This window comes from Netta rufina (genome assembly GCF_964035555.1).
Source record: "Netta rufina genome assembly, chromosome: 9".
NCBI classification, from domain to species: Eukaryota; Metazoa; Chordata; class Aves; order Anseriformes; family Anatidae; genus Netta; species Netta rufina.
In genome coordinates, this window is record NC_140132.1 from 25665046 (window position 1) to 25808410 (window position 143365).

The 143365-nt window shown below is 43.6% G+C and overlaps 3 protein-coding genes across 5 annotated transcripts; 2 read left to right on the forward strand and 1 right to left on the reverse strand.

Annotated features, from left to right (window-relative positions):
• Nucleotides 1-229: 229 nt before the first annotated feature.
• On the forward strand, nucleotides 230-4500 carry LOC311212406 (protein C3orf33; the record flags this gene model as incomplete). Its single annotated transcript, XM_084291756.1, has 5 exons — nucleotides 230-310; nucleotides 395-454; nucleotides 1572-1725; nucleotides 2633-2793; nucleotides 3187-4500. 5 exons carry the CDS (start codon nucleotides 230-232, stop codon nucleotides 3451-3453), a joined length of 723 nt encoding a protein of 240 aa, XP_084147882.1. The 3' UTR covers nucleotides 3454-4500.
• Nucleotides 4501-13236: 8736 nt separating this feature from the next.
• Nucleotides 13237-69408, forward strand: PLCH1 (phospholipase C eta 1; the record flags this gene model as incomplete). Of its 2 annotated transcripts, none has more annotated exons than XM_084291722.1 (23): nucleotides 13237-13315; nucleotides 32807-32953; nucleotides 33864-34107; nucleotides 36381-36510; nucleotides 38233-38403; nucleotides 43365-43458; nucleotides 45334-45537; nucleotides 46679-46799; nucleotides 47969-48140; nucleotides 50401-50508; nucleotides 52558-52719; nucleotides 54773-54844; nucleotides 57522-57613; nucleotides 58345-58445; nucleotides 59193-59372; nucleotides 59469-59576; nucleotides 60594-60718; nucleotides 61184-61268; nucleotides 61866-62012; nucleotides 62394-62473; nucleotides 63321-63380; nucleotides 63857-64217; nucleotides 67304-69408. In XM_084291722.1, 23 exons carry the CDS (start codon nucleotides 13237-13239, stop codon nucleotides 69406-69408), a joined length of 5148 nt encoding a protein of 1715 aa, XP_084147848.1. The 2 variants fall into 2 exon arrangements, with proteins under 2 accessions (XP_084147848.1, XP_084147849.1); XM_084291723.1 differs by having other exon boundaries at nucleotides 58348-58445.
• Nucleotides 69409-97893: 28485 nt separating this feature from the next.
• On the reverse strand, nucleotides 97894-135434 carry MME (membrane metalloendopeptidase). 2 transcript variants are annotated; one of them, XM_084291762.1, is made up of 23 exons: nucleotides 135182-135434; nucleotides 132295-132457; nucleotides 130831-130866; nucleotides 127396-127557; nucleotides 126067-126147; nucleotides 125218-125313; nucleotides 124994-125112; nucleotides 123894-123959; nucleotides 121164-121298; nucleotides 118958-119059; nucleotides 116780-116916; nucleotides 116587-116680; nucleotides 115516-115644; nucleotides 114483-114581; nucleotides 113691-113771; nucleotides 112632-112735; nucleotides 109355-109413; nucleotides 106914-107033; nucleotides 106435-106568; nucleotides 104171-104236; nucleotides 101541-101636; nucleotides 101283-101359; nucleotides 97894-99239 (listed from the first exon to the last, which is right to left on the reverse strand). In XM_084291762.1, exons 1-23 carry the CDS (start codon nucleotides 135224-135226, stop codon nucleotides 99140-99142), a joined length of 2301 nt encoding a protein of 766 aa, XP_084147888.1. In that variant the 5' UTR covers nucleotides 135227-135434; the 3' UTR covers nucleotides 97894-99139. The 2 variants fall into 2 exon arrangements, with proteins under 2 accessions (XP_084147888.1, XP_084147889.1); XM_084291763.1 differs by having other exon boundaries at nucleotides 132295-132464.
• Between the last annotated feature and the right edge of the window lie 7931 nt (nucleotides 135435-143365).

The window sequence follows — 143365 nt, forward strand, 5'->3', positions numbered from 1 at the left end:
CGGCCGACGAGCCTGAATTCACCTCAGAATTCACCTCAATTCCCCATCCTGCCCAGCCGGCGCCAGGGGCTGCTCGCAGGCTCACCCCAAGGGCCCTACATTGGGGTTCCCGTTCGGGAAGCTGCCCGGCTCCTCAGCTGCCCCCCGGTCCCCTCAGTCCCCCCCGGTCCCCTCAGCCCCGCGGTGCCGGCGGGCCCCGTGCGGGGGCGCTGCGGGCGCTGTGGCGGCCATGGCGGAGCGGCGGAGCGCGGCGGGAGAGGCCCTGGGCCGGGTGTCCGAGTGGGCGGACGGGCACCTGGGGCTGCTGCGGGTAACGGCGCCGGGACAAGGGCAGGGGCCGGGGCAGGGGCAGGGGTCGGCCCCCCGCTGATCCTCGCTGTCCTCTTCCCCGCAGAGCCTCAGCGCCGGGCTGGCGGCGGCCGGGCTGCTGCTGCTGGCCAGGAGCGTGCGGCTGGTGAGTGCGGCCAAAGGGCTCCCCTCAAAGGGCTCCCCAAAGGGCTCCCCTAAAAGGGCTCCTCAAAGGGCTCCTCAAAGGGCTCCCCCCTGGTTTTTAGCTCCTAAAGTCGCTTTCCTCAGTGCTGCATCCCCAGAGCCACCCCCTGTGGCGCAGCAGTACCCGTAGTTCAACTGCAGCTGAAGCAGAGGTGGTTTCCCCACGTCCTTGCTCCCTAGTCCCACGAACAGAGGTGCTTTTCATGTATTTTTAAGCATAAACCCTTCACTTCTCGAAGCTATCGGCTCCTGGCACCCAGTAACGCCCCGCTGCGGGCTCCAGGCACGGCCACGGCTCTGTAAGGGGTCACTGCCGCCTGCCCCCCTCACAGCCTGCTGTGAGAGGACATCTGCCTGAAGTTTTTATTTTAAAATATCCCCAAAAAGCCCAAATCGCACACATTGCTGGATTGCCTACACGGCAGTTGTGTCCCTGCTGCAGCTGCGTTGTTCCTGTGCGGCTGCTGCTGGCCAAGCCTGTGGTGCCTCTGCCCTTTGTTTTCCCGTGTGCTCGTATAACTCCCTGCTTTGAGTCCTCCCGTTATCAAGGGATGCCGTATCGAATTTAGTCATCGTGTGATCTTTTCAAAGGTGCACACCTGCTTTTGTCCCTCTCCTCTTTGCCTTCCTTATCAAAGTCTGTGTTGTTGCGTCTGTCTGCTCTGCTCTGCCTTTGTTTTCGGTGTGTCTGTTCTTTGCCAGTGTCTTCAAACACGCCCTTCTTGGCTGGCTTTCACTCCTCCTCTAGCACTGTTCAGGCCACTTTTAAAACACCCTTTTCATGGTGAATCAAGTTAACTTCAATGCGTGTCAATACAAAACATCAGTTTCCATTCTTTCTTTCAGCCTGCTTTCATGCTCATCCCTAATGTTGCACATGCTGTAAAACAGGGAGCATTCCTGAGGGGCTGGACAAGCAGGCTGGAAGGGGCTCTACAGCTGATTGCTGTCTAAGAAAAGAAATTAGTTGTCCATGCTGTGTAATAGTATAGCTGTATATGGTTTGATGTAATGTGATTGAAACTGCTCTCTCTCTGTATATATTTTAAACCGTGTCTCATTCTTCTTTCCATCAATAGACAACAAAGTTCACAAACGCTGTGGATATACCCGTGGAGTTTATTGAAAAGAATGTCAAATTGCGGGGAAAAATCCATCACGTAACGGAGAAAGGTCTGGAAGTTGAACACATTCCCATTAGCATTCCTATTGTTACATCAATACAGAGAAAATGTAAGTAAAAGTAGACGAAAAACAAGGACAGGAATGAAATGACATTAACAGTGTTGTCCACTAGACAAGCACAAATACTGTGACACCAGAAGTATTTGCTTTTTTTAATTTTATTTTAAACAATACTCTTGGAAGTAGATGGGCAGAAATCAGCGGGACATCAGGTGTGCTGTCTTTGTACAGAGCAGGCAGGCAGGGGCAAGCTGTGAGGAAGGCTAAGGTTACACTCCTGGCGCTGCCTTCTGATCCTTCCATGCTTCACAGATGGGAAAAATGAATAAGAAAGGCTGAGGAGAGAGCTGCAGGAGGAGCCTGCCAATACAGTGTTTTATTACGGTGATCTGTTTCTGGCAGCAAAAACCCAAGCACACAGGCAGTTAATTTGTTTGCGTAGCTGCTCTCATTACTGGCAAAAAAAAATAAAATAAAAAATCAACAATTCTATTGCAATTATGCTTTTGTTCAGAGATGAAAATCAGACAGCTCCGTGTAGCAGGGGGGTTTTGCCCTGGCTTCTCAGAAGCTGTGGGTCAGGTCTGTGAGCGCAGTCACGTGCCCGCTTTGCAAATACGTGGAGGCGCTAATTCTCCTCCTAGTGTTTCTGCCCTTTCAGATAAAATACTGGTGACTGATAACAAAAGTACTTCTTTCTACTTGTATGCAGAATAAAACAAAATATCTTATATCATTTCTGAAATCTTGAATTTATTTATTTTTTTTACTGAAGGGGGAATTAGATCAAATTCTTAGTTGCAAGTCAGTAGTGCTTCAGGGAACTAAAATGGATTTATTTATTTTTTTAAGTCCATAAACTTGTTAATGATAGCTGGGGGTCTGTGCAAAATATGAAATTTCACTTGACTGTGGCATTCAATAAAAAAAAAAAGTTCTCTCTATCTATATCCAGGGCAATCCAAAGGTTTTTTGCTGGTAAGACTTGCTGGAGTGGAGCTGGCTCCAAGTGGCATGGTCTGGTTACGGAAAGAGTTGAAACCCTCACAAATGGTGTGGTTCCAGCTTCTCGGAAGGGAGGACTTGGCACTCGAGTGCCGTGTTTTAGTAAATAAGGTAAATATAGTAACAAAAAATGACTTTAATCTGCAGTTTTAAGTTTGGCTGTGATTAAACAGTCAGTACATGAGAATGTTATTAGTTATTGTAAATTATCTTTACAGGAATTTTAAATAAAGTTTTATTAAGTCAGACTCCAAACCAAGTACCTTTGTAGACTGCTCAGTCTGGTAGTGCTAGGCTATATGGTGTCGTTCTGATTAGCTTAATGTTTAATCCATCAAATGTTTTCTTATAGATTACTTGTGCTAGTAGTACGCTTCCAAAGTCAGCTGTGTTTCTTTTAACTCTTTCTGCATGAGGGTAGATTCAGCCAGAAGTGAAGCTTGTACCTCAGCGGGAACACGTTAAAGGGTAAGTGAATATTGTATTTACTGTGCCTTTTTGTAGGGTCGCTTTCTCAGCGTGTGCTTAAACGAGGAGATCTTGAGGCAAGGGCTCGGCAGAACAGCACGTATCGAAGGACTACATCACGACTCTCGCCTCTACTGGAAACTTCACAAAAGACTGCTTCGAGCAGAGTTAAAGGCCTTGAAGAAAAATAAAGGAATATGGCAAGAAGAAAGCTTCTCTGAAAGAGTTAGAGACCGTATAAGCAACAATAAATGTGTACAGACATTGAAACAGTTTGTGAACTGGTTAAGAAGCTATATTTAAAGGCTGAATGGGAGACTTGTCTAGAGGGATGCCATGTATCTGTGTTACATACTTTATGTAAAATATAAATTTGTGATAAAAAGTGCTGTAACTTGTGAGTTCCTTGTCTTGAACAGAAAAGCTGTAAAGTTACCCAATGCCATATTATATAAGCCATGTGGGGCTGAAGTTTAGTTGTGTTATGCAGGACAAAAATTGAAGCCTTCTTAAGCTAAAATTTTCTGCAGCAGTGTCCCAAATCAGGTGTGCCGTTTTCCACCTGCTAATTACCTACAGATGCGTTAACTGAAGTGAGAACAGCTGGCAGCTGTTTTTAAGAGGTGCAAAGTATCCATCCAAAGTGCACCACCTTAAGTGCTTAGCTGTTACAGGTCATTGCTATGTAACTGGTGGTGGCTGGAAAACTCCATTTCAGAGCTTGAGAAAGCTTGTGGCACGTGTTTACCTGCTTGTTTGAATTCCTATACTACGTTTGTGCATAATTTGAGTGTTAAAAAATTGCTCATCTTGAATAACGGGTTGCATTATTACCAGAATAAAAGGTAATTTGTTGTGGTTTGATCTTAAAAAGCTGATAGGATCATAACCACTAACATATTAAAAAAAAAAAAAAAAGGTATATTAGAGAATGGAAGCTACTGTGCCAGTGATGCCAATTTATAAAACACGAAATTAACATGAAAGAGTTTTGCAAGTTATGTCAGAAGAAAAAAATGAATGTTTTCTTCTGATGGTTCTAAAAGTATCTAAAACCAGATGAAGATAAAACTTAAATAGGAAATATAAAAAATGGACCACAGAGTGCTTTATTTTTTCAAAGAGGTGTTATGTATGTGTAAAGTATATTTTTTGTAAACGTTCTCAGAATAAAGATTGATTTTCTCATGTTCATTATCATGTTTTATTTACCAAACACTGGACTTTTAATCTGCCATGCTCCTGATTATCTCAAGTAAAGTACTTTGCTTATATTTTTTCTTTCCATGTATTTATTTGGCAGTGAAATGCCAGGGAGAGGAGTGCGGTATGAAAATCTCAATACTTGAGCATTGCCTGAAATTAGTTATGCCTTTTTATTTATTTATTTATTGCTGGCTTCATTGCAAAATTGTGAATCCTGAGATCCTAAAAATAAATAAATAAATAAATAAATTCCTTGGGTAAGAAGGTATGTCAGTTTTGTTTTGTTTTATTACTTTTGTTTCTGTGTTCTCTTAAGGACCAAAAGGCTGCTTTCTCACACAGTCTGCTGTGCAGCTAGCCACGAGGTACCTGCAGGACGGGTATCAGTGCTGGGAACCAGTGTGGGATAGAGGAGCAGAGGGAGACCTTGACTGGAGCTGGAAACTATTCCAGAAGATTTATAAAAAGAAGTATCTGTTTTTTTGCATTACAGGTCTGGGTCAATTACTGCTGTGATACCTGGACAGAGAAGTCACACAGTCATAGTCATAAACTGCTCCTCGTGGTTAATTGCAGGTGTTTCAGTTTATTAAGTGAATTATTATTAAGTGGAGTTATTTCCAAACTAAGCATAACTCTACAGTTATATTTGGCCTTTTGCTGTGATTATTGAATATTTCCCCTCTCCAAAACAAAACCAAACCCGCCACAATGCTGATCAGGAAAAACCAGCAGTGCTTTCTGTCTGTGCAAGCCCTGAGTGGCTGCAGATCTGGTCTGTGGGAGGCCCGTCTTGAAAAGCCCATAGCAGGAGCAGAAACAAACAGCTAAGCAGAAACAAATAGCTTGTGGAACTGCCTGGGAGGTCAGGGGAGGAAAAAGCACTTCTCTCCATTACATGGGGACACCCTGCACTGCCTCGAGGTGTGTTATCCATTTCCTTTAACCACAGCAGCACACGGAAGAGCATTTCCAGGCAGAGGTTGCAGTTCTTGTGTGACTGGGAGTAAGGACGAGAATTAAGGTACTTAGCTCATTGCCCTCCCTGCACCTCCGACTGCTCCAGAAAGAAGCCAACTTCTTACCCAGGCCGCAGGGAGTGAAAAAGGAGATGCCTCCAGATGGCCCGCTGAGGGAAATATCTTCAGGGTTTTTATTGCCGGGCTGGTGTTTGAGGCAAACGGCGGTGACAAACACCCAAACACTCAAACGCTCCCGGCCCTGCCCCGAGCCTGCCCGCCCCGGCTCCGGGCAGAACAAAGGCGCGGGCAGGGCCCTGCTGCGGCCTGGCCCTGAGCCTTCCCCTGCAGCGCTCCTGGGCAGGAGAAAGCGCAAAAAGTGCCCCAAAAGTCCCCGTCTTTGGGGAAACCTCGTGCTCGCTGCGACCTCTCCTCTTTCCCAGTCTAAACCATGAAACCTCCCGAGCTAGAAGGGGCCCACGGGGGTCGCTGAGCCCTGCTCCTGGCCCCAAACCCTAACAAACCCGTGTGTCCCAGAGCACCCCAACCCCAACCCCTGTATCCCAAGCGGAGCCCCCCGAGCCCCAGCTCGGTGCCTGCCCACCAGCACGCCTCGGGCGCAGCCCCCAGCCCGTCGGGGGGACCCGGGGCTTCACGGGCTCGCTCAGGTGAGCGGCGGGGGAGGTTTGTGGGGGGCTTTTAGGGGCTTTTAAGGGCTTTTAAGGGTTTGAAGGGCTGCAAAGCACCGAGCCCACCGAGCCCGCGGCAGGTGCGGCGAGCCCGGGGGCCCCTCGGGGGGCAGCTCCGCTCGACCGGGCGCGGGGCCGCCGCAACACCGGGGCTGGATCGGGGCCGGGGGCGGGGGGGGGGCGGCTGCACAACGAAATTCGGCTCCGCTCCGAGCTCTTCGACGGCTCCGGGTTTCCCCTCAGCTCCCCGGCGGCGGGCGGGCGGGGCCGGGCGTTTGAACGGGAGCGGAGCGCGGCGGGGTGAGCGCGGGGCGAGGGGGGCCGGGGGCTGGGTGCGGGGAGACCCCCGGGGGTCGCCGCCGTCGTCGTGTGGTAGCCGGGAGGCAGCGAGGCGGTGGCCGCAGCCCGGGGCCGGCCCCGGCTCTTTGTCTGCCCCCCCCCACACCCCTTCCCTGCTGGCGGGGGCCCGGCCGCTCGCCCCCCTCCCGGTTTGCCCCGTCTGGGGGCTCCCTTCACGAGGACCCGCTTTTGTTCCCTGAACGCCGCGTTTTGATTTTTTTTTATTTATTTTTTTTTTTTTAAGGCTTCCTCAGGACGTGAAGCAGGTCCGGGAGTGACGGGGACACAAAGCGCCCCGGCGTGCCCGCGGCTCTGCTGCCCCCGGGGCTTTCTCCCTTCAGCAGGTAAGGCTGCCGTGCGCTATCATCTTGTGGGGTTTTACGGAAACTTCTTACTAGGCACAAAGCCGGGTTAAAGCACAGCGATTTTACAACCTCTTGAACGGTGGGGGGGCTTTAGGAGCAGTCGTTGCGGTGTTTTCCCCCGCTGTGGTAGGGCGCAGAGCGAGCTGTGAGCAGGGAGATGCCCGGGTGGAGGAGTAGGGCCAAGCACGCAGAGGTGGCTTTGCCTCCTGCCCCTGGGGCTGTGCTGAGGATAAATCCGTCTGGGCTCCCACCTCCCCGAGCAGGAGGTGTTTCTGCCGGAGCAGGGCTGATTTTGGCCAGCGGTGCTGCAGGCTGCCCAAACTGCCAGGGGCTGTTTGTTTGCGCTTGTTCTCTCGTGTTTGTTTGCTTTAGCAAGCTGGGGCTGCTTTCTTAACGACGGCGGTTTTCTTGTTCCAGTCTCCACGGACACTGGGGGCATCACCACTACTCCCGAGGTCTGAGCTTGCCTCTGCTTTCCTCTGCAGGAGCTGTGCCCAGGTGTGCCTGGGTGGCTGAGAGCGATGTGCGTGCGCCTGGAGGTGGAAAGGCACCCTGGGGGTGCAGAAGGCAGGGGGAAGTGTTTATGCTGTGGATAGGCGCTTACTAAGGCTCCGATGAGAGCAGGGGAAGTGTGGAGGAGTGGAAGAGAGGTGGGCAGAGCTGCTGGAGCGTTTTGGAAGCAGGCACCTGTTGCAGTGCTAGAAAAAGCCGAGTACTCAATGCTGGGGGTGCAACGTGTGCTCTTCTGGGGGCTCAAGGCCATGGGTGAACATTACAGAACCCATTTAATTGCATCTGGCCACGTGCATTAAAGAGGTGTAACATTCCTGGCAAGAGCTGTCCATGTGAGCCTCTTCAGCCTGAAATAACTCAGGATCGCTCGCAAGAAGTTTCAAGTGGAGGCAAGCTGTGGTGTGAAGCAGCCCGTGCAGCGCTACAGACCCGATTTATTGGAGCTGACACAAAGTTCACGTCCCCACGCACACCGAGGGTGGCCAAGCGTGGCCCTGGGTGGGAGCGGAGGAAGCGCTGGCTCCAGCTGCTCAGGCTTGAAACGGGCACTGAGGCTCGGCTGGACACATTTCCTGGGCTTAGTTCGAGTTGTGGGGGCAGTGGTCCCCACCCCTGCTCCATGGGGGGGCTGCGCCTCAGCCAGCAAGTACCCCGATAGCATATGCAATGCTCATCATCTGTGTGCATGGCTGGCTGTGCTGGCATAAGCCATTTCCAGGCATCTTATTTTATCTTCATATTTTATCAAAGAGTTTGAGTTATTCCGTGCCGTAGCACAGCAGTAGCTGGGATTTCGTTGGCTGTAGTAGTAGCTGTATGCTCAGTGATAGCAGAAGCAGCTACTGAAGTGGCAGCGTTGCACTCTCAGATAATGGGATCTCATACTATATTAGCAAGGTGTCTGAAAATGACTTGTGTAAATGGTCACATTTACTCCTGGTGAGAGATGCCTGCCCTCAGGCATGACCTGGTGTGCCGTGTACCTCCTGCGTTTTACGAAGAATGTTTCTGGTCTGTTGAGGAAGGAAGAGTTCTCCAAGGTGGAAAGGACCTGCAGGAAAGAAATGTTCATCTCAATTTCTAGAAACAGAAATCTTATTTTCTAAAATAACGGTGGGTAAGAACAAAGCAAGCTCGCACTTCACGTTTGTTATTGTGACTTCAGGTCTTTAAAGCACCGCTTTGCTGCTGGGAAGGGAGCTGAAGCTCTGTGTCAGGTATTTCCAGAAGCTCTTAGAGCTGCGTTATTAACAGCTGCTCAGTAAAGGAAGTCCTTGCTGTGTTGAATCTCTGCACGAACGTTTGCTCCTTTCTCTTTGCTCTTCTGTTTCACACCCCGGGCAGAGATGTGCGTGGCGAGGTGATGCTGAGCAGAGCTCCAGCTGAAAGCAGAGCGAGACGTGTTCTTGAGACCGGCTGTCTCCTCTGCTGGCACTGTCAGCAGCTCGCCCCAGGCAGTGCCGTGAGTGGGAGTTCCTATTCTTGGCCTCACACAATGTGTAATTCCCTGAAACCCTTGGAAACTTATCTCCAGCGTGGGAAGTAGAGTTGGATTTTTGCCTTGTGCCCACTTCTACCTGGAGGGTCGAGGCATGAGCGAGGTGTCCCTGGGAGCTTGTGAGCTGCTTCTGGGATGAATCAGTTCTCCACGCTTTGGGGCTGCTCGTGTTGGTGCGGATGGCTCCTACAGCTGAGGGTCCTGGGCTTGCTGTGCGCTCCTCTGCCTGCTCTGAAGGCAGTGGTGGTGTTCATCCCACAGAAGAAAAGGGAGAGCATACAGAAAGGTCTCAAGGAGTACGGCTGAGCCTGAGGATGTGCTGTAGGTGATGTGTTAAAAGTAGCATCGCCAATGGGGCGAAGGGATTGTGTCTGTCGGTGAAAACCTCCCATGCAGAAAGGCACTTGCATGCAACATGCAGTGTTGGGAAAACTTTGGCAGCGAAAACATCAAATGGTTTGTGTTAGTGTCTGAGGGTGCAGGCAAAGACAGCTGAAAGGTGTGTGGAGTGCTGGAAGCATGGAAGGAAACCATTCAGACACACTCACTCGTATTTATCGGTTCTGTGCCCGGCAGAGGCAGCAGCACGCCGCCCTCCTGGAAAGCATTCCTCAACCGGGAGAAAAACAAAGTGCACTCGGGCTTCTGGAGGAGCCGGGAGCAAATGCTAATTCCTTTTCAGGGTCTGTTGCCATGGGGAGTCAGTTCAAATCCTTTCTAATGCCTTCCTCAGCGGCGCGTTGTGCTGACACATGCTTTTCATGACTTCCCAGAAAGAGCGGAGAACTGAAACAAAAGCCCCGGCAGCATTAGGCAGGAAGATGGAGGTTAGCGGGGCAGGACAGGTAAGGCACTTGTCCGGGACATGGCCCAGCACTGCCCGGCCTCCTGCCACCTCTGGGTGGGTGATGTGGGGTGGGAACTCATCTGAGGCACGTGGTGAGGTCTGTGAGCTCCCATGGAGTGGGCATCAGCTCTGCTCCTGCTCCGAGCTGGGTGCCCCGAGGGGCTGGGCAGGACCTCCCAGAGCAGTGGCAGCAGCAGGAGGGAGGCAGGAGGCTGCTGCTGCTGCTGCCTCCTTGTCTTCTGAACACCTCTGGCACTGGCCGAGTGAGGCTGGGGACAGTTTCCTGAGTGCCCCGAGGGGCTTGCTTAAATAAGCAAACTGACACCAGTCTGTCTTCGTCTCGTGAAGGATGTGTGGCTAAGATTAATGTGTAGTGCCCTGATAGGGAACTTACCAAGCTATCAGTTTAATACCAACAAAAAGCAACAAACAAGACCCCCATGCCATCACCACCACACACAACCCCTAAACAAAAAAACAGAGCCACACCTCAACTTCATATCTCTAAAAAGCACGAATGTGTCATATCTGTGTCCTAAATCCAAACTCCTGTGACCTTTTCCCTTTGTATAGGCAACTCTGGCTCCTAAGAGTTTCCGATTGCTTCCAGCTAAACCCACAGGAAATTTTTCTTCCGTGTGGCTCGCACACTGCCACCACCTCCAGAGCCATCGCTGCTGTGCCACCACAGCCGTCCTCAGGGCAAATTAGATCAGGGACTGCTCCGGAAGGAAAATAAATCGGATAAAAACTTATTATTCCTCTAGGAAGTGTTCTGGAGGAATAAAAATAAGAGCAGGACCAGGTACTAGATGGTTTGCCCTTCCATTACCAGCGGCTATCAATAATCCGCTTTTGTGCTGGTGATATTTATGAATAAATACCTGCTGTTGAAAAGGGGGTGCAATTTGGGGGATTTTTTTTAATCTTTTTATTTATGCTACAAGATGCTTTAAATTCTAGAAAGAATCTGTATATACTATGGATACTTACAAAAAAAAAATAAAAAAAAAAAGCTTAGTAAGGTAGCAGAGGCTTCTCTGGAGGAGGGCACGGTCCTGGCCGGGCTCTTCCCCGGCTCCATACCAGAGAAAGCCAGATGCTGAGGGGCAGGGTTGTGTTATGGGGTGTTTCATGGGATGTTTCTGTCGGCTGGTGTCGCCACTTTGGGATTCTGCCCTCCTCCCTGAGTGCCAGGAGAGCCTTTGTTCGGTGTGCCATCGCCTGGTGCTGAGGACAAGGGGACATTGTGTCAGCGGGAGAGGGAGGGGAGGGAGGGAGGGGGCTGGAGGCTTTCATTTCAAGGCGCTGCATTTATATCACTAGCAGCTTCTGCCCATCCATCCCCCCTGACCTGAGCTCTCTGTGGGAGTGGAACAAGAGATGAACCCTCTTAATTCTGTGCAAATTCTTACTGATAAGTTCTTGACACAACTTTACTAATTAAAACATGGTAATAACTTGTGTGTTTGTTTTTTAACACCTAAAGCAAACAGACTGGCAGCAGGCTGGGCAGTGTTAAAGTTATTCCTACCCTTCTACACTGACAGCTTGTGCCTTACTCATTCATGCCAGAAGGGTGGCCTTCGGTACAGTGAGCTCTAACGAAAGTTCACACCTAACAAGGACAAAAGTCCAAGAAATGCAGAAGCCTGGCGGAGGTGTCACTTTGCTGTTGCTGGGTGTTACGATTCGGTGGTCCAAATTTTAGTAAACTGTGCCTTTAGTGTAAACACTACGTGATCCATACCAAACCATCCTGTAACGGAGGCAGCTGGTTTTGAGACAGAGCAAAACAGGAGCCGGGCTCGCTGCTGGCCTCAGCCCCGTGCTAGCTGCTCCGGCAGCAGCGGTCACCTGCAGGCCGCTGTGCCTGCTCGGGGTGCTCGCTCTGGGAGGGGAGAAGTTCTCCAAGTTCTTCTTTTCCCTCATAGTGGAGTCTGGGCATCGGGTCCCAGGAGACAGCTGTGGCTGAACTGGTCGTTATGGATAGTGTGAGCCCCGTTGGCGTGGTTGGAGAGGACTTGATTTCCCTTTTGTTTTGAAATCACTCAAGCAGAATATCTGTGTCCCTCAGCAGAGCTGCAGCCCTGGCACTTGCAGCGTGCCGTGGTGCTTCAGCTGGGGGGAGCTGCCCCAGCAGGGCCTTGATGGAGGAGGGGGGCAGTGCCCTCACACCCTGCCTGGGGTCTCTCGGATGCAGGCAGTGGGGCAGAGAGGGAGTTTGTGCAAAGCGTGGGTGAGAGAGCAGCTGGGCTGGGACAGGGGAAGGTGGGAGGGAGGTGAAATGGGAGCCCAAAGCAGGCCCGTAGCAGGAAGGGGTGGCTGGCACGGGTCCTGAGCTGGCTGAAACAGCAAAGGGAGGAGGCAAATCCAGGGATTCGGTGTCAAAACCAAGGAGTCCATGCATCTTTCTTGCTTATTTTCCTTCAGCAGCAGAGATGAGAGCAGCGTGGAGCGCTGCGCTGTTGGGCAGAGCCCTGCTGCTTGGGGGACTGCCGCGAGGTCCGACCTGCACAAGAGGCTGAGCTTCCCTCAAGGGACGTTCAGTGAAACCTCCCAGACAAACCCAGCCTTGTCTGGGTTACAGCCACCAGCTTACCAACGAGTTAGCTTGTGCCGTTAAAAAAACCTTCTTCCCATTGTTGCTGTTGTCCCCGGCTGTGGCAGTGGAGCCACAGTGATGGAAACGCTCTGAGGCCTGAAGGGGGATTGTTCCTCACCCCATTGTAAAGGGGGATTGTTCCTCACCCCAGTGTAAAGGGGGATTGTTCCTCACCTCATTGTTAGCGACTGGCCTCAGCCCCTCGCTCTTTGTTCCCCTGGGCCTTCCCATTTGGGCTCTGTAAGCGCTGGTGGCAGCATCCAAGCAATATTGGCACCCAGGGGGCTTGGCCCAGCGGAGCCCCAGGGCGCGTGGCCAGAAGGACACCGTCTGCTCCAGGCTCTGCTGGGTGGTAGCATCTGCAGCAAATTACCCGTGAATATTTCAGAGCCCGTGTGCCTGCTGCTGGCCGCCTTGGAGGCAAAGCTCACCCCGTGACAGTGCCGGGAGCCTCAGCCCCAGGGTAGGGGTAGGGCTGAGGGGGCTCTGTGTCCACATAGTGCTGCAACGTGGTCCTAAAATCAGGATGCCATTAATTACCTTTGGATCCATTGATTCATCTTTTTTTTTTTTTTTTGTATGTTTAACTGGGGAGGGTACATTTTGTTTTGTGGCCTTGTCCGATGCGTTTGCAGTTGTTAAATGTGGGCCAGCATCATTCAATAGATTAAATCGATCCTCTCGGGGCCACATGCTCTGCTGCGGGGTTGACTGACAGCAGGCACTCGGCTCAGGCTCAGCAGCTCTCGGCTCGCTGGGTTCGAGGGCTGCTGGTGGTCGGGGTCCAGCTGGTCCGGGTGCTCTGCGCCTGGCATCGCTGCGAGTCCTCAGAGGTGTGTGTGTCTGGGGGGAGAAGGGCTGCGTTTGCTGTGACACTCGGTATGAAGCTAATGGGCTGTTTTGCATAAAGAGCTCCAATAAATATACTTCTTTTTTTTTTTTTTTTTTTTTTTTGTAGTGCTTCCAGTAGTTATGCATTTCTTGTAAATTAACTCGTTTAATTTCCCGTTCTGTTTCCCTTTGTAGGGTAGCTGTCTTTGATGGTGAGCAGAAAGGCCTCTCACGATGAGTTACTGGAGTCTGGATAAGAAAAGCTGTCTGCAGTACTGCCGGCACTTCTTGGTGGACAACGGGGTGTTTCACGGTGAGTGGCAAGTCGTCGTGCTGCCTTCCCATGTCCTGCTGTACCACATGCAACTCAGCCAGGTGCACGGGGCGAAGGGCAGCTGTGGCACTGCTAGGAGGCACTCAGGGACCCCGACCTCCCCCCAACCTCTCCCAGCCCTGGGAGGCTCCACAAAGCTCTGGGCATGAGGACAGGGCTGCTGCAAGGGCACCTCTGCTGCTGCTGCTGTCAGGTGTGTCCCTGGTGGAGAAGGGAAACTGTGCTGTGTGTTTAGTGAGGCTGTGGGTGCCCGGGGAGGGGATGAGCAGTGGTCGGAGCACTGACGGCAGGCAGGGTTGCTCCAGGTGCAGGTGGCAGTTGTGTTTTGGACCGAAAGGGATGGTGAGTCTGGGGTAGCTTCCTCGTGAGGCATCTCTAAGAGTGCTCCAGCGAAACCTGCAGGTAGGCATCTCTTGAGGAGGAAATGGAAGTGTCTTCTGGCACTTCCAACATTGATCAGAAGTTTGTGCAAAACAACAAAAAATTTCCCCATAGTGTCCCCCTAACTAGTCCACTGCCAGCCACTTGCATTTTAGTCTCGTGCCACTGCAAATTGTGTGCTAAGATCACTCAGGTGTTGAGGTCTGCCTGAACACAAAGCCAGGGAGCTGCCCTGACAATAGTTTGGTATAAAATACTTTCTTTTCATGGCCTCTTTTTCTTTGCTTATACTTGATCTATCAGCTTCACTGGTGAGCACGTGTTTCTTAGAGGCCCAAATTTTGTATTCCTTGTTCTCTTTGAAGTCAGGGATTAACAAACTGTTAGTCAGGGCGGATTTATGGCACTATGAATAGTGGCAGAATGGAATGCCTGTAAATTAACTATTGAAAGCCAGCCCCATTCCCCCAGATCTTTAAAGGATTAAACATCTATTTTTTGCTTACCTTAAATTTTCCTCTGGAGCCCATTCAGCTGTGTGTTCAGCTGCATCGCATCATCACGGAATTTGCATTGCATTAAACTGTCCGTCAGTGGGCTTCAGTGGGGGTGTATGTGTGTGGTTATTTTTGAAGAGAACACTCCGGGAAGTAGTAGCAGATACACTGTTTTGGGTCGTGAGGGCGTTTACATTACTGTGAAACTCTGGTGGAGAAGGATACAGTCCTTGCTGCAGGGAAGCCTGCTGTATCCAGTCGTGACTGCACAACACAGGAATTACAGGGTTTCACTGAAAAAAGTGACAAACTGGGGGTGCTGCACACACCTGATGTGTAGGCACCACAGCTCTACTTCTCAGATGAAGCTGAGGTGCAGTCCTGGGATTTATCAGGGTGCTCCTGGTCCCGCTGATTTTGGTGGGACCACTTTCCTTCTGAGATGTCTCTGGCACTATGGAAGGAGGGAGTTGTCTCCCAGACGGCCTCACCCAGGTCCCCCGTGCCCGTGTGAGCACTCTTGGGATGCTTTGATAAATGCTCATTGCTCACGCTTCTCTCCAGGCAATAGTCTGCTCTCTAGCATGGGTGTATAAGTGGAGTAGGTACGTTTTGTGATATGTACTTGCAATTTTCCCATTGCAGATGAAATGAGAGAAAAGTCTGGCCCAGGCTTTGTGACTTGAGGTGGTGTTTTTTGTAGCGGAGCAGCGTAATGTCTTCATCTCCCTAATAGTGCAGAGACGGGATAATGATCCATTAGCACCGAGCCCAGTAATCCACACAGAGTTATTGAAGTGATGAGTCTGCAAAGTGATAATCATCTAAAGTAGGAGATACAATCAGCAGGAACCCTAGACCAGAAAGATTCTGCGGCTTAATTTATTTGTCTTTCATTCAGGACCAGACAGGATTCATTATTTTCCCCTGACAGAGCCCTTCAGGGCTTCCAGTCTCTTCATCCTGAGCACGATGCTGCAGAGGGAGCTGGAGTCCTGCTGAACAGGGCTGGAAGTGCCACTTCCCAACCGCACCGGGCAGCAGGCAGGAGCATGTCCCCAGGAGTCAGCACATTGCTCCTGACACTGTGAGCGGTTGGTTTGCTGCAGATCCCTGCTGACGGAGCTCAAAGGGATGGCAGAGCTTTGGGAGGGCCAGCTTTGTGTCGCCGTGCCTTCTGCAGCCTCCCGGTCCTGTAGCTCCTGACAGAGGGCAGTGGGGAAGAGCAGGCGGGGTGGGGGCAGCGAGCAGGCTGGGCGCTTGCCCCCAGTCTCTACTGGCTTCTTGCCATGGCTTGCATGGGGTGATCCTGGCTATTCCACCGGGAAATTAGGAGAGAAAATCTCAGGTGAACTCTGTAGGAAAGGTGCTACCTGTTGGCAGGACAGGTACTGTGACTCGGCTCCTTGCTGACAGTTGAGTTGTTTGGTTTGTATGTTTCCAGCTCTAATATCTATTACTTCGAACTTAAACAGGTCTGATTTTTTTTAATTACTATTTTCATATTCTGACATTGAGATCATGGCTCTCCAGAGAGCAAGCATGTGGAGCTGCTGATTAGCTTATTTTTCTACCTTTATGCATGCTAATATTCTGTAATCATTGAACAGAAGACATGACGTGTTTGGCAAATAGATGATTTAGTCTCAGCAGTTCTGGAAGTAGCTTTACACAGTTATCGTATTAGAGTCAGTTACTTATGCCAATTATCTCTTCCTCTTCTCTCAGAAATACAAACCCTTTGTTTCAATTGCATTTCTGTAATTGTAATTATCTGCTCTCTCTTTCTGGTTTTATCATCCAGCTTCTCCACCTCTTTCTTTTCAGACTTTGGTGTCAGTGGGGACTTAACCACCGCTGGGAGGCTGTAGTGTTAATCCAGCCTTGCTCATATTCTCTCAGTTGTGCTCTTCCATTCAGGGCAGTGGACTAGCTCAGTTGTATGTGGCTTGTCTGGAAGGTTCACATTTCGGTGGTGTGATTATTGTCTGTAGCTGAACCTGTAATCTGGGAGAACTGTTGCACCTCAGGTGCAAAGCAGACAACTTTATCCCAATGCGAAAGCTGGTGTTCTAAAAAGGTCAGGGTCATCTTTCTCCATAGGGACTTTTACTGGGAGTCGTTCAAACATCTTGTTTTGGGGAGAAAAGCAAACAAATACTTAGTAGAAACACCACAGCACTGCACGTATGGGCTGTTGGAGAGCATTGTGTCTCTAAAGCGACGTCCGAGGACCTCGCGTGGAAGTTGAGCAGGGAATGAATACATCTGCTCCAGCGTGGGAGAGCACGGGCTGCAAGCGAGGAGGTGGTGGAGGATGAAGCGTGTGAGATACAGCGAACAGCAGGACAGCGCCTTGCTCGTGTGATGCGTTACCTGGAGCCAGAGGCAGCTTTGAGTGCTCGTAGCAAGCTGAAGGTGTTGGTGCTCCTAGATGAAGGCACTGGTGCTGCACGGCCCAGCCTACCGCAGCGCTGCTCAGCAGAGTTTGGGCAAGGGGAGCTCGGGAACATGCAGAGAGAGGTGACTGGGAGAGTACAGGAGGGCGTGAGGAGAGATGAGATGAATCTGGTTTATTTGGCTTAGAAAATCAAAGATTTTGGGAGGCTGAGACTGGCTATAAATGTACTTGCACAGAGTAAGCTTGGGGAAGAAAAAGCTTATTGAACTGCTGGGGAACGTTGGCACGAGTCCAGATTGAAATCCGTGAGTAAATAACTAGTTGTAGGGAAGAACTGAATTCCTTTGAGGCAGAGGCCAGTGAAGAAGTGTTAAAAGCATCCTATCTGTGCCCCTGCTCTGAAGTTGCAAATGTAATTAGTAGCAGCCAGAAATATGCTGGCAAATGTAAATCGAAGGCTGGAGGGCTGTCTGAGTGCTCCCCGTCCATCTCCCAGGTACTGAACAGCAAAAGCACCAGGACTGTCTCCCTTCCCTGCTGGAAATGCTGCTGTGTGCAGATCAGCCTGCTCACTCCTGTATTTTGATGATGCTTTGAGACATTTGCATGTTGGTAGGCGAGAAAAAGCGTTGATACACAACGCCGTGCTTTCCTGCAGGGCTTTAGCAGGTGGTGTGTGAGCAAGGACTGAACATTCACGTGTGCAGTGCTCAAGCCCTGTGTGCGTCTGGGTTGCCTGGGGAGTTCTCATCGTTTTCTGATTTTATTAGGAAAAGCTGCCAATAACTGCACTTGCAGGCTATTAAAATCCCTATCTGTTTGTCTGAAATTTTTGGTTGCGGAAGTGGAAGTTGCTGCTGTGCCTTGCACTCTAGGGAGGTTTCTCTGCCTGGAAGCAAAAATGTCAGGTTTCTTCAGGAGCAGCGAGGCACGTACGGTCTGTGCACACCGAGAATCCCAAGCTGCACGCAGATCCGTGCTGAAGCTGCTTTAGCAGTTTGCAGGACGGAGCAGATAGGCAGGCTGATGTTGAGAACAGCCTCGTGGACATGAGGAGCCTACTTTCTTTTCTTTCCTATTGCAAGGAGCGCCAAAATACAAAGTACGTCATGCCTCTAGGCTTGGAAGATGTTTTTTTTTTTTTTTTTTTCAAGCTTTTCATGCTGTAAAAGTGGATCGTGTTTTGTTTGCTGGCGATAACAATGCAGGAATGGCTGTGTTGTCAGGCCAAGCATCCATCTACTCTGCTAGCAGATTTTGGGGGCTAAAAGCACGAAGGAAAAAATGGTCTATATCTAAATCCTTTCTGTGGAACATGCTCCCAGCATCTGCCCGTGAGCAACGTAAGTGCTTCCCCAAGCTGCATCTAGACCTTTGCTTTTATTAACTTCCCATCTCATACCTTCTCCTCGCTTTTTAAAATTCATTTTTCCTTTTGACCACCTTTGGGAATTAACCGTGGACGTTAGGTGGGTTGGTGCAAACCTCCTGCTCGAAGGGAACTCTCCTTTCGCCCAGCCTTGCCACGTTCAGGCTGGTCGGTGAGGAAGGTTTGGTCGCTCACGTCCTGCACCTGGGAAGGAGCTGGCTGCATGTCCTGAGCCGGGGGCCACGCCTGGCAGGGGGGCAGGTGCCCAGGGCCAGCAGGAATGGGAACTTTGCTCCAGACCTTGATGCTGAGGTCCTGATCCACTGAGGTTCAGCTCTTGTGTGGTGCTGCCACGAATTGCCACGCTGCCGCTTCCTTCAGATGGCCCTTCGAGGTAGGCTGCTCAAACACCTGCGTGGTGCTGACACTGAACAAAGAATATCTGTCAGCAATTAGTTCTCCATCCGAGGGTGTGCAGCGAGCTGTCCGTCCCACCAGCCTCGCAGAGGAACTTGTTGAATGCTGACCTGGAGTTTGGTGGGGCTCTCAGCCCCTTGTGCCAGGGATACCTGGTTCATCCTTCGGGAGGCTCTTCCCAATCACCTTTCATAAACATCTAGAGCTAGGGGGGAGATGGACTTAGCCCAAAGAAATTGCTCATTTTGAGGGAGCATCTCTGATTTCCCAGGTGTGATGGATGCGGTTGTGCACCACCTTTATTAGATGAGCACCTCCTGCTGTTACACAACCGCTTTCGGACAGCTTGATGAGAGATTGCTCGTGGCAGGTGTTATTGCAGCGCTTTCCGTTCGGTTCAGCCCCAGAAGCTGAGCTCTTATGCAAGTTCTTGTAGGCTTTTTTTTGCTTCAGTGATCTTGAACTTTTGTGTTCAATGAATGGGAACATAAAATGCATTACGTTTTACTTTTTATACGGTAAAACGGTCAATTTTGTTTATTAGAGCACAAGAGTTTTGGGGGAACAATACGAGATGTTTGCTGAAATGCACGTCTGTTTGGCTTGATGCTTGCTGATGGGCAAAGCTTTATAATTAGCTCTGCTGAAGCCTCGTGCAAGCCCTGTGCTTGGGGCTATGGTGCTAAAAATGCCAGATGTTGACTGCAGGATTTGCTCGTACATCTTTATGGTCAACTTCAGCTGAAGTTTTATAACGATGTGTGGGAGAGCAGGATAAGTTGATAGCGCAGTAATTCACACTTTGGTTTGTGTTCTGAATCCGTTCTGTAAAACAGATGTAACTGGAAATGTACGTAGAAGAAGGGCATTAAGGAATTTATTTTAAGTTCTCATAGGCTAAAAAGTAGTTCCTGAAATACATTAGGAAACCTCCTCTCCGTGCTTCCTTTAGTGCCTAAGGGCCTCTATAAGAGCTCCAGCTCTCACCTGGCGCGTGCTCTGGTGCCGGGAGGAGCTCCACGTGTGGATCCCCCACGTCGCTGCTTCGGGCTGCGTGGTTCTGATGCTGAGTGTTTCTCCCCTTCCATCTCTACATATTTGTCAACCTTACACAGAACAGTGTCTTCGTTAATGACAGATGAGTGGAGTTGATAAAAGCTTTAATCTGATAAAAGCGACCAATTTTTTGTGCAGATAACACGAAGTTTCATTCACAGCTAGCTGAGTTCTCAGGAGTTGTTGTATTACAGTTTAGGTCTAATATTAAATTTGGATGATGAATATGAAGATGTTATCTTCTTATTTCATTATCTATTTACTGTGAAGGCAAAGGTTCTCTAATCAGCTTTTCTTTCTCTGTGGCAGAATTCTTTGTACCAGTTTCCATCCATTTTGTCAGTGAAAAAGGAAAAACTGATGAGCCAGAAAATTAATAATCTTCTGGTGCTGTAATTTCAAAGCCTAATTGTTAAAAATGTTCTCATTTATTGGAAAATTAATATTTTGCAGTAGAACTTGCACTGCCGTGTCTGTTTGCCCACTAATGTAGGCACGGCAAGCCATAGTTTTTAATATCTACAAACGGAGCTTCCGTGCTCTGTAGCAGCTTGGCAAAGGTAACGCTTTTGGCAGTAATTGCTGCCCTTCTCCTCCTTCAGCCACTGGGAACGTGGCAGCTGCCCCGTGCCATGAGCAGCCTGAGGTGCTGCGTGGTGTGGGGTTGCTGACTCTTGTAGTGGGGTCAGGCTGTGGGTCCAGCCCCATGGGGCTGCTCTGTGGCTGGCAGCAAGCATGAGGTGATGCTTTTATCCTGGGATTGCTGCCTTGGATCTGTAAAGGCAGACTTTGCTGCCATTCCTCATGGCCTACAGGCGTCTGCTTGGCTTTTCTAGGGGGTTTTCAGCTCTTTCTGTAGTCTGAGACCGGAGCTGCCTGGGGAGGAGAGGCCTGAGCGCAGCGATTCCCATAGCCATCAACTCGATCATCCATCAGCCCTGGTGCCGTGGGATGCCTGCTGAATGCCCCGGGGCTCCTCCAGCTCTGCTCCCTCAACGAGTGGCTGGCTTCATGCATCTTTTGCCAGGGTTATTGCAGAGTGCTGCTTCTGGGGAGCTGAAAATGTTGGCACTGGTTTGGCAACGACCTCGGGACTGGCCGGTGTCATTTGGGCCCCTGGCACGGCATCCTGCCACGGCAGCTCCAGTGTTCCCCGCATCCCAGCCAGAGGTGCTGAGCTGAGCTGCAGCGTGCTCCAAAGCAAAGCGTACCTGGAGCTGGGTGTGCAGAAGAGAAGAAGCCTGAAGGTACCAGAAGAGCTTTAAATCCCCCTTCTTAACGACAGGACAGGGGCAGTGCTTTGGCAGTCGAGGTGCTTGCTGTCTCATCTCTCAGAATAATTCCCGTGGTTTAATGACAGAGCCTTGTTTGAACAGCAAATGAAGAGAACTGGAAAATAATATTAGTCCAGGGGAAATGGATTTTGAGTGAATGAACATCTTTTTAATAAGTTCTATTGCTTTTGTAGCTGCGATTGTCAAAAACTATCAGTGAAATGAGGCTTGGAGTACGGGTAATGTGTTTTATGAAACCGGCTTAAATAGTTGAAAAGACAGACTTCTAAGCATGCAAACTGCTGCGAAAGTCACCCAGGGAAGGGCTTGTGGGGCGGAAAACCTAGCTAGGAAAAAGAGGCAGACCCGTGAGCCTGTGTCACCAATACTGCCTAATCTGGTCTTGCTTGATTGCGGGATGTGTATGAAACTGCTGAAAATGTGGGCTGTTGTCCTATGGGGACCGTTGGTTTTGATCAATTACGTGTAACGGGGTAATAATTCTGTGTTTGGGGAGCTTGCTTGGCACCCTCGCTTGAGACCCCGTGGGAACAGTGCAGGCTGCGTGGAGCAGAGCGGGCTGGAAGGGTGTGCGGGCTGCCCAAACACCGCTTCAGCAGGACGTGGCTGCAGCATCGGGTGAGCTGAGGTGAGCCAGTTGCCTTCGGACTCTTCCCTTTGCAGACAGGCAAACTGCTGCAGCCTCTTGGAGGATGCGCCGGCTTCAGGCCTGGCTCCGGCTGGCAGGGCTCGGCACCGGGTGTAGGACCTGCCTTCGCAATGGAGAGTTGTCACGGTGATTTTGTTCAGAAGGTGAATGTACCTACAGGTGTTTTCATACCTCTTGGCATATGCTCCCCCCAAATTTTGTAGAAGTCTTCATTTGTTTGCCGCGATGTTCTTGCTGACACGTACAGTGTGCTCTAATTTCTAAAGCCATGTAGCCTCAAAGCACTTCAATTTGTAAAATGAATGTTATTTTGAAGACAGAATAATAAGGAGCATATTAATGGTGAGAGAAGCTTTCTTACAGAGCAGATTTGGTGCTAGAGATGCTCGTGTACAGCTCCTATCATGTATAACAACGCTAGGTTGGGAATGCAGCGCAGTTATACTTGTATCACATTACCGAGTGCAATTTGGTGTACCAAGAATTAACCTGAAGGCTGGTGACAGCTCATTTCTCTTTTGTTGTTGAATCGGGACTGTAATACATCGATTCATTTGGATGCAAATGTATTGACAACTGTCTAGAGGCTTGGGAGTGATGACTTGATGAGAAGTCATCTTGTGAACTGGGGTGTGAACCGCTGGTGGGGTACGGGAGCAGCTCTCCCATTTCCCTCCTCACAGCCACACTGGGAGGCTCTGCTCTCTGCAGAACGGGACTGCTCAGTGCAGCCATCCTCAGCCGACGGTGTGGGTAGCAGCGTGAGCTTTTTGGGCAGCCAGCAGGGATCCTGCAGTGGCTGTGGGGCTTGTTCCGTGTTATGGTCTGGGTTGTGTCTGCTGGGTGTAGGCAAGGCGTGTCTTGTGCTGTGCTGCAGTCCGTCACGCCATAGAATCAGAGAATGGCTCGGGCTGGGAGGGACCTTAAAGACCACCCAGTTCCAACCCCCTGCCATGAGCAGGGATGCCACCCACCAGATCAGGTTGGCCAAGGCCCCGTCCAGCCTGGCCATGAGCTCCCCCAGGGATGGGGCATCCACAGCTTCTCCGGGCAGCCTGGCCCAGTGCCTCACCACCCTTACAGCCAAGAATTTCCTCCTAATGGATCCTAAAAGATCTCCATCCTTTTTATAAGCCCCCTTTAACTATTAAAGCCCTGTTGGAAGTCTCAGTGCTCATGTTAGCAGCAGCTGAGCACTGATGATTTCTCTGTAAGTAAAATGTCCATCAGTCAGCTCCACTTGTCTCACCCCCAGCTCGCCCTCGGTGCGACCAGCAGGTAGAACTGCTCTCACCCTCCCCTGCCCCAATCTCTCTATCACCCAACTTTTCCCTGGCCCAACTGGACAAATCCTGCCCTCCTGTACCACTGTCAGTCTCTGAGGATGCTGCTGGGCATTCCTTTGGTGCTGATGTTGAGGGGCAGTGCAAGACCCAGGAGCAGCAAGGCAGCAGCAGGGCAGAGGTGTGCAGGGGGGCGCCCGCCTCCTCCCTGCGCTGCCTGCCCGTGCTGTCCCCTGGGGCTGTGTCCCGTAAGTCAGAGTGGCTCTGCACATCGCTCCGTGCTGGCTACAAACCTGAGTTCAGTAGCACTGACTTGGCTTAAAGAAGCACGGTAGTTAGCCAGCAGCATGGTAATTTCTTATAGCTACCGGGAGAGTTGGTGCTCGGCGTCTCACCGGAGACGACTTGTTCTTACGAAACCGAATGCTCAGTGATGCACAGGCTGAACCATTTGCATGCTCTGCGCTCTAGCTGGCCTCGTTCTGAAGCACACAAAAGCTGGCTGTTCCCCTCCGGGCTGGGAAGAGAGGGGAGGAGAGGGCGCAAAACGTGGCAGAGGGGAGCGAGGCCGCGGGGTTCTCGCCTTCGCCTCGCAGGATCCCGGGCTGCAGCCCCGGGGAGCTCCTCGCAGCCGGGGTGTTTTTCCTCGCCTGCATTCAGCCTGCGTCACTCGCCCGCTCTCCAGCTGAAGCACGGGAATCGGTTCCCTGGGTGCCTGAGGGATTTCCTCGGGCTTGCCTGAGCAGCTCTCCTTCGGGCGTTACAGGCACTTAATGCCTGCAGCGCCCTGATCGCGGCACCATGCGTGCGCCTCTCGCACCAAAAGTGGTCGCTGCTCCTGCCTGCCCGCAGCAGCAGCACGGAGCAGATGCTTCCAGCTTCCCCACCGGGCTGTGCTTTTTGGCTTTGAAGGAAGTTGCCTCGTATTGCCTCTGGATTTGTTTTTCTCTCTCTTATGGCTCGCAAAGATCTCGCTGCTCCTCATAAAGAGCCGCGCTGGCGAGGTTCTCCTGGACTTGTACGGATTGCTTCCCAAATGTTTTCCCTCCGGAGACGTGAAGATTAAATCGAGGCTTTCCTGCAGTGAGAATTTCCGTTCTACTTGCCAATAATGCATAAGAGTTGCAAATTTAATGGCAGACCTTGAAGTATATAAAAATTTAAGTCCAGAAAAAGGTAAGGATGTTTGAGTTTGTAATTACTGGGGGAAGAGCTAAAAGCATGTCTGGAAGTGCTTATAGAAAACTAAGTGCACTGTATGGCTGTGACTGGTAACTCCTCAGTGCTGTAATTATTTGGACATCTTTAAAAACGGCAAACGTAAATATTCCTGAGTATTTAAGAGGAAAACATGTGTTCTACTTTTTTTTTGAGGTGTGTGTTTCAAATTGAAAATTTCTCCATGCAAACATTTGGATTGTATGGGAGATACTGCTCCTGCAGCATGGGCAAACAGAGATTGCTTTTTATCTTAAATTATTACAAATGTATTTGCCTTTAAAAACATTCCTGACCTCTTAATCTATTGGCCATTTTGCCACAGCATAGCTTTCCATGGGGAAGAGTGGCTGTGTTTTCTAGCAACACTTATAAATAGAATGCTAACCCGTACGCAAGCGATGTGTAAAATTCTGATCAAAGAGCCGTGGATGAGAAAGATGCATCTCGTCAGGAATGGTAGGGGACTGGTACAAAGGAGGAAGACATCTTGAATAACTTTCTTCGGGAACTTTTGATTTGTGGTGTCTGATTTTCTTCAATTTAACTCAGTGCTGGGTGCAAAGTAGTGATTAAGCCCCTGAACGGCTGTAGGGTAAATGCTGTATAGAGGGGGAGAACTCTTTGAATCTAGCAGGGGTAACTCTATATGGCAAATAATTTTTAACTAGTGGAAGTGGTGGGAAATTGGCACAGCTACCCTGTAAGAACTGAGAGCACTTAAAGGAGCTGTCAGTTATTTGTATGTCCCATTGGGGGTGGCCTCATCAGCCGGACTGGGCATGCTGTGGCTGCAGACACGGCGCTTTTATCTTGGAGGGTTGTGTTTCACAAAGCCCGACATTAAGTTTTGATGCACACGGGTAGGTAAAGGAGGGCAGGTGTTACTCCATCTGCTTGCTGAGACACGGTGGGTAATGGATACATCCCCATTTAATAATTTACGAGTGTATTGGAAGTACGAGAGCATTAGAAGGACTTTTTGGAACAGCCCTAGAAAAAAAGCATTGGATTTAACCTCTGAAGCTGTTGTAGATGTGTGTGTGTGTACAGATAAATGTGTATTGTGCCAAAGTGTCCAGCTGAGGGTGAAATCTTCTTTGAAGGTATTTTGTTGTCCCTTTTCCATCAGCAAATGTAGCAGCAACTGCTAGATGAGTGCTCCTGTTGCTTCTTAGTTTGTTGCCTGGCCGGGTGGCAGGAGCATGGAGCACAAGGCAGTGTCCCGTTCCATCCCGTCCCATCCCATCCCATCCCGTCCCATCCCATCCCATCCCATCCCATCCCATCCCATCCCATCCCGTCCCATCCCATCCTATCCTGTCCCATCCCGTACCATCTCATCCCATCCCATCCCACCCTGTCCCGTCCCGTGCCATGGGTGAGGTGTGCGGGGCCGCTGCAGCCTGTGGGCACGAACACCTCCAGACGTGTGATGTGCCCGATGTCCCCGTCTGTGGCCGGGTGTCTCCGTGAGCCTGCCCACAGGGATCTGTGCCCTGATGGCAGTGCCCGGATGAAGCGGTGCCGTGCCGCTGCCCGGAGCAGCCCGGCGCTCAGCCATGAGGTACCGCAGGACGCTGCCGCTCCCCGCCTGCCATCGGCGTGGCCATATGTGCGACCTTTGGGACTGCTGCACCCTTAAATCTATCCAAGCAGCTACAAACTGGGTATTGAGAGCCTCTAACAGTGTGTGACAGATAGCGGAACGAGCTCTGGGAGAGGAACAGACAGGTCTGAGCGGCTGCTGGGGCCATCAGCCTGCTCCTGAGAAGAGCCGGGTTGTCCAGAGGTTTGATTTCCCTAACACCTTGAATCCACCACAGCACTGCAATAAAGCAGGGCATGCACGTGGCAGCTCCGAAAGTTTTCCAGCCTTGGGGTGTTCGGTTCGTGAGGAGCGAAGGATCTCGTGGGCAGCAGGTCACAGAGTCGGTAGACCAGCCAGCAGCTAAGTTCTGTGCTTCCTAAATACCTCATGGTCGTGTATTGCTGCTCCTGAATCAAGTGTAGTTGTGTGTCAGTGAGGCTGCAGAGCGCTGTTACCACGTGAAGCACAATTGAGGCATCTTGGGGAAGCCGTGGCACGAAGGTCAAACTGCCCAGGTACCGAGGCGTTGGGGCCACTGGCAAGGGTGTGGGTGTCCTGCTGTGGTGGGCAGCGCCTGGGTAAAACCTGGAGCCTGCCGAGAGCCTCTGAGCTCCTCCCAGCGCAGATCTTCCCTGCGAGAGGAAACACATTTATTTCTGTGCTTGGGCACGCATTTTGAAGGAGCCGTTTCAGAAGGCTGTGGCGCAGCAGGCAGCTTGTTGGTATGCCGGCAGCATGCGGTGCTGGGCGAGTGCTCCTCGCTGACAGACCTGCGGCTTGCGGGGAGCCAGGGGCTCGCGTGGCCTCTGGGGGACAGGAGGGCTCGCTGGGCTCCCTGCCTGCCGCGGGTCGGGTATTGTGATGCCCAGAGGTGTTGCAGGTGTCTGGCTCGGAGACGTGTCCACACATTGCCAGCAGGAACACTGCTTTGCATGGAGCTCGAAGGCACAACGCGTTTTGTCAGTAATAAAATTACCTCGGTGTCGGAGACTGTCAGCTCTTTGTTTGCCCGCAGCTGACTCACTGTGGGTGACTTGCGCCCAGGTAATTTGAGAACAGAATAGATAACCACGTTCGGTAGGAAAATGACTGTTTCCGAGAAGTGGGAATAAATTAATTCATACCATCAGCCGGACTGTGGGCTTCATTCATTGATTTAAAGGTTAATTAACTCCACCTTCAGCTCTGCTGCGCTTTTTCCCCTCCTGCTCTCTAGAGGAGCCCCAGCCGGGGATTGGTGTGGATGTGTGCGGCAGCCCGAGGGGGCAGTGATGCTGTGGGCAGCCCAGTGCCATCCTGGGCAGGCTGTGGTGCTGTGAGGTGCCGGGCTTGCCGTGATGTGCTGCTGGTGCTGCTAAATTCAGGCAGCAGAAGGCTCTGCTCCTGCTGCAGCCGGGGCAGCGCCTCCTCCGCTCGTCTCTGAGGGGATGGGAGCAGGCTTGTAGGGGCACTCTGCTGGGGTTTTTCTGGTTTTGTTTTCTTGGACAGGTTTTGGGGGGGTAAATATAAAGGAGTGGCATATTGGGAGGAGAAAAACTATAAATAAATCAGACCCAGCACAACAGGTTGCTGTGGGACCTGTGTTTCACCAAACTATGGGGCAGTGCATCAAGGACTGAAGGACAGCGGTGATGGTCAATCCCTTACAACACAGGCAGGCTAAAAACGAGGCATGCTTGGCTCTCGGGTGCGTGATCCTCCTGCATTATGTATTTTTAGAGGGCAAACGTGGGATTTAGGAAGAGAAAGAACCTGTGCCTTGCTGTTCTCCGCTGTGTCCAGAGGCGCAGCCCCTGGCAGAGCCAGCTTTATACCCCTGAGCAGCACGCGGTGACCCAGCCAGCTCAGCGACCTGCCCCACCATCATCCTGTTGGGGGCTGTGGTGGGAGCTGTTCGCCGCCTCTCCCCATCTGCTGCTGCTTCTTGCCCTTGGGTTAGGGTGTGCAAACCCGGTAACGGTGTTTGCTAAATAAACCTACATTTCCTGGTCACTCTAATCAAGTGACGGCGTGTTTTGGCGCTTGGCCATGTGTGTGGCTAAATGATTTGCACTGTTGGTAAACGAACAGTTCTGTGCTCTTCTAGGAAATTTAGCAGTCCTCAGCCCTCCTGGTTGTGGAGGCACCAGAGCTCTCCCCCTGAGGATTTTTGTGCACTGCCAGGCTTGTCAGTGTTTGGATTCTGGTGTATTGCTGGGTGCTGCCCCAGCAAGAAAGGCTGCGCAGTGCTGTCAGGTATCAGCCAGAGAGAAGGCACAGAGCTAAAGCTTCCCACTCTGAATATAGAAAAAAAAATCATTGAAATTGATTGTCCTGGAAGCATCACGCCAGCGAGCTCACTATGGCAGGCTAACCCAGCAGGTACTAGGAAATATGGATTACTCAAAATCAGAACTTCTGGGAGATGCCAATCCCAAGTCTCTTTAAACAAACAAACAAATAAAAAAACCCATACCGTGCAGGTCTCAGGTCTAAGAAAAATTAAAACTAGGCTGATAATTTATTTTCTCCCCTTCTGTTCCCCTTTGTTCTCAAGCTTCACCCCTTTTTTGTTTGCGTATTTATTTGGTGAATTTACAGGCATGGGTTGTCCGTCAGATTTAATAATTTCATTGACTGTTGGCCATCCACAGTTGTTCTGAGCAGTCAGCTGGCATTCTGCTGCTTGCTCCCCTTGCTTTAGGATTCTCTGCTCCCCTGAGGGCTGGAAACGCCCGCAGTTTCCAGCAGTGCCTGCCCACTCATCAGGCTGTGCTGAGGTCTGCAGAGGTGTGGGAGATTGTCCACCTCGTGCCAGTGCTCATCTGTGGGCTTATAATTAAATCCATCCTAAGAAGCTTAAAGAGTGAGAGACTGTGAGGGGTTGGAAGAGTTACAGCAGGGCAGATAAAGTTCTGGGTAAATATGAAATGCAGAAATTAAAACAGTCCTGACCCGGGGCAGGGTTCCCCCAGGCTTCCCTCCAAGCATTGTCCTGGGCTCGCTGCTTGTCCCGCACCAAGGCGGCAGCAGCGCTTTGGTGGCATTAGCAGCGAGCTGCGTGATGCTCCAGATGTTGGCTCTGCCCTGTGGGATTTAGCTGGGACGTGTTCCCTGGCAGACGGGCAGTAACAGGCTGTAGTGGCATTAGGGTAAAGGCTCCGAACATCCTCATGACGAGGAGATGGCTGCAGAGCAGGGTGGCACGCTCTCAGTCTCATCCAGAATACCTTCCACCATGGATCGTGCTAGTGTCACTGTGTGCTGTTCTCTGCTTCATGCGTTTGGTTTCATCACACCCTTCCAGTGTCTGCTCCTGGGAACGAGCCCGTAAATCCATCCGGCTGCTCCCCAGGCTGGGTCTGGGCGTCACACCACAGCCTCCACCCCGCACGGCAGCGCAGGTGCCCTGGGTGCCGTGTAGGATCTCAGGGAGCTGCACCAAAAGGGTCACAGGCGATGCCCGCAGCAGTCCTGGCAGTGCATCGGGGGACAGCTCCTGCTCCCGGGGGCTCTTGGCACTGTTCCTCTCCGAAAGCAGACTGACAACCCCCCCGCAGAGCGCCTCGCCGAGCCGGAGCTACCGAGCACACAGGCACAGCTGGGGAATGTCAAAATGCAGGGAGAAGAGCTGATGTTACAACTGGAATTGACTCCTATTTTGTGGGTTTATTTCATCTCCTCAAGCTTAATGTTGGCTTAATGCAGATTGCGTATTATTTAGGAACGCAGTTTATATCCTCCTTGGCAATTAGACTTCTCATTGTTTGGTAATGCTCTTTCGCCTTATTTAATCTTCTCATTTGGTCGGATGGCTGTAACATCAGTCCATAAAAACAAGACAGGAGACCGAACATCATCTCCATGCAGGCAGTGGTTCTTGGAAGGCACTAGAAAACAACGTGAAGTGAAATCCCCGTCAAACTGGCTAAAATCCCATGTGTTCAGAGCCTGTGCTCCACAGGCTTTGCTGTAGGCTCTTGGCAGTGGAGTTTTGCCACTAGGAGTTAGCTGACAGCATTACCTTGGATAACCACAAACCAAAATACAGCAGGAAGAAGTCCCAGGCCTGCTGCTGCCATTGCTAATTTTTTTTTAAACTAAATATGAATTTTTAACCCAGGGAGGCTGCCCAGGGCTGGTCCTGAGGCACAGCCTCGTGTGCGGCTCTGTTCGCGGGCTGATCTGCGCCTCTGTGTCCTGAGGAGCCGTGCTCAGGGCCACGGCTGCTTCCCTCACTGCTCTCATGTGCCTGGATATACTTAAAGTATGGCTAAGGAGAGCACTTTATTTCCCTAAATATTTTCCTTCTAGTGCCCACTAAGGGGTCCGGCATGCCTTAAGGCTTCCCAGTACTTGCAGCAGTGGGCAGGTGTGCACGTTGTGACTGCGCCGTTGGGATTTAGCCCAAATGAGTCAGAAATGAGCTGGAATTGGGGCCGGGGCAGGGGATGGCTGCTGAGTCTGGCACCAGAGCAGTGGCTTCTGCAAGAGCTGCTCCCCAGGGCAGCACTCAGCCATCCCCTGCTTGCTAAAGACCCGCTTGCACACGGGGACAGATTAGAGGAGCTGGGCGGAAGGTGGCGGCGGCTGATTTGGGGCGGATTAGAGTGCTTTCGAACGTCAGGCCGCGTCTGGTCAGTGCTGGGCGCTCCAGCTTAGTGCTTGTGGGCTGCAGTGAGATTTATTCTGCGGCGAGAGGCAGCCTCGGCAGGTGCTGTCTGCCCAGCCTGAGAGCTTTCGGGGGGCATCCGGACCGCCCTGGGCTCCGATGGCTTTCCTCCGGGCTTCGGGGCTCTGCCAGGTGGTGGGCAGCGTGGCCGCCTCTGAGAAGGTCCAGCTGGCACAGATGGGTTTGTATCTGGTTTGGTGTTTGATACAGAAGCAGCTCCTTCTGAAAAGATGCGTGTATTGCTGAGCAAGGCGGTCACCGCTCGATCTGAACGTTAAAAAATGCTCTCTGCACTCAGGTCTGGTTTGCTCTAAATGAGTGTTGTGGGAGGGTAAAAGGAGCCTGGTCTCTTGGTATCGTTAAAGCCCGTTAACCTACAGGGTGTCTGTTGGGGTGATTTTAGGCTGTCAGGAAGGTTTGCTGAACTTGGGAAGCAGAAGTAACTTGGCAGCTTTCAGATTTCTCTTTTCATTTGAAAGTAATGCTTCAAATACACAATGCATAAATGTGATTTTGTTTGAATTTCCGGATTAATGAACTTTATTTATTCTTGTAGTATAAACTATGCTGTATTCTTGTCTATAACTTTAATTCATTTTCAGGCTTTGGAGAAAAATGCACAGGTAGTGCTTGTGTCAAACGCCGTAACGTGGCAAGCACGTCACGCTTCCCTGAGTCCTGGTATATGGCTGCCCTGAGGGGCTGCTTCACTTTTATACATTTATTTATTTCAGTATTCCTGGTTTATCTAGAGTATTAAATGTTTTTCTGGAACCCGTTTTCCTGTTCCTTCAGTGAAAGTGTTCCTGAGCCTCTCTCCTGGAGCTTCCTCCTGCCCTGGCTCTGTTCAGGCACTTGGCTGCGTTCAGGTGCTGACCCGCGGGGCCCTCTTGCAAATGCCCTGCCAGAGGTTAAAATCAGCACACTAAAATAGGTTTTAAAAGACCTCGTTTCTTGTGTCTGCCTGTTTCATAGGTATCTGAAAGGAGAGGAGGGTGTATTTTGTAAATTGGAAAGGCAAAAAAAAAGGAAAAAGCCTTCTAAAATTGAAACCCAGCGGGGCTTTGAATGGCAGGGAGCTTTCTGCTACGGGCACGTGTGCAATAGGAACAATGCTGTGAACCTCCTTACCCCTCTGCTGTTCTGACCGAGATGTTTGCATCTGGGTGGTATTTCCAGAGATCTGCAAGAGTGCAAGCACAAAGCTGGTGCTTTTTCGGGCCGTGGGCTTAGTGCAGGTGGCACCTGAGAAACAGAGAATATTGTGATATTCGCAGGAACTGCATTTCTTCCACTCTTCTGTGTTGGTGTTTTAAAATCTATTCATGTAACTTTGATTCTCAAGTCTGTCTGAAAATGTGTATGGGAAATATGTCTGTGTTAATTACAAATGGGATGCAGAAACATGAGGGCCATTGAAACTGCAGGAGAAATTGTAAAGTCTTTTAGGATTTTCTCCATGTTTTCTGGTAGTTGTAATTATCTGCTTGTGGCCCATTTTCTGCTTTTCTTTTATGAAAGAAATGTAGTCCCCTTTCTGCTGCCTTTTGCTAGTGGTGCTCAACCACACCCCGGGGAGCCCCTCTGATTTCTGTCACGGCTGAGCTGACGGTAACAGAAAGACTTATGTGAAACTTACTTGTGTTTAAGACTTTTATTAATAACTGATTACGGATTAGGTGCAAAGAAGCAGATTATCTGTATTGAGTAGCTCATAGCTCAACCTCTTCCTAAGCCAGGCTTGCTGCAATGGATCGCTGGCAGTGAGATAAAAACCTGCATGCAGTTTGCGGGTAGGTAACGGCTCAGGCTCGCACCTCCACGTGGTCCCGCACGGCCTGTTCTTGGGGACAGCCTCAAAGGGCTTTATTTGGGAGCCAGAGTGTAAGCAAACCATCCAGGAGGTGAATTTGGACTGATATGAAGTGAGGAGAGGCTATGGGGTTAAAACCAAGGGAATTTAGGAAGGTGGGTATTAGTGTACTGAGATCAAGGGGAAAGGTTATCTTGAGCCTAGAGTTTGGAGAACTGTGGGAGGGATGAAGTGGAGGAGATGGGGCTATCTTAGTCGAAACAAAGAGAAACAAACCCTCATTGTCCCAGATGGGATGGACTGATAAAGAGAAGTTATCCCTGTGTCTGCTTGAAATTTGGTAGCAGGCTGGAGAGGCTGTAAATGCGTGTGTAGCAGCGGGGAGGGATTGTGTATTTCTAATTCCATTAGTGGTTCTAACAGTGTCAAAACAGCGAGATCTGAGCTAAGGGATTACTGAGCCCAAGGGAACACGGAGTTTGGACAATGGTCTGACCACTCAAAGCTGGCAGAGTGCTGGGTTTTAGTTACAGCGCTGTGGCTAATAGTATCAAACCAAAATAGTTACAGGAAATATGCACGGAACAACTACAAAATATTTTCCTCCAGTATTTGCTTGAGTTTTCTTCCTCCTTTGTTGTGAAGGTGTTTTGGCAGATGCACTTTATTTTCTGATGCGGAGCCTGGTTGTGAAGAAGAAATGGTATGTCTGTGGCACAGTGCCAGTTCCTGGCCATGAAGGTGAAAGGCAAATGTTTTATGGCTGGGAGATGTTTGAAAGCCATTAACTCGTTTTATTAGCGGAGTTGGATGGCCATTTGGTTGAATTTATTCTGTTCTGCTTAACAGTTGAAAGATGCATGAGTGTTATGCAGTCTGGGACTCAGATGGTTAAGCTGAAGAGTGGAACCAAAGGGCTCGTTCGTCTCTTCTACCTGGATGAGCACAGAACCTGCATCCGATGGAGACCGTCCAGAAAAAGTGAAAAGGCAAAAAGTAAATTTTTAATGTCTTAATTTCTGGGGCAGTTCAGCATTAGAGTGTGAATTACAGACAGAAAAGTGAGCAACATCTTTTGGCTTTATTATATGAATGCTCTTCACTTATTTTAAATTTGGGATGATACTTAAAATGAAGGTTGTCAAAAGTGTGAGTAGAGTTTAAGCACCTACTAAAAGCTTGGGAGAATAAAAGGAAGGGAATGTATTCATCAATTCAGCGGCATGTGGACATTTTCCATGTGCTTATGTGAATTATGAACAAACTCAGTGGGGACCCAATAACTATGCTGATCTATTTGAAATGTATGCACCACAACTTAAATATAGAACCTAGAAAAGCTTAGATGGACGTTTCTTCATTGTAACAACTATGATAACTTTCTTTAGATATTATTACATCTTGGAGTTACTGTGTAGCAGTGTTTCTCCTTGAAAGGGTTCCTGTTTTAAACTAGCAATTCAAATCAGCAGTGTATTAAGTAAAATAAGGACTGGAAATACAGAGAATTGTCCTGTAGGCTTGAGATTTTAAAGCAAGCAATTGGCAAGGCTGCAGCCAGTGATAGTTGTTGCTTTTGGGACTGGGCATGGTAGCAGAGGGCTGCAGGGGAGAGCAGCACAGGGCTTCAGAGGCGTGGAGGTGGGAGCCTGCAGTGGGGAGCGCTCAGAGCCTTGCTGTAACCTGCCTGCACCTGCAGCAGGACTGCCCTCAGGGCCGCTGTTCTGTGCGTGCAGTGTAGGCAAGGACGAGCCTTGGTGTCAAAAAGCCCTTAGTGATGTGAAGATCTAATATTAAAAATCATTTAATGGTTTTTAGCCTGAATAATTCAAAATCACTGAAAAGCAGAAAATAACTGGGTGATTATTACGAGTATGTTAATTTTTGGTTTCCCTTTTCCCCCCAGTTGTCATCGATTCCATTTACAAAGTCACCGAAGGCCGGCAGTCCGAAATCTTCCACCGCCATGCGGAGGGGAACTTTGACCCAAGCTGCTGCTTCACCATTTACCACGGCAACCACCTGGAGTCCCTGGATCTGATTACCTCCAACCCAGAGGAAGCTCGCACCTGGATCACGGGGCTGAAATATTTGATGGCTGGGATAAGTGATGAGGACTCACTTGCTAAGCGACAGAGAACGCACGATCAGTATCCTTTTACAAGCCTGAGCAACGGCTTTCAATTCAGTATTTCTTGTTTAGTTTTTTAGTGCATTTGGTACTGGGTGTTATTTCACCTCAAGATAAGTGCCAAAATTTTTGCCACTGATTGCAATAGAAATATTAGTTAGATTTGACGAGGACACTTACCTGTGCAATAAGACATCAATTGTGACTTAGGAATTGGATTAAACTGTGCTTTTTGTTAGTGAAATCCCTTCTGGAGGGTACAGAAATAATTCCTTTGTGGCTGTTCCTTTTCCATACTTCTCTTAAAATGAACATTTTGTGTGTGAGCATGTGCAGCCTGGCAGGTCTGGGGTTCGTTGTGCTACTGGCCACCTGTGAAAATCCTGAGGTGTCCACCAGGGAAGGGTTTCTGTCCTCTTCTGTTTGCCAACTGTGCCTTTGTTCATCCCCTGAAAATTACAAGGCCCACTAGAAGGCACCATTCCCAAAATATGGGAACTGATGGGAGACTTGAATTTGTTGGCCTCTGCACAGCTGAAACATGAACGCTTTTTTTGGAGTCTTCTGGTAAATTGCCTGGTGACTTCAGGCCCTCTCCATTTCTCTTGTTTGGGGTGTGTCAGATATCTGTGCCTACTGCTCAGCCTCCATTGATCGTCAGAATGACAAATCTTTAAAGCTCCTTAAATGTCTTTTTAGCCTAGTAACCCAAATGAACTTCTGGCAAAGACTGCTCACTGAATATTTTCTGGATGTGCTTTCTTTCACAGAGTGTTTACTAGTGTGTCAAATGTAAAGAACACTCTTCCCCCTAAACAAACAAAAAAGTCTTGATTATAATTGTAACCTCTTTCTTGCCACGTGGAAGAATACAAAACAATCACTTGTAAATACTCCTGCTGGAGAATATACACACACGGTATTTAATTTATATTTTCAGTGTTTAATTCTGATACGAGATAGGCACAGATCCGTTTAGGGGATATATTGCATGCTCTGCTGCACACACACTCAGCTTGCTATATTTATCCATGACTTTTTCCGAGCTGCACATATCTGCTCTATGGTGAACCATCACTTCAAGTCTTGTTTGTGTTATCAAATGCGGCAGCTGGGAGACTGCAGACAAAATGACCCGGTAACAGTTCCAGCTAGAGCAAGGATTTAGGAAAAGCTGCAGAGGAATATATGTGCAAAAAGGGGGTAAAATTCACTGGTTAGAAAGCAGAGAAGTTCACGCAGAGTTAAGGGAGGTGCAGGAAAATATCAGAGCAAGCCCAGCAATATTTGAAAACTACTTTAGCTTCTCCTTTGAGAATATACTCAATATCAGAAATAAGGGAGCAAAGGAGCTAGTGTCGTGAACCAAACTACAAGTAATCATCATAAACCAGTGCCACTTTTAAGCATTTAAATGAAACTTCTGTCCATAGCAAGGGTAAGGGAAAAAACTGTTTGAGTGCCACCTCGAACAGACATCAAGCTGCAGAATGTCCCAGGAAAAGTTTTAGTAGAGCTGAGCTGTACGCAGTGTGCAGAATCACAGCCCGTTTTCTGACTTTGACAGCTGCTGGTTTTGATACCCCTTTGTCCTTGTGCAGGGAGAAACAGCAAATGTATAATTGCTGTCTGTTCTCTCTGTACAATTTATCATTGTATGCACTTGTTGCTGCCCTGTGGGACACCTGACATAAAAGGTGAGGGCAGAGATATTAGAGGGAAGGCGGTGGTTAAAGAAGTTGTCCAAAGATGGATAAATAACAAGGGTACGGATGAAAGAACTGTGTAACAATCTTGGGGGAAAGAACGTGGAAAACAGGAGTGTTTAATTGTTAATGAGATTCTTAAGGAAACCTCAGGCTTGTAATAATGTACTTGGCCTGGATTCACCAAGTCTCCATTAAGCCATCCACTTGCATTAGGTTGCCTTCTCTGATACGGATGGCAGCTGGGCTGGCGTCCTGTGAGTCACAAAGCAGGAAGCCCCTGGATATTAACTCCGGGAAGATCAACACTCTTCGTTATACCTGATAAAAAGTACAATAGCAAGTGGTACCACAAGGGGTACAGTAGTGAAAATTAAAGTCTTCAGGCAACTAAAGGCATCAGCACAGGGAGAAGCATGTGGGTCCCACCAGCTCTTTTCCAGGAGTTTCAGCCTCCTGCCCAGAAGAGCTGGGGACGAGTTTCATTCTCCTGAGCTGAAGTCTTGTCCTCGTCCTGCCCAGCTGCTCTGCCTCCCTCCTCCAGGAGGAGACCACGCTCCTGTACGTTTCCTTGACGCGTTTGCAGCTGGGTGAAACAAACCTTTGAGGAGGCTGACAAGAACGGAGACGGCCTGCTGAACATTGAAGAGATCCACCAGCTGATGCATAAACTCAACGTTAACCTGCCCCGCAGGAAGGTCCGGCAGATGTTTCAGGTGGGTGGCCTCTAGCACGGGGTTTCACTGGGCTAACACAGTGCCAGTTGCGGTCTGCTTCTGTACAGAACTACAACAGGGTCTGAAAGCTGGGACTTAAAGCCCTGTCCTTTCCAGCATCTCAGATTGTTTCCCAAGTCTTGTCTTTTTATAGACAAGGGTGCATCAGAACATTGATTTAACAAGACAAACCTCACAGAAGACAATTCATTAATTTTACTCTTTAGATGCGTTACTGTTTTCATTGCTGTGACCTGAATTATTCTACCCTGGCAGTGATGGTTGCTCTGCTTCTATTGAAATCTTTTTTTTTTTTTCTTTTAATTTCCTTTGTGGAAAATTATTTAATAGAAACTAGCTTTATGAAAGTGATTATGGTTCTTTTTAAAACTTCCTCTCTTAGCCAGAATAATTTTTATTTTATATTTTACTTCTGTTGTCTGAAAACAGTTACAGTTGGGCTGGTAGAAAATGGTTTACAAGGTAGGAAGGAAAGATAAGCCAAGGACATGATGGAGAGCAAAATGCCTGAATGTTAGCGGAGTGGTTTCTGTGTAGGGGAAGTAAAATTTGGTCCTTGGAATGCAAATAGACCAGGTCTGCTCATTGCACCAGCTATTACACGAGCTCCTCTGGTCCAGAAGGTGACTGAGCATGAACTGGAAGAGCTTTCTTGAGAAGGAGGAAATGATAACAAGGTTGGGGATACTTTCTTTCCTTGGAGAGAGGAATTTTTGTTTGGTAAACCTATGAGGAGACAAGCCCTCGGGCTCAAAGGCAAGTCAGCGTTGAAAGGGCTCTGACAGCAGGCGCTGTGACCTGCACTTTAACGCTGCTTGGAAAAGGCCACGGGTTTCATAACGAGAGGCAAAACATTGTATTGCAGCAATATATGAAAGATGTTACTTGTAGGAACAACAACAAGTCTCTACACATTTATTTCACTTTGCCTACATCATCTGCTTGCGTTCTCAAGAGTTGTAGCTCCCCTGAAGTTTGGTCATTGTGGGGACCTGGATAATGTTGGACAGCAGCTCCCCAGAATACACTCTTTGTTTTGGAAATCCAAAGCAATCCTCTTAGGCAGATGTTCACAGCAAAAACCTTGTATTAACATATGTTAAGTACTGTTTTCTTCTCTTGCTACCTCTGAGGATAAACAAAAACCACAACCAAGGCTGGGGCTACCGGGGTTCTGTTTTGGTGCCGAGCTCAGTGCTGCTGGCTCTTGGACGCCCTGCAGGGAGCTGATGGGGGGCTCAGAGTGCTGCAGCTGGAATTACCATTAATTTAAGACCGTGGCTTGCTCTGAATGTTTTTAAATGTCAGACTCTGTTAGAGGAAGCCAAAGAGTGAAATTATTATGTTCCTTGCTATGTTGTAATCCAGGATAACTGCAAGACGTACAGGAGAGTATCAGATCAGAGAAAGCCCAGCGTGTGCTTCTTCACGTGGGGAGCAAATTCAAAATTGAAGGTGGAATTGAGATCTCCATAGGGAACCTGGGGCTTCAGTGCAGGAACTGTTTTCTCCAAAAAATCCAATAGAGAGTATTATCATTTTGCAGTTATTTTAGCCTGTGTGTAGAAGGCTTTGAGTCTGAACAGAATTTTGCAGATTAGAATTTATTAAATTTCTGTTCTGTACATAAATCCTCTTCTGCTTTATTCCTTGAATTCACCTACTTTCTGGCATGCTTACCTAAGTGTCCTTACCTCTTAGGAAGCTGACACAGATGAGAACCAAGGAACCTTAAATTTTGAAGAATTTTCGGTGTTTTACAAGATGATGTCCTTACGTCGAGATCTCTACTTGTTGCTCTTAAGCTACAGTGACAAGAAGGATCACCTCACTGTTGAAGAACTTGCTCAGTTTCTAAAGGTGGAACAAAAGGTATGGAAATGTACGTGCATATAAATCCAAGTATAGGGAAAGGATTATGTGGAAAACATTTAGCTTGGGACAGGGGGGTGGGGAACAGTTGTTTTTTTTTCACAAGAGATCTGTATTTCTAAGGGAAGACTGTCTTTTTGTGATGCAACATAAAGATGGATATCACAGCAACCTGCCAAAGTTCAGAAGGGTCAGGTGTCCAGGATACTACCTGGATGCTCCAGGGAGGACATGCACGAAGATGCTGAAGTGCCCAGGAACAGCTGAAGGGCAGTGGGAGGAGAGGGGCATGGAGGGACCCAGAACGGGAGGAAAAACATGTGAAAGAGGCAGAGAACGCTCTCTGTGGGTGAGGAAGGACATCAGGAAACTACTGATGCAACAGGAAAACGAAGCTGACTGTAAAGCCTGGCATATTGAACCCACCCTCTGTGTACACACTGCTCAAAATCCCAAACACAGGCAGGGCTGTCAGCTGTAAACACTCTGCTGACATTTTTCTGAGAGGGGGGAAAAAAGAAGCATGACTTCCTTAGGTGAACCTGCAGGCAGCGTACTTCAGAAGCATCTTGCACTTTTTGCCTCTTCCCTCTTGTCTTCTCATTCGCCATTATTAGCAGTATTAAAGCACATTTACCTTTGTGTGTTTTCAAAAGACAAATGTGATAGCAATGACCTCAGGCAAGGCAAGATTGCCTTCAAAAGCTGGTAATGGTTCAGATCATAATGCAGCTCTAAAATGCCTTCAACCAAAGAGCATCGAGTTTTTGCTCTTGTCTGGCTGCTTGGAAACCTGTGGGTGGTCTGTCCAACTCCATCTGCTACTATTTTGGGGCAAGACTTTTGAATATTCTGCTGACTGCGGATAGAATAAGTGTTTTTTGTTTTGGTTTGGTTTTGGTCAATTTGCTAAGCTGGCCTTCCTGGGAGAACACCCTGTTGCCCTCACCTAAGAGCCTGTGAAACAGGATTATTTCCATGTAGGTGCAGCTAAACTCGGTTCATTGCAATTGAAATTGCAGTTTTATGGCTTCAAATGTCAGAGGAGCAGAAAACAGGCATAAAATAGGCTGGTTTCCTAGAAGTGGATGTCCAGTCACATCTGCACGCCTGCGGGTTGTCCCTTTGGGAGTGCCCTTTAGGAAAGATCGATCGGGGTCTGAACTGGTCCCATCCAGAAGCTGCTCTCCTGCTAAATGACAGATTGCTTCCACAGCAGGATCTCCAGGGGCTTGTGACTGACAGTTTGGCTCATACTTGTCATTGAGTAACGTGTGAAATGGGCTCTGAAAACGTCTTCCCTGCTGAAGAGCAGCTTTGCAGTAGGTTCTGGACCTGCCCAGAGGGGGGAATGGCCTCATGCTGCCGGCTCTTTGGAGCCCCATCGTGGTGCAACTCTTTGTTGCTCTAGCTCATGGTTTCATGCAGTTACAAGGCTGCTTTGGTGTTGTAAACTTGAGATGTTTGGTTTTGGTTCTCTGAGAGCAGGAGAATCCATATGAAAAGGGTCTCCTGCGTGCCTGCTGGCCACCTGCTGCTGGCTGGGGGTCCGGTATTTTGCAATATCATTTTGTTTGTGCTGAGAAAAGGACAACCTGCTGAGATCTTTCCCCCAACAGCACCCTCTGTGTGCTCCAGGAAAACTCAGTGCTCCATGAATGCTGTGCCCTCGTGCTCCCGCATGCAGACCCACACGGACTGTTCTCAGCACACCACCAGCTTGGCACCAAGCCGGTGTCTTTGGTGATTTAAAGGTTAAAGGGACCTTCATGCAGCCTGGATGAAACTGGCCGCCAAACTATTGCCCCACTCATTTTAGTTGAACAAAACAGGGAGTAATTTCCTAACAATTAAGCCTTGGGAACACACACCTGTAATTATGTAAAGCTTTCCTTAATTATTCAGTTTGGGCTGGTGTGTTTGAAGTCTGCCTGAGAGTCTCAGCCAACTCTTACTGCGTGTCCACACTAATTAGGTAGTGCACAGGAACAATTAGTGATCTGGTAAATGCTGAAAATCTGACGAGAAGCAGTAAGAAATGGGGATTAAATGCATTTTAAGAAAATGACTATTTTGCACCAACTCTACGTGCTCCCTTGGAGTTGGTTTTGCAGGAGTGTGATGAGGCTGCATGTGTCAGGGAATGTCGGCGTGCGCTGGGCTGCGAGCTGAGGCAGCGTGTGCTGAAGGGTGTCAGGAACCTGCATCCTGGGAGGAGTAGGAAACAATGAGAATATCAATGTTGGTACAGGAACTTTGAAAAGAGAGGCTGTGGAGGTTGTTGATGTGAGATGAGGGTCATATCTGGTCAGCCCTTCTGCTTTCTGCAGCAAACTTAGTGCAGCTGCACAGGCTCTCAACCAGAAAGCCAGCTGATGCCTTCCCTCTTCTCATGCTTATACAAAAGAATTATGAGTATAACTGATTTGTGTGATGGCTCCATATGTTAGGACTTTTTATATCAACATATTGCATCAAGATTGGAAGAACGGATTTGCTTTGTTTATTTATGTTTTGTTTTTCTTATAGAATAATTAGCTGCGAACAGCTGAAGGCTGAACTATCAGTGCGTGGTTGGCATCCTGTCTGGGAACACCTGTCACCAGCATTGCACTTCTTTTCTAATTTCTTCTACTTTTGTTTTCCAGCTACTCTTCTGGTTTACATTGTTTTCTCTTATTTCATTTCCCACGAGAATGGGAAACCAGGGTGATTCACGCTCCTCTGCAGGAGAGCTCTCCCATCACCTGGCACTGCCATGCTCTGCACCTTCTGATGACGTTATAGTTTTGGCAATTGATTTGCCTGACCTGCTTCCAAAGAAAATGATGAAATCAAAAGTGATTTTGCTCTTTTTTCCTGATTCTATGCAGAAGGTTAGGGGTAATGTTGCATTTTATGTAGGATTTTATTTTGGGTAAAATGATTGCTAGTTTATTTACTTAAAAAACAAGATCTCATTGGTCATTCAAAGGCTGATACTCTTTTAGGGAGTGTAGCCATATCAAAATGAAAGCTTTTAACTAGGAATTTAAAAAATGATCCCATATAAAAAGGTTTTAGAAATCCCGCGGTGGGCCATCTTCAGCAGTCCCTGTATCTACGTATTTAATCACTGATGATAGTCACTGCTATTCGGTATGCCTTCTAATGAAGGACTTTAAAACTTAATTAATGCATATTTATATTAGTATCCTAAGTCATAATCTCTCTTAAGCTACAGTTAAAAAGCACAAATCAGTGGCCTTTTCCCTAACAGATGCAGCTTTGGGCTAGATTAGACATTTTCATTCGCAGAGCACACAAGCACCCTGCCACTCAGACACCAAGGAGCGGTGTGGGATAATGAAAAAGTTAATTCTGGCCAGCCTGTGCTGAAGGAGGGCTGCTATGAATAGTGCCTGCAATCAACCAGCAACATCTATTTGAGCTGGGATAATCAGTTATTTTCTCTACCAAATTGTTCTCGTTCCTCTTACCCAGTGTAATTCCAGCGGGCGTCTCATGTTGCCGGCTTAGCTGGAGATATAAATAAAACGTTCGGAGAGGCAGACGGGCTGGATCTTGCCTTCCCTGGGCAAAAGGAAAAGCAGAGGGAAGGAATAAGGCTGGAAAACCTCTCTTGCCATGTGAATACTTCTTTTTTCAGCTTGAGGTGCCAGCTGAGTTGAACTGCTTGCTCTCCTCCCGCAGCTGTCCTCGTAACGTCGTTGGGTGTGTCATCTTCTGCTCATTCTTCACATTTAGGCTGTTAGGAGATAAGGTTGGTCATGGCACCCATGTTTCTCAGGGGGAGCTCAGCTCTTGGCAAGATCAGCCCCTTCCAGAAGACCAGATCGAGAGTCAGCTACTTGGAGAAGGTGTCAAATGCTTTGGCATTTGTTGGATGCTGGGAACAGGGAGCTATGGGCAGAGCACAGCGAATGGGATTGGTTTTGCCAGCTGAAAGAGAAGTCCGTCTGTAAAAATAACACTTCCCAAAGGGACCATTTGGGGATTTAAACAATAAACGTTGCCTGATCTGCAGGGTGGCATGTCTCCCTCCTGCCACAGCCGTGTGAGCAGAGATGGCACCCGGTGGGAGAGAGGAGCCGTCTGGCCCCTGCTTCCAGCCTGCCCTGCGCCTTCATCCGAAGGCAGGGGTTGGAGCTGCCTTTGGCAACGGGGGCAGAGTGCAGGCAATAAGCAGAACATTGGTACAGAGAAGCTGCCAAAGATTTTAGAGTCATTATTGCCATCCTGTGATAGAATTAGTAGAGAGGGGACAGGGGTGAAAAACGATGAGGTGAGTGATGAGAGCTACTTCCCTCTGACTTTAGAAGGAATACAAGCACCTCTGGTGCTCTGGCCCCATTAGTCAGGACTTCAGCTGGGGGCTAGCTGAAGCTGGTGACAAAACTCTTATTTGTTTCTGAAGGACTGCTGCTTTTCATTTCACAATCTAATTATTTATCTCATAGCGTGTATATTACTCTCCTAGAGAATGAAGTCTCTTGAAAGTAATGAAATTGCAGGAGTGGAAAATGTGTGTAAATGAAATCAAACCCTGCCAATCTTTTTTTTTTTTTTTTTTTTTTTTCACTTGTTTAAGTAGATTGTACTAAGGAATATCACATAATAGTTCTGTTCTCATTTCAGCACAATTGCCCAATGCAACTATTATTAATTGTGCTGAACAGCTAATTTTTTTTATGTTTTAAGCTGAAATGACAACTTTTAACAGCAATCACTACCTCTCATTCCTATTTTTCTCCGAAAAGGTAAGGTCCACGTGGCGTGTGGAGAACTGACAAAAAATCAGATCAAGTCCTTTTACCATCGGGTCTATCCTCTTCCTATTTGACTGAACTCAGCGTTTGATTAGAAGGTTTTCCATGGGACCCAGAGGTCTGAAGTTGGTTTTGACATGCTGGTCACATAGTAGAAAAAATAAATACATCAACACTGTCCTTTCTGTGCAGATGAATAATGTGACACCAGAATATTGTCTTGACATCATACAGAAGTTTGAGGTATCAGAAGAAAACAAGGAGCAAAATGTTCTTGGGATTGAAGGTACGGCTTTTATTTCTAAATTATTTTTATGTCCTGATCAATTATAGTGGGATAGAAAAGCCTTAACAGTATTTTCAAGTATCTTATTATATTTGATGACCGTGACAGCAGATGACAGAAGAAACCAGCAGTCAGCAGTACAGGTGCATTGTTGTGGGATGTGGGAGATGGCAGTGGGTGGGCTCAGTTGCCCATCAGGCAGCGATACATCACCCAGCCATACATCACAGCCACAGCACGGTAATTTGAGGGCTTCAGGCTTGCATGTTTTTATGGCTAACTGTATATTTGTATAGCGCAGTACAAATGTAGTTATACTACACTACATTCTAACCAAAGTAATACATCAAAGTTTGCATTCTGCTCTGTCTCTGTAGGGTTGGAATCACTGCTGTACACTCCATTGATTTATGCTTATGTGAAATAAAATAGGAACAGTTGCTTTTTCCTTGGGTTTTTGTAACTTATTCACCTTGTTTGCTGAAGCAATTGCAGACGGTATATTTACTCAAAATCCAATTTAGTATCAAATTCAAATCTGAATTGGAATAAAACAGATTAAATACTATGGTCTGTTAATTTGCCCAGAAGATAGTTTTCACGAAGCAGAATAATTTACACGGTGATTTCTCTAGGGAGTGGGGGGGAAATATTCCCCCACACAGCACTTAAATCCTGGGTGCAGCCTCCCAGTTCTGAAATAAGTTTCTGGCGTGACTCTGGGCAATTCATTGAAATTTACAGTGACAGAAGGAAAGCAAAATGAACAAGCAGTGACATTTAAAAAATATTTATGAAAGCTTTTATGTTCCTTTTAATCTTACTGCTGCTTCTTTTACGTTTGAGTTGCTTTCAGGGTTGATATTGTGTACACCGTCATTTTTGAAATATTTTACGTTTCACATTCTCAAAGGAGATATTTCTTAAAACTTTCTCTGTTTTGATTCTAATCTGATTTGTAGTGCTATAAACCAGTACCATCTCCTCAGATAAGCTTGCAGCATAGAGAAAACTGTAAACTAGAGTAAAAATGGCTAAATCAGTGAATTGTTTAGCCCAGGTCCCCATGCTGTCTGTTCCTTAAGTGGCAGCTACCTTGGCTATCCATGGTACCTTCTGTGGATCTGCAGAACACCAAACCTGTGCTCTTCCAGGCATCGTATCCTACATCTCTTCTGCTGCCCAGAATTTGTCTTTGTCTGTTGGATTTGACATAGGGAGGCTCTCCACACTTACAGAGGAATATTAGGCGTGCATTTTTGTCGTCTGCTCCTTGCGGGTTTGAAGGAAACACCTGATCTAAAAACAGTTGGGTAGTGGGCATGTAGATGTGTGGTTTTATTTGGCCTTCTACATACCTACTATTCTTTACTGTTGTGCTTATATTTAAATCCTAAGTTCTGGTTTTACTGTTGGTTGTTAATTGGTTTATTTCTGAACAAGCTTAGCTCACTGCCACGTTTTGCAAATACTTCTTGATTGTGTAGTGCTTTGTTTTTTGGGGGGGCAGTCATGAATGTGTTTTTCTAGATTATAGTTTATTTTCTAATTCAAAGCAAATTGTGTAGGGACAAGATTTGGATCTTGGGAGCATGTTCTTCTTGAAGGTAATAAACTTCCATGGGATTCCAAAAAGAATGACCTGGGTTTATGCCAGCGGTGGACTGAGGCTATGCAGCATCTTCAGTGGGCAAAGAAATAGGGAAGCCCCAGACCGCAGTTGATGTGCTGAAAATATGGGGTGTGAAGGCTGTGTGATTCATTGGTTTGGGGACAGGGGTTAACACTAACAAGCACAATGGGAAAACACAACTATCAGAGTGCAAATCCTTTGCTTGGGAAGATGCATCCATGCAAACCTTCCTCTGTTCAAAGGTTTCACCAACTTCATGCGCAGTCCTGCTTGTGACGTATTCAACCCATTGCACTGCGAAGTGCACCAGGACATGGATCAGCCCCTCTGTAACTATTTCATTGCTTCATCTCACAACACGTACCTGACGGGAGACCAGCTGCTGTCCCAGTCCAGAGTGGAGATGTACGCGCGGGTGCTGCAGGATGGCTGTCGATGTATTGAAGGTAGGTTTTGGTGGGACTTGTAGCTGTGAGAGGTAGGATAGACATTCCCTTTCAGCACAGTCAGTGACAAACCTAAGGTGTTAATGCTTCACTATTTTACTAATTTCAGTGGAAAAATGACTGGAGGAAAAGGACGGGTGAGCAAATAGTGCCTTCTGCCAGCACAGCTTTGTGTGTGTTTCTGTCAACATCTGAGCTGAAAAATGCAGCTTAGGTCAGGCACAACAGACATAAGATGCTGCTTTATTGGCTGAATGCTGGTGTAAGAAAACAAGATGCTGCTTGTTTATTTGTCTGATAGCCTGGGGGTGGTGTTGGATTGTTGTTTAAATTCTGTTTGATTTAAATAGTAACAAAACATTATTTTTCTCTGGATGTTTTGACAAATCTAAACTCAGTCGGTATTAATTTTGTGTGATTAATGTAATGTATATTGCAAAACCCATCACTGGAATTAGATGGGAAAAATTAACCTGAAAAAACTGGGTGGTCCGTCACTCTTATTTTCTTCTGTAGGAAAGTTCCCTCTAGCGCAATAGTATTTTATTTTGCCTCACTTCAGAACTCATGTAGATACTGTACAGTGTAGGTAAGAGCCCCGTAGCTTGTCTTTTGTGAAGTTAACTTTCTATAGAGGCAGCAGTAGTAACAAGTTTGATGGAAATCCAGACCACACTAACGCATTAGAAGTATTATTGTCTCAATCCATTCATATTTCACATTGGCATGTGATGATCTCAGTGCTACTCCCACTACACACTTAGTCATCAATCACAAGTTTAACCGCAAGGGGAAAAAAGGCTAGATATTAACAAAAAAAAAAAATCTGCAGAAGCTGCTTTCCCAATAGATAGCTGTGAACATTACTTGATCTATTCTACCTTTGTAATTTTGTGTATCAGGAAAAAATGAGTTTAATGTAAGAAGGGGGAGGCAGGCTAAGGTTGCAGATATTTTGTTTAGTATATGAAAAGACGGTCTTGTTAGTGTTAACTTAACTGGAGAGTTGTAATGGATTGAATGAACCTTCCTGACACCTGTACAGTTGAGTGGTGTACATGAGTTCTGTTGGCAAACAAGATCAGCAGAAAAATGTAAGATCATGGGCATCTCTTAATGTATAGCTTTTTTGTCTTCATAGTGGATTGCTGGGATGGTCCAGATGGAGAGCCGGTAGTGCACCATGGGTATACGCTTACCTCTAAAATACTCTTCCGTGATGTGGCAGAAACTATCAATAAGTATGCTTTCGTCAAAAATGAGTAAGTGTAGAGTTAGCTTTGAAGCTAAACTTGTCTGTTTTGTGTAACTAATCTCATGGCAGAGTTCAATACCAGGAAGTAGGTGTATTCCCTTAAACACACAGAGAATATAGAAAGTGGATTCTGTTCCCCTGCTTACTGCCTGTATCAAATTTATTGATCAGCTTCATGAGCAATACTGTCAATCTAATTAGAAAGTTCAGCTGAAGTTAGAAAGACCTTTCATGCATTGTAAACTCAAAAATACTTTGAACAGACTGAGACTGTTCAATATCAAGTGATTATTTTGGTTCTTTGAACAAAACTTCCCACTCATTTCCCCTGGGAAATTCTCCTTAAAAATCAACACCGTAATATTCTCTACCTTATTCTGTACTTTATTTCAGTAGGAAAAATGAAAAGCTGTCTCATACTTAGTACAAGAAAATACAGAGTTGAGAGATAATGTTTAAATTTGAGTTTTCTTTCCAGGTGCTATATAACAAAGTGCATTATGAAAATTGCAGAGACTTGAGCCATATAGATATGTTTATATGTACACATACACACATAACAGCCTAAAAATCATGAATGGGTGTATAAAATTTTGAGTAGTCTGGGGAGAGGAAAAGTAAAATATGTATTTGGAAAGTATAGCCAAATATCTCTGCTTCTCCTCAGTCTGGTCATCTTCAGAGGTTTGGTCTGACTCACTATAGCTGCACTTATTAAGACAAAGGCAAATCATTCATGCTGCTATTACAAAATATCTGGAAGATGAACAGAGAGGTGTTAGCAATTCTGTTGAACCTGATGATTCCAAAATGCTTGCTGATCACAGCATATAAAGACTTGGTACGTGGCTTGCAAAGGAATATTGTAACTTCTATCCAACTCTATACAACAGGAGGGCATTGCATTGCTGATGAGTTTTATTGTGCGTTTCATGGTCTATGTCTCACACTTGGTGATCATCTGTTTCAAATTTTGGCACTAGTGGGACGGGGTTGGAGAACTCTCCTGCAGGGATTAGCAAAGGAATTCTGAGCCCCCAGGGATCTGGGAATTCGTATGTGAAGTCATTCCTCTCAAAATGAGTCTGTTTCCAGACTCTTGACAATGCAAAAGCAAATTACTTGAAACAGTTTGTGGTAAGCAGCTATGACTCCGTCTGGGGTTTTTGTTTGTAGGTTTCCAGTGATACTGTCTATTGAGAATCATTGCAGTATCCAACAGCAGAAGAAGATTGCTCAGTACTTGAAGGAGATATTTGGTGACAAGTTGGACTTGTCATCTATAGTCACCGGAGACTCCAGGCAGCTTCCTAGTCCTCAAAATCTGAAAGGGAAGATCCTAGTGAAGGTAATTTGCATCTCATGACGTGTTCAAAGTACGACAAAAGTCAGCATGTGGTATTTATGTAGGTCTTTTGCTTTGGAGAGCCAGTTTGTCTGTACCATGAGGATCAGTACAGATGCAGTAAGTTACAATTCTGAGCTTTTCACAGACACATCAAAACAGGGGTAAGCCTTAGCTTTGACAAGTGTCCCAGAACACTTCTCTAAGTGTTTTAACAAGGAGCTGTTATCAACAGCAGTGTAAAGAAAAGTCTTTCTACTTCTTCAGCATCTTGTCTAAGAGTCTTACAGGCAGAGATGCTGGTTTTTAAACCTTAGCACTGGGCCAGGGGAGTAGAGAAATGATATAAAATGCATCTTTATGAATAGTAGGGAGTGTGATAAAATTAGCTGATACTTTTCTTTTTCTGAAATCTAATTTATGTTATTACAGAATCACAGAATTGTAGGGGTTGGAAGGGACCTTGAAAGATCATTGGGCCCAACCCCCCTGGCAAAGCAGGTTCCTTAGAGCAGGCTGGATATTTTTCCCTATCATTCATATCAATCTAAGCGTTGTCCTACAGTCTTCCATTACAAATACAAAATACAAAGGATTTTGGAGTAATATAAAATCATCTGAAATTTTCTTGCAATTTCTTGCATTTCCCTGCATCTCCCCCTCACCCTGCTATGAGCAGTAGTTCATGAAATGAAACTATTTTCATGGTTAATCAGTTGTGTTTATGAAAGAAGAACAATTCAGAAGGTAGCTAAAGAGCAGCAAGGGAGGAGGCTGTAGAGCACTGTAGTAAGTGTTGCATGCAAGATAAATTCTTTGAGCCTCTCAGTGTAAACAGATTTGCTCTGAAAGGAATTTCAAAGACCAAGATGGATATAATAAGAAAGAAATGCTATGCAGGCCTTTGAGAGGATGATTAATAGAGTTGTAGCTTATTAGATTGTCTAATTTACTTCGACACACGAGGTCAATTACTTTGCTGCGAGCCCTTGAGATAACGTTTTTGCCTCTATCCTCCATGTCAAACTGTCTACAGTGATTCACAGTTTAGGTTTGATGCTAGGTTGAACATACTTCGATACATAGTAGAGATGTGACTCTGAATTAGAAAACCTTCAAGTGCTCAGCTGTGATTTTGAATTTCATTGAAGTGGTTTTCTTGTGTAACTGCTGGTTAATGAACGATGTGGGCAGGTAGCGTCAGCGTCGCAGGGAGCTGAACTAAACAGTAGCTAATGTCAGTCGTGTGACAAAATGGCGCGGACCTAACTTGAAATATTGTCAGAGAATAAGAGGCAAGAGATTTAGTACTGTGCTGTTCTGCTATGAACTTCCGTGCTGGTCTTCCCAGCACATATCAGCTAACAGCGGCTGAAACCGTGTGAGTAGTTACCGAATGGTGCGGAGTTGGGCTGATTTTTTTAGGACAAGGAATTCTGTTTTCAGCATCACTGCATCTTGTCACAAAGCCTTATCTCCCATCTCCTGTTTAAGTTAAACAGCCATGTTAGAACAGATAAAATGTTTAGGAATCAACATCTTGTTGAAGTAAGCCAGTTTTCCATCTTTTTTTTTGTTTTGTTTTTGCTATTATTTTTGCACAGTTTTATACTTTTTTTTTTTTGAAACACTGCATTGATTAATTAGCCAAACAATTTCAAGTGGTGGCCACAGTTCTCATTTTGTTACTGCATATAAAGAGTAGTTCTGGTAACGGGGGTTTAAGCCCATATAAGCATTCAAGTATGAACTGCATTTAAAGGTTCTTCCGCATTCTGAGCATGCAGTAATAAAATAAGCTTTCCTGCTTCCTTCATGATGATGGCTACTCTCACTGAGTTCTTCTGTGTCTGCATTTTCCCTTCTGATGCAGAGCCTATAATAAAGTATCAACTACTGATTCTTGAGTTTTATTTGAAGTACACAATGGTCTGCTTGCTGGGGGTAAGCCTGGAGCATCTGGGAGGCAGCTTGAAAATAAATCATTCAGACGCTCACTGGGTTGCTCGAGGGATGGGAGATAGTGGGCTTTTTTGAACGAGTTTGCAAATATCTTTCAATATGAAACTCTTCCAGAAATATTTAACTCCCCTTGTGAAGACATGACTCCTTGAGCCAGTTTGCATGAGATTCTTTGAAACTGAATTCTAAACTATGGCCACCTTTAAATAAGAAATAGTTGAGTAACAGGATATTTTGGTCTTTGCACAATGTAACACTGACCATGTGTGCATTTATTGTGAATACTTTTCCTTGTTTTTAGGGAAAGAAGTTGCCCTACAGTCTTGGAGCAGATGCTGAGGAAGGAGAAGTTTCTGATGAGGATAGTGCTGATGAAATTGAAGATGACTGCAAATTAAAGTCCTGCTATGTATGTGCATATACACGTTTCCCAGAACTGCTCTGTCTTCACATTTCTTGTGTGCATATTCCATAATCCTGCTTACAGTTATTAGCAGATTAAGGTTTTTAACTTAGATTTCTAAGTCAGGTCCTTAGGATGCAGGAATTATATCACTCCACGTTTAGATATGGAATGAATTTGTTCAGAAGTGCAGGCTGTTCCTCTTTTATGCCACGTAACTAACAGGTATGAGTATCTTACACTAGGCTGCAACCATTGATGCCAGCACAATAAGCATGCTAAGATGTGTCAGGTGCAAATGCGTAGTACTCAAAGCAGTCATATGAGGAAAGTGCTACACAGTTTCTAAATGAAAATTATCAAGAGATGTGCAAATGAAAAGTTCAGTTTCTTATTTTCTGACACTAAAAACTGTTTTCTCTTTATTTCCTAACTCCTGCTGTTTATTTTTCTGCTGTTTTACTAATGCTTTTTTTTTGGCTACAGACTGAAGCTGGTGTGCAATGCTAATACACGTTCTCCAGCAGGTGCTTTTTTTCAAGTCAGAAGTCAGCCTTGCTTCAGCAGTCAAAATTTTTGAACAAAGAAGATATTATCAAGGGAGATGCAGAAAGAATAGATCAAATTCAAATTAATATTTAGCAAGTATAATATTGTTTATATTTGCTTCTGAATGTAGCCCAGTGAGTTTGCCTTTTTGCCACACAGAAGCCCCTTAGTGTAGCTCTCATTAGCTGTTTATGGTTTGAATATCAAGCTTTTAACTTCTCTGTATCATTTATGCCAGCTATTGGCAATGGGAGGATTGTCAAAGTAGCTTGGGGTTTGCTTTACAGGTGACAGAAGTCCCCATCTGAACTGAATCAGTGGAAGCAGATGTTTATGCTGGTTCTCCCCCCTACCATGAGGTTGCTAAAATGCTACAGTCAGTAAACACCTTTTGGAGGATTTGTGTACATTACACAAAAGGGCAGATTTTGCTTTCTTCGATAAACCAAATCCCTTTGTCCTACTAGACAAAATCCTGATTAATTCATTAATAATTTAGAGGTCAGATTGCACTTGGATGTAATTCAAGCCATATGCTCCACATGACAGTCTCATACAGAAAGTACAGTTTTGCTTGCAGTAAGTGCGTGGAGTGTAGGATAAATCAGCCTGCTTAATGCCTCCAACTGTTGTATTTCTGTTGGCATTCACTACAGAATTTGAAATGTTGTGTATTAATTATGGGTAATCCCATAAATCTTTAGGATTGTGATTGGTTTAAAGTAAAGGTTCTTCTTTATATACACTATCTTTAAACACTTCTGCAGGTTTAAGTTTAGGGAATTCCCTGCCCAATTCACTGTCCCGTGCTGTGGAAGAGGAGCACTGTGTCATCCACATTTGCTTTACCAACATGAACCCAGCACTTCTGGTGAGCAGAAAGACCTAAGACAAAATCTTCAGTCCTTAAAGCCAATGCAGTAGGTCTTTTGTGGCCAGAAAGGGAGCACCTTAGTACAAACAGTCGGTTTCCTCCTGTCTCAGGAGAGTTCTCCTGCCCTGTGGAGAGAGGAATGCTCGGTGCATGCTGCTGTGCCCTAAGATCCATTTTTGTTTTAAGCACCTTACATAAGAGACTGTTTGGTGTCATGCTACTACTAATTATTTCTCTGTCTCACTTCTTGGAGCAGGAATCTGATAGCATTTGGGCTGATAGTGTTGAGGAAGTGTGTGGGTGCACTGGCTGTGAACTCCGACTGTACCTTGAAGGAGGGTCAGGCTTGTGACTGCTTGAAGCAGAGCTACCACCAGAGCCTGGGGTGATCTGTGTGGTGGAGAGCGCTTTGGTGAGGCAGTGCAGACAATGTGTCAAGGGGATTAAAGAAAAGAAAGGATGATGGCAGTGACAATAAAAGCCACAATCGGAGCAGGATTACGCAAGAAGCTTTTCTTTGCAGTGAAAAGAAATATTGGGAGTGCCTGAGGCACGTGTAATGCTCCCTCAGGCTGTCCCAGAAGTGCTGGAGCTAGTAAGCTATTTTAACCGGATTTCTTGATGCTTTTCAGAGTAATGGTGCAACAGAGCACCAAGTGGAATCTTTTATAAGAACAAAGCTTGAATCTCTGATAAAAGAATCCCAAATCAGGGACAAAGAAGATCCTGACAGCTTCACTGTGAGAGCACTGTTAAAGGCAACTCACGAAGGTCTAAGTGTTAACCTGAAACAGGTAGGTGGTTTTTCCCCCCCTGCACATACTGAACATTAGCCGAGGCCATGTGTTGCATGTTTCTTAAATGCGAAATGCAATTTCTTACTAACAGCATCTGAGAGTTGTATTCCCTCTGAAATGAAAACTTGGAATTGTTTCAGAAAAGAAAATCTCTAAGGAGAGGATTTGGATGATAAATACGAGGAGTATCTTGTTCAAACCTGTTTTATTTCCTTCTAAAAGATGGAAGCAATTAATTGAGCAAGCACTGATATTGCAAACAACTGTCAAACAATTTGGTCTGTGTCAAGGTTTTGGGGAAAATCCTCTCTCTACAGCCTCAGTCCCATCAAGGCTGGCAGTGATAACTGACAGTGTTGTCTGCTGCCTGCAATGCTGGTGGCTGCTTTGTGTAGCAGTAAAACATGGGATCGTGCTTTACTGCCCTAAGCAAGGTTCTATTTTTTCATACCCAGAAATATGACTTATATAAAGAATTGGTAAGTTTCTTTTCCCTTTTGAGACAAAACTATTATTGCAAAACAGTAAAATGTATTGGAATTTTGAGTACATCAGTAGAGTCTGTACCGTGAATCCACCACCACCATATTTCACCTCAAGCAGATGCAAAGCCTTGGTATGTTAAATAGGGAATGAACTGTTCAGAGGGATGTGCCTGCTCTAACTGGTATAAGTCTCCAAAGTCAGGTATGTGCAGTTCTGCTTTCTGCACATCTTCTCACTCTTTAGCTTTTTGTAGTTGTTGCCAACCTTTCTCCAGGGATGGACCTGTGAGACTTTTGCCTGAAGCCAGGCTTGACTACAGAAAATATGCTCAGCTCGTGCTGATGCTTGAGGTATCTGGTCAAAGCTGCATTATGGTGAGACGAGGCTGTGAGAGCCCAAAGGACAGAGCCATCTGACCTGGGAAAAAAGGGTTATTTCCAGATTGTGGCTTCGCAGTGTGAGAACAGTCAGCTTGCCTCCCCCCTTTGGCCTTCGTGAGGTCAGAGAAGTGGGAGATCAGAGGGCAACCTGTGTGTTTGTAAACATGATCAGATAAGAGCCAGTTCAATATTATTTTGAGCTAAACAAGAGCTATTCACAATGCAAAATTATGTACTAATCTCCAATAATTATCAAGGTTTTTGTTTGTTTGTTTGTTTGTTTTTTTGGGCAGTGTATAGTGTAAGTTTTAATTTGAGTTGCTATTGAAACTGTCAAGGATTCGCTCTTGTCTGAAAGAGACTGTTCCTTTATCTGCTAGGGTTTGCTTCTACGCTTTATGGAGGAAAGGAGCTAGGAACAAATTTTTGGATGTAGATACAGGGATTATTGACTTTCCTGGATGTAAAGAAGCCATCTGGTTCCTTTATCATTAGAACAGCTAGAAATAAAGTCCAACACAGTACAGTGAATAACGAGTTTGTTGGCGTTGCTGTGAAATGCTGGGGGAATATTCTTCAGCACCTTCAGGTCTTTACTTTGCTCTCTGAAAGATAAAGGGATGTGCTTTTCTGACAGAAGAAAGCTAGAAGCTGCCAGGAATTATCAAGCCAATGTCTAGGGACATGCCTATAGATGTGAAACTTGGACTTCAGGCTGCCTATGAAAAGCCCACATCTGCTAGATAGATAGATATTTTTTTCCTCTCCTTTTCTTTTGCGGCTATTTTATGTACACTTCCATTTTTGTTTGTTTATTTTCGCTGAATTGGTTTTTCTACATGGTTGGTTGCTGTCTTGAATGTTAATGTTAATTCTTTTCCTCACTGTTAGAGGATTGCTAAGCTACAATTATGTAAAGAAATGAGAAAAGTCCTGTAATGAGGTTTTGGATTTAAATTTGTGTTCAGAGATTAGTATGTTGTGTTTAGGTTTTGATTCCCTTTTACCTTTATTCTCGTGTGCATTACAATAGTGAATCAGAGTGACATACAAAAACTTGGGGTTAAAATCACAAATCATAAAACTACGGGGTTAAAATCATGTCTTTCAGAGACTGTAGCAGACTTTTAAAGATACTTCTGAAGGTATCTAGGTGTACTCATTATTGCACTCTCTCTGCACAGAACCTGGACACAAAAGAAGGTGGAAAAAAGTCTCATAGCCGATCATTAATGGGCAACTTTGGTAAACACAAAGTAAGTAAAACAAGAGACTCATTTTGCTGGTTTATGTCTGACTTTCTAACAACACGGTATGCCTTACTGCTTCAGACAGGTATGGTGTGTGTGAAGACAACGAGGAAGAACTGCTTGGTTACACTTGATATAATTTTTACAGTTCAGAAGAAGAATATAGCTGCCAAGAGCACAGAGAGTCGTTCAAAGACACACTCTCTCAAAACCAAAAACATTTTTGCCTCACCACAAGTTTAATCTTTATTAGTGAAGAGGAATTGCTGGTTTTCTGATCAGACTTGCAGCAGCAGAGGAGCAGTGTAAACAACTGCTTCAGTTTGTTCTAGTTTTCCAGACTTCCTCCCACCCAGCTGATGCTGTTTTTCATTTGGGGTCCAAATTTACCCGTTTCACACCCTGAGCAGAGCCATACGATGCTCTTACTGGCCTCCTGCTTGTTTTTGGGGTCTGCTGTGACTGAGCAGTGGCTCTGGTCCCACCAGTCCCGTGTTGTAAAAGTGGGCTCTTCTCTGACCTCCTTGCAGTTTGGTGTGTGCTATTTATACGGCTGTGTAGCTGCTGGGTCACGTTGGCTGCCTCAGTGGGCCTGCATGGCAGCACCTGCATGGCCAGGCAGGAGCTGACACAGTCCCCACGGGTGTGAGGTCTCCATTCACAGCCTGCATTTGAGCAGATGGCAGCCACCAAAAGAGATGTGTGCCTGTCTTTCCTCCTGGTCCCCTTGCCTGGCAGATGTGTTGCTGTCACCCGTCTCTCCCCTTCCCTCACTCCAGCAGGCCCCATGGCTGGGCCCTAACGAGGCCTGGTAGTTGTCTGCGGTCCCTTCCCGTGCTGCCCGTGGTGAAAGCTGCAACTGAGCAGGACACACGCTGCGTAACTGGAAATCTCTGCAGCAATTCAGGAAAAACAGCAATTATGAAATACTTCATAGAATTTAACCGGCCACCACCTTATCTGCTGTGAATCCAGCTAGAAGCCATCCACAGTTCTCTAAGTAGCCAATACCAGGAATGTATTTACAGTTCGATTATAAGCTTATATCTCTAGTGTGGCCACATTTCTTTCAGTGGCTTTAGCTAAGTGCATGTTGCTCAGTCCGTATGTGGTGAGGTCTGCAAGTACCCGCTGTGCATGCTAATGGGGGCTTCACCTCGCACCCTGTGCTTGCTGCTGGGGAAAAAGTCAGTGGGTGAGATGTCACAGACACAACACGGAGCCGCTAAAAACAGCTGGTACACTGAGGGCTGGAAAGCGTGTCAGCAATTTAATTACATTGACTAGTTATTCTAAGGGATATGGCAGCTAGGAAAGCCCATTCATTTAATCTCTCCTGGGGAAAAAAAAAAAGACTGTATATATTATAATTAATGATTATATTGTAGGCTGAGCCAGTAGCTTTCCCCTTCTGGTTTTACAGCTAAAGGGAGCCGGGAAGGATAGCTGCTATTGATATCTTTACAGGTGTAGAATTATCCAACTAGGGATATTGCCTTGTGATGTTTTCAGCCTGGCTCTTGTGCCAACTGTACCCATGTGTAAACTCTGAAAACCGCCAGACTGAGAGGCTGAGGCTGGTAACTCCTGCAGGTTAACTGCAGGAATCATCCCCAGTCCACACCGCTGGGTTCCAAAACTGGACTGTGCAAATGGTTTCCACTATGGTCAACTTTATTTCAGCACTAAGCACAGCAAACTAAAGCATGTACTAAATTATGAGCATTATTGGTTTATCATAGCGGGAGAAATTAATTCTGTGTTCAATTATCATCTAGCTGTATGAGCAGAAGGATAAGGAGCTTTCAGTTAGATTGTGAATTACCTCATGATGAGAAGGGAATTAAAGAAACTCTCGTTTGAACTATAGTTAGTGTTACAAAAGATGCGATGTTGAAATTGGAAACTGAAAGAGCAGATGCTTAAAAAGGTGCTTTTGAGATTTTAATCTTTTTATCATAGCTAGTTGCTCTACTGTATGCTGTAATAAATTAGAATAATTTGAATGCTCATTTGCGTAGCTCAAAAGGCAGTAGGAAAAATGTGTTTGAGAGTTTTACCCGGAGGCTGTTTGTGTTCTCAGCTTTGTGAATGCATTTGTTACATTTCCTAAATTGCAGGGGAGGGAGAGCATAGGTTAAAGCAATGCTCTGTTCATTTAGATCCTGCTGTGTGGTGCTGTTTGTTAAATATGGTGCGGGCCCTTAGCAATGCGACAGGACCAGTGCCAGCGTACTGGAGGCAGTGGAGCAGTGCGGAGCTCGTCAAAGCTCTCCTCTCCCTGCTGCTCAGCTCCACACACAGCCTGTTTGTGGACGTGGTGGGCTGCAACAGCCTGGCAGGGCTGCAGAAACGATTCTCATCCAGTTTGGCCTTCTGTGCTGGCCAGCAGGTAGACCTGCTCCCCACCTGGTGGCTGGGCTCTCTGGGCTCAAAGAGAGACCAGAGTACAGATGCTTTCTGTTGGCTTTCCTTCCCTGTATGCCTGGCAGCATTCGCAGTTCTGCTGAGGTCTGTCTGCTGTTGAACACCCAGGGGTCATCCCGCGTCCATGCAGGACAGTGGTGTCCCTGCTGTGAACGTGTGGCAGCTCACCCACCCGCCTGTCACCGGTCATGGTAATGTGAACCTACAGAATCACCCCCATGCACTGACACAGCTGTGCTTGGTTCTTTCCCACCAGAAAGCAGGGAAGGCAACATCCAAATACAGCGCATCAGATGATGAAGAAAATCAGCAAAACTCTTCTGGAAAGGAAGCAGGGCAGCTCCACAGGTGAGCTAAGAAGCACCACAACTGTATGTTCCCTTAGAGCTAGAGCATTGTTATTACTATTAATATGTATACGTCACTGCCTCAGATAAGTCTGTTTTTAAGAGCAAGGCATTTATAGCACTGCTGTCAGTGTATATTTTGCTGTGACTGCTGTAGCCTGATGTTCTGAATGTGTAGATTTTCATAGGTTGCAAATAGCAATTACCCTCAAACTGAAAAGAAATGTGGTAGTAATACTTTTCTAATGGAAAAATGCCAATCTACATTTTTCATGCTGTAAATAGCATTCAAAGAAAACTGCTTAGGCTAAATAAGGGTACATCACAGCCCGGCCAACTTTATTACATCTGAGAATGTAAAGAAAAAGCAATCAAAAAAGCACCATCGAGAATGCATTTGCTGTCACTGAAACGTTCCTCTCCAGATGCAGCTCAAAGCTGTCTGCCTTGTTTTTGTCTAGAAGAGCCATGGTGAGGCCATTTCATTATGCTGTAAATGAAAAATTCTGTGCACTGTGACCGAAGGTACAAGGGGAACAGTCATCTCGAAGATTGTTCAGAACCCTCCCAAAGGAGGCTTGCCCCTTGGGGTTCCCTGTTTACTGCATCTTTCTTTTTAGCTTGAGTTGCACAGCTGTTTCTCATTACTGATGGAAAAACATAAAGGGGATTCAAATATGCTTTAAATATTGAAAAATTCCTGCTTTGTTTTATATATTACATATTATTCAGCAGACTGGCTCGTCGAAGAAAAACTGTGAAGCTGTGCCGAGCTCTGTCTGACCTGGTGGTGTACACAAACTCCGTGGCAGCCCAGGATATAGTAGATGACGGTAAGGATGCTGGTACAAGACTGAAACATGCATTTCTCTTCTCTGTTTTGATAGGAAGTGTATCTGATCACAGGGTTTCCCTCGTATTTCAAAGATACTTTAAAAGCAGAGTAAAGCACCACCCCTCCCTTCCATAGGAAATATCCCCTTTTCCCTTGGATTTCTATAGTATTCATGTTATAGTAGCAATATTAAAAATGATTTTTTTTTTTTTAATTTAAATTATTATTTCAGGAGAATGCTTTCCCAGTTTACAGTTTTATGGGAAGTGTTGTCATCTTTTAATATTATCAATTTTAAATAGTATCTAGTAACATGATAAGGTTGAATTGTGATAAATAAACACAATCCCTGCTGATGGGCACTTCTTCTCCCTGCTTGTAAGCTCCTCAGAAGGATGGTTTTGATTATGCTTCCATTTATGGATTTCTCTGTAGGTTGTTCATAGCAGTTGTATCCAGGGTTGTGCAGGAGAAATGACCCCAGCAATTAGCATGAGCACTTGTTTGGCTTTCATTGAAAGTCTTGAAACTTGTGGGTAGAACAGAAAATGCTTCTGTAAGGGAAAACTGCTACGCTTCGGTTACCCAACATACGGTTTGAGTGTGACAAGATAATCTATTGGTGTAAATTTGGGCTAAAACTAATGCTCCCCTTGGTTAATACCAACATAGCTGAGGTCTGAGTTCAGGCCTTCCTCCCCCAGGATTGCTTTGTTACTTGTTTGTTGATTAACAATGCACACAGGATCAACAGGGAACGTGCTGTCGTTCAGTGAAACAAGAGCCCACCAAGCGGTGCAGCAGAAGGCCGAACAGTTCATGCTTTACAACCAGAAGCAGCTTACGAGGGTCTACCCATCGGCGTATCGGATCGACTCCAGCAACTTTAACCCCTTACCTTATTGGAATGTTGGCTGCCAGTTAGGTAGGTGCAGCACAATGATCTTATTTCTCACTTCTTGTATTTGTGCTAAGTAAATATTATCTTTATAAGTGACACCTGAGTCTTCTCATTCAACAGTGGCACTAAACTACCAGTCTGAAGGACGTGTGATGCAATTAAATGAAGCAAAATTTAGGGTAAACGGCAACTGTGGTTATGTCCTCAAACCTCAGCAGATGTGCAAAGGTAATGTCCCACTGTACATTTATTACTGTAAGTGTCAAGACTTTCAAAAAAAAACATTTTCCAAAAATGTTATTTTGGAGAAGTTGCTAAGATGCAAGAAAGACAAATAAGAATATATGTAGAATCTCTTTCACATTTCCATATATTCGATAGCTTGTTTTGCTTCAGAATTCAGATATTGTCTTTAAAAAATGGTGTTTACCTCTCAGACTGCGTAAGTACCAGTATGCAATTCCTTGCAGTTATTATAGACGTATATCCAGGGCTCCATCTTAGTAAGTGTTTAAAAAGCAAAAAAAGAAAAGGAGGTCCTAGGACAGCCAAACAAGAAGAGCAAAGTATGTAGTGGCCCAGAACCACGTACCCAGGACTTGCTCCAGCTGTCAAGCAATTCAGTGCAATTAGCTTGTTCTCTTTAAAAGGAATTGGCTCAGTCCTGAAAATGCTGTTATAACAGAAGCAAATGGCTCTCAGCATTATGCAGTGCCAATCCCTTCCACATTTGGAGGATTTTGGATCTGATTGTGTCCCTATAAGTATAGGCAATTTTCTTAATACGGCCATAAGAAGCAGTGGAAGGTTTTCCAGAAGTGGCAGAGGCAGTTTGGGAATTTGAAGCAGGCACAGTTGCTGAGTAACTCAGTCCTAGCTGCTTATTTTTCTTAACATCCATGCAGGTGTGCAAGAAACACAATCAGAGCAGAGATCTAGGATATAACTATTTATTTTTTTGAAGCTGTTATGCTATAGAAGACAGTTTTTTTTCCAAATGAGTGTAAATCTTGCAAAACCCTCCTCTCAGTGGGGGTAGTCTTTCTGTCTTGTAATTGTGTAAAGAAAGGCTGCTAAGCTCAGAAAGGGTAGGAAAAAAAGTTTTAAAATTCATTAACAGCTGCTCCGTACTCTGCAAGTTAGTATAATGCCTGAATTTTGGCTCTGTGTGTGCATCTTGGGGGGATGGTATTTATTCAGTGCATCTTTTCCTTACCCTTGCTCTCCCTCCTTGCCAACTTTTAGGCACATTCAACCCCTACTCTGCCGATCCACTTCCTGCCAGTCCCAAAAAGCAGCTCATTCTGAAAATTATCAGTGGACAGCAGCTGCCTAAGCCTCCTGACTCAATGTTGGGTGACAGAGGAGAGGTAAACTACACTGATACCAACAAATGCTTTTATCCTAGAATCCTAGAGTGACATGGCAGCATTTGACTCATCGAAATTTTCACCTAATTTACCAATAATTTCACCAATAATTTACCAATAATTTCAGATGCTGTCAAGCTTTTGGCCACCAATACTACCTTTTCCCACAGACTCTGTATCCTATGTGATCTTTATGAACTAATTTGTTTCGTATTTTCAGCATGACCTCACTTTTTTTGAAAATAACTCATAACTGGCCATAGTTCTTGAGACTACGAATCACACATGATTGTGGTTCATGAAGCTATTTTGCATGATCGTACCACTTGAAAATTCACACGATGAAAAGTTTTTGAATTCTTATATGAACTGAAATCGGTTCTCTGCATGAGATTCCTTGAGAATTGACATTGACTGGTATCATTGCCTTGCTTTTAAAATACTGTTGTTTCCAAAAAACCACAGATAATAGATCCCTTTGTCGAGGTGGAAATAATTGGATTACCTGTTGACTGCTGTAAAGATCAGACCAGGGTGGTTGATGACAATGGTAAGATAATCTAGCTGATTTTCTTTTCTTGGAGTTAAATATTAACTAATTATAAATGATTCAGTACCTGTTATTACTATCTAAATTACAAAGCTTTTACCTGATGAAATCAAATGATTGTCTTTTAAATTAATTCTGCTTTCTAAGTAGAATTTCTGGTGTAGGGAGACAGGCAAGAGACAGGTAAAGGAAGAGAACTGTTCACCGCAATATCTATCTACTGGATTGTTCTTATATCTCCTTTAGGCAAAAATTTCAGGTATATTTTAAAATGTATTAAAATACAGGTTTAATTTCAAATGAAATTAATGCTTACCACAGTTCTGCAAAACAGCAGCCTGCCTTGCTATCCCTGCCAGCTACCCAACCAGAACCACTTTGTTTGTAAAAGCTGTTTAGGAGACAGATCTGTTTTCAATTATTTTTGTAGTGGAGATTATGAGAGATCCTAGATCTAGACAAGCAGTAAATAATGAATATTCTTTTTTTATATTTGGTCTACTTGTTTCTAATGCTTCTTGCTATGCATCTTAAAAATTAAGGCTAGCACTTGCTATGGCTTTGTTTCACCTCATTTCTGCTCTGTTTGTTTTACAGGGTTTAATCCTGTTTGGGAGGAAACACTCACTTTTACCATTCACATGCCTGAAATAGCTTTGGTTCGATTTCTTGTTTGGGACCATGACCCTATTGGGCGAGACTTTGTGGGACAAAGAACCGTGGCCTTTAGCAGCCTTGTGCCTGGTGAGTCTCACCTGTTTTCCTCAAGTTAGAGATCTAACTGAAGATCAAAGGCCTTTGAATTTAAAGCTTAAGGCAAGGTCTCAGCACAGGATATAAGCCTGTTGCTCTGAGACTTCATGTGTGATCTTGGACAGTTCTGTTATGTGAGGGTAGTGTACTCACTTTAAGGAGTTTGGATGGCTGCACTTTTGGAAATTTCTGCTGTTGTCTCTAATTTTGGGGCAATTTGTACTGGCCGGCTTGGAAATCTCCTTAAGACATAATAGGGTTTATTTAAGACAGCAGGTATATATATCTTTCACTTTTATAGACACTCATTGCCAGGTATTCATTAGAATGCATACTGCTGAGTGTAATAATGCACTGTTATCACTTTACTAGGTTATCGCCACGTGTATTTAGAAGGACTGACAGAAGCATCCATATTTGTTCATATAACCATTAATGAAATCTATGGGAAGGTAGGTGCATTTGGAAATGTCCATATTCTTACGGTTGTTTTGTTTTAATTCTTCGTATAAAAATGGGTTTAAATGCACCAGAGAACCTCACAGGATTTGTGCTTTTTCTAAATGTTTCTTATGGTTTGGGCGTTGTGGCATTCTGTACAGTGGATTAGTAGAGCCTAGCCCACTCTGCCACTGACCAGTAATAAAATTTAAAGAAGTTATTTGGGTCATACAGCCATGGAAAAGCATAATGTCAGCTTTTCCATTGTCTTTGAATTGATATCTTCATTCATACTGTTACCTATAGAGATATCTACCTACACTGCTAAGCATCACCATGTTCAAGGAAGCAAACTACAACTCCTTATTCCTAGTGTTTTCTCTGAGGAGCACTGAGCCAGGGCACCCACTCACAGCACACCTGTGTCCAGGAAAACCCTCGGCTCTCTCCAGCTGAGATATGGCAATAACAGTGCAGAGATGCTGCTGTCAGAGCACTCTGGGAGCAGGAGGATGTAGCTCATAATCTGGGTGTTTTTTTTTTAATTGCAGGCTGTAAGCAAGGAAAGTGTAACATGCTGTTACTCTAGTCTTAGTATGCATGTATTACAAATGTTCTTACTGTTACCACCTAATCATTATTTCACATCTAGATCCAGTGAGTACATTTTTTAAAATCAATTTTACTTCAGAAGTAAATGTTGAGGGCACTGCACTAGAACATGGTGTTCGGTAAGCTAGTTGCTGAGTGCTTATCTTATGGGGGTGATATTTACAGTTGATGTACTATTTACCTTGTTTGTTTGTGTCATGGTCTTGAAAACGTTAGCCAAACATATCTGCATTTTTTGCCTTTCAGTGGAGCCCTTTAATCCTCAATCCCAGTTACACAATATTGCACTTTCTAGGAGCCACAAAGGTAGACTTCATTAGCATGCACTTTGCACTTGCTGGGCACAGATTTTCAAATGGTTCCTAATCGCATGATCTGTAACTACCAAGCTACATCATTCTTCATTCAGACTCTGAAACATTTGAGTTTTGCTTTGATGAAGCCCGTGCATAGAACTCCAAATTAATGTCTAGCCTGTCACTGCAGTACATTTCTTACAGTCTTGTCACCTCTGATTAGGAGATTTGGAGCAAACCTCTCTTGTAATTGTGGCAGGCTGCCATCCTAATGAGGAGAAATACAGACATGCATGAATTCATGGAGACCTTTGCTGATAGTTCCTCGGTCAGAGGAGATGTGTATTGCTTGGTGTGAATTTTTGCTTTGCTGCATTTTAACTTTGTATTCATCATTCATAAATGCTTAGAAAGCAACTGTTTTCGCTGCACGCTTCTGTAGCAGTCTGAACTCACTTGGAAACCTGGTCATTCTTGTCTTTTCAGAACAAGCAGCTGATAGGACTCAGAGGGTTGTTTAACAAGAACCCTAAGCACAACGCTGCTGAAACCAGCGGTCACTATGTACGGAAGCGATCTATTGGCGACCGGATTCTCCGGCGCACAGCTAGTGCACCTGCAAAAGGCAGAAAGAAGAGTAAAATGGGCTTTCTGGAAGCTACAGAAATTAAAGACAGTACCTCTGAACCAGCAGACCTGAAAGACAAAGAAGGAGTCGTAAGGCGTACGAGCCGGAGTTTGCAAGCACGTCCTGCTTCTATGCCAGTGGACAAATACCTTCTGGTAGGACTGCCGTGCCCGGACAGTGAAACTGCTCAAGATGCCAAAGGAAAAGAAAACACATCTGGTAAGAAACTTAACAAATTACTTTTGGTGTACTAAGTTTAAATAGTCTGTTAAAAGGCTGGGTTCTGCCATTCCTATGCAAGTCGTTCTGTTCAACTCAAATGAGTTACGAGGTGAAAAGACACGTGCTTGAGACCCTCATATTTTTAACAGCTCCCATACATTTTTAATCTTCTCAGACTCTCTGATAAGCAAAACCCCTTCATTTGGGATGACAGTGAAAAACTGTCTCCAAACTAGGCAAATAAATTACAGTGGGTTCTGGAAGTGGTCTTAAAAGGATGTTTTCCAAATTTCTCTTTGTAAGAAAGAAAAATTGGTTCTTTCTTTAAGAACACATTCAATTAATCTTCATCGATTTCTGGTTTGCTACGGTCCATTTCCTTACGAAAACAGAGCTGCTGGCATGCTGTTTCTCCCCCTTTTCAAGGAGGAAGAAGTTAATGCAACATATGTTTTTGGATACAGTGTACGTAAAGACCAATGCAGACTTTCAAATAGATGCAAAAGGGGTGACAGGAGTGCAGACTGTATCCAACAGTCTCGATACTGTCCTTCTGAAGTAATCAAATTAAGTAACCAAAGTTATGTGGAAAGCATACAAGGATAAAATCTTGGTCTTACATTGTTGATACATAACAGAAATCTTAAAATAGTTTTTTTCTAAGTGTTTTCAGCAACATTAGTCTGGGCTTTGAAATCCAGTACTTTGAAGTCATTCCCCTGACTACAGCAAAGTTAGCATGTTCAACAACCTGCCTGATAGTTGATTTACTGGAATATTTAAATAAGTCTAGAAAACTTTGAATGCAGTGGCTGTAATTCATTAGACCTGCTGTCTTCACCCTTAGCTTGTACCTAGTCTAGGACATCTACACTGCTTTTGGGGGATTGCTTTTTGGGGATTGCTTTTTGTTTGTTTGGAAAGGGTGCGTGCACTCATGCACGCCATCCCTGTGGGGCTGCAGGGCTGTCCAGGTGCTCTGGTTCTGGTTGCTCCTGGCAGCTCAGCGCTTTTGGATTTGGTCACTGCAGGGCTGTGTCTGCTGGCACTGAGCAGCCAGAAGTGCTGTCTGCCTGCCTCGGTGGGAGAAGGAGAGCACACGGGGAACCTGTCCTGGGTGGTGAGTGGCAGAAGTGCTGCTCTGCCCCCGGTGTTCTCAGCTGCAGCTTCTGCCAGCCCAGGAGTTCCTCTAGAACAGGATAATTACTGGGCACAGATGGAAGGTGTTGTGAAGCCACGTTTGTTCTGCTTGCCTGTGTTTGTGGCTTTGAATGAACGTATAATCTGGACATCACCTTATAAAAGAAGCTACTTAAGAGAAAGAGCCAGCAAAATTAAACCTTTTTTTTTTTTTCAACCAACCTGAGAAGAGACTGCAGAGAGGAAAAAGGACGGTCCTAGTAAAAGAGGTCAACTCTGGAAGTGCTGCATTTAAAATGGAATGATTTTCTCTGGATAACAATGCAAAGCTAATACAGCTCAGCCATTCTTATCAATGGATGCAATAATTTCTTACAGAGATTTCTTCCTAAAGATGCTTTAGATGAAGACAGAAAATCAATTTAGAAGAAACTTACACACTTACTTTTTTATAAGCTGTGGGTGTTCACTTATAGTAAAATAACCTCTGGAGAAAGCACAGGCCCTGGTGAGATAACCTAGGAAGCTGCCTCAGGGAGGAAATCCTGCAATTCTAGCTCTGAGGGGACTAGATCCTGTCTATTTGAGTGCCTGTAGGGCTTGCTCTGTAACCCCTACAGAGGTCTGGCCACCTTAGACATGAAGAAATGAGACCTGAAGAAGAAGAAATTCTAGCTGGAGCCCTCTGCTGTACCCAAAGGACCTTCCTGCTTCTCTGTACTGAAGGGCATGGTCCTCTCTGGTGGAAGCACTTATATTCAGTCGTGGTTTAGAAAAAATGTGACAGCCTCACACACATGCAGGACTTCGGCCCAAATATTTCAGGCTGGGGGTGGCTTCACCCTCACAGGGGTACTCGTCAAATGCAGTGTTCGTTGTTGCAGGAATCAGTACAGAAAGGAGAGGGCTGGCTGTCCAACAGCGATCTTTCTTGCCAAAATATCGTAGCTAAACATATCCATCCTGCTTGGATGTATGCCAGGTAGGCTGGGTGCTGTCCATTTCCTCCTCTGTCCTTTGTAGGAAAAAACCACCACCACCACCAGCCTACAAATCAAAGAATTTTACATCTCTTCCATCCTTACGTAGGCACACTGTGGAAAGCTTGAGGGACTTTTCAAATTCTGGAGATTGTTCTTTAACGCCAGGCTCATTAAAAATCCCTCTTACTGTAGCAAGGGGTTTTCAGGCACTGTTAACAAATGCTCCTAGGGTACCTCATTGCTAGTGAACGTAAGAAAGAGCAGATATTGTACCAGGTTTTCTTCTGTATTCCCTGCTTAATTAAAAGCTCCATAACTAGGAGTAAGCCTGGAGATGGTATTTGGCTTGTAAACACAAGTAAGATCTTGGTTGAAAAAAAATATCGAATGTGTATTTTTCATGAAATTCAAATTTTGCTCTCTTATGAATGCCGCATGCTGGTAGAAGATCAAAAATTAAATTCTTGGATTGAAATCTCTTAAAGTAACTAAATGTAAAGAACATTGTGTGGAGTCCCTCTACTTGATGCTTTTACTCAGAGCTCTTTTAAGCATGCATCTTGTTTCAAAGTGTAATGTTTTTTAACAGAGCTGTTTTGTTCTGTCTTTATTGCCATGCTTCTTTATAGTACAAATCTGAATAGGAACACAGCTGAAGGTAATACCATGTGCAAGCTATGATATGGTATCTCATTGACATTATTTGCAACAAATATTACATCACGTGCTTGATGTAATAGACATCCCAAGGAAGCTTCAGTGAAGTGCCTGCAGTTGTATTTTTCCATTTCTTCATATCACACAGATAATTTGGGCCAAGCCCACACAAATCCATAACTGAATTCTGTCACAACTGTACCTAAGTTTGCATTTTCCATTTGTCTGTCTAAGGACAAACTAGTTGTCAATAACCAGAATGCAAATTTTGTATGCAGCTAACATCTTTCTTATTTAATTTAGCCAACAGCGATGGCAATAAAAATGAGAAGGAAATGAACTTGAAAGAATCTGTTCTCATCTGTTCTGAGAAAACAGCAAATATTTCAAATTCGGCTTTTCCCTTTGACAAGGAGAAGGCCCAGAAGGAAATGACAGCCGATTCTTCCTTAGTACCACCCCTCCAGGAACAACATGAAAATTTAGTTTTTGCAAGTGGTGTAGCTGAAACAAATCACCTCAGAGGCTATCAAGAAAATCATCTTCCTGGTGAAACTGTCCCTCCAGTGCAGGCCTCTCATTCTGAGCCTGTCACAGAAAAAATAGAAGACAAAAGCTGCGCAGACAACAAAAAGGAAGATGACACAAAAGAGACTGAGGAGGAGGAAACTCATGTGGGGACTTTGCTTTCTGAAGAAGCAGAGGAGATGGAAAATCTCAAACATGACTTCAAGAAAAGCACCACAGGTCTGTCTGTGACGGACACTTCCTCTGCCGCCCGCTCTGACGCTCCTGACTTCCATTCCACTTCAGCCATGCAAGACAGTGACATTTCTCGCCTCATAGAGGAGGTTTCTTTGGTGAGTGAGGGCGAGCTGGACAGTGCTGTGTCTGCTCTGATCAGGCAGCTGGATGTCACAGATGGCCACACCAATCTCACGGTGCTCTCAGGCCTCCCTGGCGCTGGCAGCCAGACCTTCAGCACCATGCCTGCGCGCCCCTGCATGCTTACTGCAGAACTTAGCACTCCCTGTAAGAATGACTTTATTACCTCAAAATCCATCAAATCCCCGTTGTTCTCAACTCCAGATCCAGCCCTGTTCTCCAGCCCTGAGACCGCAGAGTATTCTGTGTATGCAATTATCCACGAAACGTCTCTTACGCCGCCTTCTGAATATAAGACACACGGTGGATTAGTTTGCAAGAAAAAGTCAAGCAGTGTAGAAAATAACTTGCCTAGCACTCTTTGTTCTTCACCCGTCTCTTTGCCAAGTGCAAATCCCAAAAGGAAATGTGGAATGAGCTGGGAAGCCACCAAGTCTGCCAGCTCTCTTGCTTCCAGTAGCCTCATCTTCGAGGAGACGCTTGTTGACCCTCCCACGGGGGAGAATTCAGAAAGCAGCAGTCTTGTAGAAATCGATGGGGATTCGCAGGATCTCTTGGTAACTGCACGCGAGTACAAACGGGAAGACATGAGCCAGCTGGCCTCCCCTTTAAAACTGAGGCAGGAGCAGGACAGCAGGCGCTGCGGTGAGAGGACCTTTGGGAACTGCGCAGCTGTCGAGCTCTGTGCTGCTGCCCTGGACTGCTCAGACAGCTTCAGGACTGCAGGGCGTAAACTCCCTTTCCCAGTCTGTGAAAACGTTGATTTTCTACATCACCATCATCATGCAGATAAACAGAAAGATGCGATGTGTACCTCCAAGGGATCCCAACTCAACGTACACTCATCGGTGCTCAAAAGTTCTTTGGCTTTCCCTCCCTCTTCAGCCATCAAACAGACCAGCCCTTGCAAGTCCAAGAGTCTCGGTGACCTGACGTCGGAGGACATTTCCTGCAATTTCGAAAGTAAGTATCAGTACATCAGCAGGAGCTTCATCACGTCCGGCATGAGAGACAAGAAGCTCGCTGCTATGAAGACCATGAGACCCCATTCCACTGATGCTCTGACGGAACAGCTGAGAAAGCTGGTGTCCCTGGACCAGGAGGACAGCCACCAGATGCTGTATTCCAGGCAGATCGAGGACGACTGCCCAAAGGCCCTGGTCAGAAAGCTGTCATCCAGGAGCCAGAGCAGAGTGCGGAACATCGCCAGCCGCGCCAAGGAGAGGCAGGAAGCCGCCACCAAGCAAAGGTCCTCGCACACCAGCAGCATAGCAGGGGTCGTGCTTCGGAACAAGCCTTCGGCATCTCCTCACGTGATCAACAGGCATTCGACGGGCTCGTACATAGCCAGGTACCTGAGCAGCTTCCCCGGGGAGGACGTGGAGGGCCGAGGAATACCGGAGGGCGCCTGCGCTGCACTGCACTACGGCTGCAGCGACCAGTTGTGTGCACGCAATTCCGTCCTGCAGCTGGAACCCAACAGTGATGATAAGCCAGAAATTTATTTCCTGCTGAGGCTGTAGATTGTATAAATGTACATCTTCAATGTTTACAAACTATTTCAATGAAATGAAGGATTTTTAGCAAGAAATACTGTTTTGGGGGTTGTTTAAATTATTTAGAAATGCAATTTCATGCTAGTGATTCAGCTGTGATTTAATGTTCCCTTTCCTGTCAACACTTATGTAAATAGAAACTGTGCTCTGTCCTTATGTATGTATTACTTTAATTTAGAAATGATAAAAGAAAGTAGTCTGAGGACTATTTGCATGCAATAAACATCTGTATTTGTAATGCACGGCATTAACAGATGAGCACATCTGTGCTCAACAGCATAACATTGCAGTGAATTCAAGAGTATTCCTCTGTTTTCCTGAAGTCCTACTGTTTGGGAAAAAAAAAAAAACTGTGATTCCTTTTGGCCTTTCATGCAATTTCTACAAGTGTAGTGCTTTCTGTTCTTGGTAATTTCCTTGGGGTTCAGTTCCTGAACTAGGACTCAGACCCTTGCTTAGCACCATTGTTTTCACTCCACCTGTACTCAGTTAATGTTAATTTTCCATGTTTCCATGTGAGTGATGCCTAGGTTTGTCTCCTGCCCACTCTGAAGTATAGCAGCAGTTGTAATCTATTTTTGTCGATGTGTGGAATGCTTATTTCAGGCCGGAGTGGAATGTGGGAGTAATCCAGCCTTTATCAACTGAAAACATTTAATTTCTGCATATTTTGTTATGTACTTTTGCTATTGGTTGTTTGTAGCTTCAGTATGGTAGCAGATCTGTTTTCTGTATATTTGTAATTTTATTGTTAAATTGGTGACAGTCAGTGGAATATTTAAAGCTGACGTGGTGTAGAGTAATTATTTTGACTGTCCTTCACCTTTTTCTATGAACACTGAAAGTGAATTAAGTGAGTAATCTCAAACACCTGAAGCTTCCCTGCAGGGAGCAACATAGCTTTATTTTGGTTTAAAGATATTCTTTGTCTTCACTGTAAGTTTTTTTCTTATATGTAAAAGATGTACCTTTTACCTCTTTCTTTTTGTAATGCAGAGTATTATTCTTGAGAACATCATTAAAATAGATTTTTAAACACCTGGTTACATGTTTACTGAAACCATAGCAAATGCAATTATGGTTAAAATAACAGTAGTCATTGCACACGTCTGTCTTGCCGTGAGCTTGCAATAAATTTTCAGAAAGGGAGAAATTCCATGATTTCAAGTGAAGGTGATGTTTCCTGGCTAGAAACTTGCAGCTGAGCTCCTCTCTTCTCTGGATAGGAAGCCAAGTTTACTGAGAATGTCTAATTCCCAATAGGAATAAGCAGGTCGTTCGTTTTTGTTTTTTTGTTTAATTCTTTCTTTAGAGGATGGATTTAGTTTTGTAATTATAATTTGCACTTTTTTTCCTTCAGGGCTTCATTGAGATGTGTATTTTTCCTTGCCCTCATCTTACCTTGCTGTCCAGGTCAGAAATGTGCTCTGTTTATTATTTAGCATTCCTTAAATTCCTGCGTAGTCTTCAAATCCTGGTCATTACCAATTTAGCATTTTTTTTCACATACAGCACAGGGCCAGGGTTAACTCTTACAGGACTCCCATGCCCCTGCCTATGCTCACCACCGGCTCGCTGTCTGCAGCTCTGTTTGGAGACTCTGCTCTTAACCAGCTTTGTGCCCTTCCAGCAAGTGTCACAATGATCCTGAATCATTCAAGTCCTAATGAAGCTATCATGAAGCATCTGACTAAATGCTTTATGGAAGACTACACACAAATCATTCTCACTCTTACTGTGGGCACCAAACTTTCATAATCTTGTGTTAAAAAAATGAAAGCAACAACCAGAGGTTCTCCAGATGTATGCCAGGATGGGGGTTGGTTCCTTGAGTACTTATCAAATCCATTCGAAAAAAAAAAAAGGCTGTTCAGAAGGCTACCTCTGGAGATGGAGGTTTGATTCAAAGCATACTTGAGGTTTCCTGTACTTTGCCATATCTGATCTTCAAGTAGAGGCAATGCTGAGTAAAGGAGGTGGTGATTAATACCCTCGTACTTATTTTGTCTTGCGAATCTAGTATTAAATATTTAAAATATACACCTAGTCTTGGAGGTGAAGGGTGCATGTGCTGCTTGGAATGCATTTAAATAAGCAGTAGCTGTACTGACCTGCACACCCCTTTGTTTTCCTGCAGCTTGAGTGCGAACAGCACCTGCATAAAATGAGGCTTCCGCATTAATCAGCTGCATTCCTAATCCTGGAAGGATTTCTGCTTCCAGCTGTTGGTCTGTGGGCAAAGGCTGGGCCCACCTGGATGCGTGCAGCCCTTTGGGGGCAGCTCTCCCATTGTGGGGTGCGTGGGGTTCCTGTTCCCACCGCCCTGCCGCCAGCTCTCCCGAGCCCAGGGGAGCACGGAGGTGGCCACGGGGCTGGCTCCGTCCTGCACACGTTCAGGCAGCGTGAGCAGGGGGAAGCTGAAGGGATGGCACACTGATGGAGAAACGTGGTGCCTCCACAAAGTCTCTGTTCCTCTCCAGAGAGCTTGTGCTCAGCTAGGAAGTGTGAGCCGAACACATGGAGTCTGCTGAAAAAATAAAGAACAAAATAGTTTGGGATAAGGCTACCAGCATCCTCTGAGGGCTAATGGGGACAAAGATGGTAATATCCCAGGGTCCTGTGAGTAAAGCCAGGAGAAGGAAAGTTAAAACTGCATCGATTCACCAGGTGCTCCTGTTGTGGAACCGCATGAGACCTTTCTGTTGCAGCGGGATCCTTTACAACCACAGCAGCATGAGGGAAGGTCGCAGAGGAATTTTCTGCATTTCCATGATGCCAGTATATGCTTTCATAAGATGAAACAAGATTTACTCATTAATATTGTTTTTAATGTGAAAGAGGAATCCTCAGCAGTCTCCTTTGCCTTTGGTCTCCATGTGCAGCCTCTGTGCCAAGCGCAATATTGAGCCAGCTTTCCAGCAGGGGGACTGCTAGACTTGACAGCAGGAGCGAAGGGAAAAGGCCTGATGCACACGTCTGGTAAATCGTCCCTTTTATTTCTGTGCTGAAAAGTGTTTTTTAACCTTGGAAGATGTGAGTGTATGTTTCTTTTGCCAGCAATTCAAGTTCACGTATTATCGGGCCAGTGGGATGCGAGCCCTTCTGTGCTGTAGGTCTTTGGTAGGCATCATGCAGAAGGAAACAGCCCCGAGGCTGTTCCTACTGCAGAACCCAGGACGGGTCCTGCTCCAGGTGTTGCTAATGGTGGAGAGGGAGGATGATGCAAGCTTGGTGCTGAAGTCCAGTGAGTGCTGGGCTGGTTCTTATCAAAGCAGGCTATGCAGGAAGCTAATGCTCGAAGGAGGGGTTTGCAAGAGGAAAGTTCATCCCCATAAAGTAAGCAGGAAGGATGCAACGGTGGGATTGCAAAACCAGTTGGGATGCTACAGACTAATTGCCTCGCCAGGGACTTGTAAGTAGGTGGCATTTTTGGATGAATCTCTGCTTGTTGGGTGATCTTCAGCCGCCTCAGATCTAGAAACCCCAAAGGCAGGAGCAGGATGTCAGGATGTCCCCCTGCAGGAGCAGGACACCAGCCTTAGGGGGGCTGATCCAGCTCTGCCCTGCAGTGCCAGCTTGGGCTGCACTTGTCCGCTTTCGCTGTGAGGTCTCAGACACGGGTCCCGTGCCCTAGGGTTTTGTCATTTCCAGAGGCAGAGCAGCGTGGCGAGGCTTGGGAGAGCTCATCTGTATTTCCTATACTCGCTGGGTGCTGACAGATGGAAATTTGCTTCTTGCCTGTTGTTTTTAAGATCCACATTGGTTTGGAGCAAAAGGTCTCTGTCATGCCAGGAGTACAGCAGGCTGGTACTTAGGCATAGAAAAATAATCCTAACAGGAAGCACACCTGACATTTTTTGTCACTTTACATTGACCTAAGCAGGATTACTCGATGTATAAGTCTATTAAAGCCTTTATGGCTTTTTCTCAACCTGAATTATCCTGTTAGAGCTGGACGTGAGGCTCTGAGGCAGGAGCTGCACATTGTAGCGTGCCAGAGAGCAGCTCACCTCCTCGTCTCCATCCTGTGGGACACAAATTGCTTCAGTATCCTTCTAATATTGCCCAGTGTCTCATTAAATTACTGAAAAAGTTGTGTTGTTGCAGCCACAGCCCTACTGCTTTCAGGTGAGTGGATATCCTTACACCTGTCCTTAAATACCTGGTAGTTTTTTCTTAGGAAAAACAGTTGAGCTCTTTCATTTCTAAACAATTGTTTGCTCCTCTCGTTGTGTTCTGAATTGCTTCTCTTTATCTGTTTGAGTTCAAATGTATATAATATATATGGTGTGGGGGGCAGACTGCCTCCAGAAGGCCCTGTTGCTTCTCTTTTTTTCTTTAAGCCTAGGAAAAAGCAGCTGCCAGCGCATTCAGCTGCTGGCAAATAGAGCACTGTCAGCAAGTCTGCCTTGCTGTGAAATATTAGTAAACAAGTAGTTACGTTAGTGGTAGCCAAGTTTAACAAGATCTCCACTTATTATCCTGTCATTTTTTGTGAAAGAATATGCCATTGCTGTCAGACCCATCTGTTCAACTGCACAGCCCGTGCATACAAATCGCCTGGTCTCACACATGGGGAGAGGCTTCGGAGAAACCTGAAACTGGGAGTGAAGGATGAACAGGGGGAGAGCAGTTCGGAAACGGAACTCGGTGTCGATAATTGACCGCCTGGGTGAGAGCAGATGGGTGCTGCTGCGTTGTGTAGCTGTGAGAAGCCAGCTACCTGGCCCCATGCAAATGTGATTTGTTGTAGCCTGCGGAGATCAGACGTTACCTGCAGCTCGGCTCTTCACTAATGGCACGAAGAGGAGGCAGAGAGAAGATTGCTGGGAAAAGCCATAGAAGAAAAGCATGCAGACAGGTAGCTATTTAAGCATTGCTTTTTAAAATAGACAAATTAAGCTGATCATTTGCCGTAAAAATCACTGCTGGTGTGATTAGAATGCCTTTCATTGAAGGGTGGGTATGGAAAAAGTGAAAAAAATAGGAAAACTTCAAGGGATAAATATATACCCCTGATAATATTCTGTTACAGTTCCTCCTATTTCATCTAAGAGGTCGAAGAACAATTTCTTGGCAATAGAAGAGCCAATGAATGGTCTGTTCAGCCAAACCAACAGGCTGCCATCCCATGTTGCTGTACATCGTGGCGGGCAGGGGGGGTGAGAATGGTGCTCCGGGAGGAGGTGGCCTTCCTCTTGCTCTCACAGAGGAGAGAACTCCTGGAAGAGCAGCTGGGAAATCTAAAGTGACTGTCACGATATCTCAGCCATCTTCTGTAAGTTAGAAGTGGTTTGACTAATTCTGACACCGTTTTCTCCGTAGTGGTGAAGCCATCTCCCATCGCAGTCACGCTGGATGTGGATGAGCTTGCCGGCTGCTCCAGGGCTGTGCTGAAACGAGTGGAGGTGGGACAGGGCGAAGCTGACAGCAGAAGTGTGGTAGGATGCTGACAGTAACCTGGCTCCCTGAGCAATGCTCGCGCCTTTATGGGGCTGGACAGAATAACGAGATAGCTGCCCGCACACTTTCACCAACGTTTAATAAGATGCTCACTCAGACATTAAGGTTGGACCCAGCTTTGTGACTTCTGTGTGCAAATTTAAGCAGTGCCAAATGTCAGATGACTTTGCTGCAGGGACAATCTCATACTTGCAGAACAGACATTCTGTCAGCAAGTTATTGTAATCCTGGTGCCTTTTGCAGTTTGGGGTTTTTATCTGCCGATCAGTGCAAGCCTTAATTATGCTCTTAGCTCTAAACTGGAATAGATTCCTTCATTTCCATGGGACTGGTTCAAACCTCAGTGTATTTAATAGAACTACTAGGAGATGCTCAGGGTGCCAGGTTTGGAAGATTTAGAGAAGTCACATATTATTTGGTTGTGTTCTTTTGTCTAGAATTATATTTCTGTTACCTATGTCCTGGTTCCTCTCCTTTTTGCTGTTCCAAACTGTAGAGGAAGAGCTGCTGAATTAGTAAGTATCTGGCAATTTGTGTGAAACAGGCTTCTGAGCTTTAAAAAAAAAAATGTTATCAATTTCTATTTGATTTTAGAAAAATAATCCAGCAAGCTGTCCTTCAGTCAGATTTCCCCTTCAGCCAACAAGCATCCTGCTGGAAAAGAACACGTGGGGACTTTCGTTTATGGTTCTGGCCTGTCCATATGGCCCCTCCATGTGGCAACCTGGCACACATCGCTTTGCACTGTGCATTTATTATGTTGTCAAGAGTCAATACACCTGTTTGTCCATAGGAATAGTGTCATAGGGAAACAAAACCCATCTGCATCCAGATATCATCATCCTTAGGAGCTGGCCAGTCAGTCCCCAGCAGCAGAGAACGGAGTCACGCTCCAGCGGGCCCTCAGGCAGCTTCCCAGCAGCTTTTTTCTTCTGGATAGGAGCCTTTGAGGTAACACTCAATCTTTATTTCCCAACTTTTTTTTTGTAACTATGGAGACCAGGAGCTTCACACAGAGCAAAGCAGAAGCTCTCGAGGTACAGTTGGAACTAGCTCAGATGCTTTTCCCTCTCTTGGCCCTATTTAAACTCTTCCAGCTTTCTGGAAAATTGGGGAAAGGAAACCGAGTAGCATATGCAGAATATTTTATTTCAGGAAATTAAAATTCAGTGGCAAAACATGAATGAATCTGCATTTGAAAACAAAGGGTAACTTTCAAAATAACCGTTGTAGACATCTGAATCAGTGAGCTGTTGGATAGCAGCATCCACATCATCCAGCCTTCTGTGGCTGAATGCTGCCGTGACGGCATTCCAGCAGGCCAAGCCCTGTTCACAGGCAAGAGCTTCACATGGCTAAACGCAGTGAAGCCTGTAGGAGACACTGCTGTTGTTAAGGATTTGTTTGTTTGAAGTTCAGCGCTTTGCCAAAGGTATTACAGACAGTCCTCTGATGGTGCATAACAAACAGAGGGTGTGAGTCTGTTTTAGCTGTGGAGGTTTTGTTTACAGCAACTTGTCTGTGGGAACAATCCTTAACTAGCCGGGGGGTTGGCATGGGTAAGGTTTTATTGATTCATTGCTGTAGAGATATATGCAGAGATGCTCCAGGGATGCACTGGGGAAAATCAGTTCGCCTCACTGAAACTCCATTAATTTGTGAGGCAATGGGTTTTCACGTAGCTGGAGACACAAATAATGAGTGTGATGAATATGGATGACTTTGTTTAGGATTGGTTGTCTAAAAAGAAAAAAATAAGTTATTTGGAAATGATCATCAGTACCCCTGTAGTGTTACAGCTCTGTAGGATTTCAGCCCACCCAATATTCATCTAGTTTTGAAAACTGTTGCATGTGAAGCTTTAGTAGCTACGGGACAATTGTTTTTTTTTTTTTTTTTTTTTTTTCTCTCTGTTATACAGAATACTGAATTTCCTGACAGCATTATAAATATGCCTGGAATAAATAAATAACTAATTCAGTGTAGCAGTAGTGCTAGTGACATAGAACATAAGCTAATAAACGATGTCTACTTAGACAGACTGAAGCCGTGCTTACTCTACAAGCACTCTAAGAGCAGAGGGAGAGTTTTAGGCACCCTCTCCTACAAAGCCACAGACCCCTGGCAGTGCTCTCACTGGCAGGGCAGGGCAGTGCTGGCTGTGCAGTGTGGGTACCAGCAGGTGCTGCTCACCGCCCTCCATCCTGCCCTTCTCCTGCTGCGTGGCTGCTGCGAGCTCTCTGCGTCTGTCCCTGCCGAGCTCTGCGCCCCTTCCTTCCCACAGCACCCCTTCACAAATCAGTGTGTGCTCCAAACCCCTTGGCTTCTGAGCAGCCTTGTGTCTCCTTTTGCTTTGGACAGGACTGTACTTTACTATAACAGAGACCAGCTCAGTCTGTGCGCTCCTACAACGTGGTGCAGCCTGAACTGAGGAGCTGAGGACAAACCAGATCTCTCCAAACACACAGCCCACTAATAGAGTTCACAGGCAACGTTGGCATCATGCGCTGAGAAGGATGAGGCTGGAAATTAGTGGATTTAATGGGTTTCTTTAAGCCTGGCCCTGAGTTAGCTGAGGAAATCAGCAGTCTGACTTCCTGCGTGTGCAGGAGATGTTGATAGAGAGAGAAAAGGCATCTGTGTTCCTCACATTGCTGGAAGGAAGCCTGTTTTGCTCCAGAGAGCTCATCTTTTTTATTATTATTATTTTAAATATATGTGTGTGTGTGTATGTATATATATGTGTATTTATGTATGTATATATAGATATATATATATATGAGCATTGAGAGCCACACATCCTTCTGGTAGTCACACTCTGGAGAAGGGGTCAGTACCAGCAAGCCTCCAAGCCCATTGCCTGTGAGATCTCGCCCTGCATCCCCCTTCCTTGCCTCTCCGCACCTCGCCTGCTGCTCCCTCACCTCCAAGGGCCTTTTCTCAGCACGGCTGCACGCGGTGAGAGCAGGAGCAGAGGGTGCAGTCCTGCCCAGAGCATGTGCCCCCTCCTGCCCTCAGCATGCATGGCTTCTGTGCCTTTCTCCAGGTTTGAGGCTTAGAAATCCTTGTGCTTGTGCTACTCTGGAGTAGAGGGTGTCTTCCTCAGGCTTGCCGTGTCTGATCCTCACCTGCTGTGCTTGGGATGGCTGCTGGTGCCCTCCTCCTCCCGTACCTGTGCAGTCCTGGCCCTGGTTTGTCCCTTGGTTTGTCCCAACAAGCTGTGCATACAGCTTGGATGTTGAAAAGCAGCAAACGAACTGATAAAATATGCACCCAATATAAATTCATGAGCGAGGTAATGCAGCAGGATCATTCCAACACAAGGGTTATTTTCTACTTGCCTTTTTAATTTGAAATATTCAGCACAGTTTGAGAGTTTTGATGTGTAATAGATCCTGACCTGCTTTCCACCAAATTGCAATTGTACAGCCTTGGCTTAGGAATATATTGCCATCTGGAACTGGGTCAAAGCAAATCCACATGCATTATATAACCTGAATTGGTTTATACAAAGAGAAGGGGATATAATATCTTAAGCCCTTTAAATAAGGGATAAGTGCAGTACCAGGAATTTGTTAATATTATTTGAAGCTATAGTTCAAAATGCATTTCCAGGTGCAGTGGTTAAAGACGAGGCTGTTTATTTGATGGGATCCCTTGCTTTCACGTGTCTGGGAGCTGTAATTGATGGGGCCGCCAGCAGGCTGTTACCCCGTGCTTGGATGCTGCAGCGGTCAGATGCTCTCACCATGAGCTCGGTGGACATACCAGGGAGAGCTTTACCTCACAGCCAGAAAAGGATGCAAATAATTGATTTGGCAGACTGAACAGAAATAGCTGCAGTTTAAAGGCTAGGCTATCCGACACTGTTTATGAAATAGAGCCAGGAATGCCTGAAATAACTCCTTTTATCCGTATTACTTACTAGCACAGGGAGTAGTCTATGGTTTGTTTGTTTATTTATTTATTTATTTATTTATTTATTTATTTATTTTACTAGCAGGAAGTTCTCTCTACCCCCCACAAATTGGTCAATATGCTGTAAAATGGCAATAAACGAACCACACAAGTTGCTGGTGCCGTGCCAGGGCTCACATTTATTTGTCTCTCTCCAGGAAGGTACCATTCAGCTGGCGGGATTTGGTGACCTGGTGCAGCACCAGCCCCGTGCCACTGCCCCTGAGGGTTCGTGCACCCGCTGCGGGACAGGGCTGCAGCCGGCCGTGCCGCCCCTGTGCTCCAGCATTTCCTGGGAGAGTATTTTTAGGTGTCTCCGTTGTGAGGGTTTCCTTACTTCATTGGGCTGGTTTTAGAGCCCAGGGTGCAGCATAGAGGTGTAAATGCTGACCTTAGTGACTGGCAGCTATACCTCATGCTTTTGGGGCAGTTTCACTGAAATCAGAGAGGCGCAGGGTGGCAGGACACCCACTTGAGGTGAGGGCTTCTGTATGTATACATATAAAATATGTGGCTGGCATAGGGCAAAGGGCAAAGACTAGACTTTTAAGACTACTTTAGTTTCAGTAGGTCTTTTCTTGACACATTTTGCAGACCCTGCTGCTGCAGAGCTGTGTTAGCCAGGAGGAGAGGCTGGCATGGCTTGGCACCACCCAGATAACATTAGTTGGAACTCTGCGTGAAGGATACGGCTTTAGCGGGAAGTCTCTGGGGTCCTATTGAATAAAACCTGAGCTTATTTTAAAACTACACAGAACCACGCTGCCCAGACCTGCCCCGACACCCAGAGTGAGCGTGGTACCAAGCGATGCCATGCGATATTGCCACTGGGTGCCCTGCATGCGGGGCCTGGTGCCACCAGGCTTGTGAGTGTTACCTGCAGGGTGAAGGAGCTGGAGAAAGGGATCAAGGACATGATCAGTACGTTACAGATCATTAATGTAATGGGCTTGGTTAAGAAATGTTAGTATTTCAATACAGAAAGCTGATGCTTTGGATTTTGCGTTAAATTTTAACTTTTTATTAAAAGGCTATTTTATGAGATTATCTCCCTTAAAAAATATCCAAAAGTATTTTCTTTTCATTTTTGTCTTAGTCTTTGAGCCTATCTGTGAGCCCTTTTACTTGCAACATGATTGTAAAGCACTTAAGCCATTATGAACGATAATATGCTCTTTATGAGGGTTAAAGATAGCTTATTTCAGATTACTGTAAATGAAATGAGAGTAAACTGAATCTGAGGAAAGCCTGTTCCTGAACTAAGGCTTTCTGCGTACATTTTGCAGCAATTAACTTAAAGCAGAGTGATTAAAGTGATGAGTTTCTATGTGCAAGTAAGGCCTTACAAAAATGACCACCGACCTTTTTATATTGGATGAGGATTTATAAACCCATCAGTCCTGAATGGCAAGGTAAAGCCCAATTACGCTGTATCATGTAATCTCATGTAATCCGAACAACAGCCAAAATGCCTGTGCTCAGTCACTTTTGAGCAGCTCTTGGCTTGTGTAGGTGGGTACCGCGGGTTGAGGTCTGTGAGGCCCTGGTGCCCCTCTTCATCTTCTTTCATTGCAGCAGGAGTCTTTTAAACAGGGGCAGACACCACAGGGGGAGGAAACACTCCTCGTCCTTCTCAAAGCCTGAAACTGTAAGTACATCTTTCCTGAGAGAAGTTTAAGTGCAGAGTATTTCATTTTAGAAAAAGAAAAAAAGAAAAAAAAAAAAAAAAAACAAAAAAAAGAAAAGAGGGGAAAAAAAAAAAAAAGGAAAAGAAAAAGAAAGCCCACCACCTTTTCTGTGTGCATTTAACCCCAGGGTCTCAGCCGAGTGCCAACAGAGCAGAGCCCGAGCTCCCTGAAAACCTGAAGTTGCACCGTCTGCCACAGGAGGGTACTGCAGCACCAGCATGGGAGCTGCTGCTCTGCACCGTGCTTCCTCTAAGGACTTGGTGTTTGCCTGTCTAGCATAGTAAAGCTAGTTCTGTTCTTGCAAATAAGATTATTATCATTATTATTTTTAGTCTGTGCATGAAAGTAGCAATCGCTGAATATTTTTTTGATAAATTTATTTCTGGTTGGATGAAACTTGGGAATTTTCTACTGGCTTTTCGAGGCTTGCAAAGATGTTTTGAATTATTAAGTGATTTGTTCTGGTAATTTTAAAACCATAAATTTTCCCCTGCAGAGAGAATTCACTTAGACAGGAAAATATAATTTACAGAGAAGGGAGGGAACAACGATCTGTCTCCTGTTCTCCCACAGGTAGATGGACCATGAAAAGAGGTGGTTGTTTCCACAAGGGTATAAAATCCAGACAAATGTGCACACAAGTCAAGCAAGAGAGAAAATGTGTTTTGGCTAGCTGTCCACAACGTGCTACAGAACGCTAAACCCGTGCCCACAGGAGGACAGTGCCAAGTCTCATCCCAATATCACGCAGATTCAGCTCACACTCGGAAATGGCAACTGGGCAGTGCAGAGCTCTCAGCTACTCATGTAAGTGCTGCTTCCTTGCAGCTGGTACAGTTCACTGTCTCCCTACTGACCTTAGGGTATTTTGGCTTTATCAGAAGTTGTTTTTTTATTGCCTCGGATTTTGTCCCCATTCACTACCTGCTACCCTTGTTCAGGCTTGCTTTTTTCCCATTTGTAGGAAAAGAGAATCCTCATCTGGATTTCTGCTGGGAAAGGAGCACTTTAGGGTGCGTGTGACCTTAGGGCACAAATGCCATGTCTGGCTTATACTTGATTACACTGAAGCTTTTTAATACATGGGAAAATATTGAATAAAAGCTTCTGAAGAAATCCTTCATTTTATTCAAAAGAGGACATTGAAATAATCTTGCTCTTTCTTTAACCAGGTTTTATGGTTAATTGAAATGTCCAAATAAAGAAATTAATTATTTAAATATTAGATAAATGCAGCTTTTTACCAAGCTTTTCACAATCTATTAACGAATATATTCTTTTCCTTTTGGCTTTTTTTTTTTTTTTTTTTTTTTTCTCCATTATATTCCTTGCTGGCATGATCCAGTGTTCTTTCAAAGGGCACAATAAGATCAAATCAAAATGTTTTCAGCCTTTGTGCAACTTTGCTTAGCACATGAGCTGGACTCATACAAGCCCGCATTTGTTTCTGAATGCTCTATCTTCAGTCTGGTAGGAAATTCAGAGCTGAACCAAGAACTGGAATATGCATCACGGCTGAGCAATTCAGTTATTGTTTAAGGAGTTAGAACAAGAATGTCACTGAATATTCAGCAGATTCCTCCTCTTTGGCCTCTGCCAAGGCGTCACGGTGAAACCCAAGCACTTGAGACAAACGAGCACCAGATATGGGGCTGCAGGTATGGGGCTGCTGCAGCGCCTCATGTCGGAGCCTCCCCTGTGGCTCCTGGCCTCTTCCCCACCCCATCCACCACCTGAGGGAAGCTTCTGCTCCCCACTTGAGTTTCACAGCTGGAAAGGTAAAAACCTACCCTGAGCACAAAACGTCAGTTTACCCAAAAGAGCAGTCTCTTCACAAACCGGTGCTGGTGAGAAAGGTATTTACCAATTGTTCTGCAGCCACTGAAGCGAAGCTATGCAAAGGCAAACCAAAATCGTTATCAGCCATTGTTTTTAGAGACCATTGGGGAGCTAATCCAGAAATGATACTGCACGTGTAAATGTCTCCACTGATACTGCAGCTTCTCTAAGCTAGAATACTTCCAATGATGCTTGTAGCTTTTCTTCATCAGATATCTCAGCATCCAGCTGAAGTGTCCTGCCTCGGGTGTGTACCCTGAGCCATAGGAAGTAGTGTGTGGAATTAAATACTTAAAGCATTAAGCTTCCATTTATTAAAAATGGATTTTTTCAGGTCTCAGTCACTCAGTTATCAAATAAGTCAATGCTCTGTTGTTATTCTGTTGCTGTAGATATGAGTGGAAGTAATCTAGCAATTTTAAGGGAGTTTTCAAATGTCGAGATGGGTGTGACTAAGAAGAAAATGTCTCTCACTGGACAGATCTCCCATATCACATCTATGTTGTGAATGCAGTGATCTGATTTTCTCACATGCTAGTCTGCAGGTCACAGGAGAATATGGCAAAGTAATAACACACGTCAAGGTATATAAATGTAGTCTTTGATATATGTAGTAAACCATTTTTTAAGGAAAATTTAAAAGAAAAAAGACTTTTAAAAAACTAGTGCCAATATTACAAAGTTTTAAAGATTTATTCCTTGGGTCATTCTGTTTGTGAAGGTGAGTTGATGTGTCCCTCTACTCTAACACAAAGCAGTGGACCCTAGAGGTATTTATACAAATTGTATAGGATTTGCAAAACTATGTTTCTTTGCCAGCCTACTGAATGCTGCATGTAGACTTTTAGGTGTTAGAAGGCTACAAAAACTTAAATTTGGCATTCTCATACTTGATATCCAGCTGCCTGATAAAATTACAAAGATCAGAGTGTACTCTAAGCGTATTAGTTGTTTAAAGGAAAAATATTGCCAATTCTTTTTGCAAAGCGGCCAGTATTTTAATGAGGTGTTCTGGCTGTTGCTTCTCAAACGTCAGACACTAAATCACCCGAATCCACCAGAAGTAACACAAGCTAATGCATCTGTGCTGCTGTTCCCAAGCAGCCTCTGTTTGCTTTCTCTATTGTATTCCTGGCATTCCTTGGGGGGGCTGTGCTGTGGAGCAATACTCTGTGGTACAAAAGGGGAAGGGTTTGCCTCCTACTGAGGTGATGCGTGATTGTTCGTAGCTCAATCTTTCCCTAACACGTTGTGGGGAGCAGCACCAGGGCAGGGAGAGGGGGCCCGAAGGGGAGATGTTTGCCCTGGGCTCTGTGAAAACAAGGCGGCTGGCTTGGGAGATGCTGTCTCTGGCGTTTGGACTGTGCCCGCTGTTAAAGGAAAGCTAACTGCCAGCTGCATGGTGTGGCACTCTATCTGTAGGCATTGTGTCTACTGGTTAAAGAGCCATACAGATACATTTCTGCTAATGTTGGCTTGATTCTTCTCACTGTTCCTTCTGGATCGGCGGCAGGCCCTTGTTGCCCCGTGCCCTCTCACTTTCTCTGACCACCGCTCAGGTCCTCTGCATGCTGCGGGTGGTGCATGGCCTGGCACCAGCAGCGCCAGTGGCTCCCGAGACCTTCCCCAACAGTTTTGGGGCAGAAGCAGTTAAATCACTCAGATGCTGCTGCCGTCAGTCCTTCAAAGGGTGTCGGCTCACTGCAGGAATAGCCAGAAGATAGGGATCAGCAGAGTAAGGCACTTGGTAGCGCCAGGCTGGCACGCAGCTGGGGACGTTGTGCCTTCAGAGCCCTCACCAACGCTTTGGCACAAGGACAGCAGCTGAGCAGCCGGCCCAGGGCTCTGGCTGCTCCCCACAGCCAGCGGCATGGGCAGCTCTGCTGGGAAGCAGATGAGTTTGTGAACAACTGCATTCATTACAGCCTGGCAGCCAGTGACTCCAACTGCAGCCTCTCCCCTTTTTGATTTTTTTTTTATTTTTTCCTTCTGGCAAAGCCCACATGTATCCAAAGACAAGAACTTAATATTTTCTAAAACATCAGGTACTGCTTTTCCCCTTAAAATGGCTTTCTCTTCCGGAACAACTTATAGCTCCGCTGGCCGACTGGGTTCCTCCTCTGAATTTTGGCCCTAGTTCACTTGAAGCACTGAAGGCATTTAAAGTATTTAAAGTGCATTCCTAGCTTTGAGCAGTTAATGGCACCGAAGTCAAAAAGATCGCTCAAAATACTGCTTTAAGTGAGACTAATCTGCTGAGTACCTCAGCAAAAAAAATGGGATCTCACAGCTGACCAGAGTTAACCATCTGAGTCTAACAATGAGTAGTGAGTATTTTAGCATTCCAGCACAAACACAGAGGGAAAAAAAACACATGCGAACTATAATGTAATTTGAAACACAAATCAAAACGAGGAAATTGATTTTCTTCTGTATTGTTCTTCAGCTGGTAAAAAAAAAGTAGCTGCTTATTTGCCATGGATCATCCTCTTGCATTTTTTCTCAAACACTGTGTACTCTCCTGGATTCTTAGATTTTGGAACTGGTGCCCTGCTTTTTTGGCTGTTGGACTGAATCTATGTTATGTCTGCAGTTCATTCCTCTATTCCAAACCGAAGATGTGATGTTTAAAATAATGTCTATATTGTTGTACTACATTTTTTGAAGTTTCAACTTTTATATTCCTAGCCTCATGCTTTAGATTTGCAGAGTACACTTACTGTGCTTGCAGCTAAATGAGGGTAGTAGTTATCAAACCCGTTTTGAACAGCAATGACGCTCTGTCCTTGCTTAGGGCGACTAAGCCTGGAAAGATCCCAATCTGTGAAGGTCAGATCGTCTTGTTAGGAGTACATGGTTCATGGTAGAAATTATTTCCATTAGATCAGATGTATATATATATAAATAGCAGAACCCAAACCAGATAGGATTCTTACAGGAAAAGCTATGCAGCAAATGAAGTTATTGCATCAGAGTTTTGTGTTTTATGTTTTCCATAAACGTATGACACGGGGAGCAGATTCATATTTCTTTTTACAACAAATCGGATTCTATCTCAAAAGTCTATTGTTCTTCAGCAAAGCTGAACAAAGAGTGCAAAGCTTGCTATTTATCCTGTGTCTCAAGATGACATGATACTATCTATGTATTGTGCATTGCACAATAAAATGTTATATAACCCCAAGTTTTGTTTTAAGAGAATGCCCATTTTGGACAACAGTGACAAAATCAGTTCCTTATGCTGTGCTTGAGCAAAGCATCTTTTCAGGGGAACCATCTTGCTGAAGAATGCAGGGCAAAAGCCAGCAGCGGAGTCATACTCGGCATATTCTGTACCAGAAAACATCAGTACTCAGAGAACTCACCATTTTAGTTGTTATGTCAATAAAATATTTGCTCAAACTGATCTCTAGAAACCAGTGGAAGTCTTTTGGTAAGTTTCAGCAGGCAGTGTCTCATCATGCAAACAGAAACACAAGAACCTAAGAGCCAGTGGGCACAAACTGACTGAGGAGTGGGTTGGTCAAGGTATTGATTGCAGAAATCCATGCAAAATTCTCAGGTGACTTGGCTTCACTTATTTTTCTGTAATCTTCTTAGAACTCCTGCCAAACTCAGAAGACCAAAACACGGGAACTGTTTATAGTAAGCAACAAAACCAATCCATACAAAGCTAAGCTCATCATTGATATAAAACAACTGTCTTCAGTAAAGTTTTGCCAGAGTTGAACGTTGCTCAGCCACTTTGTGTATGTCAGCATGGTCTCTAAGGCACTGATCGCAGCAATACAAATAATTGTTGTATTTAAAATAATCCATTGCCATCCATTTTGCTGTTGTTGTTGTTCATTCCAGATGAAAATATTTTGCAGATGGATACAAGTCATGTGTAGCCTGGGGCCCACAGTTTCCATTCTTGCATCTAGGACAAAAAAACATCTTCCATGAAAAAATAACCAGATATTTAATTACCTTTCCTAAGGGTATTTTGGAAGTTGTCTCCCCCAGCTGTTTTGTAGATGTAGCACTGGGTATGCATCTGCACCCTTCTGCTCTGCCTCTGTGGCCAAGGGGCTGTGGGTGCGGGCACGGAAGCAAGAAGCAATCTCTGGAAAGCAGCTCCTGTCGTCAGGATCAGCCACCCCCTTGCGAGGGACTGGGACTGCATTTCTAATATGACTATTATATATTTCTAATATAGCTCCAGTCCCTTAAAAAATAATTACTTGGATTCTGATCTGCTTTAGAACACGCTAGATTGTGACAGCTTAAAGAGCCGTACTTTGTCCACCTTGGTCTCTAGACTCTAACTTTGGTTTAATTCCGTTTTTGCAGGCAGCCCGATACAGTAGCTCTAAGGAAGGTGTGATCTCCACAGCCACTGAAAGAAGAGCCGATTCTGAAGCAAGGTGATAACTGAAATTTAATATTTTTTCTGTAAAGTACTTAATCTTTAATCAACAAACACATGAGACGGGAATGTCTTTTAGAAGATCTGTATTATGTGTTTCTGAGCCCTATCTCATCTCCTTGGAGAACATGATCAGTCCCACTGAACTCTGCAAACATCCAGATGAGATCACTTCAAAACACCTGTAATATGTGGTGGCTTTTGAACAATGATTTGTGTTCTTTTCCATTTCTAAAGCACACAGGAAGCATCCCAGTTTCATTTAGTATCTAGGCATACCTCTGAAGTGGCATTATGCATAAACTCACTAAAAGTTAGATAAAATGGCCTCCCACGCCTGAACGAAAGTGTTTGCTTGGGGGCTCCTCACTGATGTGTGATGCAACCTGCATGTTCCTCTGAATGTTCTGTACAGGATTTCATTTTCCTGGTAAGCTTTAAGTGAATTTCTTATGCTTATTGGTCAAAGACCATGGCCAGGATCACTCCAAGGGATCTTTATATGGAGCATTCCTTGTATGGATACAAGCTAATGTTCAGTTTGTCCTTTTGGCAGAGATCTGGCACTCATTTCTTTTTTTTTTTTTTTCCTTCTGAATTAGAGACTGCAGTTTATAATTATTTTTGATTAACCTCCTTCTCAGATTGTTTTAGGAATGTGCCTTCCTTGAATTTTGTTGGCTACTACTCATAGCAATAATGAAAAGCTGTGGCTGTACATTGTAACCTTTCATAGGCAAGACACTAAAAGTGCATGTGTGCTTTGTGAAGTACGAGATACTGGTGATGCTTAGTAAATAACTAACGGCATTAAGAGAACTGCATTTACAAGTATTACCAACTAGGTTTTGGTTTTTGATAGGAGGGGGAAGAGAGGAGACATGGGAGATTAAAAATGAACTGGATCCCTGTCATGTTCAAAGTATGTGGATGCACATAAATATTACACAAACTTACCATGTTGTTAAGAGACCATAAATCTGTCCTCACCCTCGTTTTTCTTCTGCACCAAATAACGACCCCTCTTTGCTCACCTTTCTTTTAAAACAGATGTGCAATTGCAGGAATAGGAAGAGGTAAGCTTGAATACCTTGAACTCCTGTCTTTTTAAACAATTGAATGCATATAGCCAAAAACTGGCAACAGCAAGCAAGGCAGCTGCAGCACGTTCCAAATATTGCTCTATTTAAAGCATCCCAAGGCTCACAAGAACAACTGCAGAGGCAAACCTTAAATCTTGTCAATAAAACCAGCAGAGGGAGGAATGGCAGAACCAGGTAAGATGCACAATTAAATGTTAATGTGATTAATGTAACAGTATATTCTTAAAAATCATAACTCTGAGCAATGTAAAGTGGAAATACTCAGTTATTTGTAAGGTTGTAAGTCTTGTTTGATATACCATATGTTACTTTCTAGTAAGAAAGTGGAAGAGTTTAAAAGCTAATTGCATTAGCAGCAGTGAATTTAAAGTAGCCTGGGTTCCTCCTGTATCTTTGAATTCTACCAGTTTTGTCATCTTTAGTCCTCTGTAGTAGCGATTTTAAGTTGTTGAACATAATTAAACTGAACCATGCAAAAGGAGTTATGTTTGCCAGTAATTTAAATGTATTGTGTAGCTGAAATCTGAGTGTAATGCTAGGTGAACTCACATTGGTTTAGATTTTTAACCCCACAAAGCCCAAGTGACCGAGCAGAGTGAAGTTTTAATAATGTATTATTTGCTATAAGCACAAATCCACTGAAGATGAGAAAAGGCATTTTATAAAAATGCATTTTGTAGTCACTGTTGCTTTCTATTTGTTTCACTGTGAGAGGTTTGGATGGTAAAAGAACTATAAGCTTAAATGTGGTGTCAGCTGTGCACACAGCTATTCAGGCAGCACTCTTCCTCGTAAAGGGAATTTTTAGTTGAGGGGTTGCTCACACCTTCCCTCCCAAGTTTCTGCTGCCTAGCGTGGAGCTCAAGCTGCCATCACAGTGAGGGGGCAGTAGTCTGGCCATGTGTCGCTTCCTGAGATGAAACAAAGAAAACTTCAGCAAAATCCTGAGGCATTTTGGAGCAGGGAGCATAAGTCTGTGGGTTCGAGCTTGACAAGCTTGCACAGGGGAAAACTTCACCTCTTCACCTGCCAGGCCTGTACGTGTTTAAATCAAGTGGGAATTTTTTGCAAGTGTGTCGGGGTAATTCTTTTACCCATCCTTGTCAGTACTGTTGGGCTCAGGCATTTCAGGGGTGAAGGCAGCCCAGTGAGACCACAGGCATTGATGTGCTCATGGCAGTTGGTTGACCAAGTACAGGCAGTAAAACCAAGCAAATTTATAGTTCTGGATAAAATGTCTTAAAAAAAAAAAGAAAGAAAGAAAGAAAAAAAAAAAAGAATATAGATACTAGATGAATTTTCTCAGTATATTTAGGGAGTACCTAGCTTGGAAATCTCTGCTGCTGTGTCGTGTGGTTGAGGACTCCTCGGTGTCACTGCTCCTTGGGTATACCGTGGTGGACAGCTCCAGGAGCGGTGCTCAGTCTGTTTGACTGAGGAGCTCTCCTGTAGCAGAGCAAAAGTGCTGTGTTTGCTACTCTGACCAGCTCCTCTCTGTGTATTCTGAGATAAATTCATATCTGAATTAGAGAAAAATTACTGTAATGGGGGAAGAAGAAAGTAATTCTTAGTTAGAACACCAATTTAGGTACAGCGGTCACAGCGAGATTATTTTATCCATCCTTGCTGCCACCCAGAATTTTTCTTTTTGACTTCAGCAGGCTCTGGCTTGAGGCTGGGCTTGGTTTCCTTGGTCTGTTTGGAGGCAATGCTCATGGCTGCTGCTCAGCGACTCATATTTCCCTCACTGTTCTGCTCCCATTTGCAGCCATAAGAATAGTAATTGTAATGACACCTCCCATTTTAGGATGTTGGCTGGTTACCTGCAGGTTTCGGTAAAAGGGTAATTTATTTCTTTCCAAAGCACAGCTCCTTAGGAGTGTCCTGCTCTGCTGCTGTCCCTCCACACCTCATCACCACCTCAGCCTGAGAACCGGGCTGTGCTGAGGCTCCTTCTGGCTGCCGGTGTGCGCAGCCCTGCTCCGTGGCGAGGGTGGTACTTGATTGTCAGATTTACGCTTGGGATAATTTTCCCGTGGACCAAATATTGGAACCTTGCAGTTTGTCACCTTCTTCTGAGGCCCAGCAAATGGGTTACCTGCTGGGACATCCCCTAGCCGTGTCCGTATGTCATGCTGCAGCCTCTCCCACTCATGGCATAACATGCAGTCTTCCTCGCAGTCACCTTACTCTAGCTCAGGATATCTGTCCCGTGACGTGCAGGAGACCACAGCAAATCATCTCACGCTCATTTCTGTTCTTAAACCATGAAACACAAGTACTCCCAATGGCTCCCATGAAACCCTATCCCTCAGAGCCAGCTGCTCGCTGCCTCCTGACCAATGCTGGGCGCAGCATTCCTGCTGGCCCGTCAGCGACTGCTTGCTCCTCTCACCTTCCTGCATTGAAACCACATCTCATATAACACAACACCATGTTCAGCAGACACCTTGGCAAGCGAGCAGAGCTCTGTCAAAATACTTCCACGTACTCCAGTAGGATCCAGCCCTTTAGTGGTAATAGGACCTTTAGAAAAAGTGGCAAGGAAAGAGAAGTGATTCCCAGCAGAATTAGCTTTCCCTTACAAAGGGTGAAATAGTCTTTAAAGGAAACAGGTAAGGGATTCCCCCATGGCAGGACACCCGATTTCAGATCAGTTTTATTCTTGTGCTGCATGGTTGCTTATGGGCTTTATATTTCAATGGCAGCACATGCAGATTATCTATGTGTTCTCTTTCCTTTCTGTAGATACACCACGGAGTATCATGGCATGTCGAAACCAAACTATCATGGCATGCCTAAACTATGCAAGGTGTTGTGAATAGTTTTAGATAATTTGTCAATCCCTTAAAACACCTGGAACTCGAACTGCAGAAAGGTGTACGTTAACGTGCTGCAGTATGCTGGTAACTAATACAACCTCAAAGGCTGATGTGCTGCTTTCTGGCAACCTTCTGCTGGTTGCAGCAAACTGATGGAAGGGCCTGTGAACTTCTGATGCTGTACAGACACCTGTTTATTTAAAGGCCTCTTCCTGCTTTCTGCACGCTTCTTGCAGAACCACCACCAGCACTTGCCTCTGTGTCTCCGTTATTTATTAGCTTGCTCTGGTACTGCCGGACAGGACAGGCAGGGTATCATGTCTTTGTGTCCGGCCCAACTCAGGCACGCAGGTGGGACAATCACATTGGAAACTTGTGTTATTTTCTTCCTTTAATGTGGGTGAAACCCTTTCAGTGGATAATTGCATGAACCATAACTACCATGTATCACTGTAGTAAGAGGAGAGGAGAGGGCTAAGTCAGACACCATGCACAAAAGGCACCGAGACAAGCTGTGAGCTCCTGAGGCACAGTGCCTGGCAAACATCCCTTGGAGGCATCCCCTCTTTGTGGCCCCAGGCACACCAATCTTAAATTAATCAGGTACAGTATTAACTAATCACTGCGTGTTTAATTTACTGTTGCCAACCTCATGAGACTTGCTTCTGGAAGGTGCTGTCAGGGTATTGAGCCTGAATCTGCCGGGGGAGCTGCCATCAGTGCAGTCCAGCCCAGATGTTCTCCCGATGACCTGTGGAGCCCAAGGACAGAAGCACGTTTCTGTCTCCTCTCTGCACTCTGGTACTTTTGGAAGTGCTAAGCCTCTGGCCTATCTGATTGCAGAGCCCAGAGAGTGGAAATTTCTTGGGGCTTTGCTATGTATATGTAGTATGTGTGCCAAGACAGGGTGACTCCGTGCCAAAAATAGCAGTCATAGATGTGGCCCAAGCTCACAGGTATCTTTTTTGCTCTGAGATAATTACGGTTTTGTAATGTGACCTTTCTGAAAAAGATCCTCTTTTGTCTTTCAGCCCCAGTCCCACTTTCCCGTCTCGTTGTCCCTATTCTCCTTGCAGTTGGCTGGATCGTGGGTTGTGCCCTGATGGTTTACATCGTCTTCTCCTGACAGAAGTAAGTGACCTGTATCATATCCACCCCTGCTTGCTTTGGTGTGCATTGCCATCTTTAAAATGTAGTTTTCTTTGTCTTACAGGACAGAATAATTTCCAATGAAGTTGACTGGAAGAACCTGAAAGTAAATTGGAATGCCGAATGACAAAAATATCTATAAAATGAATTATTTTTAATATCAACTCTAGATATGGTGTATACTTTTTATCTGCAACAAAGGTGTGAAATGCTTGGTAGGAAGAATCATTAAACCAATTTCCTGATTTTCAAATGCTTTGTAATGGAGTGAGTGGTTCTTGGAGTCCAGTGGTAGGTCAGATACCTGCCTGGAAGTTAATCCAAATTAACTGCTCGTCTTTTCTGTATAAATGATATTCAGGGCCCTATCTTGTATTTTTTTGCATTGGAATCCAATCCAGTTCTTGTTGAATTAAATGCCATGAGGCTGGATTGAGGTCATTGCTTGGCATGCCAGGCCTGGCTTGTGGCGTGCCTGCAGCTCCCCTCTGCTGGCAGCAAACGGGATATAGGGGAACGGTGTTAGAATGAAACTAAGTAACTGCTCTGGAAAAAATGCAATGCAATAGGTGAAAATTAAATTTCGACACCTTTCAGGAACTGTTTTAAAGGACAAATACAGGGATTCAGAGGAGGGCAGCAACAGGGAACTGGGATTTATAACATGTAACCAGGGACAAAATAAACACACTGAAGTGGTTCAGCCTAAAACAGAGAAAACTTAAGAAAATATTATTCTTCAAAACCTTAATAAAAAATGAAGGGAATAACCTTTTCTTGGTGACACACAGCAGGAATTAGTGGAGAACCAGCAGGTGAGATACAGTCTGTCTATATGGTAAAGACACAGACGCGCTGGAAGAAGTTTTTAAGCATAATAATCAATGTTATTGATTACTGGAGGCCTTTGAAAACAGGTGGCCAAACATCCTTCAGGCCTGCAGCAGGAGGACAGGTGGTGCTGCCCTGGTGCCTGAGGGTGACTATCTGACATCAGGTGCACAACTCGCCACAGCTGTAAGTACTCCCAGGCAGTCCGCAGGCTGTTTGCAGAGAAGAAGCAGAACTGCCTGGTGGTAGCAGCAGGCGAGTGCTGCTTTCAACATGAGGAAAACCATCATTTTAACATTGGTTGCAGTGTTGGGAGAAGTCTGTAGCACAGAAGAGAGGTGAGCTGCAGACCATGCACACGAGGTATGTGACGAAAGCCCACTGTGCTTCTGGGCTCCGTGGTCAGTCTTGTTGCTCTAAAGTTCACGTGAACGTGTCGCACTTTAATGATCTCCACCTCACTGTCGACTAGCAGAAAGGACTGAAGCCTTCAGTCATACATTTCGTGCTTTATTTTTGTCATGTTTTTAAAGCCTCGTAGGTGTTTCCTGCATCACTAAGAGGAGGAAGAGGCATGAGAGGACCTTTTCTTTAGTTTGATCCCAAGGTGGGCTGATTTTCTGAATTTCCCAGGTTTTGTGTTTTGGTGTCAGCACACTTCTGTGCAGTACCAAGGCAGTTCAGACTCTCACCTATCAAACTAGGGCAGTTGCTGGGAGGGTCACAGGTGTTTAGGTGAGGGAGGCTGTACCATGCAAATGCTAGGAGGCATTGTATGACATACCAACATATAATGCAGTCATCTGAAGGTATGATAGTGTTGTCCAAATCGGCCTTGGTGCAATACTCAATGCCTTTCCATAGAAAGTTGGCTTTACGTAAGACATCAACGAATATCAAACTTAGAATAGCTGCTACTAGCTAAGGAACCTCAAACTGTTCAGAATCATGCAGGAGTTAACTTGTGAGGCCTGGGGATGTATTTTTAGTCTTATTATGGGGAAAATTTTGTGGAATCTATTGTAATGAAACAGAAACGTGTACATCCTTCAAAAAGAAAACATCAGGCATGTTTTAAGGTTGGGAGGTCTGTTCTACAGCATAGTGTGCCTAGAATTGTAGGTCAGATTCAGAGTGGCATCCTGTTTATCTTGTGCAAGGGGGTTGCCTTTTTTTGATTATAATTGGAGTTAATTATATTTACCTGCTACGTAATGTGCCTTGAGACTGTCCAGTGACCTGTTTGTTTAAAATCAGAAGTGATCAGATAATCTGAACTACTACATTTTCACAGCTCAATTTTGAGCCCAAAGATTTTTATACTAAAATATTTCTGTTCTTTCTGTTCTGTCGTGATTCTAACAAGATGTACATTTAAGGAAATGTGGAAAAAACCTTAATGACCCCTTGATGAGGTTGGGTAAGAAACTCCTGTGACTCTTGCTCAGGCGCTCTGAATTAATTCTGAGAAGAGGAGGAAGGCACATTAATCAGACATCCTGTCTCCATCTGTGGTCACTGTCTGTTATCCTTTAGGGAAGTGGGGGAAAAATAAACGTATTTGGCATTGGTGCAACCATGAAAATTCCTTTGCAACTCCAGCAGCTATTAGCTGAAGCACTGACGTGTGACATTTAGTTTTGGGAATTGTAACACCAAGCTACCTTGCCCCTTTGACATCAGCTCATTTCCCAGGCAGTCTTCCTCAGCTGCCCCGAGGGGATAAACCCTGCAGTCTCCTGGAGAGCTGCAGAGTCCAAACCTCTGCAGCAGCTGCTTCTGTATGACACCACCCGCTCTAAGCTCTCTAAGAGGCTAGTCTGAGCATACATTATCTCATTTTAGGGACCAAAGCCTCATTTTCTAAGACTGAGACTTTCCAGTCTTGCTACTAGCTCTGACTGTCCAAACAACTGGGAGGCCCCTTGAAGACACAGAGAAGTCGGTGCACAAGTAGGTCAATTTTATGGTGCTTTTGCCCAGAAAACCTTGTGCTGAGAAGTTAGGTGACAGCCATTACACCAAGTCCCAATCTCTTTTCTCGTGAGCTTGTTCTTCCCTTTGTGAGCGGACAAAGCAAGGAGCGAGGCTCTTACAGCAGCTTGTCAGCTGTGTATGGTTTGCACCATGCCAGCGGTGTGACAGAGCTGACAGCAGCTCTCCTGCAGCTGCCTCATGGCTTTGATCCCAGCTCCAGCCTGCACAGCTGCACTGTGCCACTCGCCTGGCCCCAGCTGCCTGGCCACAGCCACCGCCAGGACAGGGACGTGCAAACCGCACCTCTTCCCAAATCTGGAGCAGAATGAACACGTTTATGTACCAGGCACTGATGAACATACACGGTTCTGAAAGATCCAGATGTCCCAAGCAGCTTTTTCAGGTGTCTAACAACATCTGACATTAAATGTTTCAAATTAAAAAGTACAGATCTAAAACATAAATAGTTTTAGCTTTATGTGATGTTTGAGAGCAGAAGGATCTCATTTGGAAAAGACAAATAAATACATACTCTCTTCAGATCGTTAGGTAGTTCCCAGTATCTATGTTTGCTTTTATCATTAGTTATTTTTATTATTTTATTTTTTTTGCCCTACAGACTAAGGCATAAGATGGTGAATTGAAATCACTGCTCAAAGGGCAAGGGTAGGGCAAAACAAAGATGTTTCTAGGGTGGCTCGTATATTGTTGAGCTGTCTGCTGTTCAGTGGAAAGGAAGCTCCTGCCACTAGTGTAGACTAATAAAAAGAGGATTATTCTGAGAAAATATGCACCCTACACACTGCTTAAAGCATGCTGACCACTATGCAAAGTGGCCTTTTGCATCTGTCTGCAGTACAACCCACTCATGTGCCTTTTCATTACGAAACCGTACAATGGACTGCTGAAACTTCCCACACTAGCAGGGGTGGATTGGGAAATAAGTTCTGCAGGTTTTTTTTTTTTTCTTCCCATAAATCACAAGCATCCCCTTCCACTTAAGAGAAAAAAAAAAAACAAAAACACACCACTATTATTATTTCTCAAGAAAACATACACTTTGGATTTCTATCAAAGTTAAGGTAGTGCTGTTGTTGTGTGGCAATAGCTCCAGTGTCTTCATCGCCACACCAGTACATGGGATGTGTTGTTACGACACTGGGCAGGACTTTGGTTACCAGTATAATGCCATTGACATCTGAAGAGCTGTTTGGCATCACCTGAGCTCCAGTTCCCTGTAAGCAGAGCTGATGGCCTTTTCCAACACTCCCCCCTTTTCATGACTTCAGTGGCTCTTGGCAGCAGGTTGCCCTTGGCTTCAGCATGCAGCTTCAGCAAGCTTCCCTGGGCAGAGGAAGCGAAGCTGCTTGATGGGGAATCACTGTGTCTGTGCTCCTTGGCTGAATTATTTAGTGATGGTTACAGGTTGTGTGTACCTGGTTCGTTAATGCGTTGGTAACAAGCTGACTGATATCAGCATTTGCATTGCATGGATTAGCTGAAGTTTCATCAGGCTGCCGCAGCGGGAGGTTATGTTAACCAAAACAGTCCAAAGACATATTTATAACTAGAGAGACTAACTGTAAGCTTCTGCAGAAGCTGGCAACAATCCTATAAGTTCCTTGTTGTTTTTGAAGCCTTTGGGTGATGGTTTCCATGCCATATCTATAAATACTTCCCTGACATTAACATTCTATGAAGGAAGAACCTCACTGGCACTAATTAGTTTGCAAGCTGTGATGAAAGTTATATTCTGGTTGTCACTGCTTGCTTAATGTCAGACAGCTTGCATCTAAATTATTAGTGCTACGTTTCTCTTATGAAGACCTGCATTTCACTTCTGCATGTGTGAGGAAATAACTGTCCCTAGGTAGAGTTTGGCTTCTAATACACTCCCGGTGCATTTTATTTTCCTGTTAAATGCTGCTGTGTGGTTTTGCTGCACTTGGCTGCTGTGCCAGGTGACTTTAGGGTAAGAACTGGAGAAGACTGGACTGATGGGAGGTGGTGGATGATGTGCCGAGCCCCAGGACTGGTGCCAGCAGGCACTGAGGGTGAGGGCTGTACTGCAGAGGCACAATCACTCTTGTTTTCCCCTGGTCCTGCAGTGTAGTTGTTTCCTGCCAGGGCTTGTTTTGGTACTCATAGCTATCCGCACTGTTCTCATTCAGCTGCTTTAGCCAGGAGTAGAGCCGAGCCTTCATTTATTTCCCCACCTATTCCAATGGGGGAACAAGGCGCCAGCAGCCGCACTCATTCCTGAAGGCCTGTGGCTGCCACAGCTGTATAGAGGAAGGAAGGTGGGGTGGGTCTCAGGTGGTGTTTTTGGAAGTGATTTAGATCCATGGGCATGCACACACAGTGATAAAATGAGGGCTTTAGGGAAAATATCCTGTCACTCATGAGTGTAAAAGCTGGGTTGTTCGGAAGTGAAAAAACTTTCCTGGGTACTATGCCTGCTGTTGAAAATTAAAAGAAGGCATCCCTATCTCTAACAACAATAAGTATGCTTTCCATCTTCTTGTTTGTCCAGCAAGCAAACGAAAAATTAGCTAGTAAGTGTATCAGAAAAAGCTTGCTGATCCACTACTGAACAGGCATTAGAACTGATCTACTTGTAGTGATTTATTCATATTACTATAAAGAGATTTTTTTATTTGCTATTCTGCTCACTAATTAGTGACTGTATTTATTTAGTTACATTTTATTATCACTTATTCTGTATGTAATGATCCACTTCTTTATTTAGTTACTTTCAGAATTTCTTTACCACCCGTGAAGAGTAGTACCGTACTTAGCTGTACAACAGGGCTAACAGTGCTCCCTGTTTCATAGCTTTGTGGACCTGGGTTTGTAAAAGATTGAATTTCCTTTGAACACCATCAGGTTAATGTCTCTTGTAAGAGAAAGTTTATTGCGGTCGATTTTGGTGTGATTTCGTTGGCGACTACACAACCTATTAACATCTGGTTTTGAAACTAGAACAAAGTGATCTGAATTCTCCTTGTCAGTTTTTATAGATGTTGAGGGTGCAGTGCTCAGGGGCAGGTACAGAAGTTCATTTATAGGGACAATATGGTTTTTGTGTTTCTATACTTCCTATAAAGAACACGCATTGCATTTGGCTCATAATTTCAGTTTATTATCAAAATGTTTTTATCAGATGACAAACCCAAAAAGCTAAAAGGAACATAGGTTTTCAAATGTACCTATTGTAGCAGTCATCTGAGGTATCTGCTACTTATTTTTGGAAATCTGTTTGCTTTGGTATACAAAGCAGTAAGTTCCTTTGCAATCTGCATGAGGATGTCCAACACATGTCACTGCAGATTTAAAGCCTGTTACCTTCTTATTTAAAGCTCCGTTCTTGCAAGCAGCTCTGCAGCTTTACTGATGTGAGGACTGACATTGATCAGAACATATACAGATTATGTGCAGGATCAAAACCCTAAATACTGAGAAAGCCAGCCTGAAAACTGTACTTGATGGTACACTTGCTGGTGTACTCCATTGAAGAGCTCTGTTTTGTAGGCTCTGTCCTATTGCCTAACACCATGCTTTAATCAAATTTCCCAGTTCTATGCAGACGCTGATAAAATATATTACAATACTTCAAGTCAGAAGTGTAGCTCAGATTTAAATATAAAAACTATGGTTTGTACATTGCTAGAAACTTTTAAAAAGACCAACTTTAGAGAAAACAAGAAAAAGCTTAGAAAACCGTGAAAGGGTCTTAGTCGCAATCTTACAGATTACATGTTCAAAAATTAATAAATTACCTACAATTTCAGTTTGGCTGGAAAGTACTAAATAAACTGTTGTAAATAGTGAGTTCAGATAATACACACTGGCATAATTAGTGAGAAATTAATTACAGCAGGTCTTTGGACTCCTCTTTTATAAATGGTTTCAAGTAGAAATGAAAGCATTTGGTAGAACAGATTTATCCTAACAGCAGAGGGTACAAAGTCTGACACAGGATACCAACTGTTGTCTCATTATCATAGTATGATGTCTAAAACCATGTGTTACTTAATATTTTCTTCCTCTGCTTGATTGCAACTATGCATTCACCAACCAGTGGGAGATGATGCCTCATACTTTGATATTTCAAAAAAAACCCAATACAATCCAAAGTGCCAGCAACCCATGGGCAACAGGATTAACTATGAGTGAAATGTTACTGTACACTGTCAAGTGTTTTAGATTCTGCAGGGTTCAGTGATAGGAAAAGCAGCTGGTTAGCTAGAACAGCTAACTGCTGCATTGGTATTAGTCCTTCATTTGAGAAATAGATTGATTTGATATGTGATTGTTTATGTTTGCTTGTTTACTAAGAATTACAGTGACTTTTGTAGAACGTATCCAACAATTTTCTTCCCTCATCCCCTTCTAAAAAGTAGTTCAAAATTTCTCTTCTTCTGGAAAGCTTCTTGAGATGCCAGGCTTGCAGCTCCGTTACCAAACTCGGCATTTTTTAGTAGGGTCCATGTAGTTTTTTGTGGTACACGAAAAGGCTTCAGAAAACTCCTGAGAGTTTTGCAATGATCCTATGACCCTTTAAAACAAAACAAGAATATCTTGGCATTTTTAATTCCCTTCATTTAAAAGCAAAAGCAAAACAAACAAGCAAACCAAAGATCCACATTTCATAACATTTCTCCCCCATCACTTCAAAAAACTGTGGGAAATGCATGTATTTCTCAGCTCTGACTGTTGGTTCCCTTTCACCTAAAGTGGTGGCTGTGTCTTCTCCCTCCAGTCTTACATTCCCTTTTGCAACCCCCAGAAATATAGGACCAGACCTTCCTCATTATGGGCTCTACAAAGACTTCCATTTATTTCTATACCAACAGCTTTACTGCCTGTTGTTTGTTTTCACTGAGATTTTTTTCATAGCTATCTTTTGTTGATAAGTTTCCTGCTAACGGGAAAACAAGACCCCGAGGTGGAGGAATATGGTATAATTTTTCATCGAATATTCATTTACATTTTTACACCAACCAGATTTTAACTAATATCGTATTGCTTCTCTGGGCGTTTTCACAAATGTTCCAGTGAACAAGTTTCCTGGAAAAAAGACTCATACAAACAGCAGATCTCAAGTGAGTATGAGGACGTAGCAGCTGAAGTGGTTTTGTAGTTGTAATTGTGAACATGTGTGAATGTAACTGAGAGGAGTTGCTCATTCCTTCAGGAATGGAAATATAGCATGCACATGTCTACGCTAGAAAACAACTTCAGCTGCAAATGTCAAACATAAATACTGATACACATTGATTGTGGACCGGGAATTATTTGAGGGACTGCTCCTGTGAGTAATTTTTGGTTGTTCTGTGAATAATCATAATGATTACATTCAACAGAAACAGCAAGTGTCCGGAGAAATTGAGGTGAAGTTCAGCAGGTGACATCTGCAATGATTTGACAGGCTCCACAAGATCAAAAGCGAAAATATTTCCCAGCTGGTCTCAGCAGCAGTGCAGGAGGTAACTTTCTATTTTTTATCCATTTTTCTGGGCTATGTATTTAAGTGATTTAGTAGGGCTTCACTGTTTAGTGGCCAAGAACTGCTAAAGCGCGAGTTCACCAGAAACAGAACAAGAAGTATTTTGGGTCTATTTGCATATGTTACAAACAAAAAGTGTACTGAAATGCTTTCTACTTCAGATCTCTTAGATGGGCCTCATCCTGAAAATTGCCTCATGTTCTAACTATGTTAGTATAGTTCCTCATTGATATTTGTGTAATTGGATATAAATTTTATAGCCTTTCATCCTGATGTAAAACAGCACAAGCATGATATAATGTGTCCAAAATATACACAAATACAATTATGTGAAGATGCTGAACTGGTAAACTTCAGGGGACTCGTGCTTCATAGAAATTAGGTATGGAAGGAAGAGGCAAAGTTCTGCAGAACTGTGGTAGAGTCTCATGAGTGCTGTGGCTGAACTCAGCTGCTTGTAGGACTTGTGCACAAACTGCCTGTAGGAGAGGTCTGCGTATGGTATAAAAACCACCCACAGTGAAATGTCAGTCAAGGAGCAACTGAAGGAACAGTCACTGCTTTCACCAAATATTTAAGCATGTGGGATAAGTGAAATAGTTCTTTGGTGAAAAGCCATTGACAGAAAGATGTTGGAATTAATGCTTTGAATCGTATCAAGCAAAATCAGTTACTGTGCATGGGAGTCCTGGAGGTGATTCAAAGTTTACAGCTATACCACTAAGGAACAGGTTGCTCTGACTTAAAATGAAAAGATCCTAGTCTGGTCCTAATAATTCACACCAAACAGCCAAGTTTACGGTATGTCCCTCTTGAATTCAAGCTCACCTATTCTTGGGAAGGATAACTGACAATACGAGGCAGAAAACACACATTTGCTTATTGTACCAACACATACAGGTTTGTAAGTAATCTTCCACCAAAACCTCACTCTTGCAAGAGAAAACAAATGGTGATCTTGTGTAGCTTTCTATATGCCTAAATCAACCCTGGTAAATGAAACCTAGCATTTTGTGCTGGATTTTATAATTCAGTAGCTAAAAGCTGTGTTGTACCTAGGGAATTACACTGAGGATTGTTATACATGCTGACCTGAATTTGCCTGGGCTGTGCACGTCAGTTTTGATGGAGTTCACAGCATATTCTGGTCTGTATGTTCCACACCATACCTACACACGTAACAAAGAAAAGCATTTGTTAGCAATAAGGTTGTCCAGGATGAGTCCTGCTGTCATTTCACTATGGAATACTTAATATCTCGAGATTAAATTTCATTTTAGAACATACCAAAAGTACATATTTTTTTTTTAAAGGATACAGTAAGCATCAAACAAAGGCAGTATGAAATACCTGTGCGAAATTCAGAAAAAACAGCTGCTGATGGTTCATGTCAAGACCAGGAAGAAGCTTCTCTTTCCCATTCTTTTTCACATAATTTTCATAGGCCTGTAAAATGAATTGTGTAGCAATGTTACAACGTCTACTCCATACAGTCAAAATGAAATGATGACAAGGAGGAACATCATGGAGTCTTTGACATAATTTATCATCAACTACCTTGGCCATCCGTCTTATCACATGCAACCTTTATCCCTGTGCTCCCAGCACAGGGATCCCCAACCCAGTGTCTGGGCCAGGTGTCCCTGCCTGCCTCTGGCAAAAATTATCTCCAAGACAATGAAGATGTGATCAGAGCATTCATTCCCCCTCCTCTTACTCATCTTTCCCTCCTACCCTTGTTCTTTCTCTTATGAGTTATTCTTGTTCCTTTTCTTCTCCAATAAGTTAAAAAAGTGTGGTAAGATGCTTCAAAAGTGGAAACAAAACCAAAAAACTCTTGATTCTACAGAACATGTGTGCTGGTCACAGTTTGCTTTCCTCTCAAATGTTTATCAAACAAATGAATATCATCTTATTTTGCTAATTATAGGGTTAGAATCTGAAATAATACACCTACAGTAAGATAGGCTTTCCTGTATACAATGCAGAGCTCCAGGATCCCATTTTGCTAGCATAAAACTGATTGTGCAGGGAGAAGATCAGTTTTATCAACTATTAAATCAATCGTATCAATTAATAATGCTATATTAGCTAAAAATGAAAAAATATTTTTTATATGTTTGATTTTTTAATGGACTAGGAATAAATGTATTTTTTTTTTCTAACAATTGCAAAATACTTTAAAACTTTCCATAGTAATAAAAGCAGCATTCATGTTTCTCATGAAGACCACATGTCAAACAGTAAATTGTTAGCATGTTGCTACTTATAGAAAGATGCTGGCAAACTGGAGAAATGTTCTGACTGAAGACGGTGCCAAACTACAGCAAGAGGAAAGCCAATTGCACAAGTGCAAATTGAAGAACGAGTGGTTAACAGGTCTAGTGACAAGGCTCCTGTAATTTTAATCAATCATAAGCTGAACAAGAGCCAACAGTGCCATGATACTGCAAAAAAAGGCAAATGTCATACTGGGATGTATAAACAGGAATGTCTTATACAAGTCACATGAAGTAATCCTTCCCCTGTACTTGGCACTGGCCAGGTCTCAGCTGGAGCACTCTGTCCAGTTTTGGGCACTGCACTTAAAGTAAGATGTGGACCAACTGGAGAGAGTCCAGAAGAAAGCAGCAAGAATGAGCAGAGGTCTAGCAAACATGACCTATGAGGAAAGATTGAAAGAACGGGGTTTGTTTAGTCTAAAGAGGAGAAGTCTGGGCCTTCAAGTATGTAACAGCCTTCAAGTATGTCAAACGTTGCAGAAAAGGAAGGAATCGATGGCTCTGTGTTCCCACTGTTGGAAGCAGAGATGTGACAGCACTCACACTACAGCATGGAGGTGGAGGAACCTCCCTTACTGCAGGTTTGGCTCTTGGAAATGTTGGTTGTGCCTGCTGAGAGGGGGGACTGGGTGAGCTCTCAAGGTTCCTTCTTGTCTTTTTTTCTACTATTTATATGATGTCATAATAAGTATGGATAGCCAATTCTATTTTTTAAATACTTCTGACTTTCTACTTTTTCTCTGCCTACGCCCATTCCTTTCAGAAAGAGAATGGCCTTTCATGGGTCCATACTGCTCTGCTTTTTTGTTTGATTTTTTTAATGCACAAATGTTCTGATAGTTCAAGATAAGACTGATGTAGTATGCCATACCGATGCCTCTTTTAGTCTTCCAAGTCATTCTTTAAACTCTCCTTTATGATTGTATTTATGTATTTACCCTCAAACGTTTGTATTTCTAGCGGTGTAAGTGTTGCTGATGGCCTTGTTTGCAGAAGCTGTGGTGTGTGAGTTGGCCCATGCATCCCAGCAGGCACAGCATGAGGAATGATAGCAGTCTAGTTGTCAAGTGTGGAGTATTTTGCTACAGAACAAGGTGTTCAGGGAAGGAGTGGAAGGATCACGTTATGATGGCCTGCACTGTCAGATTTGTAAGTAAAAAGAAAATGGCCAGGAAAGGAAAGGAAAACCAAAATGCTTACAAGTCCCCCATGGAAGGCTTAGCGCAAGGAATCCAGATGTCGCTGACATCTTTGGATATCTATTTAGGGGACACCAGTCACTTGTATGAGATGACATTTTGAGCAAGGAGTAGTGTTACACATAGGCAGAGACTGTTTATGGACAGAGCTTAGGAGGAAATAATTCTAGCCCTCCTTTCTGACATGAAAAGGCTGGTGAAGGCAGACAGAGCTGCTCAACATCATCAGTTTAGCGAGGTGATGGTCCAAGAGTGGCATTGATTTGTTGAATGGTTTTATTCTACAAAGTCCCTATTCACAGAAGAAAAAAAAAGTTGAAAAAGATGCAGAGTGTGCTAGCAGTAAATAATATCTATCCTGAAACAATTAATAGGATGAAATACAACAGCTTGGTCCTATTCCTAACACAAAAATAATGTTTCTCCTTCAAAGACTCTGAAATTCATTTTCTTAATATATGATGGTTTTAGCTAAAATAGAAAAATGGATGCTTCTTACCCTATATGCTTGTCTAACACCTCCGTTATCAGCAATGTTTTCTCCTAGGGTGTTGATTCCACTCAGCTGTAAAACAAAAAAAAGAAGTACAGTTTTCTGAAAGAAGAACTTATTCAGGACCTCTAATGCCAAACTTTGTGCTTTATTCACTTTTAGAGGGGAGAATTCCCTTAAAATATGAAGTTTTAGCAGAAGATTATGACAGTGTCTCTGAAAGTTATCTGCCTCCCTTGTCTCAAAATCCATGCAGATACTCTTGCTTTCCCTAATCCTCTTCTTCCCCATCCAGGTAGCTTTCTAGTATCTCATATCTCTGTTACTCGGATTTTCTGATGCTTAGTCGTTTGTTCATTCATTCTTCCTTTTTTCCCCATGTCTTTAACCATCATCTTCTTATCACAGTTCCAGTTAGAAATGGGCAGAATCTGTCCATAAATTAAATCCAAAGTCCAGATAGTTGAAATTATCAGTTAACAGACCTCAGCACATCTGCTAGGAAGTTAAGTATTTTCCAGTATATTAGGCCAGTTAAGTAGCTCTTTGGTAGCAAGATGCATAGAAGATAACAATTTAGCTAATACAGTACTTGTAAAGCAGTGAAGTATCACTAAAGATTATGAATCTTTGGTAATAGAGAAATGGTAATTTTATTTTTAAGAAATTATACTTTTGACCTTTAGCCTGGGCCTTTGGCTTCAATATTCAAAGCTGCAAAACTTAGCATCATCATTAGATTGAATATGATATGTGAAAAATGGCAGACAAATCTGCCAAAAAAATCTCTTTTATTTTTAATGGCTTCTCTGTCAGTCCCAGCAGTTTTAAAAAGAGATTTAGAAGATCCTCAGGGCAAGAACATTTTTCTTTTCCTTATTCTATATGAGGAATGTATTGTCAGCCTCTAAGAAGACCACATAGTGGTAGTCAGAGAAGTACCTTCTTGTAAGCATTTTCTCGGTGGCCACCTAACTGTAGGAGGTCCCAGCCAAGAACTTTGTTCCTTACAGAAATAGGTGGTGGCACTGTGCAGTGCCCTGCATGGTTATCCAGTGAAGTCCAGAACAAACAAGGTGGGCGCTGAAGGTAACTGCTCTGCCACCATGCAATGCCAGTGAGCTGGGCTGCTTCCCTTTCTTACTGTGCCGTGGTGACCCAGCAGCTGCCCAGGGACTTCCCTCTGGAAGGTGCAGGAGAGTGAACTGAAAACTGTCCTGGTGCACTGTGTGCCTCTGCTGACAGAATAAAGGCACCTCACCCAGAAACGATGGTTGAAATCTGCTTTCTATAGCATTGAAGAACACGCAGTGCCAACCTGCATCAGTTACAGCCTTGTGGCACTACTGTGGGGGCACCGTGAAGATAATTAAGCTGTTTCTATATTATTTAAACTGGCTTGCATGTTAAAGGTAATGTGGGTGCATTAGCAGAGCATTTGGTCATCCTCAAAATGACATGGCATGGTATGAAGTACTCTGTGCTATGGAGACAGAGCTGGCTCTTGCCTGTGGTGGCTGGTTTCCTGTTCAGCAAGAGGAATGCTCAAACAGCTCTTACCTGTTCCTTTGAGTTAATGTTCATCTTGCTGGGACACAAAACAGACCTGATCCTGCAAATTGTGCTCATGAAATTAGGGTTTCCAGACACAACCATTACACTCTATGCCAAAAACACCTAATAGTTTTAACCCTGCAGAATGCTATAAATGCAGTTACATTTAGATTGGCTGCCTCTCCTAAGTCTGCATTTCATCTTTTCCTCGTAGTCCTACTGTACTCTGGTTCTCCTCAGGCCTTATTGCTTTGTAGTCCGCATGTTTATTTTCAGGAAAGAGCAAGAAAATTGTGAGAGAAAGAAAGCAGCAGGGAGGATCTGTTTTCATGGGAGTATACATTATTTGCACACCAAGCTTTAGAGAAATGAGGATCAAACATTTAAGGTATTTTTTGTTCGTTTGTTCTGCCTTGTAAAGAATAGCCTTTGAGGGTCTAAAAAGGCTTCTAGGGTAACTACTCCTAGGACTGTTACTCCTTTGGAACATAAATCCTGCCTCTTTCAGCACAACTGGTGTATGTGTGGAGTTTTACCATTATCTTTAACAGTCTCTTACTGTTTTCCCTCTTTTCTTTTTGAGGTGTAGGGGGTGACACTGTTGGCCATATGCCAAGAGACTAGTTATGTGGAAAAGGGTTTGCACGTGTAGGACAGAAGATTTTGTGTTCCCTCATTACAAACAACATTGGTAGTTACAAATAAATGCAACACACCTGCTGTCCCCCTGCTAGGTCCCATGAGAAGTTTCCATACTGATACACCATACACTGCGACAGTTCCTTAAAATTGCGTGCTGATTCTTCGGTCCACCAGTCTACGAGGTCTCCATTCTCATTAAAATTTCTGCCTGTAATAATGTTTTAGCAGAATTAGCAGGAAAAGAGGTTTTTTGATGCACTAAAATGGGTCGCAAATAATTACAATCACACGTGCAATAAATAAATAAATTTCTGTAATGAGGAAGTCATACAGATGATGCTCTTAATTTTCCTTTTTTTTTTTTTTTTTTCCTAAACCAACTATATTCCAGCTAAAGAATAAAACAAACTAACCCAGACTGAATTAGAAGGTTGGATTAAGGTTCTCTTAGGAAGTCTGGCATACTTCTGACCTGTGATTGATGCTGGATTGATCCTGTGTGTAAAACTTTCCACTTACTCTAAGTTTTGTAACTAGAAGCTCAGTAACTTACCATTGTCATCAAAACCATGTGTGATTTCATGACCGATGACCATGCCTATGCCACCATAATTCAGAGATTTGGGCTGAGATGCACTGAAGAAAGGGGGCTGTAAAATGCCAGCAGGAAAGACTGCAAAAAAAGCCAACATGATTAAGGTACTGCCTCATTATGCCATATGTACAGTGTGAACAGGCCATTTTAGCAGGCTGCAAACAAAGTCATGCTGTTCCCTCAGATTTACCAGCAAAAGTAATTTTATCTACATGTGGTAATGGCCGTAGGGAAGTAGAAACAGATCAGCGGGACCATTCCCTTTCCTCCCCAAGCTTAGGGTAAAGCAAAACTGGTCTTTAGACACTTGCATAATCATGATCAGATTTACTTTAAGCATTTGTTATGGTTTTGCTTTGCAAAGGAGCAGCTGTACTTTTCCAGTTCACAGCATTTAGCACTCTCAGACTCTTGTAGCATTATTAAATAGACCTTGCGACATCATGAAAGATGGGTGGGTGTTCCCCTAGAATGAATAAATTATTTGATCATAGCCCCCACCAGAAATCAATCTCAGAAGAATTTGTTCTTCCTTTGAAAATATCAGTAACTCCCACTAGAATAATAATAATAAAAAGCCATGAGAGCAGTGAAAGAACTGGAACAAGGAACTTCTTTTCACCCACTTCTAAGTTTATTTTTTTTACACTTTTAAGAAATAGCTTAGTAAAAATAAATAATCTTGCAATTGTGGTATTTTTTAAAATGAACATTTGTTCTTGTGTTTCAGTGTAAATCCCAGTACAGTTCTAGAGATTTCTTACAAGAGGAGAAAGAACCATGAGAAAATTGAAAAATAAGAGGTTAGAAAAGAAACCATTTCTTCTGCCCTGTGTAAGCTGCTGCCTACTGTCATGGTAATTCTGTCGTTGTTACTTTGGCATGTAATTAAAGAACTGAATGTTTCAATGTTCATTAGTATCAGAAAATGCTGATAGTAAAGACGAGTGTAAATGCCACACTGTGTGATGGGCCGTTTTGTTGGCTGGTAAAACAGCAATATCTGGAGTACAGCATCAGAAGGCTAGTCATTTTTTTTGAAGATTACTGCTAGCAATACATTTCCTCAGAATGATAGGCATCGGTCCTGCTGGCTTGAAACACAGCTGTAACTCCTTTGGAGCTCAGTGTGTTCTTCAGTTGAAAACCCATGGACATCTTCCCTTCCTGGAGGCAGGCAGTTTCCCAGGACTTTCAGTTCAGAATAATTAACACCCTGTCACCTCATCTATTTTTAGAATAAAATGTCAGAATTTAAAGTTTTTTTTTCATTTCGTCCTTCTGAAAACAAGTTATTCCCCAACTTCTGCTACATAACACAGTGGATAGCTCTTCTTCCTCTAGCGGGATACGTTTCAAGCTGATGGAACAGCGGGAATCAGCTGTATTGAAATGCAGTAACAGAGCTCTAAATTTCCTACAGATCCTGCATAAAACTCCTTTCTAGAGGCTATTTTTTAAAGAATAGAATTACTAATCTAATTTGGACATCACTCTAAAGATCAGACTACTTTAATTATCCACACATGCCATAGCTGAAAGATGAAGTAAGAATTTATGGTTCAGATTAACAGCCATCACCTTCAGTCTTCCAAATCAGGATTTATTTTCTACAAATTATTGAGCAAAACAATTTCTAACAAGGCCTTCTGAGCACATTTTTCTGCTTAATATCCAGTAATATGTTCAAAATGCTCACTTAGCTTTACCACCTACCAAAATGACTGTACTGTCTTGCTGTCCTTAGTACTAGTAGGGAGCTCTTCTGTGCTGTGATTCGTAACTAGATCTTTAACTGCTATGGATAAGGTAGCTGGTGAGAGATTTTCTGAGGAAAGTTTGTCTTTTGGGAAGTGCTGATTTCATTAAGCCTCAAATGTTTTGTTCCAGCAGCCACAATTATTTTTACTTAGAGAAAGTGGTGACAGCCCTGTAGGATTGCTGTCTGCCTGGGATGTAAAGCAGCTCTGAACAAGGAGCATATATTCCAGGAATAAGCTGCTGGTTCTGTGCTCAGGACAGCTCACGTGAGGCTGCATTCCTGGAGTCTGTCTTCCTAGCAGTGGATCTTACAGCTGTATATGGGAAAGTGCAGGAGATAAAGACACAGAAGCTGAGAATAAGCTGTTTTTTGTACTAACGCTTTCCTGTCTGAATCTCAAGCTTGTCCTTGAGATCTCAAGGACAATCCTGTCCTTGTTCTGCACATGATTCAAAACATGAGGAGATGAAAAATGCTATGGCCACTGATCTCGAGCAATGAAACCTCTGAGCTTGCTCTACTGAGATCCTTCTACAGCCCCCATTTCATTTACAACTTTTAAAATACATGCAAATATATGTATATATGTAATTTAGCCATTAAAATTATACCCAGGTAGTAAGCTTGTAAACCTTACCTATCTGATTCCTACTTGCAGAATAAAAAGCATTGACAACAGCAGCTCCACTTATCCACCTAGGAACAACAAAAGAATAAAGGTTAGAATTTCAGTTCTCAGTGGCAGACCTAGTGATTATAGGTACAAACCTAGAAATGGAAATCACAGGATCTCAGCATACTCGAGGTTTGAAGGCAGTTTTGGAGACTGATGAATTCAGTGCCTTGCTTACAGCCTGGTGAACTAGAGAAAGTTGCTCAGGATGAGCATAGAACCATAGAATGGTTTGGGCTGGGAGGGACCTTAAAGCTCATCTAATTCTACCCCCTGCCATGGGCAGGGCCCTCTCCCACCAGACCAGGTTGCTCAAAGTCCTGTCCAGTCTGGCGTTGCACACCCTCAGGGATGGGGCAGCCACAGCTTCTCTGAGCAGACTGTGCCAGTACCTTACCACCCTTATTGTTAAAAAAAGTTTTTTCTTAGACATAAGTAGAATTTGTTGTGTAGCAGTTTGTACTTGTTGTCTTTTGTTCTGTCACCGAACACTAGTGAGGAGCCAGCTCCATCTGCTTTACTCCTGCACATCAGGTATCTCCACACATTGTTAACACTCCCTGTCACCCTGCTGCCATTTCTCCTTGCAGCTGAACAATCCCAGTGCTCTCAGCCTCTCATCATATTTGAGATGCCCCAATCCCTTAACCATTTTTGTAGTCCTTCCCTTAGTTATCCAAACTGCTTAATGGTGATACTTGGTTTGTGTTTTCATTTCTGCTCTTACTGCAGGACTGTACAGGCAAACTTTTCCATGAAAAAAAAACAAACAAACACAAATGCAAGCAAACAAAAAACTATCAAACAAGAAAAAAAACCACTAAAACATAGAAATGAAGATCATAATGATATCTAAGCACTTGGGGATGATGTAATTTTTTTTTTTTTTAAGACAATTTACTTAACAGGATTTTTGCATTTTTTGCATTGCTTATCATCGTCATATATCCAGATATCTCAAGTACCAGATTAGAAACTATTGCAGTTTTCACTTTAACACACTTCCTTGAGGAATGAAGTCACATGCAAAGATCATCATGGGATCTGTGGCAAGGCTTAATTCACAGTCCAATAGGTTAACTTCAGTAATAACTCCTTTCCTTGCTGAAGACTCTTAGTCTTACTTTTGGTCCATCTCAAAACATAGGAAACAATGGAAATACAAGCATGATTTGATTTACAGAGCCAAGGAGCAGAACCAAGAAATACACAGGCTGATGGTTTTTTATTTCTTCTTAGGAGACGAAAATACTTCTTTTCTCTCTTTTCTCTCGTTTCATATGTTCTTACTGCTCGTTGCACATGTATTAGCATGTGCAGCTGTATGTGCTTTATCTGGTTCTATGGGCTTGAGTTGTGTCTCATATTAGCACAGTTCTGGGAGGTAGTCTTTGATCTGGGAACTGGTAGGACTAGAAAAGTAAAACCGAAGTCTTGCATCTCTGGTTCTGGTTGAGAGCTGAGGGCTGTAGTGGCTTATAGGCTATGAGTTCTTAGGATGATTTGTAATAAACGAGTTTTTCCTTTACATTAGCAGTTAAGTCTGACCCTGACAGTTTTATTATACTTAATAAATAGTACCTGACAGTACACTGAAAAGTTTTTCATAGGAGACTTTGGACTAACGGAGTGAAGTTGTAAATGATTTATTTGGTAACTGTATTGCACAACCAGTCAAAAGCTATGAATTGTATCCCAACAGTGGCTATTACTCAATGAACTGAAAATTAACTTGCAGAATAAATGATACCTATCAGGAGATGATCACTCGTGGTTGATATTAAAAACCTCAGCTATAAGGTTGATGATCACTTCCAGGCTCACTTTAGGTAATTTTTGAATGCAATTAGGTTTGGTAATTATGGTAGTTACTCTTAACTAATATACTCTTACGGGAACAAAACAGGAGTTGTGCTAAATTAAGGAGAAGTAATTCAACAAGCAAAGTTCAAACAAAGTTTGAAGTTAAAATAAAAAAAAGTGAGATAGCTGTTAGGTAGAACATACATTTACAGTTAATAATATGTAAATATTGAAGAGAAAAAGCAATATTTGGTACTATTTATCTAAATAATGATTATATTTCTGAAAAAGCTCTGACAGAGTATTTGGAAATTTCATAACACCCGTTCATAATAGGTGTGAAGTATACGTCATCTTCTGAAAAGGTAAAAGTTTGAAGATGTGAGATGATTTGTTTTGTTTTTGTTTTTTTTTAAAAAAAAAGTGTGGAACAGCACTGTGAAAATGATAAAATAATTAAAAATAGAAAGACAATCATATAATAATTCGGCTAAGTACCTTTAGAAGTCATATGGTCTCATGTGAAGGTAATTAGATCAGGTTGCTTATAGACTTGTCCATTCAGGACTGGAGTATATCCAAGGACGGAGACCAAACAGTCTCTCTGGGTCTTAAGGTGAAAAGTTTTTCCTAATATCTAGTCAATATTTTTCATATTCTAATTTGTGTCTTTTCTCACTCATCCTATCCCTGTGCATCTCCAAGATGCATCAGGCTTCTCTATATCCCTTCCAGTTAGGTAGTTGAAATCAACAGTAAAACCCCTCCTTTGTCTTCTCAAGACTGAACAAAAACAGTTCTCTTATCCTCTCCTCTACACAAATCCATCTCTGCAGCCCATATTCAAATGAACAGTCCTGCAAAGTTTGCATAGCCTATGGTGACCACAGTCTTTTTTCTGATTTGGCTTAATTAATTTTTAAATGGGTCAGAGCTGAGGCAGGAAGAGTAGCCAGCACAGCTAGGGAATGTTCTGTGTCAGTCTTTTAGTACATCTACATCAGTATTTTAATTCAGAGCATGAGAACATTTCTGAAGTAAATTCCTGCTCATCTTCGTTTAATCATGCCTTGTTTGGCATTGCACAGCAGTCTCTGAGCAACAGAAATAAAACACATGGGGATGAAATTCATCTTTCGGATGAACTTAATTGAAAAGCTGCTCTCCAGGAGTCCACTTAATCCGCTCCAGGAGCTGAGAGACCAGAGTAGACCTACTCCAGAATACTTAACCTTCCACACCATCCCCCAAGTTTCATCGCCCTTCTTGATAATGTAGGTTCAGCCTTTGAGAAGATAGCAGTGCCCTCCTACTGCCTCTCTTAATGGGGGAAAATTTGCAGGAAGGTCAATAAAGCATTGATGATTACCCTCCAACCAAGTACTTCCTCCTGCGGAGATTGGGTGAAAACCTATATATGGTATTTTGAAGTACTTACTCCTCTTTGTCCACCTTTTCTCTGAGCTTTTTCAGTCTTTTCTTCTGGGTAAATACTAAATTTTGAATAATGTTTTCAAAGTATTCTTCTTCTTTGAAGTTCAACTTAAAAGAAAGAGGAGAAAATACTTAGTGGCCGTGTTACTGATTTGCAGTTAAAGACAGATAGAGCTGGAAAATCTAGTCTTCAGTGTTATAATCTAAGCAATGCATTTCTAAGAGTATTTTTTATCTAGGGTTAAAGCATGGTTTGCAGTTCTCTGCTACGTCACTGAGTTGATACTGTAGCCGGATATATGTTAGTGGCTATATAATCTTTACCAGAGATCTTTATTCCCTCTTTATATGTTTCAAACTAAGTTGAGCATTTGTTGGTTTTGACCCTAATTTCTGGGAGTTGCCTGCTTGAAACCAGTATCTGCCAGCCTAGAAAGCTGCAATTCTTCCTTGGAAAGAATGCATAAACAAGGTTTAAACTGTGTTTTAAAGGCATACTCTAAATATTTTTCAAAATGAAAATTTCACCTTCTAAGGTAAATTCTATGTAAACCTACATGGATGTTGATATACTAATGGAGTTATTCTTAAAATGAACCTGCATCGTAAAAGAATACCGAGGACACGTTTGCAGTGAGAAAGCTCAGATGCAGTTTAAATTATACAGGTTGTCCACATGGTACTTCAGGGACTGATTCCCATTCATGGCTAGGCAGGTGCAGTTACTAAGTTAAGTGTACCTGCATCCACATCAACCAGCGTTAAGTCAATCTGTGGCAGATTTAAATATACTTGACTGAACACCATTGTCTCTATATTTTATTCTAGCATAATTCCTCTAGAATGTATACATTCTCTTGAAATACCATCAAATACACATTGCCATTGGTTCTGGATCAGCTGCACCGCACTGAACTTTAATACGTTCTTACTTCTGTGCAACTCAAGACAAGATTGAGTTATTCTGTGCAGATGCGCATGATTTGGCTTGGCTAAGAAGACAAAACCACAATTTCTCTCTTAAGACCTTTTTCTAATTATGCTGCCTATTGTGGATACTTACCTCCTGGTACTCACTATTCAGCTTATTGTCATCAGTCATGATCTCATCTGGATAACCGATCCTCTCTCTAATTGCTGTTGCCTAGGGAAAAGATAATTTGATATCCTTAGCCATCAATCATGAATTAGGTAATAAGTGTAGTATGGAAGCAACTGCAGAAAACCCAGAACTTCAATTATATAGTTTCTGTACATTTCTTTAATCACTGAAATCACAGTGAGGTTTATGGTTAATTATAACAATGGAAAATTCCAGAAAACATATTGTTCCTTCTTTTATAAGTAAACCTAGAGAAGTGTGCACAAGACAAGCAAACAAACTCCAGCTATGTTTTTGAGCTGAAAATCCGATTTAAAAAATAGTAGATAACCCAAAATATTTGTCATACTTTATAACGTTAAAATTGAAATGGAATTCATGACTGGAAGTTTTTTAACTTCAGTATGTTATAGGAAATCACATTTACAAATTTTTAGAACCTCAGCTTCAGTCTTTATCCAAATTTCTTAACTAGCTCCCACATCTACATTGGAGTGAAATGTTTTATTAAATGTTCCCAATTTTTGGCAATTATAACTCCTGAACAAAGTCTTTTAACTTGAACTTTACTCGTTTTCATTTGATAGTTAAATATTGATTTACATGTATATTTGATGACAATACCAGATCAATTTGAAAAAAAAAAAGATTATAGTAGCTACTTCTACCTTTAAAAGAGAACTCACTGAAGGTGTCCAGTCTATGATTTGACTTTTCGTTCTTATACTATTGCACATTTAAGATTTAACTTACTTTTTGCTCTGCTTTCTTCTTGGTTTCTAGATCCATCCATGTGATTTCATCTAAGGTTTTTATAAAAACATCGCGTATATCTGCAATCATTTCCTCAACCTTGGAAGAAAACATTAGTCTGTTACATAGCCACATAAAATGATCAAGTTATTTTTCCACAGTGGTAATTTGTTTATTACAGTCTTGTTTTTCCTGCAGTAGCTGCTTAAGTGTGTGGACCACACTCAAAATCTGGAGGTCAAGTTAAGGCGTACTTTTGGCCTGTCCTATGGGAGGAAAGGGAATGGGCATGAGCTCACAAAACAATACAAATTATTTGGATAACTAAAAATCTGTCAGATATCCATCTGTGTGATGTTATGCATCTGATGAAATTATTTTATATGTGTCTACCACAAGAAATGGTGTATCTTAAGCTTGGATTACAGTAGGAGTGATAGGAGGGAACTAAGTCTTTTCAGGTTAATTTTCAGCAATGTTCTCTGTGACCAAAAGCAAACAGAAATAACCGATATGTGATTGTCCCTGTGCCTCGTGTTGGCAGGATGTGAACTAGCATCAGTCTCAAAGAACAAGCAGGGACTGTTGGTTCTAGGAAGTGCTGTTCCTTGCGTGTGCTTTTTGGCTTATGCATGGTCCATCACTATTGTGGCTGTGGTGGTGCTTTAGGCCGGCTCCTAGAACAAGTGGAGCAGGCAGATGTCTCTCTCCCTCCAAGTGTGCACACGTACGATTTGTATTTCACATTACTTCACGGTGTGGCCGTTTGCACTGAAGACAGGCCAGCTCAAAGTTAGCGATGCAGAAGTATGCAGTGCAAAGGAATGACTCTCAGAGCCCAGGCATTCTTGTTCCTCCCTAGTGGCACAGTGATTGAGAAGCAAACCTGAAGGTTAGGGTTTTTAGAGGGTGAACCTGCTTTACAGAGAAGTTGAACTGAACATGTAACCCAAGCTTTTAAAAGAACTGCATGTTAAGTGGCAGTTAGGTGACATTTGGATGGCACATGGGTTAAGTTTGCTGAAAGCCTTACCACATGTTTACTGTCTCCAGCAAATGCTTCCTCTACATATAACCGTCCTACTGCATTTTCCATGTTGCCGTTGACATAGTTTGCACAGCGCCGCCAAACAGCAGTTTCTGATGTTGTGCCATAAAGTGCCTGCCAAACACAAACATCAGATAAAAGAGTGTACATAAACAAAAAGTTTACATTTTTGTATATAGACAATGGCAAAGCCCCTTTCTGTTGTTTCAAACTTAGACATTTTTCTAAATAAAGCTTCCTCAGTGAAATGCTAAAATGTAGTGCTGGATGTTTATAGAGTTCAAAAAGTAGTATTCCTTGATGATGCAGACTAAGCAAATATGAAGCTTCATATTATAATGATTTTAAAGAGCAGGAACAAAAGAAATAAATGATGAATAGACTACTGTGTTCAGGTATATAAAACTGAACAAACTAAATGTCCATTGACTGCCTCCAGTAATTATTCCTTTTTTTTTTTTCCCTTTTTTTTTTTTTTTCCTTTTTTTGTAACGAGCTGAATCCTCCTTAAAATGCTGCATATGTGTGTGAAATTGTTTTCTTTCTCACTAACAGACGAAACAAAATGGCCTTAATCTTTCTTAATGGAGCTCAGCAACCTTTCAAAGCAGAAAGTTCAACTGGGGAAATAGAGAAGATTTCTGTTTCCAATCTGTGGGATTGCTCAGCATTTCCTTAAAAGCACTAAAATATCTGCAAGATCAAATGACTGAAAACAAGACTGGGCTCACATTGTTTGGCTGAATCTATTACATTAAATGCTGAAGAGTTTCTAACAAGTCGATGAAAACTGTAGAGCAATTGTTTGCAAATGAATATGACTGTTACCAAAATGACCATATCATAAAGGGATTAATTTAGATTTGGACATAACAGAGACCAAGTACCAGAACAGTGCTTTCCAGACCCACTTCAGCTATTAAGCATATATCATATAAATGATGCATACACTCCAGCAGGAGCTTCAGCAAACAAATTTGGCTTTTGTGCACAAAATTCAAAATACATTAATTTTTTATATAGGAAAGACATAAAAAGAGAGATGAATTTCTGCACCTTACGGAAAGCATTCCTTGTGTCTTTGTAGTTACGGCTTAGGCTGTTTACCAGATCCATTACAAATCGCCAGGCCATGTAATTTTGAAGTTCTCTGTGTAATAAAACAATAATAATAAGCTGGTAATGTTTTTAGACTTCTGAGATTTACTGTAAATAAAATGCAGATTACAAAAATACCTAACATACCTACCTTGGAGTATACTTATTAAGAATAGACTTCAGCTTGGTAAGGTATTCTGGATCATAAACAACCACATCTTCTGTATTCTCAACATTAATTTGTACAGTTGACATTATATTATTTATGAATTTTGACCAGTTGAATACCTGGAAAAGGAATATACATTATTATATGGTTAAATCCTGAAAAAACACTATTTAGCTATTTTGAAAAATATGTTTGTGCAACACAAATGCTCTGACTTTAGTTCTCCTAATAGCTTCACCACTTGTAAATGGCATATAATAGTAACTGATCTGAGATAATTTATATCCACTGTGCTCTAAAATTCCATTAACATATGGTGGTATTTAGCAGAAAGAGTCCAGATATGGTTTTGTTTTCAGTCTTACACAATTAAAAATGTTATGGCACTTTCCATTTAGCCTGGAAAAGCAGATTTATTTATTTATTTATTTATTTTTTTAAGTCAAATTTCAATTGCCTTCTTGCTATATTTGGCTATGAACTTCTAAATCAAACCATGACTAAAAGCTTTATTTTTCAATATGGTATGGGCAATAAGAAATTCATAGTATACATAACAATACATTCTCAAGCATATGGTAAGGGCTTTCTCTGAAGTACACTGAAGTCCATAAAATGATTTATTTTAATAGGCTTTAAAACAGACACACTAAATACCCAGTCTGTAACAAATTTTCCTCTGTATGCTGTAGTACAAGGTACTGAAAAATGAAATAGATTTGATAGCAGATCTGTTAGCATCAGATAGCAGCGTGCTGTGGCAGACAAATCTACTTGTCTTCATTTGCATGGTACTGCTTGAGACAGATCCCTCAGGCTGCAGTCCTTTGGGCAGTATGGTGTTATATGGCTCTTTATGGTTTCCCTATTTGATATGGTTATATGGCGTTATGGTTCTTTTGACAGGAAAGCTTTACTGGAAGAGATAACGTCTTTTATCAGACAAACTATGTAGCTGAGGAAAGTAGATAAGCTTTCAGGAATAGATCTCTTCAGGTTTGAAAGAGAAGCAGCAAACTTCCAGCTAATTTTAGGAATAATTGCTGTACTATCCTTAGACCATTACAACAACACGACCAACTCCCATCATGTGTCTTTTGTGCATTTTTGGATAAATTTAGAGCAGATGATTATTGCTGATCTGCAGTGCTCCCCAGGAACTAAAAATAACCAGGGCAATACCATTCTGTGAGCAAGAGAAGTTAGTTTCTGACATTATGATTGCATTCTGACAGTAATGGTAACTGTTCAAAGTAAGATCTGTGGGAGAAGGTAAATTATGAAACAGATTAAGCTAGGCAGAATGGAACTGCCATATAATTTAAAGTTGAAGAATCTAAAGTCAATAAAAATAGCAGAGACTATGAAACTGTGTTAGTAATAATAGTGTTTCCTAGTACCTCGCTGGCCTCAGAAGACTCAGTAACACACTGCTGCCAGTCAGACCACAGTGCTTGCCATCAGTGAGCCTCCTTGTCTGCATGCAGGGCTCTGAAGTGGAAGTCGCTTATCACAAACACGTTCGTGTCTAGTAAGACATGATGCTATCGGGAAGGCTCACCCGTGTATCAAATCTTTCGATATGCTTTAGCTGGACTTTGTGGTTACTTGAAATAAAGGCTGTACTGTGGGAACAGCACATGGCTCAGGATAGGAGAAAATTCAGAGCTGAAACGTCTTGGGGGAGCTACAGTGGGAGGAATGGGGAGAATTTTCCTGGTGTATAGTCATGCCATCCTGGGCTTCTTTCTGCATGGTTTGGGAGCCCATCTGACAGAGGAAATGGTGGAAAACCAGGACTTTTTGTTCTGATTGTGTAGCTCTGGATAAACAGGGAGGGTCTGAACAGTCACACACAATAGTGCAACATATTTGAATGGACTGGTGCCTGCATTTTTTTCCATCTCATATTGATGCGGAGGGGCAAGGTCTGCCTTCAGATTTGCAGGAACAGTGGGTACAGAGGCAAAGACTTTTACATATATTTTAACGTCAGCAGACTTTTAGGTAATACACTGTGCAATTCAAGTATCTTGTTTAATTTTAGATGTGTCTAAGCTCAAGAAAGAAATGCATTTAAAGAAAAATTTGTCAAGCATTATCATTTAATCTCATCAGCCATAAATTAGAGGTTAAAATACCAGATTATTTATCACTCACCGTATGGTTGATTTCCAAGGAAAAGTTGTTTTGGAGTTGTGCCAGTGTCATTTTATTATACAGCAGAAGTGGATCGTTTCTGTCTTCAGATTTTGTTGTTGCCTATCAAAGTTAATCATGAGATTAATCATTACTACATAAATTGAGTCAGTTCACAGGAATTTTGCTAAGTAGAAGTAAAAAGAAAAAAAATCTGGCTTAATACATTACTGTGAGACGTTTGCATAGCTGTGAAGCATCTCGTGTATATACGCAGGAGCTAAACCTTGGGAGAAGGGAGTCAAGGAAAGGTATTTGTAGAGTATAAGGTGGCCTGTGGTAGGAACACAGCATGTGTGTTCTGATCAGCATGTACGTGCTGTCTAACATATTCCTTCTGGAACCACTGTAGGATGGGAGGCATAACTCACTCAAGCTTCACATTAGTCTAGGCAATATGGTTTTGTACTGGTGTGGTGTTAAGAATGTGCATACATTAATACCTTAATGGAAAGACTGCATTAGGCCGTTTGTTACAGACAATAAAACTGCCTCGCTGCCAGAGAACTGTGTCTGCAGAGGTGCTTTATGAGGAGACTTTATCCCTGGAGTCTCTAGACAGGAAATGTCAGCAAGGAGGTCTCTGGGATTAGGGTACAGACAATGTAAATTAGGGAGAGGAAAAAAACCCACAGGACTCAGTAGTATTGTCTCCAAACTACTCCCTTGGTCTCTGATTTCTGTCTTGAACATGTTTCTGTTGTTTTCCTCAAACAGCACTGTGTTCCTTGCCTGGATGCTTCTAATGTGCATTCCTGCATCCCTTGTAGTGTGGACGTAACTTGTGACAGCATCAGCACTCAGTCTACCCATACTTGAACTCCTTTTCACTTAGACTTTTTTTTTTAAGGCAAGGAGAGAACATGCAGGTACACAAGTGACTGTGGGGAAAGAGTGATCTTGTGACCCATGAAAGTAATTCATGGGAGAATCCGTATCACTACTGCCTGGAGTACTCCACTTGACTCAGTCAGGGGCAGGAACAGTAGTTCCCACCTATTTCAAGTCTTTTTCAAAAGTAAGTCATGCCAACTCTGATTTTATCTCTATCCTTAAAAAAATAAAAAATAAAATTATCTTTGTTTTCCTCTCTACTACTCTACACCCTAATGTATTGTGCAGTCAGTATTTTATTCTGTTTTCTTCGCCAGTTCCCAAGAGCACAATGCCTTCTCTACTCTAGTAACATTCCGGATGGTGCCATCTTTCTAGCTTTGATGAAAAGGTTAAAAAATGAGGCAGTAGCAACTTACCCACAGCTACCTGTACTCTTTACCAGCAGCAACTGCTGTAGAGAAATTTCAGTTGTGGCTTCCTTTCTTACTGCATTTCAAATCTTTCTCCAATTAATTCCTTTTCATTTAATAATTTTCTCTCTCCGATCTAAGCCCAGAAGTGTGTTTCTCAGGAAAATGTGAAATAAATCAAAATCGTATAGCTTTAGTTTATATAAATGGGGTGGAAAGGTTTACCTCTGCCAAACACATGCCCTCACTTAAGCGCAACTAAAAAAAATTGCTGAAGCTATTGGCTTGTTTTACAATAACCTTCAGCTTCAGGATCTTCTGAAATGTTTAATAATCACAGGCCACGTTTTTGCTCATGGATGCTTTAATTTGCTTTTCTCCATGCAAATTCAAATTCTAGTTAGTTCTCCAAGGCATATTTTCTGGAGAACAGTGCGTGATTAAAAATGCACTTGAACCAATCGGTATTGTGGAGAAGCTTGTGTAGGACAAACATTACTTTGTGTTGTGTGGCAGGCTAAAGGTTGGGAATCTACTGCTCTGATAATCAAACAGCCCATGTGAAGAAAAGGACAAACAGAAAAGAGGCCCTGAAAGCATCTCCCAAAACACACTTTCTAAAACTGAACGGAAACCAAGCCTGTCTCTTGCTTTCACCTTTTTCTCTTGAAGGGCTTCCTTGAATAGAGTAGGATAAAATATTTTGCTATTTGGAAAACAGCTAACTCAAATATTTCCCCTTGCTCATTAGAAGGCACATCTTATGTGTTCATTTTAGGTGTTCCAGGCCCCATATATTTTTGGTCAACATTTGGTCCCACAAAGTAGCAGGAGCAAGTAACTTAATAACTTGATTTACAGTTAGCTTTCTTAGGTATTAAGAAAGCTATTTAAAGAATACTTTAAAAATGTTTTCTTACATTAGCAATCTCCTTCTCCAGGTCCATAACTTTTTTCATTTCTTCAGAAATCTGGGTCTCATTGAAAGAAATATTTCTCTCTTGTAGGATTAGTTTAGCTACAGAAATCATGAAATCAACATAGGCAGAACATGCCTGCAGGAAAAAGATACAAATAATTTAAACTCCTCAAAGTATAGCACGAAACTCTTCAAAGTATAGCACATTTTGATTATCTTTAAGATTTCATCTTCTTTTTTATGAACTATGGTTCTTCATCCCTTTTTTAGGTAACTTTACAGTAACTTACTCCGATATACTGTTAGATCACAAATAGAAATTTGAAAAGCCCCTCATGGAAAATTGCTGTATGATTCGTAGCACTGCTCAAACCTAAACACTGTCAACTACTGCACTGTGTTTTCATTATTTAAAATGAGACATTTGTAGGTCCATATTTAAACTACCACCTGTGTTTTTTCTAGCTCACTTTAATTACAACTTCCAAAAATACTGCTTCCAAAGAGCAGTGTTCCCAGAAACGTAAAACCAAGAGAAATGTTGATGGACTGTGTAGGATCAGCATTGTGGGAAAATTACTCCCAGAAGCAGTGTACCTCCACCCTGCTGCAGCCTGGAGCATTCAGCATATAGTTTTTTGCTATATCTAAATTTGGTTTAGGTAAATACACTATGGATATATACTATTGAATATATTAAATTTAGTATGTCTGAATTTACCAAGGATTGGAATGGATATATACAAGTATATTCTCTTAAATGTTACACTGTCAAATATCTATAAAGGTCTCAATATATTTTATGGAACTTAATTTTATTGTAATACCTCTTTGATAAGTCACACTCTTTTCTGTAAGCAGAAATGCTGGTTTCAATATACTTTTAAAATGCAAATAAAAATACATATTAAATTAGTTAATAATAAATATATGTTATGCAAAATATCTTAATCTACTAAAACAGTGATAGAAATATGATTAATAAGGCGCATAGCATCAACTTTATTAACAGAAGCATTTTGGTATGTTCAGCTCCTAAGGCAGTAGGATGCACCCCTTTTAATGAACGCTGCATTTATGCAGCCATTCTGATAACTGCCTTCCTTGCCACCCATCTCCTGTCAGCCTCCCCTGCCTGCCAACAGCGCTGTGCTATAACAGGCTGCGTGTGCTGGCAAACTCTGAGCAGCTCATGAAAAGTATTGACAACAGACTTCAAAAGAAAGGTGGCTCACAGCATCCTGGAGGACTGAACTCTCAGTGTTATTTTTAATTAAGACAGATTATTTTGTCAGACAGAAAGCCCATCAAACCACTGACAGCCACATTAAGTCACAAAAGAGAGTGCATACCAAGCCTTAAAATACCATTCCAAAATACCCAAATCTGTGTAAAATTTATGCAAAAAATGTAAACATTACCCCCAAACCAGCAAGTAAACAGGAATTTTCAGGTACCAATCAATGCACTTTATTTTTGGCCTAAGGATCATTGCATGGTCATGTAGCCGTCAAAGAACTGTCAGCTAATTTCAGACAGACTGTGTAAATATACTCAGATATTTAGTGGGAACTTAGATGTCAGAGTAACGCCTGTATGAGCACAGGATCCATGCATCTTACAGGAAAAAAAAATAAATCTGTTCCCAAACTCCACTTGCCACTTTGTGGTGTGAAGTCCTGACAAAGGCTGAGGTTAAAGTGCAGGAGGCAGGTACCTTGTTTAATGTGCACAGCTCAAAGAGTAGAATGAGACAGCAGGAAACGGAGCCAAGCAGAGGTTATCAGCGTGCAAGGACTGAAGGGAGGAACAGCTCTCAGTTGAGGTACTCCAGCTTCAGGTTGGCAGGGACCTCAAAACATTATCAGGTCCAACCTTTCATGGGAAAAGGGAGCCTATATGAGATTATCTAGCACTATATTTGCATATAAAACCTCCAGTGACGGGGGTCCCTGGGGAGGCTGTTCCAGTCACTGACAGGTCTCCGTGTATCTGCTTGTTTCATGATTATTTCCTTCCAAGAGGTCCTAAAAAGCCAAGGAGCTGCTCCTCTTCTGACCTGCATAATCGCATATGAATTGTGTGGAAAACTACTACTTTTTTTCCATGTGAATGTCCAGTGATTAAAAAAGGAGATAAAGAGAATGTGAGATAAACAAAATGAGACAGGTTGGGGTTTTGGGGGCGTAGTGATGCTAGAGGAACATGCAGTTGTCTCATCCAGTGCAGGGACAATTGGTTAGTACCGGCAACTGGAGCTGAGATAAAAACACTTGGCTTCAGTGCAGCCAGAAAGGTCACACGAGGACACCAATATTAATGGCACAGTATTATAATACTACAACTTCAGGACAGTTGTGATACTCCCTCCCATTCTTAGCCAACTTATTTCTATTTGTCCTTAATCTCATTCCTCTATATCCTGTTAATTTCCTTTCCTTTTAGCTCCTGGTCTCTTGTCTTCTGACACACTTACCCATGTTAGAGTTTCTCTCTCCAGTCTGTCACACATTCTCTTCCCACTTGTAGATCAGCCTTGTTTAAATTCTCATCATTATTACCTTTCTATTTCGGTTTCCTAGATGACTCTCAGGGGTAGCATTACAATCTCTTTGGGGAGAGACTGTCCTGCTCTTTGAGGGACTCCAACCCAACTCTTGAGGGTACACCTGCCTTGAAAATAGAGGCTAAAGCTTCTAAAGCAGTCAGTGATCTGTCAGCTTCAGCTTACCTCTTTGTATGCACCAGTGCATTCATAGTAGTCACGAGAAGGCAGGCCGAGTCCAGGTTGATCAATCTGTAAAGTCAAATAAAAATTTAAAAGTGCGTAAGGACAAAACGTCATAGCATTGTACTGTTCTTTGGCCAGTTATAGGTTGCTGATACTTCACTCTTGCAAAATGAACTTCTGGCCAAAGGAGAGTTTCTCTCCCATCCTGTTGCCCTTGTTTAATTCTTTTCACTCTCCTCTTTTTTTTTTTTTTTGTCTTCACTCTTTTTCGGTTGCTGAACAATGCATGATATGTGTAATCCATGCTAAACGCTGGATGTACAGAAAACAAAGCAGTCCCCAGACAAGCAAGAAAGTTACTCCACTTTGAAACTCTGATGTGCAAAGTAGTCAAGGATCTGTCCACCCATATACAAGAAAGATTACCTCGTCACTGCATCTGTAACAGATGTGTCTCAGGAGTAGCTGGTGAAGATTCAGCATACACAATCCTGTCTTCTCTGGACTTTCCATTTCCAGAGTTTCCATTTTTCATCTTACATTTACAGGCAGGACACTCTCGGCATGCTCCTTAAGCACATGTCCTCAGCCATTTTCCTATCTGTGCCAGCTGCCTGCAGGTCCTGTTACTACTTCGGCATCTGAATACCTTGTAAAAACACAACCCCCTTCTTTGTGGGCTCTCTGCCATTGGGACCATAGCCAGGTTCTCAGTGACAGAGCTTTCTGCCAGAATTACATGGAAGGAAAGTCATGCTTACTTATTTCCTTGCGTGCATATATAAGTAGATCATGTCTGTCTTCTGTCCAGCGTACATATAACCTGTGTGTGTATCTACACATGTCTCAATTCTCCTCACCTCACTAACAGTGTATGAGTGCACAGAATAAAGATTATTAATCCTGGGAATGGACAATGAATGCACTGTCAGACTGATAATGGAAGTTTAAAAACTACAGAGATTCACAAACTTACCTACAACTGACCGGTAAACTTCAAATCAATAACATTGCTCCTGGCCAACATTTATGGCTGTGCTTTCTGGTTCTTTTGCTACACTTATATGATCAGCAAGGCTGTGCCACCCAGGTAGACTTACGTGAATGATATGTGTTGTGGAATTTTTATCGTCCGTGCCAACAAAAAAATTAATAAGGACTTTTTTCCCATATCTGGAGTTCAGCTCTGCAATAGCTGTCTCAGCTGTCCAAGCAGCACCTAGGCAAATGGAAGGTGTACTCAGTCTCTATTTTGGGTAAACAATGAAAAGTATAATCATTTAGAAATTCTAATGGAGAAGGAAATAAACACTGATTATCTTACCATAGGAAGACTCCCAGTTTTTTGTTGCTACAGGCCAGTCAGATATATTCGGCAGCAGTTTGATTAAAGGCATTCCACCCCTGCTATCAATGGTAGCTTTTGGAAAAAATAAAATGAATTAGCATGGTATTTTAAAACATACCAATGGTATAGTATTATAATGTGTTCAGAATTCTGAACCCGAGATATTTTTTCTCCATCACCACAATAGGATTATGTTCTGATGTATGACTCTTCTTTAACTTTTAAATTTTTAAATATGTTTCAGCCATGACTGCAAAACAACTTATGCAAATCTCTGGGAAGATGACATTTAAAAAATGTTATTTTGACTCTGCAAAGAGCTTGAAATAATAGCTTTAAAAATATTAATAATTTTATGGAAACTATAAAAACAAATTACTAGCACTGCTGTTTTATTGCTCCTCATTGTAGCAACAGCATTTAGCTCAAATTATTGAAATAAATTATCTCTGTATCTTTAAAGAAACATGATATACTGGCTATTTTCCACCTCATCTCTGGTAATTTCTACAAAATAATTAATATTTAACTGAAAGGATTTGAGTTTAAATAACTGCAGCAAACTGGTAACTCAGGAGTAATGTAATAGCACCTAAAATACCAAAGTAAGTAAAATAGGAGGTACAGTACTAGTTTTACTATTGATGTTCTTATTTAACCCTCTAAAACTGGTATATTTTAGTTCTCACCAAGAATTTCTGAAAAATTCTGCTCAGATACTTTATATATATAGCTATATCTGACTTTGAAAGATAGGTTTCTTGGATATCATTCTTTAGATTATATTTATTTATCCTATATGCACTAAATTCAGGAGGAACTTACTTTCATTTATGCACGAACTGTACAGAGTTTTTGCCTTCTGCACTGCTGTTATATCATTACTTTTTGGTGTGTCGAGGACATCTGAAACACACAGCACATACATCTTAATATCTGATCTTTCTGGGAAAGATAACTGAAGGAACCACAGATGACACCATCCTGAGCACCAGAGGATGGAGGATCGGTGCTTTCATTCCATCTCAAATTCCAGGGAAGCTTTGCTATTTGAAAAATAGGGGGAAAAGCTCTGGAGATAACATGCCTTGAAATTATGTCAGCCTGTGGTAACGTGTTGAGCATAAAGGTGTCAGGTAGATATTCTGTAGATCATCCCCTGTAAAACAGAAATGCCTTGACCTTTCAGTGATAGTTTTTAGACGACCAACCTGTTTGGTGAAGAGAACTGCTGTTGGGGCCCTAAGTGTATCAACAGGCTCTGAGTGCACTGACCAGCAGCCCGAAAGGCTCATAGCATCAATGGTGGGTTGATCTGTTGGCTGAACCTGGTCGTTGTCATTGGACCTGCTCTTCTCTTCTGGTCTGGGTCCTGTGGGACTCTGCTTCCTTTCTATGAGGCCTCTGTCCCTGCCTGACTTGCCTTCCCCTGTGGGGCAGCCCACTCTTGCCACTCCTTTACAACTGCTTTGTTCCACAGGAACCGAAGCCTCGGGAAGACCGTGACATTCACAAATTGCAAGCCTGGCAAAACTAAAAGCTATGCAGGTAGAGAAAGGATTTTGAGTCCAAAGAGTAGTTTGAAGAATCTTTCATGAGTATCAACTCAGTTATTTCTGTGACTTACTTTTGTCTGTAAAAGGTGACTGGATAATTTGACGGTATTGCAGTTTGTGGAGAATGAAGTATTTGTAAGTTTATGATGTGATTCTTTATAAAAATGCTTGCCTGCTATTTAGGATGTAGCTGATGGAATACAGATATGCAGGACAGGGCTGCCAGAGAGCAATTTCCAGCATTTCAGCTGACTTGGGTACAGGCAGACCTCCTTCTTTGTCACCTAGCTTTGCTGCTGTTGTTAGTTCATGGGGATAATGATACAGATTTCAGTTATAATACGCAGATGAGCACACAGAGTTCAGATATCAGAAAGGTCAGGTCTATTCAACTCTGTTCCAGTGTCAGACACAACAGCATGACTTCCAAAGCATTCTCCAAGCAAACAGTTTGTGGTGGTTTTATCCTGAATTGAACGTAAAGAAACTGAAATATTTAGTAGTGTTTTAAGCTTTGCTAGATAACCACGTCTTCTTAGGATTACATGTAAGCCAAAGAAGAAACTTTATATAGTCCACAAACATAAACCCTACTGACCTTTTAAAACAACTTCTAGTTCATCTCTTAAAATGTCAAAGTTACTATAACGGGAGCTGGTTTCTGGAATGACGTTCTTCTTAAGCCATCCTCCACAAGCATATTGGTAAAAATCATTACAAGGCTCTGCAGTCGTGTCCATGTTCTCAATGATTCGGGCAGCTGTAATATAAGACAAATCAAGGCGTGAAGACTTTTTAGACAAAAGCAGTGAATACATATTTTTTTTTTTTATCTCTGAAGAGGAAAATAACAAGTAGTTTTCCTTTAGTTTAGAATAGGCTCATGTCTACTATAATGCTCTAGACCAAGCAAAGTACTAGTCAGTAAACAAAGAATTACTATTCTTTTACTGCCCGTAACACATGTACATTTCTATTGCCTGTGTTTACTGGTGGGTAAACTGACTCTAATCTTGCTACTTATCGAGAGTGGTTACTTGGTTATAAGATGTTAAATTTACTGTCTTATACTTCTTTGTATTGAAATGTGGTGAAAAGAAAAATTAAAAGCACAAGACATATAGGTTAAGTTTCCAGTGTGGCGTAACTTCAGTAATTAGGTGTGATGCAGGCTTAGCTGAATCTAATCTATTTCAATAAAATAATGATATTTTTTTCTTCACTGTTTAAATTCTTGTCAGCAAAGTTTTCCTATTAATGATTTGCTGAATCAACATCTGATTTTCTAGACCTATTCCACAGTTTTTCTAGAACTGACACTGTTTCTTGATGTCCCTCTTGACCCTATTAAAGTGGCTGGTCAAAGACTAACTGGTCAGTGACTGATTGTGACGCAGGATTCCCTTTTTAAGCCTGCCTTTCTTGATGACAGTTTCCCAGCTGCTGTTCATAAACTTACTGCGCTTTTTCTTTTTTGTCTACTTATTCCACCTAGCTTGTTTTCACCGCTAGTATGCTAGCACTAAGGGAAGGAGAGATGATAGGAGTCAAACAACAGCTAGTGAGACATCAGATTTGCCAAAATACTGCATATCCTTCCCGTTTTTCAGACATTATTTTTAGTAAATGGTGAGGCTTGTGATTATAAGTGTTCATTCCTCCCACATGGGTGAGTCAAATATTTATAGTTATTTCTCCAGTATTTTCAATATTTTCCTCGTCTCTTATGCCGGTGGAAACAAGAGGTGTAGGCAGCCTGTAGTATTTATATTACTGGCTTTTATTTTTCCCACCTGCTTTTCTTGGGATCTTCAGCTGGCTAAAGAAAGTTACATTTGAAGCCAACATCTGATGTAATTTTGTTATCAATGAAGCCTTGAAGCATATGCTTGGTGTCGACATGTGAATTGCCCCTTTGAAGGGGAAGTGGGACCACTTATGTTGGACAGAATCCTAAACATGCTCTAAGTTATTTATGAGTTGATACTTGTACCCAGGGGAGATTTCTGATAAGTTCAAGGCTGTACATTGAGACATTTTTGCCCTGTAAATGGTTAAGTGTGAGACTGATGAATATTTTGTTTTTTAAAGTTAATACACAGTACACTTTTCCTTCATCCTCAGTATTGCTTTGATGAACCAGTGTTTGGGTTGATTCCCATTCTCACTTCTTTATTTGACTTCCTAACTGTGACTGAATAATGTAGAGCCTTCTCAATTACTTTTAATGATTAATTTTATTGTAGTACTCATGACTGCCAGTTGTTGCTTTAACAGCTTACAAATAAAGTAATAAAAGCTGGCATAACAACCAGTGACCTGGGGAGGATATGGGAGAAACACTATGTGCTTATCTAGGTGAAATTTATATGAGAGATAAGAATTCCCTATTCCCATCATTCTGTGCTGTTTGAGCTCAGGAAGGTTAGCAGAGTTTGTCAGCATATTCAAAAAATGTTCAGATATACAAATTACAAGGTAACTTTAAATGCCACACTGCAATAGATCTCACAAACTTTGATAACGTTATCATGCAGTTACTCATATTCCACTCTGTATATAACCAATTGAATTTTCATTGCATTTTTTCTTCTGGTCATTTATTTGAAGCTCCTCTATTAAATGTACTATAAATTCTGTCAGTATCTCCACTTTATCGTTTTTCAGTAGCTTGTTCCTATTGCAAAATTTTGAAATACATTGGGGAAAAAAATCACAGTATTGGCCAATTCTGGTGTAAGGCATTACCATTTCACTTAATGCCTATACCTAATTGTATTTCCTGAAGGTTAATACTTCCTGCTTTCTATGTGTATTTAACTTGGCTGTCTGTTATCCTACATGGTCTGGAAGGAGATCCCAAATTAAACGTGGAACAGAATCCTGATTTGAACTAGCATTACAGTTATGGATTCATCCCAGTAAGATTTAGGAGCAAAAAACACAGTTTATTTCTCTTGTTTAAGGAGTTTTTTTTTTTTTTTTTTTTTTTTTTAACTAAAGTTGATTAATTTTGTTATTAAATGATACAGTTCTGAAAAACTTTTTGAACTCTGTTTTGAATTCTTTGAGCACTGAAAGCTTGAGCAGCCGCTAGCTAACCATTCTGGACCCGTGGTTCGCAGCATTCTGATTCTGGAGCCAAGAATTCACTCATTCTAGTGACCACCTAACTGAATTAGTCTTTTCTGTGAGTAATTCCTTATCAACACTCCCATTTAAAGAATTTAATGATCATATAGGTTTAGAGGAGGCCCAGCACTTCTATATCAACTTCTGCCTTAAATGAATTATACCATGGTGGGACAGGGAAATCCTGGCTCAGTTAAATAATCTAACACTTTAAAATTCAAGCTGGTCACTCCAAACTTTGCTTAGAGCTATGCATTCAAAATAATTTACACTCAGATGCAGTATTTGGAGCTGAATTACAGTTCTGTAATGGCTAACACATCTGAACATCATGTGGGGGCCTCCTTGTCCTAACTGCTTCCTTTGTTGTAAGCAAAACAAAGACATCATTGCTACAACAGTGTAATAGACCAGACAGATTTTTAGGTGCTTCTGGTAATTGACCCTTGCTAGGCAGAAACACATCCTAATGCTGCAGATTATGATATGGTCAGAAGCATTCTATTTTGGCGTCATTGCTTTTGCATCTGTTTTTATCTTATTTTAGGTATAGCCCCACAGCTAAAACTTAAGTATATAGATTATAACTCATTAGATACACTGGTTGCCTCCCCAGAATCCTAAAGTAATCCTTAGCAGCATTCCTTGGAGAGTCTGTTTCTACCTCTTGAACTAGCCTGACCCCAATGACTTTATAAGATCTGACAAATCACATCACAGGATTTTACATCTGTAGAAGAAATATGCTAAGAAAAAAATTTGGGTTAGCAGATCTCATGCCTCAATGTGCCATATTTGACTGCAGTTAGCTGGGAAAATTATGTGGTTATATATATATATATATATATATATATATAAAAGTACATAAATGTGTATAAAGGGTATATATTTTCATTCTTACCTGATTTTATACAGTCTGATGTCTTGCAAATCCCATCTAAAAAAGGATACAATCATACTTTTAATTTCTACTGAATGTCAATGTAATAAAAGCTTCTGTAATTTTTACTTCCATGGACAGTCACCTTAGAAATTGCATTTAACTGCAGTGTATAAGATAAAGGACACCATATATTCAGAAAGTGAATATTTATAGGATCAGGTTCTAAAAATACCATTACCTTCATCCCTTTAGGGTCACTCAGTGCTAGTCACCCATCATGCAGAATTTTTGTAGAAAGAAGAAAATACTCTATCAATCAATTAGAGATGGTAAAAATACTATTTTTACAAAGAAAAAAAAAAAGAAAAAAGAATAAGTTTGGAGGAAAGATAGAACACATGCTGAAGAGAGTTGCAAAGTCAGTTTATATTTAGCAACTCCCAACAAAGACAAAAACATTTTGAAGGAATTATACGAAAATTCTGAGACATTCACTCTGAAGCCTTTTAAACAAAACAAAAGGTTCCAGAACATAAAGATACTTCCTTCTGAGACTTCAGAAATACAACATTTTTTGTTTTTCATTTCAAAATGGCATTTTGCCATTCCATAATCAGATGATACTATAATAAAAGGTTCAAATTAAAATTATTAAGTACTTTAAAATGAAACAAAGCAATTCATTAGTGCTGTAATGAAACATTTTAATTTGACACAAAAAGGAATTCTGAGCTTCCTTGCATTGTCTTTTTCAAAAATTATCAGAATACTTCTGCCTGAACTATTTTCAAATATTTTGGTATGACTAGTGAATCACAAAACCTTTTTATATGACTATACACATTAAGAATTTTTGCAGCAATAGCTTGCGAAAGGAAAAAAAATGGATTTTTGTACATATACAGGAATATAGAGGAACCACTGTAGTTTGGTTTTCTTCAGAAGCATTGTATTTTGTATTTTTCTGCTTACTGAAGCATTAATTACAAACAGAAATATTGCTAGGACAGAACAAGCAGATGGTTTGTGTTTACCACAACTTTGCATGAACAAATTAACTTACAGAGTCCTAGTTGGAAAAACAGCAATTTTGTGTCAGTGCCCAGCAATAATGAGTGGGGATGCAGCTTTACATTTCATGTAATTGTGTCATATGGTTAATCACATATGTATGAGATACAATTATGGTGTAGCTGTTATTAATCATTTAATTTTATACAGTGGGCAAGGTACAGTCTTCCACTACCAGGCAAATACTTCTAAGCTGACCATTTAACATTTTTTCTTAATGTTTTCTGTCTAGCAGTTATATATACCATGCAACGTAGGCTTTCCTAATACAACGTTTTAATATATTGAATATTCAGTATTTTTTACAATATAAACAGCTGAATTCTATCTGATAAAGCACTTTGCATAATTTCTTAAAATACATTTACATTAGTATGTATTTGCATTGAAAGACACTTTAAGTGTACTCACCATCATAAGTTGCATACAGAACTATCATTGTGATTGCTACAATAGCTAGCAGGATCACTACAACAGTTAGCCCTATTTCCAGGCCACTCCATCGCAGTTTCTTCTTTGGTTTTGGAGTATTCATTTCAGTTATATCCATCTGGCTTTCTGACTTGCCCATAACCTAGTGTCTGAAAAGGAAAAAGGAAAATTCTCTGGAGGACTTATGCTGAATCATAGGTCTTGAAATTGGCTCCTCAACTGCACAGTAACAAAGATGTTTCCTGGGTGAATTTTCACACTTGCACAGAGCTTATTTGTAACATTTCTAGTAAGTCATGAAATTAAAAATGACTTCCTTTTGTCATACACAAACACACACACACAGTACGTACCATGTACTACTTGTCATTAATGGAGAACAGAAGAGTGGTGCTCCTTCACGTGAAGAGGCCACCAAAGAGAGAGGGAAGGCCAACAAACCAAACCCTATTTTTAAACCTTACCCATGTAGTTTAATCTTGTATGATGGTACAGGAGTTCACAAGCAAGCAAAAGCAAGTCTCCCTGCTTGAATAAAAATTAACTTAATCTGCCAATTACTTATCTGCTGCCAAAGGTCAAAATATGCCATTGTGCTTCGCTGTCATCTTTTAAAATATCGTGTAAGCAATTCTTGACTACAGCGTTACAGCTGTCACTAAAAATAGCGAAAAATAAAAAAATAAAAACTCAGGCTCTGCTGGGAGCTTGTCACTCTCACACTGAAGATAATGACTCTTTACAGTGATCTTTAAAGAAGTGCAACCAAGTCCTCTCGTTTGAGGTTAGAACACTGTAAGTTAGAAGTAACTGCGGTACGTACATGCAAAACCGGTGGGAGTGTGACCAGACTCATCCTCACTCGTGGAATGTGTATGCAGCCGTAGCTTTTAAGATTGCATTTCTGTTGCTCTTTAAGATCACCTGGCTACCTTTTGCAGCACTGCTGTTGTATAATTCTTTGCTCCCTCTCTTCGTGTACTCCCATTTGCTTAGGGCCAGGTCATTTTCTTTGCTGGCAGAGATTCGTATTGCTATACATACAGCAATGCTGCTCTTGTCTGTATCTCACGATGAAAACTTGACAGCTTCTATTTGCAGCATTTCCTGGAGATCCTCTTGTATTCCTCACACCCTTTTCCTCCCACTCTTTGTAAGCAGCAGTAACAGCAGTAAGGGAACCCCTCTCAGCTTCTGCATCCATCCAAGCCCAAGACTTGTACTTCAATTATTTGAAGCTGTTTCAAGTTGTGCATTGCTGGCTTGAATTCATCTTTGTCTCTTCAAGCTGCTACAGTCTTTCAGATATCCAGTCTTTTCTTCTCAGCACCTTCTGTTTCTATCTGACTTCTCTTCCTCGGTTTCAAAGATCTCTTCCTCCCTTTTAAGCCCACCTCACAAGCTAGCTCCTCCTCTGCAATAACGTGTCACTAAAGTGTGTATGCTTATGAATAAATCAAAAATATTAAATAATTCAGTATCATGGACCTAAGTAAACAGAGACTTTGTGTTCCACGTGTTTATGCAATACCTGGTTCAGTGGATCCTTGGACACTATCACTCTAACACTGTTTGTCTAAATGAACGAGAAAACATTTTATTGGAGTGTCTCATCCCCACCTCTGTCACTACTGCCTGGTGACATCAAGATGCGGGAAGTGACCAGCAGTGCCAGGATCAGGGGTCTTCTGTAGCTCTGGAGGCTGGCGTCCCGTAAGGTCTGCCCTGCCTCTGCCTTTCCACATCTATAGGCACTATTTCAGCCACTTCCACTTTCCTCATGGGCTTCTATTTTTCTCTGAAGAGTAGGTTTTTGGCCAAATCAGCAAATGGTTTCTTGAGACACAGGATTGAAATCCCCCAGAACCGTGCACAAGTGAGAGCTATGCACAGAAACTTGCCCTTCATTAACTGTGAGCTAGAAATTTGTAGGTAATGTAAAAACACGTTAACCATGATACCCGTCTCACTTTGATCATATAAAGCAGCAGAAAATGTTATTTCTATTGATTGAGGGCTGACTGGTGCCCAGAACCCTCTGAATACTTGGAGCCTAATGTAAGAAGCGATGTTTGCCTTCTGCCTCTCAAAGTGTCTTTAAAGCGCTGAAAACACGGTTTATTAGGGCAGCAAGAACTCCTGTACCTTTCATGTGCTAATATGTTCCTTGCAGTCAGCTAAGTTTTTCCAAGTGAGCTAATCTTTCTGTTCCTGCAGGAGTGTTCCTCATGGTTAAAGGCATCCCACTGACTCAGTTTTACCTCTGGTTATTTAGAGAACTTATCCCGTCTGCATCAGGGACCACCAGGTAAAAGCTTCTTTCTGCGCTAATTGCAAGCGCAGCAAAAGTGTAGGAATAATTTAAGCAGATCGAAGGTTAGGTATTATGGTTTTCTTACATTTCCCTTAGTGCTCCTGTGATTCCCTCTACCAGCTAAGGCTTAGATACAAGAGACAGCCGAAATTACTCTGGTCTAGGTGGCACGGGGGATTAATTAGCCATCTTTTCCTTTCGGGACGCGCACGTTTGAAGCTGAGCGGTGGCACAGCTGGCTCTCAGGGGAGCCAAGCGAGCACATCCCCGACCCACCCGGCCCCTTTGTGCCCCCAGGCTCCAAGGGGCGGCGGGCAGCCCTCGGGGCGCTGTGCCGCAGGGGATGGGGGCACGGCGGCCGCCGGGGGGCGCCCCGGGCCCGGCGGGAGGGGCCGCGGGCGGGGAGGGGCCGCCAGGTCCGTACCGCGGCCCCGGGGCTGCTGCCGGCCGGGGAGCCGAGCCCCGAGCCCCGCCGGGGGGCTCCGTGCTCCCACCGGGCCGGGCCGAGCCCCCCGCGGGGCGCCCGCTCCGCCCGCCCCGTCCCGCACTCACCGGGCGCCGCTCGGAGGGGTCCGGCCGCGGGGTCGCCACGGGCATCCCCGGGAGGCTGCGGCGGCGAGGGGAGCCCCGGGGCCGCGGTGGGCAGCGGAGGGGCAGCGGCGGGGCGGCGGAGGTCCGGCTGAAGGCAGGCTCAGGCCGTCGGGGCTCCGGGCGGCCGGCGGCGGGGCTCAGCGCCCGGCTCGCCCGCGGGCAGCGGCGGGGACGCGGAGCGCCGGCATCGCCGGGACATCAAAGCCCGAGGGCTCTCCCCGCTGCCCGCCGCCCCGCAGCGGAGGAGCCGTGGTGTGGCCGCGGAGCGGTTGTGCGGGTGACCGGGAGGCTCCTTCCTCTTCGCGCTCATAAGCACGCGGTGGGGCAGGAAACAAGCGAGCAGGCTCCCCCCCGCCCCGGCAGCACCGAGCCGAGCTCTTCACCTCGCCGAGCCTCCCCCGGGCGCGGCGGTGGAGCCGAGGGGGGAAGGATGCGGCCGCGGGCGGGCGGCGCGACCCACGCGGCCCGGGACGGGGCTGCCCCATCGGCGGCCCGGGGGAACCCCGGGGGAGCCCCCGCGGCGCCCCGCTGCCGGCCCCGGCCGCTGCCAGGGGGGAGGGCAGGGCGAGCGGCTGCACGGCCGCGGGGCTCGCTCCCGTGCGCGCTCGGTGGCTCTGCCAAGTTCCCGGCGGCACGTACCCTCCGCAGGATCCGAGGTCCTCGCTCACCCAAGGAATTCTGCTGGCGAGGGAGGCGGCTGCAAGTCGGTGCCCGGAGAGGCAGCTCTGAGCTACCGTCAGATTTATCAGGCAGACGATATCAAAAGATACCCGTTTCCTTCTTGCTAAGTTTCGTGTGAATAGTTTCATTTTTACTAATGAACAGGCAGACGCCAGAAGAAGCAGGGTGAGGTGCTGCCGCTCCTCTCGCTCGAACCAGATACCCTGCTCCCTTCTGCTGCCTTCCTAAAGGCATCTATATTGCCTCTAAGGCAGGAGCGGCAGCTGAAATTTCTGAAATCTTTTATCACCAGTTATACACGCTGCAACATCCACTGCTTGGGAGAAGCAACCTTCCCCTGCTCTTAGGAAAGTGGAAACTGAGAAGTGGCTTCTTGCTGGAACCGCACAGCGAGTAATCCACAGAGCACATGCAATGAAGAGGGGAGGGCAACCAGGTACCAGCAGAACAGAACAGGTAAAAATGGAGCACTTTTGTAAAATGAGCATATGAAGAAGGAACAAGAACAAAAAAAAAAAAAAAGGGGGGGGTTATTCCCTGAACAGAAAAGGCAATAGTAAGTACCCAAAGTAGGCAAGAGAAAAAGTCTAGAGAACAGAAACATTGCATTTTCTTACAGTTAAGAGTGGGGAAAATGCTGGTTCTATCATTTCCAGAATCAGTGTTTAAATTAATGTAAGCATCTCACCTGCAGCCTTTCCTGCATTAATTCTTGCAGAGTCCCACTCCAGTTACTCGAAGAAGCCATCTGCTCCTGCAGGTCAGTCCTGACATTACCTGCTGCCTTCAAGTCACCCCGACACAACCAGTGCAAAATCTCACCAATCAATGCAAGGGCAGATGAGTCATTAAGGACTATTGTACGGTCCTAATTACAGCAAAGCTGGACAGGCAGAGGGTAATGTGTGTGGACAGACAACTAAAATGGCAACAAAAGGACTTCTTTCAGAATCTTTAGGTAAACCAAAAACCTGCCTTATTTACCACAAAGGGAGAGAAAAGGGAGACACTCGACTGGAAATCTTTTAATAGTCCAATAGGGCTAGCATGCCTGACATATAGTGTGAGAGTTTCCACTCCTGGAGAACCTCGTGCTTGGAAAAGCAGTCGGACATCGGTACATCTGAAGGCTAAAGGAGGTGTGACCTGTGATTCAAGTACCGCAATTGCTGTGTGGGCCTCCTTTAGGGAAAACTCCCACAAAGTAAATAGTGTAGTATCCTGTCTAAAACCCATTATCTGTGCTCCCATGGACGACCAGAGTAAGAGGAAGATTGTACTTGCAGACGATTTTGTAAGCCTACGATAGAGCTGGAAAATCTCTGGGTCAGCACAGCCACACCGCTCCTGCTGCAGGCTGGCCCTTCAGCTGCCCACTGCTGACAGCTCCCTGCGAACGCGTGCGCTCCTTGGCTCGTGGGGCTGTCCTCCTGCCACCCACCGAGGTGTGCCTCAGCTGCCTCGAGCGCTTTTGGTAGGTGGTGTACACACTGAGCTCCTTCTTCCAGTGACCTTCAGGCTCTGCCTGTGAGCAGCTTCTGCAAATTCCTAGCTGAGATCAGGAGTGTATGTGATTATTTTGTATGCCCTCTGAGTTTAGAGATAAGAGAAGATGTACAGCCTTGTTCTATTAATGGAAATACTCTGTGCATTGATAAGGTACACCCTCATGCCAAGATGAACCAAAGAGCACATCACAGCTTGCATTAATTACTGTCAAATTCTAAGTATTTTCTTTCTTCTTATTCAACTTTGTCATCTTTCTAGTATTATAATTTCACAAGGATGAGAAAAAAAATAAAAACACCCCCCAAACCTACAACAGAAAGCTCACCCCAAAATTGAAAACATGATGAAACTCTCACACTTAGAGATGATAATAAATGGTTTGTCCTTATGACCCTTTTGAGTTATCTTATGCTTAAGTAATCTTGCTGCTTTCAGTGAAAAAAAGCAGGATTAAGAGTGTGCAGGTCTGTCCTTCAGGGATAAGTTTAATGGAGTCTGGTGCTACTGCCGACAGTTCTCTGTACTTCTGATGGACAACCACCAAGTTGAAACAAATATATGGTGAATTTATAGAGACAAATAATACTCAGTGGATGATTTAGAGTTAGAAACAAACAAACAAACAAAAAAAACAATGAATCAGCACAATGTCATTAAATCAGTGTCTTTGAAAAATAAAGGTTTCTGGTCAATACTAGCTTAAGATGACATAGTGGTACTACTACCTCCTAAAAATCAGTGGCTAGAGAAGATTGCTTCTCCAAAAACTGTGCCCACGGGTAGTTTGGAACAACGCACAAAATGCACTGTCTGGCCTGGAGCAAAACAAACTGCGTCACAATAACTGACAGCAGTAAGACCTTATTCTCAATATGACCTCTGGATGACACTTAGGAAGTTAGGACTCATTTACATTGCTGTGAAACAGAGTTGATGATACTCGTTGTATTTCCTTTTGGGAAGCTCACTTTCCCGAAGTAACAAAGTCAACGTTCAAGAAGCAGACAGCTGCCAACTTTAATGCTGCCTATGTGACTGTGACGGCCCATCCTAATCCTGTTACATTCTTCTCCCTGTCAAGTCTGATGTTGTAGGCAGCAAAAGAAAATGGAAAATCTCCTGCCTTCTGTCCCTGGTCTGGGGCACAGTGAGCACGATGGGGCTGTGGGAGAATGTAGATGCCAAAGTCTAACACACTGGGAATATATGCAGGGTTCTTTGGGTACATTTATAATGAATCCAAGTCTGGGTGATTTTTCATTTAGGAAAGTAAACAGCCTAGGCCTCACATGTATGCTTCAGTGCCTAAATTATTCAGGTCTAATTGTATTGTATTACAAAGCTTTGTCTTTGCAGATGACAGTCTTTGTACTGTAACTGATTTGCAGGTGTTCACAAGCCTGAAAAAAATGTTTGTCCAAAAAGCAGTGCTTTTTTTTGCTATTTTTGAGCCTGCCTAAAAGCCAAACACAATGCTTCAATTAATAAAGTCTAATAGGCTTTTGGGGATCCTGGGATCCCGCCACACTGGTGATCACAGTTGTGGTACTGGAAAATGGTGAGTGTTTTTTGTGGAAGAAGTGGGTAAAAAATATAATGATGCAAGACTGTATGTGATATTTGCTAACACATGAAAATTATTAATAATGTATGTGCAGAAGCAAGAGGTAAGAGACAGGATTTGGAGGAGTTAATTACCATGTTTCCTGCACAGTTCAAGTATGACTTTGCAAAGCTCAGTCACACTTGGGCTTTTCCGGCTCACTTCAAAACCACAGCTTTGCGAAAAGCGTACAAGCACAGAGAGGCCTTCAGTCCAGCAGCTACTGGAGCAGAGACTACTACGGATGTACAGCGTGTACGCTGCCAATAGCACATGATGTTTCCAAGTAGTTGCCAGTGCTTGGGCTTCCAAGCGCGGCAGCCCCCCAGATGCAGCGCCAGTGATGCTCTGGGCTCCTCTCAGCATCTCCCTTGTGGTGCCCTTCGGCCACGCTTACCCCAGGGAGCCACTGGCATGGCCTGGCTGCTGGCGAGCTGCGTGACTGCTCTGGCTGCTGCAAGCTGTGCTCAGCAGCGAGGAAAGGGCAGCGGCTGCGTGGCACTGAGGAGGAGGCAGCGCTGCCTCTGCCAAGGCACAGGCAGCTCGCACCTCATGCCATGCTGCACCCGAACCTTCTGGAAGGCCGATGAGGTGGAGGCTGAGGCAGAGGTGGCCAAGGCACCCTGAGCAGCAAAGCTCAGTGACTCCTGTGGCTGTTCTCCCCTGTCAGAGGAGGGCTCTGGATGCACCACGGTACAGGAGCAGGGCCTTGCGGGTCGCCCCTCAGCGGGGTGGCTCTGCCTTGGGTGCGCTTAAATGTGGTGTGGTTGTGGGGCTGTGGGGAATGTGCCTTGGGAGTCAGTCCTGGTGAGTAATCAGCACAGCATCATTGCTGATAGGAAAATAACCACCCACCCTACTTGCCCATTTGTGTTTGTTCGTGAGGGTGTATTTCATGTTTAAACATAAACACTTGTGTTTTGGAGAAGTTAGCTGCTTGCATCACCTCAAAAGCTTAAACTTGGGTTTTTGTTTTGTTAGAATTTACATCATCTTTATTATTCTCAGGCCTCAGGGCTGGTAATTTCCTGTCTGCCTTTCTCAAAGAGCTGGATAATGCCAGGAGCCCCCAGGGCAGGGAAGTGGAGGCAGGCACCAAGAGATGGGGCCTGTGTGGGTCGGGCGGTGCGGGGCGTGCCGAGGGTGTGCTCCTACAGGAGATGCCAACAGCAGTAGCAGGCAGAGAGCAAACTGTGGACAGGGAGATACATGCAGACCGTGATGGTGGAGAATACTTTGATATAAAAACTTGAAAAGCATACGAATGCCTTGTATTTCTCCAGGCTAAATGAAAGAAGCTAGATTCTACTAAATAATGATTGAAGGCTAATAATATATTGGACTGTGGTACTGTTTGAAGCAGAATTTTAAATCTTGGTGAGTCTGTACAAGATAATTAAAGTTCAGCCCACAAAATACAGGAACACAGGTCTTGGCGGTGTGTGATTGTTTGTTAGTTTTGTTGTTATTTGTTTGTTTGTTTTGATCTTTTCTGTAGTCCACATATGCCTTGGCCATCTAGGAAGTGTTATTTTACCAGCCTTACTCAGGCTTCAGACTGGAAGGCACAGAGTGAGTTTACAAAAGGTCCTATCCCGGTGACAGAGGGTACATGATTTGGAACAGATTTGTGCAAATAAGTACTTCTATTGAAAAAGAAAACAGAGGGCTGTTTTGGATTCCTCCAAGGCTCAAATCAAGTGTGTTCTCCAAGCTCTGGTGAATTTTGTAAGGGTATGTGCCTGCTGAAATGCCCTTGTTGTGATAGCAGTACTCTTAGAATACCGTACCCGAGTGCTGGCTCAGTGCTGCCTGGAACTGCTCTGATTCAGATCCAAGGTATAAAAGCACTGACAGGTGAAGAAAACTTATGTGTGGTACTCGGGAAAGACAGACTGCTATTTTCATAATATCCAGGAACAGAACAGATTAAGTGGTCTGAAGTGGTCTGAAGGACAACAATTGGCCTTGCATTTAGCACTAGAAATTTTGAGTGATACCATGTAAAGTCTTAAATGAGCCTTTTTAATGTGGATGCTTGAATATAGTAGCACCCTGGCAAGCTCATGGGTGTCATGTATAGGATGGCACACTGCTGAAGTACTGCACATCTGTATTGTGTGTTGACCACATTTGATTGTTTACAGATGGGCAGCCTTTTATCAGGAGAGATGAACTCTTTGAAGAACGGATCCTGGAGTATGTGTTTTCTCAGTAGGGTGGAAAAATGTCAGACTGGTACAGCCACTAATCAGGTTACACCATGCCAAAGGGTGTGATTTTTCTCATTGTCATATTATGTTAAAAAGATGAGCTGTTGACATACTGCAAACCTAATAAACATACTAAAGACTGAAGGCCATGTTTGCTCAGAGTGTTGAGTACAGTTATAATCAAGAGGATTATTAAGGCTGGAAGGTATTTAAAGTGAGAGGAAAGAAATGTCTAAATTTAGGATGAGAGATTAAAAATATTCATAAATATTGTCTAGGTCACTGGAAAACAATCCATCACAACAGTAAGTAACCTCACCTTGCCTGGCACAGCAGGAAATTAGTAGTCAGTTTTCTTTCTTGCTGTTTGCATCCTAGATTAAAGTTTCTTTTCCCCATCTGAATGACAAAAGCAAATAGTCTACAAGAAAAATAAATTATGTCACAGATTTGATGGCTCCACATCTCTGGACAAAGAGATAATCTGAACAAAGTCCATTACTTAAATGTCTCTTTTTGGTCTTTTCTTAATCACGAATGGCAAAGTACAAGGCATAACACAAGCACTGTATAGAAAACGGGGAGGAAAAAAACTAACATCCTGACTCTGGACTGTCAGAACACAGTGAGATACAGTAGCTTTTGTGGAGTGCCTTGAAATACGGAGGAGCAAAACTTTGGCGTGCATGAGTCTGAAAGTGGGCAAATAAATCTCTATTAATTGTTTCAGCGAGGACTCGTCTTGCCTTCACTGAAGCCCGTGGCAAAGCTTCTAATAACTGTAACTGTGAGGTCAAGTCATAGGATATCATTCAGCCCTGAAAGATCTTGCCCTTTAGTTAGGTGCTTGTGTGTGGTATTTAGCTGCATAAGCACAGTAGCAGATGTCTGAGCACGCATAAAACACAGCACCTACAATGAAAGCAAATACCTGCTCTATGTTCAGCTTAAAAGGCATCATCATGCCTCTGGTGGAGTTCTGCAGTGATAGCTGGACACTTACAGAGGCTGGGTCTGGCCCCTGATGAAGCACCCTACCTCTGGGAAACATGAGTGCAGAGACAAAGAACTGGTCCTGTATTGTTGTGTAGAGGGGTGGCATGGCATCAACAGCTTATTATTTTTCCTTGGTTTACTTACACTTGGCTAAAAATAGCTTACACAATGCAAGTGTTATTCTTTTTTTTTTTTTTTTTTTTTTTTTTTTTTTCTTTCTTTAGCTGAAAGTCTTCCCCTGAATCTGAGTTTGTTCCCTTACTACGTAGTGTTTTCAGTTTCCATTTACTTTTCTCATATGTTTAGTTACCTTACTCTCTGAGCCTCTTTTCACTTTATTTTCCTATTGGATGTCTTTTTTTTTTTTTTTTTTTTAAATACTCTGTTTCACAGAAGCTATTAGTGTAAGGCAGATCAAATAATTTCAGGGTTAAAGCAAACCCTTGAACTCAGTGTTTAATGGATTTGTAATTAGGCCATGTATCCCTGTGAGAATGGGCAGTTTGAGAATTTACTAGGATTTGCAGACGGATTTAGTAGCCTACTAAGTGTTTCCAGACCTATTAAATTCCTTAAGAAGTTTTAAAGACACCACCTATTTAGGCAGGGAAAGATTCTGAACTAGGATGTCTCTAAATACACACAAGACTGAGAGATAAGGAGTAGAAAAATGCCTGTTTTGCAAAGAAGAAGGAAAAGTTTCAAGGATTTTATAATTTTAATGCAGGGATATATTTTGGAAAAAAAATCTATCGTGGTAACACATGGCTACTTTAAACCATATGACGTGTTTTCTCTGAGACCTTATTTGCATATTTAATGGTACATGAACGTTAAAATACGCATTAAACAGGCATTATATGTGTATCATACTGTAGGTATATATGACTAGTACTACTTTCTGATCCTAGAATATATAATTGTATTTAAATAAAAAATCATAAAGTATTTGCTTTCCATAATCCAACCTGTTTGCCATTAATAAGATTCTGAGGCATTACACCTCTATCTTTTGAGGAGATCAGATCGTATCTGTTAAATGCCAAGTGATATAATTATGAAGTAACGGTTTACTCTTACCCGTAGCTACTTGGACTCTCAGGATAGATACTAACTTTTTTGTTGTTACTTACTTTCCACAAA

What these genes read in the sequence shown, in the direction of transcription:
- MME (XM_084291762.1), bottom strand. Translation starts at nt 135,226, where the DNA reads ATGCCCGTGGCGACCCCGCGGCCGGACCCCTCCGAGCGGCGCCCG. An exon ending in CCACAACACATATCATTCAC is followed by an intron (nt 123,960 to 124,993) that starts GTAAGTCTACCT and finishes TTGACTTTACAG; the next exon opens with ATTGATCAACCTGGACTCGG. An exon ending in GTGTTAGACAAGCATATAGG is followed by an intron (nt 101,637 to 104,170) that starts GTAAGAAGCATC and finishes TTCATTTTACAG; the next exon opens with GCCTATGAAAATTATGTGAA.